Source organism: Ovis canadensis, chromosome 5, assembly GCF_042477335.2.
Source record: "Ovis canadensis isolate MfBH-ARS-UI-01 breed Bighorn chromosome 5, ARS-UI_OviCan_v2, whole genome shotgun sequence".
Classification (NCBI taxonomy): Eukaryota; Metazoa; Chordata; class Mammalia; order Artiodactyla; family Bovidae; genus Ovis; species Ovis canadensis.
This window is the reverse complement of record NC_091249.1, coordinates 21,411,519-21,552,198: the sequence shown is the minus strand read 5'-3', so window position 1 is coordinate 21,552,198 and position 140,680 is coordinate 21,411,519. Positions and strand designations below refer to the sequence as shown.

The 140,680-nt window shown below is 48.6% G+C and overlaps 6 protein-coding genes and 1 long non-coding RNA gene across 32 annotated transcripts; 5 read left to right on the top strand and 2 right to left on the bottom strand.

The window, feature by feature from the left end:
* The first annotated feature begins 6,235 nt into the window (after positions 1–6,235).
* Positions 6,236–8,344, top strand: LOC138440629 (olfactory receptor 2Z1-like). Its single transcript, XM_069590294.1, has 2 exons — positions 6,236–6,307; positions 7,379–8,344. Exons 1-2 carry the CDS (start codon positions 6,236–6,238, stop codon positions 8,342–8,344), a joined length of 1,038 nt encoding a protein of 345 aa, XP_069446395.1.
* Positions 8,345–37,631: 29,287 nt separating this feature from the next.
* Positions 37,632–38,579, top strand: LOC138441654 (olfactory receptor 1f45-like). Its single transcript, XM_069592751.1, has one exon. It carries the CDS (start codon positions 37,632–37,634, stop codon positions 38,577–38,579), a length of 948 nt encoding a protein of 315 aa, XP_069448852.1.
* Positions 38,580–61,741: 23,162 nt separating this feature from the next.
* TPM4 (tropomyosin 4) lies at positions 61,742–86,625 on the top strand. 2 transcript variants are annotated; one of them, XM_069590720.1, is made up of 9 exons: positions 61,742–62,065; positions 68,251–68,376; positions 72,889–73,022; positions 76,521–76,638; positions 77,188–77,258; positions 78,246–78,321; positions 80,572–80,634; positions 80,721–80,790; positions 85,184–86,625. In XM_069590720.1, the coding sequence occupies exons 1-9, from the start codon at positions 61,952–61,954 to the stop codon at positions 85,264–85,266; spliced, it is 855 nt and encodes a 284-aa protein (XP_069446821.1). In that variant the 5' UTR covers positions 61,742–61,951; the 3' UTR covers positions 85,267–86,625. The 2 variants fall into 2 exon arrangements, with proteins under 2 accessions (XP_069446821.1, XP_069446822.1); XM_069590721.1 differs by lacking the exon at positions 61,742–62,065 and having other exon boundaries at positions 68,339–68,916.
* A 3,816-nt stretch (positions 86,626–90,441) lies between these two features.
* Positions 90,442–111,245, top strand: RAB8A (RAB8A, member RAS oncogene family). Its single transcript, XM_069590722.1, has 8 exons — positions 90,442–90,897; positions 96,233–96,293; positions 98,536–98,596; positions 102,693–102,770; positions 104,945–105,034; positions 105,592–105,657; positions 107,153–107,203; positions 109,897–111,245. Exons 1-8 carry the CDS (start codon positions 90,774–90,776, stop codon positions 109,987–109,989), a joined length of 624 nt encoding a protein of 207 aa, XP_069446823.1. The 5' UTR covers positions 90,442–90,773; the 3' UTR covers positions 109,990–111,245.
* On the bottom strand, positions 94,881–101,109 carry LOC138440800 (uncharacterized). The gene is made up of 2 exons (XR_011257135.1): positions 100,946–101,109; positions 94,881–95,082 (listed from the first exon to the last, which is right to left on the bottom strand). It is a non-coding gene; the product is annotated as an uncharacterized lncRNA (long non-coding RNA).
* A 912-nt stretch (positions 111,246–112,157) lies between the features above and the next one.
* Positions 112,158–130,929, top strand: HSH2D (hematopoietic SH2 domain containing). Of its 25 annotated transcripts, none has more exons than XM_069590716.1 (9): positions 115,222–115,303; positions 117,252–117,302; positions 117,588–117,735; positions 119,832–119,921; positions 121,546–121,711; positions 122,178–122,312; positions 123,131–123,496; positions 125,778–125,899; positions 125,998–128,513. In XM_069590716.1, the coding sequence occupies exons 3-8, from the start codon at positions 117,611–117,613 to the stop codon at positions 125,889–125,891; spliced, it is 996 nt and encodes a 331-aa protein (XP_069446817.1). In that variant the 5' UTR covers positions 115,222–115,303; positions 117,252–117,302; positions 117,588–117,610; the 3' UTR covers positions 125,892–125,899; positions 125,998–128,513. The 25 variants fall into 25 exon arrangements, with proteins under 25 accessions (XP_069446812.1, XP_069446811.1, XP_069446809.1 ...); XM_069590697.1 differs by lacking the exon at positions 125,778–125,899 and adding an exon at positions 115,954–116,125 and having other exon boundaries at positions 115,249–115,303; positions 125,998–130,929; XM_069590714.1 differs by having other exon boundaries at positions 115,249–115,427.
* Positions 125,966–136,442, bottom strand: CIB3 (calcium and integrin binding family member 3). Its single transcript, XM_069590723.1, has 6 exons — positions 136,392–136,442; positions 136,116–136,150; positions 134,083–134,194; positions 132,777–132,924; positions 131,554–131,749; positions 125,966–126,097 (listed from the first exon to the last, which is right to left on the bottom strand). Exons 1-6 carry the CDS (start codon positions 136,440–136,442, stop codon positions 126,076–126,078), a joined length of 564 nt encoding a protein of 187 aa, XP_069446824.1. The 3' UTR covers positions 125,966–126,075.
* Between the last annotated feature and the right edge of the window lie 4,238 nt (positions 136,443–140,680).

The window sequence follows — 140,680 nt, the reverse complement described above, 5'->3', positions numbered from 1 at the left end:
GAGGTGAGAATCTGGAATCTGACTGTCTGTAAGGGCTTTCTGGGATCTAGGAGTGATTAGAGGGGAGATACTGGTGGGAAGAAAGATACCCAGGAAATATGGCTTTATTTGATTTTTAGGATCACACCAAGTTTGAGTATAAGCAAGCACTTGGCAAGAGAGATTATGTATGCCTCTTAATCTTCCCTATCTTGCAGGGGGGACATCTATTTATTTTATCTCAGTCAGCTGGCACAGCCATGAGCCTGAGTAAGCAAGACTGTTGGTGGGAAGGTCATTTATTTCACTCTGTGTGTGTGTGTGTGTGTGTGTGTGTGGGCACATGCATGCTTGTTCAGTCATGTCTGACTCTTCATGAACCCATGGACTGTAGCCCGCCAAGTTCCTCTGTCTATGGGATTCTCCAGGCAACAATACTGGAGTGGGTTGCCATGCCCTCCTCCAGGGGATCTTCCCAACCCAGGGATCAAATATTGCATCTCCTGCATTGGCAGGCAAATTCTTTATCACTGTACCACCTGGGAAGCCTCTGTTTTACTGTGCACACTTGAATTTCCATGATAGCTGCTGAGCTGGGCAGATTTGGAGCTCTTGGCCACAGCTGAGAGATCAGACTTTGACAGAACCTTGGGCACAGCCTAGAGACACTTTCAGCAACCCTTTCAGGGACAATCTAAAACCCTAACACCCTAGAGCTGTTTTCAGAGATCAAATCAGATTAGCTTGAAGAGCCAGGGCAGAAGGAACCAAACCTCAGTTCACCTGGCAGAGTTGAAAGAACGCATCTTAGAATTGGTCAGAATGTGTTCTGCTCCCAGCTCTGCTGGTCAGTCTCTGTCACCTTAGACATCTCATCACAGTAAGCTTTTCCCTTGAAGATTGTATCCATTCAGCAAATGCTTATGGAGTACTTGCTATGCACCTGGTGCTGTGTTTGGGGGCGAGTGTCAAATAGATTAACAGAGGAGAAAATACTTGTGAACTGGCTTTCAGGTAACTCATTATTTGATTATCAAACTATCAAAGAGAAAGAAAGTCAGGAATGAAGTGTAACTTTAATGAGCCAGAGGCATGTTTTCCTTTTTTTTTTTTTCCTGCCCCTTCATCAGTTAAATTTTTTTTATTTTTATTTTATAGATTATTGTTGGTATAAAGACACGTGTGTTAGTTGCTCAGTCGTGTCCTCTCTGACACTTTGCAATCCCATGGGCTGTAGCACACCAGACTCCCCTGTTGAATAATCATCTTTTTTCTTCTAAGATTAAAAGAAAGCAGAATGTTTTCATGGACTCTGGGCCTTCTGTGTTTGATGGAGAAAGGATTTGTTCATGCTCCATCATAGATGGGAGATGCCGTGAAGGTTTTATTCACAATAAGGAGTCAGTTAACCTCGATTCCCCTTCTCTCGTCTCTCATTTTCAGCAAAGGGCATCAGATCTGAAATGGAAGCAGCAGTGATGAAAATGTGAAAAGGAAGGATTTTAAAAATCAATTCAAAAAACTGGTTGGAAGGATTCTTCATCCTTAAACATGAGGGCACTGATTTAGAACAAAGAGATTTAAAAAACAAAAAGAAGAGGAGGAAGAAGAAAGAGATAACTCACCCAAAGCCTAGACTTGTCTCTGTCCAGCCCTTCCTGTCTGACTAACTGGAGAAGGTGGGTTTAATGAAATGAAATGCCTGTTTCCTAAATTGTTCTGAAGGAAAAAAATGTGTCCAAAGCTCAAAGCAAACTATGACGTGTGTGTGGCTGTGGCTGCATGTTTGCCCACTCATGTCCAACTGTTTGTGACCCTGTGGACTGTAGCCCGCCAGGCTCCTCTGTCCATGGAATTCTCCAGGCAAGAATGCTAGAGTGGGTTGCCATTTCCTCCTCCAGATGACCTTTCCAACTCAAGGATCAAACCAGAGTCTCCTGCGTCTCCTGCACTGGCAGGAAGATTCTTTATCACTAGCACTAGTCGGGAAACCATGACATAGGGGATCATTATCCTATTGGAGAAGCTGCTTACAGAAGATTCCAAAAGTCAGTAGTGGGAGAATGTGATGCTCAGTAAATGCATATTTAGCTGAGGAACCATCTGGAAATACTGGGAGGGAAGGTGAGGTCAGGGAAACACCATGAGTGTGTGAGGCAAGGAAAGAGGCTTTCATCAGGGAAGAGATTGTAGAGATACCATACGGCCTTCAGAGGTAGAGGATCCAAAGCACCAGGGCCAGTAGTATTTAGTTCACATCCCCTTTCAGACCAATCAACATTCTTGGCAGTAAACTAGAGTCAGTCTGCACGGTTTCTTCTTAATACAGAGACTGGAGGGCTGTTAACCCATCAGCTGAAAGGACCATCAGACCAGAGCCAGGTGAGTGACAAGGGCAACATCAGGGCAATAGCATCCAAGAGGACTGTTGACTCATGGCTGGTGAGGTGGCTTCTGCCAGGAAGTAGGAGAGTCATCAGACAGAGGAGCTAAGCATAACAGCACTGGGCTCTGTATACACGCTCAGTCGCGCAGTTGTGTCCGACTCTTTGCAACCCCATGGACTGCAACCCACCAGGCTCCTCTGTCCATAGGATTTCCCAGGCAAGAATACTGGAGTGGGTTGCCATTCCCTTCTTAAGGGGATCTTCCTGACTCAGGGATCGAACCCAGATCTCCTGCACTGCAGGCAGATTCTTTACCGCCTGAGCCACCATTGGGGCAGGAAATTCGTAGGCTTACTTAACGAAGCAAGACCTGAGCAATTCATTGCTTTTTGTTGGAAAAAAAGACATGAAGAGAAAAGCAGGAACTCTGAAGTTACACCTATTGTTTAAAAATGATTGTCCTACTTCTTTGCGGGGTGATCTTGGATTGGTGCATTAATTTCCTGTGGCTGCTGGAACCCACAGCAGAAATGTATTCTCTGTTTGTAAATGAGGTGATGTAAAACAACAGAAATGTATTCTCTTACAGTTCTGTAGGCCAGATGTCTGAAATCAAGGTGGTGACATGATTGATTTCTCCTGGAGTCTCTGAGGGAGAATCTGTTCCATGCTTTTCTCCTAGATTCGGGAGGCTCTAGCAATTATTGTTTGCTGGCATGTAGCTGTTCATTTCAATATCTGCCTCCATCTTCACATGACCATATTCTTTTTGTCCCTGTGTATCCTCTCCTCTTCTCGTAAGGAAACTATTCATTGGATTTCAAGCAAACCTTAAATCTGGGATGACCTCCTCAAGATTATTCTTCTCCTTCTCCTTCTCCTTCTTCTAATTTTTGGCTGTGTTAGGGCTTTTCTCTAGTTGCAGAGAGCAGGGGCTGCTCTCTAGTTGCAGTGCATAAGCTTCTCATTCTGGTGGCTTCTCTTGTTGCAGGTCACAAGCTGCAGGGCATGTGGGCTTCAGTAGTTGCAGTTCCGGGCTCTAGAGCACAGGCTCAGTAGCTGTGGCGCACGGGCTTAGGTGCTCCCTGGCATGTGGGGTCTTCCCGGATCAGGGATTGAGCTCATGTCTCCTGCATTGGCAGGCAGATTCTTTACCACTGAGCCACCAAGGAAGCCCCTCAAGATTCTTAATAATTACACCTGCGAAGACTGTAGTTCCAAATACAGACACGTTCTGAGGATTCAGGTGCACATGAAGCTGTGGGCAGCACTATTCCACCCAGTTTATAGTTTGTTACTGCACTACTGTGAATCTCTGCTCCTCTGCCCACACCAGGCAGATAATAACAACACCAACTGGTAAGGATCGAGTGAAAAAAAATATGCTTACAACATACTTAAAATTATTCAGCTCAAAATGTCAGTAGTGCCAATGGTGACAAGTCTTTCAGCTGAAATCCATCAGCCTTTCTCTAACCTTAGCCTGATGGCCAGTACATAATGAATGCTTCAGTTCAGTTCAGTCGCTCAGTCATGCCCGACTCTTTGCGACCCCATGAATCGCAGCACGCCAGGCCTCCCTGTCCATCACCAACTCCCGGAGTTCATTCAGACTCACGTCCATTGAGCCAGTGATGCCATCCAGATATCTCAATGAATGCTTAGTAGGAATCAGATCCCTGGGGAACGAGGAGATATGGCATGGAAAGAGAAGAACCAAATGTAAAATCCACCTGAAAATCCTTGGACAAGATCCAGAGGTACTATATGGCTATGAGTTGACCCCAAAGGGTAATAGAGAACAAATCCTTCTCTATACAGACTACCCCAAGAAGTTCTCCATTCCATTTTGGAGTAGATTTCATCCTTAAAGAATTCTGCATTATATAGAACCATAACTGGCCTGTCTGATTTTCACCCCTATATTTAGGTTTTCTCTTGCCTTCTTACAACAGCTTATCTGTGGGTGTGTGGCTGTGCCAGTCTGAGATCTATTTTATTTGTTTTAGTTGCAGCATGTAGGGTCTTAGTTTCAGCCTGAGAGATCTAGTTCCCTGGTCAGGGATCGAACCCAGGCTCTCTGCATTGGGAGCCAGGAACCTTAACCACTGGGCCACCAGGGAAGTCCCATAACACCTAGATTTTGAAAGCAGTTCTCGCAAGTCCAGGGAGGCCTCCCTCAAGCACTCCGTCCAAAGGTGTTTTCTCTAGCAATTTCGTGTAAGATCACTCTGTTTTTTTCCTTACATTTATTTCCAGTAAAATGGGATTAACACATTTTAAAGCAATTTTCCTCTAATTAAAAAATAAATATCTAGAAATATTCCCTGGGAGTCCCATGGTTGAGGCTCCACATTCCCAATGCAGAAGCCCTGGGTTGCATCCCTGATCAGGGAAGTAGATCCCACATACCACAATTAAAAGATTCCACATGCCACAGAGAAGTTCAAAGATCCTGCATCCCACAACCAAAACCCGTCACTACCAAATAAATAAATATTTCTTATAAACAAATATCTTAACTTTTAAATATATATATATTTATATTTATATATATATGGTTTACTTGTTTCCTAATTCCTTATCTCTCCCATGAAAACAAAACCTTGTTCATCTTTTTCACCCCCTTGTTGCTTGCGCCTCCCTCAGTGACTGCCCCTTAGGGAAAGCTGAATTAATTTTTTATTAAATGAATGACTGAATACATGGGAACAGGATAATAAGTAGTCATGATGGATTGAAAATCAAGTTGGGCAGTAATCTAAGGAAGTCTTAGGGCTTCCCTGGTGACCCAGTGGTTTAGAATCTGCCTGCCAATGCAAGGGACACAGGTTCCATCCCTGATCCGGGAAGATACCACATGCCGCAGAGCAACTAAGTCCATGCTACTGAAGCCCACGCCCCCTAGAGCCCTTGCTCTCCAGCAAGAGAAGCCGCCACAGCGGGAAGCCCATGCACCACAACTAGAGAGTATCCCTGTTTGCTGCAACTAGAGAAGGTCCCCATGCAGCAATGAAGACTCGGCACCATCAAAAATAAATAAGTAAATTTAAAAAAATTTTTAAGAAAGTCTTAAATGCCAACTTAAGTGTAGCATCAATCTAGGCAAAACTAAGAGACAGAGATGGAGAAAAGGAAGCAGGGACTTTTCCCTGGTGGTCCAGTGGTTATGAATCCACCTTCCAATGCCGGGGACACAGATTCAATTCCTGGTAGGGGAACTAAGATCCCACATGCCATGGGGCAACTAAGCCCGAGGGCTACAGCTTGTGAGCCGTGGCACTCTGGACTGCATGCCACAACCAGAGAAGCACAGGTGCACACAGTAGCAAAGCCGCAGCACAGTCAGAGAGAGAGGGAAGGGAGCGGTTAGGCAGAGGGAAAACTCTAGACCAGATTTCATAACTAAGAAATCAAGTCAGAGAAGATGAAAGATATTTCAGATGAAGCAAAGTGAAAGTCACTCAGTCATGTCCGACTCTTTGCAACCCTGTGGACTGTAGAGTCCATGGAATTCTGCAGGCAAGAGTGCTGGAGTGGATAGCCTTTCCCTTCTCCAGGGGATCATCCTGACCCAGGAATCAAACTGGAGTCTTCTACATTACAGGCAGATTCTTTACCAGCTGAGCTATCAGAGAAATCCTGATGTTTAAGGTAAGTGTTGTCAATGATTTGGGCACCAGAGGGTCTTGAGTAGACAGCCACCCAACACTGACTCCTCCTGGTCTCTAAGTAGCCCACTGCCTTTGGACATCTGGGGAAGCAGACCCCTACGGGCTCTATCCAACATCACACCCTCCTGGTCTTCACAGGATGGCTTCTCTATACTTCAGCGTACACTTCTGTGTACTTCCTCATTGCTGATGGTGATGGCTGACATCATCACTGTGACAGAAGTCCTCAGTGCTGCTGATGATGTGTGCGAACAGTATTCCAGGACAGTATGAGTTCCTGAGCGGTGATGATGAAGGCAAGAAGGTCAAGGATAAGTATTCTTAGGTGGGGGCTATCCCTCCTGATCCCTCAATCATCTCCCTGGTCCACTGCATTCAGTTGGCAGGGTTTTGTTGAGTGCTTAGCACACACACTGAGCATAATGTTCTCCACTCTTACCCTTTGAATTCAAGCCTCAGAAAGATGACTGGTACTGTGGACAACTTGTTGCCCACAACCCTAGACCACTGGGTTCCAAACTTTGTTGTTCATTCATTCCCTTACAGTGTAGACTTCTTGGGTTAATATCCTAAATGCCATCCCACACTGACTCTTCCCAGACTTTGGCACCTTCATTTGCTCATCCAAGAATTTGGCAATGAGCCTTTCCTCACTGCTTTTGGATGCAACTTCATTATCTTCTATCATCTTTGGCAAGGTCTCCCTACTTCATATGCTAGTCTCTTCAGAATCCCATCTCTGCTTTGACACCAGGGCATTTGGGATGGAGTGTGTTACAACATCCCACTGCTGCTGTCTTGCACTCTCTAGCATGGTTACAGAGGGTTTGACTGCAAGTCTTGGGGGGTAGTGCTGTCCTGGAAGGTGAAGGCAAGACTTTTACACAGAAATAGTAAAATTGGGGCTTTATTTTGCTGTTCCCCATCTCCCATAATGAATCAGTCATGCTGCTGCTAAGTCACTGCAGTCGTGTCCAACTCTGTGCGACCCCCTAGATGGCAGCCCACTAAGCTCCCCCGTCCCTGGGATTCTCCAGGCAAGTACACTGGAGTGGGTTGCCATTTCCTTCTCCAAGCACGAACGTGAAAAGTCAAAGTGAAGTCGCTCAGTCGCGTCCGACCCTCAGCGACCCCATGGACTGCAGCCTCTCAGGCTTCTCCATCCATGGGATTTTCCAGGCAAGAGTACTGGTGGACTTTTTTTCCTACTGAAACTAAATGTGCCCATCAGTCCTTCTTAAGAGACTCCAGGCAGTCATTATTAAACAATTGCAGTTGTCATATAAGATGAAATTTTCCCCACTGAGATGCCTTCCAAATACCCTGTTCTTCCTGCAGATGAGCGACGCCTCTCAGAGGGTGAGGGAAACAAATCAGTCAGTGACCTCGGACTTCACTCTCACGGGCCTTTTCAACCACTCAGGGCCACATCTGGCCCTGTTCTCCCTGGTGGCTGCCATATTCACGATGGGCCTTCTGGGCAATGCAATCCTGATCTTCCTGATCCACACAGATGCCAGGCTCCACACGCCCATGTACTATCTTCTCAGCCAGCTCTCCTTGTTGGATGTTGGCTTTCCACTGGTCACCATTCCCAAGATGGCTGCTGACTTCCTGCAGGAAGAAGGTGCCATCTCCTTTGGAGGCTGTGCAGCTCAGATGTTCTTCTTGATGCTTATAGGTGTCTCTGAGGGCGTCTTGCTATCCCTTATGTCTTATGACCGCTACGTTGCCGTGTGCCACCCCTTGCGTTATCCTGTGCTCATGAGACGTCAGGTCTGCCTGCTCATGGTGGGCACCTCCTGGTTGTCAGGCGTGCTTGTAGCCTCCATCCAGACCTCCATCACTCTGCACTTCCCCTACTGTGCCTCACGCACTGTGGACCACTTCTTCTGTGAGCTGCCTGCCCTACTCAGGCTCTCCTGTGTGGACACCTCTGCCTATGAGTTGGCGCTGTCCATCTCTGGGGTGCTGATCTTGGTGCTGCCTCTGTCACTCATCACCACTTCCTACAGCCATGTGTTGGGGGCTGTTCTTCACATGCACTCAACTGAGGCCCGACACAAGGCCTTCACCACCTGCTCCTCGCACATCACTGTGGTGGGGCTTTTTTACGGGGCAGCAGTGTTCATGTACATGGTACCAGGCGCCTATCACACCCCACAGCAGGACAACGTGGTCTCCCTCTTCTACAGTCTCATCACTCCCACGCTCAACCCCCTAATCTATAGCCTGAGGAACCGAGAAGTTCAAATGGCTTTGGTCAAGATCCTTTTCAGAACTGGCTTCAGATCAAAGAGATGACCTCCTGGGGGATGCCCAGTTGTCCCAGGGACCCTGCCTTACAGTTGAGACCCATCTTTGGTTTGCATTCCATGTGGCTCAAGACATATTCTGACCAGCTCCCTTCCTCTTCCAAGACTTGTTTTCCTCTTGTGGATTTAATGATCCCAAGTATTTAAACAAGAGGAGGGGTTTGTTTGTTTGTCTTAAATCAAAGAAAAATTTTACTACAAAATTGTCAACCCAAGAACAGAGATGGATCACAGGATCACAGCTTGTAAATGTTTCGGCCACCTATTAGTATCCCGCGTTATCCCATTCTTATACATTTACGTACAGTGAGCAATAGATCAAATCCAAGCCCCAAAAAAATGGAATTGAGGGGCTGGTGTTCTGACAATAATGCTCTGGCCACAGAAATCCTTGAGCTGATCACTCTGAGGTCATAAGTGAAGTTAAAGTCAGAGGCATGACTGGGAGCCTTTATAATGGTCTTACTGCATGAAAGACTGACCAGTTAAGTGGGGTGGAGTGGGAATGTCTTATGCAGTATTACAAACCAGCAAGATGAAGCCAGAGTCTTTGCTACTACCCTTCCCTTTAATTTCTACCCCTGCTCCTCCCAGACCCATTAAAGCTTCCCTGAAGTTACAAGAAAAAGGCTTGAAGTTTCAAAGAGAGAGACTTGAGATGTGTTTACTCCTCTCCAAACCTAAAATACTTTTTAGAACTGTTCCACTGTGGTAGATGTAGTGGAGGAAATATAGAAAAGAATAAGGTTCCTTGGGGCTGGGTGGTTTTATTTCTTAGACACCTTATGAGTATTGACAGAAGGAATGAAAGGCTTTAAGCCATGTTCAGTGGGAGAATTGATTTCAGATCTGGTTTAGGTTCCTCCTCTACCTTCGTCTACAACCATTAACCTTGTCAGAAGCACTGGATCACTTATCTCTTCCCTCTTATTCTTCTTCCTTCTCACGCACAGTCAAGATTTCTAGAAGATGAATCAGTCTATCATAACGTGCATGCATTTTTAGTTTTAATAAATATTGCCAGATTGTTCTGCAGAGACTGTCACCCACAAATAAGTGTTCATTTCCCCAACTACATCAGCAACATTTTTAATAACTTCAGATTTCTGCCAATTTCATGAAAGAAAATTGCATTTCTTGATTGTTTTACTTTCAATGTCCCTGATTTCTAGTGAGGGTGATATCTTTTCATAAGTTTTTTGGCCATTCACATTTCCTTGACTATGGATTTCCTGTTTATATCAACTCTCTAAAGAGCTGTTCTTACTGATTTGTAGAAGTTCTTTATATCTTTATATGTTATATATTAAGCAAAAATACTCTTCAAAGTGCCTTTGAATTTAAACTTTATGGGCTTTTTCATATGAAGTTTTTTTAATGGAGTCAAAATCATAAATCTTTTTACTTACTTTTATGTCTTACTTTAAAAATTCTCTTCTCCAATATATTATAAGAATATTGTCCTCAACTGTACTCTGATTCTTTTAGGATGTATTTGGGAGGTATAATGTGAGGCATAATTTTCCCCATGTGGCCTTCTGATTTCCCTGTAATCTGCCATAAGTCTCTGCTTATATTTTTCATTTTGTCCTGCTGTACCCTAGCAGAATTACTCTTTGGTCTTCCAGCTTTCCAGTTCTCTCTTATGCTTGGCTTGCTATTTCTGCCATCAATCCATTGTAGAATTTTCATTTTAATTACCTACTGTTTGTTTTTTTGTCAAGAGTAACTATTCTTGTTTCATGGATATGACCTTGTCCTTTATCACTATGAAGCTATAAAATGTACTTGTTTTAAAATCATTTTCAGATTATCTATTATCACTACCTCTTGAATGTGAATTTTTCCATATGTTTTCCATGGAATTGCTTCTTACATGTTTTGTAATTCTGGGTCGGTCACTCATTTAGGGGGTTTGGAATTCTCATAGATTCATCCAGCACTCTGATAATCTCTTTGCAAAATGGCTTGTTGAAATGACCTCCCATTTTGGAGGCACCATGGCTTCGCCCCAGTTTTGTAATGACACAATAAGCAGCCCTTACTTATTACTGTGAGTCCCTATCCTGCAATTCTTTCTTTCAAGGGTGACTCTATTTCCTCCATCATTACCGCTTCCTTGTTTACACAAAAGTTTGTAACCATTAGAGAAACTTTTGAACATGGATTTCAATGTTTAGTAATGGAGTCCTAAAGTTTTTATAAGTTCCACAATACAACAACAAAAAGCTAGATGAACTAAAAAGTCATCATTTATTTAAAGCTTTTCAAAAATGATGGACGCAAAGAAGTTTCAATAAACCAAAGTTCAAGAGGGATAATCTTTTCATAGGTGAGCAGACTAGCAGCCTCTTTCATACTGGGAGAAGTTTCATGGAGAGATTCTGCTGAGACAGGAGACAATTTGCCAGTGTTTAAAGATAACATGTGTGCTGTCATGATCGTTACTATTGATTGGAATCTTGGATAACCTCAAACACAGAACTAAGTCCTTCAGTCTGGCAATTTTCTCCCAAGAAAATTTTGCTGAGTAAAGAGTAGGGAGAATGTAGCTGAAAGCAGACACAAAACTCACAGTAGAGATGAATCCAAAAGCAATCTGAAATCATTTTAACATTTTAACCCAATCTCCGGCCACCCCAAATCTTCCTAAGAGCAAAGGGAGCATCTGCTTAGCAGTAGGGGGAAAGATTGGAGTCAGGATGAAAGGTGCAGAGATACCTCAAGGCCTTATTTTAAAACACAGGTAAAGTGTTCAAAGAGGCAACCTAAGTGTCCAACAACAAATAGATGAACTAATATGGCAGAAAGTGAAGAGGAACTAAAGAGCCTCTTGATGAAAGTGAAAGAGGAGAGTGAAAAACCTGGCTTAAAGCTCAACATTCAAAAAACCAATATCATGGAATCTGGTCCCATTATGTCACAGCAAATAGAAGAGGAAACAATGACAGGCTTTATTTTCTTGGGCTCCAAAATCACTGCAGATGGTGACTGCCGCCATGAAATTAAAAGACTCCTGCTCCTTGGAAGAAAAGCTCTGACAAATCTAGACAGCATATTAAAAAGCAGAGACATTACTTTACTGACAAAGGTCTGTCTAATCAAAGCTATGGTTTTTCCAGAAGTCATGTATAGATGTGAGAGTTGGACCATAAAGAAAGCTGAGTGCCGAAGAACTGATGCTTTTGAACTGTGGTGCTGGAGAAGACTCTTGAGAGCCCCTTGGGCTTCAAGGAGATCAAACCAGTCAATCCTAAAGAAAATCAGCCCTGTATCCATTGGAAGAACTGATGCTGAAGCTGAAGCTCCAATATTTTGGCCACCTGATGAGAAGAACTGACTCCTTAGAAAAGACCCTGATGGTGGGAAAGATTGAAGGCAGGAGGAGAAGGAGGAGATGACATAGGATGAGATGGTTGGATGGCATCACCAACTCAATGGTCATGAGTCTGAGCAAGCTCCAGGAGTTGGTGAGGGACAGGGAAGCCTGGCCTGCTGCAGTCCATCGGGTCACAAAAAGTCAGATACAAGTGAGCAACTAAACTGAAACTGAAGTATGTGGTATATACATACAACAGAGTACTACTCTGACATACAAAAAAAAAATGAAATTTTACCATTTGCAGCAATACGGATGGTTGCAATCACATGGTTTAAGATATTAACTGTATAGAGTATGTGGTATATGTTCCCAGGTGGCGCAGTGGTAAAGAGTCCACCTGCCAAAGCAGGTGGTGCAAGAGACATGAGTTTGATTCCTGGAGAGTGAAAATTCCATAGAGTAGGAAACTGCAACCCTCTCCAGTATTCTTGCCTGAAAAATCCCATGGACAGAGGAGCCTGGTGGGCTACAGTCCATGGGGTCGCAAAGAGTCAGACATGGCTTAGCAACTGAGCACACAATATGTGGCATAAAAATAACCTAAGGACAAATGTGATAAATGAAGAATACCTATTGAATTCACCGTAGCAATCACTTCAAAAAATAAATCCAAGAGATGTACCTAAAAATGTAAAAGAGGAGATAAATAGGAAAATTTTAAAGATGTTTAATTAATTGAAAAAAGGCCTAAAAGGAAATAATAACAGATAATACAAATAGAAAGCAGAGAGCAACATGTTCAACATAATGCCTATTTTTTTTTGCAAGTTACATCAATATTTAGTAAAATAGATCCATATGATGGGTCATAAATCAAGTCTCAATGAATTCCAAATGACTGAGATAACTCCCAGTATAATCTCTAACTATGACATAAGTAAATTAGAAATTAATCCAATGGTTAATTAGAAAAATCTCATATCTGCGGAAATTAAATAGCACATTGCCTAAAAACAAAACAGGGACTTCCCCAGTGGTCCAGTGGTTAAGAATCTGCCTTGCAATGCAGGGGACATGCGTTCAATTCCTGGTCTGGAACTATGACCCCACATCCCACAGAACAACTAAGCCTGCATGCCACAACTAGACAGTCTGTGCACCACAAGGAAAGATCCTGCATGCCGCAACTAAGTCCTGACACAGTCAAATAAATAAATACCTTTAAAAACAAAAACAACAACCCATGGGTCAGAAAAAGAATCACATGAAAAATAAATTTTAATTTAATTATAATGAAAAGAATATATCAAAATATATGAGATTCTCATTAAAGCTTAGGTATGAATTTATAGCTTTGGGTAGATACATGGAAAAATAAGAAAGATTTTAAAATATTGATCTAAGTATCTTTTTTTTTTTTTTAAAGATCAAGTTAAAGTAAGAGTGTCTGCTCAGTGTCCGACTCTTTGCAGCCCCATGGACTGTAGCCCTCCAGGCTCCTCTGCCCATGGGATTTCCCTGGCAAGAATACTGGAGTGAAGTTACCATTTCCTACTCCATAAAGTAAGTAGAGACAGTGAAAAATAAAGATAAGAGTATAAATCAATAAAGTATGTGGGAGGCAAACAATAGAGAAAATTTATAAAGCTAAAAAATGGATTCTTTAAAAGAGTAATAAGATAAATAACTCAACAATATACTGACCAAGAAAAAGAGAAACAGAAAACACAAATTACCAATACCAGTGATGAAAGAGAGACCATCATTACAGCTGCTCCAGACATAAACTGTGCATTATTAACAACTCTCTTCTAATACTGTTAAGTAGATAAATTTTATTTCTTTATTTTATTATTGAAGTACACTTGATTTACAATGTTGTGTTAGTTTTTGGTATGCAACAAAGTTATGTATACATATTAAACTTCTTTGACCAAAATATTCATCCCTGTTTTCCCATAAGATGTTATAGGAAAACTCAAATTAACTTTTTGGCCAACCCAAAATACATATAACTTAGAATATTTTCAATTATACTTTATTACAGGATCTTGAGTATAATTTCCTGTGCTATACACACAGGACCTGGTTTTTTAATTAATTAATTTATTTATTTTAATTGGAGGCAACTACTTTACAATATAGTGGTAATTTTTGCCATAAATCAACATGAATCAGTCATGGGTGTACATGTGTCCCACCATCCTGAACCCCTTCCCACCTCCCTCCCCACCCCATCCATCTGGGTTGTCCCAGAGCACAGGTTTTAAGTGCCCTGTTTCATGCATCGAACTAGGACAGGTCATCTATTTTACATATGGTAATATACAAGTTTCAGACTCTCATATTGTCCCTTTTTGCCTTCTCCCACATAGTCCAAAAGTCTGTTCTTTACATCTGTGTCTCTTCTGCTGCCTTGCATATAGGGTTGTCATTACCATCTTTCTAAATTCCATGTATATACTGTATTGGTATTTCTCTATCTGACTTACTTCATCGTGTATAATAGGCTCCAGTTTCATCCACCTCCTTAGAACTAACTCAAATGTGTTCTTTTTTATAGTTGAGTAATATTCCATTGTGTATATGTACACAACTTCCTTATCCATTCATCTGCCAATGGACATCTAGGTTGCTTCCATGTCCTGGCTATTATAAACAGTGCTGCAATGAACACTGGGGTACACATGTCTCTGGTTTCCTCCATGTGTATGCCCAGCAGTGGGATTGCTGGGTCATATGGCAGTTCTGTTTCCAGTTTTTTAAGGAGTCTCCACACTGCTCTCCATATGGCTGTACAAGTTTGCATTCCCACCAACAGTGTAAGAGGGTTCCCTTTTCTCCACACCCTCTCCAGCATTTATTATTTGTAGACTTTTTGATGTCAGCCATTCTGACTGGTGTGAGATGGTACCTCACTGTGGTTTTGATTTGCATTTCTCTGATAATGAGTGATGATGTTGAGCATCTTTCCATGTGTTTGTTAGCCATCTGTAAGTCTTCTTTGGAGAAATGTCTGTTTAGTTCTTTGGCCCACTTTTTGATTGAGTCACTTATTTTTCTGGTTTTGAGCTGCAGGACCTGCTTGTATATTTTGGAGATTAATTATTTGTCAGTTTTTTCACTTGCTATTATTTTCTCCCATTCTGAAGGCTGCCTTTTCACCTTGCTTATAGTTTCCTTTGTTGTGCAAAGGCTTTTCATTTTAATTAGGTCCCATTTGTTTATTTTTGTTTTTATTTCCATTACTCTGGGAGGTGGGTCATAGAGGATCTTGCCGTGATTTATGTCAGAGAGTGTTCTGCTTATGTTTTCCCCTAAAGAGTTTTATAGTTTCTGGTCTGAAATTTAGATCTTTAATCCATTTTGTGTTTATTTTTGTGTACAGTGTTAGAAAGTGTTCTAGTTTCATTCTTTTACAAGTGGTTGACCAGTTTTCCCAGCACCACTTGTTAAAGAGTTTGTCATTTCTCCATTATATATTTTTGCCTCCTTGGTCAAAGATAAGTTGCCTATAGGTCTATGGGTTTATCTCTGGGCTTTCTATTTTGCTACACTGATCTGTATTTCTGTCTTTGTGCCAGTACCATACTGTCTTGATGACTGTGGCTTTGTAGTATAGTCTGAAGTCAGGCAGGTTGATTCCTCCAGTTCCAGTCTTCTTTCTCAAGATTTCTTTGGCTATTCGAGGATTTTGTGTTTCCATACAAATCATGAAATTATTTGTTCTAGCTCTGTGAAAAATACCACTGGTAGCTTGATAGGGATTTCATTGACTCTATACATTGCTTTGGGTAATATACTCATTTTCACTATATTGATCCTTCTGATCCACAAACATGGTATATTTCTCCATTTATTTGTGTCATCTTTGATTTCTTTCATCAGTGTTTTATACTTTTCTATATATAGGTCTTTTGTTTCTTTTGGTAAATTTATGCCTAAGTACTTTATTATTTTCATTGCAATGGTGAACTGGATTGTTTCCTTAATTTCTCTTTCTGCTTTCTCGTTGTTAGTGTATAAGAATGCAAGGGATTTCTATGTATTAACTTTATATCCTTCAACTTTACTATATTCATTGATTAACTCTAGTAATTTTCTAGTGGTGTCTTTAGGGTTTTCTATGTAAAGGATCGTGTCACCTGCAGACAGTGAGAATTTTATTTTTCTTTTCCAATCCAGATTCCTTGTATTTCTTTTTCTTCTCTGATTGCTGTGGCTAGAACTCCCAAAATTATGCTGAATAGTGGTGGTGAGAGTGAGCACCCTTGTCTTGCTCCTCATTTTAGAGGAAATGCTTTCAAGTTTTCACCACTGAGGGTGATGTTTGCTGTGGGTTTGTCATATATGGTTTTTATTATGTTGAGGTATGTTCCTCCTGTGCCTGCTTTCTGGGGAGTTTTTATCATAAATGGATATTGAATCTTGTCAAAGGCTTTCTCTGCATCTATTGAGATAATCATATGGTTTTTATCTTTTAATTTGTTAATATGGTGTATCACATTGATTGATTTGTGAATATTTACAAGCTTGCCATTTATCTATTTTATATGTAGTAGTTTGTATCTGTTAATCCCCAAACTCCTGATTTATCTCGCCTTCACCTCGTTTCTCCTTTGGTAACCTTTGTTTTCTATGTCTATAAGTCTGTTTCTCTTTTATAAATAAGTTCATTTGTGTCATATTTGAGATATCACACTTGAGTGACATCATATGGTACTGATTTTTCTTTCTGACTTACTTCACTTAGTATAATCTCTAGGTTCATCTGTGTAGTTGCAAATAGTATGATCTCATTCTTTTGTGGCTGAATAATATTTCATTGTGTATATATACCACTTTATCCATTCTTCTGTCAATGGACATTTAAGTTGCCTCCACATCTTGGCTAGTATAAATAGAGCTGCTACGACCATTGGGATCCAATTTGTGTTCCCACCAACAAAGTAGGAGAGTTCTCCTTTTCCACAACATCTCTGGCATTTGTTATTTGTAGGATTTTTAATGATGACCATTCTAACTAGCATGAAGTGGTATCTAGCCATAATCTTGATTTGCATTTCTCTAATAATTAGCCATGTTTAGCATCTTTTCAGGAGAAGGCAATGGCGCCCTACTCCAGTACTCTTGCCTGGAAAATCCCATGGATGGAGGAGCCTGGTGGGCTGCAGTCCATGGGGTCGCTAAGAGTCAGAAACGACTGAGCGACTTCACTTTCACTTTTCACTTTCATGCATTGGAGAAGGAAATGGCAACCCACTCCAATGTTCTTGCCTGGAGAATCCCAGGGACGGGGGAGCCTAGCGGGCTGCCATCTATGGGGTCACACAGAGTCAGACACAACTGAAGTGACTTAGCAGCAGCAACTTTTCAGGTGCCTATTGGCCATCTGTATGTTTTTGGTAAAATTTATTTTTAAAAAATTTTTAACTGACATAAGATATAGAAAACTTGTATTGCTCTATATGCTTCCAAAAATATAAGGAAGAAATAATACCAATCTTACACAAATGCATCCAGTGAAGATAAAAAACAGTTCACACAGTAACTCATTTTATGAAACCAGAAAAACCCACAAGGACACTGCAGGAAAATAAAATTTAAAACTCAGTATTCACATGAGCATAGATGAAAGTTTTAAATAATTACAAACACAATCCAGTCATATATTAAAAGGTTAATATACCATAGCTATGTGAGGTTTATTTCAAGAATGAAAGTATGGTTTAATATTTGGAAATCAATCACTATAATTCAACACATGCAGAGAATAAATGAGAAACACGTGTTATCATCTCATAGATGTAGGAAAAACATTCGACAAAATTCAATACCCACTCCTCTTTAAAAACAAAAACAAAGCAGAAACAATTCTCAAACCAGGAATAGCAGGGAACTTCTTAAATCTGATAAAGGACAGATTTTTAGAAAACATATCTAACATCAAACCTAATGTGAAAAACTGAATTATTTCCTCTTTAGATTGGGAAGAAAAGAATATCTGCTCTCATTTATATTTAACATTGTCCTGGAGGTTCTAGGCAGAAAAAGAAATAAAGTGATTAAAAATTTAAACTGCTTTTGTTTGCAGACAACCTGATTGTGTACATAGAAACCCCCCCTCCACCCCCCCCACCCAAAAAAAATCTACAAGCTATTGGAACTAATAAGTGAATACAGCAAAGTTGTAGGAGACAAGGAAGCCTGGCATGCTGCAGTCCACGGGGTCTCAAAAAGCTGGACACTACTTAGCTACTGACAAAAAGGAGACAAGGTTCATCTATTAAAACATCAATTGTATGTCCTCTTCTGGCAGTAAACAATAAGAGGGGGAAAAAACTTTATCAAAAGACACAATATGGCATCTTAAAAACAATACTCCGTTCCGTTCAGTTGCTCAGTCGTGTCCGACTCTTTGCGTGCGACCCCATGAATCACAGCATGCCAGGCCTCCCTGTCCATCACCAACTCCCAGAGTTCACCCAAACGCATGTCCATCAAGTCAGTGATGCCATCCAGCCATCTCATCCTCTGTCATCCCCTTCTCCTCCTGCCCCCCAAAACAATACTACTTAACATCAAAAATATAAAATACCAGCAATAAATCTAATGAAATATGTGCAAGACCACTACATTGAAAACTGCTAAGCTTTTTTGAATAAACTATTTTAAAAATAAATGAAGAGATATACCATTTCCTATATAAGAAGACTCAAAGTGGTTAAAAATGACAATCCTCTGAAAATTAATTTATAGAGCCAAAGCAACCCCTAACCTAATTCCCACCAGGATTTTAATAGTAATTCACAAACTCAACCTAAAATTTTTATAGAAATTTCAATGACCATGAATAAAATAAGGCAATCTTGAAAGGGATGAAGCTGGAGGACTCACATTATCTAATTTCCAGGCTTACTACAAATTTACAAAAGTGAAGACATTTTCTCACAAATATTAGAATGGACAAATATATCCAAGAACAGAATAGAAGGACTTTCCTGGTGGTCCAGTGGCTAAGACTCTGCTCTCCTCAGTCAGGGAACTAGATTCCACATGCTGCAATGAAAGATCCCGCATATCACAGCTAAGACCCAGCACGGCCAAAGGAATAAACAAATCAATTTTAAAAAATAGAATAGAGAATCCAGAGATAGCCCCATGCATGTACAGTCAATTGGTCTTCTACAAAAGCTCTATAGTTAAGGGAAAGGAAAGTCTTTCAACAAAGTGGCTAGACTTTGAAAGAAACCAGACACAAAAGAGTACACAACCATTCAATTTACTGAAGTTTCCCCAAAAAAGCAAAATTCTGATCTACAATGGTAAAAAACATAATAGTGGTTGTTCTGGGGATGGTAGGATGGGCTTGACTGGAAAGAAGGCAAGAGAGAGGTTTCTGAGGCAATGGGAATGTTCTATATCTTGATTTGTGTGATAACATAGATAAATAGATTTGTCTAATTTTAGCAAGCTTAAGTTCGGTGCATTTTACTGTATATAAATGATACCTCAAAAAATTGAAGGATGGAGGCAAGGACAGTAAGGTAGGAATGGCAGGTCAAAGACAAAGAACCATAAAATGAAATAACACATTGGTGCTTGAACAAAGTCTCCATTCAAAGTGTCTGGAGCTGCACAGGGAGGGGGTGAGGATAAGGTGGCAGCAGCAGTGGGTGATACCATCACTGAGGTGTCTTTCAAACATAGCAGGTAAGTTTATTCCTGAATCTCACTCGGGCTTCCCTGATAGCTCAACTGGTAAAGAACCCACCTGCAATGCAGGAGACCCAGGAGACGCGAATTCAATCCCTGAGTCAAGTCAGGAAGATCCCCTGGAGGATGGAAAGGGAAACCCACTCCAGGACTTTTGCCTGAAAAACCCCATGGACAGAGGAGCCTGGAGGGCTACACTCCAAAGGCTTGCAAAGAGTCAGACATGACTGAGCGACTGAGCACAACCCCATTTACCTTGACGCCCGACTCTTCTGTGGTGTGTATTCCAAATGGCTTGGAAAAAATCCAGTACCCTAGGTCATTTAGGAAGACTCTCTGTGGCATATTTCACCACTGGGCATTGAGCCAGGCCCAGCTATTTCTTTCCTCAAGAATCAAAGCTGGGCAGTGCCTGCCCCTACTCTGAAGCTTCCCAGGAGAATCTGAACATAATTGCAATCAAGGGATAAAAAAAAAATAATAATAATAATAAAGCAGAGTTTTGTCCCAAAGGAAAAATGGAAAACCACAAAATTGAAATCAATACATGTTTAAATAAATGACAACCAAGTGAAATGTTATATCGACTTCACTCATTGTTGGCTTTGGTAATTATAAAAATGTCATTGCACCTACTCATATAAAAACCTGCACACAAGAAAGATAAATACTGTATGATTTCAATCATTTGTGAAACTTAAAAATATAAAATTTATTGAAACAGAGTAAAATGGTGGTTGCCAGATTGGAAGGCAAAGAAAGGGAAAATGTTGGTCAAAAGGTGCAACTTTCAGTTGTAAGACAAATAAGTTCCAGAGATCTAATGTACAGCATGGTGACTGCAGTAAGTACAACCATATTATACTTGTGATTTGCTAAGAGAATAGGTCTTAAGCATTCTCACTATGAAAAAAAAAAAAAAAGATAGCTATGTGAAGTGATGACTGTGTTACTTACCTTGCTTGTAGTAATCATTTCACAGTGTATGTGTGTGGTGTTAAGTTGCTTCAGTCATGTCCCACTCTTTGCAATCTCATGGACTGCATCACGCCAGGCTTCCCTGTCCTTTGCTATGTCCCAGAGTTTGCTCAAACTCATGCCCATTGATTCAGTGATGCAATCCAACCATCTCATTCTCTATCACCCCCTGTAGTAGAGATACATAATTTATGAGTAAGCATTAATGTATGGTTCACATGCTTTTACTTATAAAATCTGTGTCAAAAAATTATAGTGGCCCTATCTAGGGATGGGAGCCATGGTGGGATTTTGAGCAAGAGATGGGCACCATTGACTTGCCACCATTAACCCAGAACCACCAACCGAATTCTGCCATTTCTAGGGCCCTTGAGGCATGTTTTTCCCCAAGATATGTTCCTTGGAGATAGAGGTCTCTCACTACACCAAGCCTTGCAGAAGTGAAGAAGAAGGAAAAAGAAAGAAATGCTGGGTGTTTCTCTCTTTCCCCAAGCTGCTACATCCAGGAGTGTTTCCCATTGGGGCAAACATTATTTGGCATCTGGATCCCTAACAAGGCATTTGGGGGCTAAGCCTGGCATACAGGGATTGAGCTATAAATGTTAAAAGTCTTTCCTGAAAGCCCTCAGATCCACTTCCCCATCCTTCAAAGCCTCCAGACCCCATTCTCCCTGCAACCCAGCTTGCCACCCAACAGATACTTCCAAATCCAAAGAGCAGAGAAATATGTTCTACCCTTGGCTTAGTGCCTGGCATCATAGCTCACCTGCCAGGTAAGTGGGGAATGAAGTGGAACAGTGGGAAGCATAAAGAAAGAGCAGGAGTTCTGGGCTGTGCCAGATTTTAGTCCAGCAAGACTAAATAAAGTACTTGAGGAAATAACAGCTAACATCTTCCCAAATATGGCAAGAGAGAAAGCCTGGAAATTGAAGCTCAGTGAACCCCAAGCAAAATAAACCTGTAGCAATCGAAGCCAAGATACATCACAATTAAATTTCTGGAAACTACAGATAAAGAAAAAATCTTGAGAGTGGTCAGAATAATTATGCCTTATCTATCGGGGAAACGCAATGAGAGACAGTGGATTATTCATCAGAAACCATGAAGCCAGAAGGAAATGGAGCAGTATTTGTTCAGATGCTGAGAGAAAAGAATTGCCAGTTCAACAAAATATCCTTCAGAAATGAAAGAGAAATGAAGACATTCTCGGATGAAGGAAAACTAAGAAAATTTATCTCAGGCAGATCTTCTCTAAAAGAATATAGAAAGGAAGTTCTCTGAACACGAAGGAAAATACACACTTACTTGTGCATACTGAACATGAGTATCCAGAGAGATACATTTAGACAAAGAGTACTTTATCTGAGTATGCTCATCAAAGAGTAACAACCCTACTTGTTCACACCCAACAAAAATGAAAATATAAAATACTGCTAAGGTGTAAGACAGATGCTCCCCCACTGTGGAAAACAGCATGGAGGCTCCTCAAAAAAACTAAACGAATTACCAGATGACCCAGCAATCCCACTCTTCAGCATGTATCCGGACAAAATTATAACTCAAAAGAATACATACACCCCTATGATCACAGCAGCACTGTTCACAATAGCCAAGATGTGGAAGAAATCTAAGTATCCACCAACAGATGAGTGGGTAAAGAAGATGTGGTACATTCATGCTACTCAGACCGAAAAAGTAATGAAATAATGCCATTTGCGGCATCGTGGATGGAACTAAAGATTATCATACTCAATGAAGTAAGTCAGAAAAAAAAAAAAGACAGATATCATGTGATATCGCTTTTATGTGGAATCTAAACCATGACACAAAAGAATCTATCTACAAAACGGAAACAGACTCACAGATACGGAGAAACGATTTGTGATTGCCAAGGGGGATGGAGGGGAGGGACAGACTGGGAGAATAGCGTTAACAGATGCAAATTATTACGTATATAATGGATAAACAAAAAGATACTATTGTTTAGCACAGGGAGCTATATTCAACATCTTGAGATAAACCACAAAGGAAAAGAATATCAAAGGGAAAGTATATACATACATGTATAACTGGATCTCTTTGTTGCACAGCAGAAATTAACACAACATTGTAAATCAACTATACTTCAACTTTCAAAAAAAGATAGATGCTGCAAGGTCTTTGTAATGAGAATTGTGCAAACATTTTATGGATAGAATTCCCAAGTTTCACTTAGGGCATCAATTCTTAACTTTAACTATGATTCTAATCATTGTAGTTTTCTTAAGTTACTGATATTCCTAGTGCTTCCTGTCACCTCATTTGTGTGCATTTGTATAAAAGCTCTAAAGTCAGAGATCAGATGTAAAAATCCCTAACACTGTTTCAGTTCAGTTCAGTTCAGTTCAGTCACTCAGTGTCCGACTCTTTGCGACCCCATGAATCACAGCACGCCAGGCCTCCCTGTCCATCACCAACTCCCGGAGTTCACTCAGACTCACGTGCATCGAGTCCGTGATGCCATCCAGCCATCTCATCCTCGGTCATCCCCTTCTCCTTCTGCCCCCAATCCCTCCCAGAATCAAAGTCTTTTCCAAAGAGTCAACTCTTCGCATGAGGTGGCCAAAGTACTGGAGTTTCAGCTTTAGCATCAGTCCTTCCAAAGAAATCCCAGGGCTGATCTCCTTCAGAATGGACTGGTTGGATCTCCTTGCAGTCCAAGGGACTCTCAAGAGTCTTCTCCAACACCACAGTTCAAAAGCATCAATGGTTTGGCACTCAGCCTTCTTCATAGTCCAACTCTCACATCCATACATGACCACTGGAAAAACCATAGCCTTGACTAGACAGATATTTGTTGGCAAAGTAATGTCTCTGCTTTTAAATATGCTGTCTAGATTGGTCATAACTTTTCTTCCAAGGAGTAAGCGTTTTTTCATTTCATGGCTGCAGTCACCATCTGCAGTGATTTTGGAGCCCCCCCAAAAATAAAGTCTGACACTGTTTCCGCTGTTTCACCATCTATTTCCCATGAAGTGATGGGACCAGATGCCATGATCTTCGTTTTCTGAATGTTGAGCTTTAAGCCAACTTTTTCACTCTCCACTTTCACTTTCATCAAGAGGCTTTTTACTTCCTCTCCACTTTCTGCCACAAGGGTGGTGTCATCTGCGTATCTGAGGTTATTGATATTTCTCCCAGCAAACTTGATTCCAGCTTGTACTTCCTCCAGTCCAGCATTTCTCATGATGCACTCTGCATATAAGTTAAATAAGCAGGGTGACAATATACAGCCTTGATGTACTCCTTTTCCTATTTGGAACCAGTCTGTTTTTCCATGTCCAGTTCTAACTGTTGCTTCCTGACCTGCATACAGATTTCTCAAGAGGCAGGTCAGGTGGTCGGGTATTCCCATCTCTTGAAGAATTTTCCGCAGTTTATTGTGATCCACACAGTCAAAGGCTTTGGCATAGTCAAGAAAGCAGAAATAGATGTTTTTCTGGAACTCTCTTGCTTTTTCCATGATCCAGTGGATGTTGGCAATTTGATCTCTGGTTCCTCTGCCTTTTCTAAATCCAGCTTGAACATCTGGAAGTTCACAGTTCACGTATTGCTGAAGCCTGGCTTGGAGAATTTTGAGCATTACTTTACCAGCATGTGAGATGAGTGCAAGTGTGCGGTAGTTTGAGCATTCTTTGGCATTGCCTTTCTTTGGGATTGGAATGAAAACTGACCTTTTCCAGTCCTGTGGCCACTGCTGAGTTTTGCAAATTTGCTGGCATATTGAATGCAGCACTTTCACAGCATCATCTTTCAGGATTTGAAATAGCTCCACTGGAATTCCATCACCTCCACTAGCTTTGTTCATAGTGATGCTTTCTAAGGCTCACTTGACTTCACATTCCAGGATGTCTGGCTCTAGGTGAGTGATCACACCATCGTGATTATCTGGGTCATGAAAATCTTTTTTGTATAGTTCTTCTGTGTATTCTTGCCACCTCTTCTTAATATCTTCTGCTTCTATTAGGTCCCTACCATTTCTGTCCTTTATCGAGCCCATCTTTGCATAAAATGTTCCCTTGGTGTCTCTAATTTTCTTGAAGAGATCTCTAGTCTTTCCCATTCTGTTGTTTGCCTCTATTTAGCACACATAAAATGCACAATAAACTATAGTAATATTATGATGGCTATTGTCCCCTACTTCCCCAGCCTAGAGAACAGAAAATTAGAAAATGTATAGGACTTCTCTGGTGGTCTAGAGGCTAAGAATGTGCCTGCCAATGCAGGGCTCATGAGTTCGATCCCTGGTCCAAGAAGATCCCACACACCTCGGGGAAGCTAAGCCCACATGCCACAACTACTGAGTCCACGTGCTGCAGCTACTAACGTCCGAGCACCGTAGAGCCTTCTGCAACAAAAGAAGCCCCTAGCAACATGCACCACAGCTAGAGAAGACCCATGTGCAGCAACAAAGACCTACAGCAGCCAAAATTAATTTAAAAATCAATTTAAAAAAAAAAGAAAATGTGTAGGCGAACAAACTAAATAAATGAGGTTTGGGGGCGGGCGGGGGTGTTGGCTGCACCGGGTCTTCACTGCACCATCTGACCTCTCTAGCTGCAGTGCACAGGCTTAGTTGCCCCACAGCATATGGGCTCTTAGTTCCCCGACCAGAGATCAAACCCCTGTCCCCTGCACTGGAAGGCAAATTCTTAACCATCGGACCACCAGGGAAGTCCCAGGAAATGACTTTTTTAAAGGGTTTCATGGAGACAGGACAACTGTGAGAAGAGTGGGGGAACTAGGAGGTCATCACGGCTGTTCAGTTCAGTTCAGTTCAGTCGCTCAGTCGTGTCTGACTCTTTGCGACCCCAAGGACTGCAGCGCCAGACTTCCCCATCCATCACCAATTACCGGAGCTTGCTCAAACTCGTGTCCATCCAGTCGGTGATGTCAACCAACTATCTCATCCTCTGTTGCACCCTTCTCCTCCCGCCTTCAATCTTTCTTGCCATCAGGGTCTTTTCCAATGAGTGAGTTTTTCGCATTAGGTGGCCAAAATACTGGAGTTTCAGCTTCAGCATCAGCCCTTCCAATGAATATTCAGGACTGATTTCCTTTAGGACTGACTGGTTGGATCTCCTTGCAGTCCAACGGACTCTCAACTGTCTTCTCCAACACCACAGTTCAAAACCATCACTTCTTCCGCGCTCAGCTTTCTTTATAGTCCAACTCCCACATCCATACACCATGGCTGCAGGTTGACTTTTCAGCCGCACTATGTAGGTTATAAACTACACGCTCACAGAGCGTATTTCCCAGTTTGGACGCTCGGAGGCGCCAGTACAACACCGCGCCAGTAGATTTTCTAGAAGATTCGGAAAATATTCCATCACCCGAAGAAAAAATTAAAAACCACACAATCTGATGATGGGAAACATAAAAGCAAGCTGAACAAAACAAAATCAATAAATATTTGACTTAACTGCCTTCTTAAACTCGTAGGACACCGGTTTCATTCATTGCTGTCTTTAACACCAGGGCTTCCCTGGTGGCTCAGACGGCAGAGGCTGCCTGCAGTGTGGGAGGACCGTTTCGACCCCTGGGTGGGGAAGATTCCCCTGCAGAAGGAAATGGCGACTCACTCCAGTATTCTTGCCTGGAAAATCCCATGGACAGAGGAGCCTGGCAGGCTACAGTCAATGGGGTCGCAAAGACTCAGACACAACTGAGCAACTTCAGATTCTTAACATTCCTACAAAATGTCCCTAAGTTGGAAAGTTACTTGTGGGTTAGGAGTGCTCCATTTGCAAGAATTCCTGCAAATGCAGGATGAATTGTGCTGGATAGTGGTCCTGAATGTAAAGGAAATAAAGAACTTTCATTTTGCGTTCATTTTTACCTTCCAAAACCTTTTAAAATAATAATTATTAGAGAATGGACAAAGACTTGAACACCTGTACACGTCACCAAAGACAATACACAAAGAAGGACATGAGAAGATGTACAACATCGTTAGTCATTAGGTAAATGCAAATTAAAGTCACAATGAAACGCCATTACACACCTACCAGAATGGTTAAAACAAAACACTGACACAATCAAGTGATCACAAAGATGCAGAGTAATCAGAAGTCTCATAGGTTACTGGTGGGAATGCAAAATGGTTTGGAAAAGAGTTTGACAGCTTCTTACAAACTTAAATCTACCATATAACCCAATAATCTTAATCCTAGGTATTCACCCTGAAGAAATGAAAGCTTGTGCATATGAATATTCAGAGCAGCTTTATTTGTAATAGACAAAAGCAGGAAACAACTTAAATGTCCTCCAACAAACAGCTGTTCATCCGCACAATGAAATGCTGCTTGGCATTAAAAAAATCGAACTATTGACAACATGTAATGACCTGGGGGGATTCTCTAGGGTATTTGCTGAGTAAAAGAAACCAACCTCAAAGGTCACAAGTCTATACAGTATTATTTACATAGCATTGTCAAAATGACAAAATTGTGGGGGTTGTGATTGCCAGATTATGGTTGCCAAGCGTTAGGAAAGTGTGGGCGTGTTGATTACAAAGAGGCAGCGTGAGGGAGTTCCTTTGGATAGTGGAACAGCGTTGTGTCCTGATTGTGGTGGTGGTTACTTGAATGTACACAAGTGACAAACTTTCAGAGTGTTTCGAAGCAGTTGCGTGAATATTAAAATTGGTGGATTCCAAATAAGGTCTTTAGTTAATTAATAGTGTCAATGTCCCAGTTTTTATAACTGCCTATGTAAATATATAATGCATTATTGTATTTGAATTCATTATACGTAAACATATGTTGTGCTTGTTTCAGTTGCTAAGTTGTGTCCAACTCTTTGTGACCCATGGACTGTAGCTCCCCAGGCTCCTCCGTCCGTGGGATTTTCCAGGCAGGAATACTGGAGTGGGTTGCCATTTCCTCCTCCAATGTATATATATATATATATATATATATAATGATATAATTGTAACAAGTTTTACTGTAGGAAGCTGAGTGAAGGATACATAGGACCTCTCTGTATTATACTTTTGACTTAAATGTGGGTCTAAAATGATTTCAAAATAAAAAGGTGTAAAAAAAATAGTATGTACTTTACTAGCATTTTTTATTTTTGCTAGAGTGATTCTAGCTTTCAGCCTCTTTTGGTGTGCATAACACAGTGTCCATGTGCCCAAACAGGTAGACCTACACATTGTATTATCCATTTTTATCTCAATCAATCATCAAAAATAACTCCTGTGACATAAAAGAACACAGGTTGACCCTAATGCCAGCCCAAAAATGTGGGCAGAGACTTATCAGCCCTAAAATGTCTTCTCTCTACGTTAGACACATTGTGAGGAGGAAAGGCAATGACAAAGAAACCAGCAGTGACCAGAAATAATCAAACATTTTTCAATTGTCAAAAAGCATATTTGTAAGAAAGGCTTCCATCCATGACCCCTAAGAACGAACTTTGTCCCAGGATACCTTGAAGTATTAGCTAATATCAGTGTTGCTGTTGGGCTTCCCAGGCGACACCAGCGGTAAAGAACATGTTTGCCAACGCAGGAGTCACAAGATGTGGGTTCGATCCCTGGGTCTGGAAGCTCCCCTAGAGGAGGGCACAGCAACCCACTCCAGTATTCTTACCTGGAGAAGCCCATGGACAGGGAAGCCTGGCAGGCTGTACTCCACACCTTTGCAAAGAGTCAGACATGACTGAAGCGACTTAGTAGGCAGGCGGTGTTACTGTCAGGGTGCTTTGAAGCAACCACGAGTTTATTTCATTCTAATAGCTTCCCTTTTTCACTTAAACTTGGGAGCCCTGTTTTATAATGTTGATAATGCTACTGGTTTTTAAATCTACACATAGTCAGGGGTATATGCCCAAATATATTTTATCAATAGATATGCAAGTTCAAAATTATTTGGAATATAAAAGATGGTCAAAGTGATTATTCATCAGGGAAATGTGAGCCACAACCACGATGAGACATCACTTCATACCACCCATTAGGGTGGCTGTAATTTTGTTTAAAATGAGTGTTAGTGAGGATAGGAAGAAATTGGAACTCTTGCGCACTGCCAGTGGAAATAGAAATTGGTACAGCCACTGCGGCATACAAAATTAAAAATAGCATTACCATATGACCCAGCAATTCCACTTAGGGGTATATATATATATATATATATATATATATCCAAAGGAAGTGAAAGCAATGTCTTGAAGAGATATGTGTATGCTCATGTTCATAGCAGCATTATTTACAATAGCCAAAATGTGAAAGCAATTGCTACATGAACCAGCAATCCTGGTTCTATGAATGTACCCAAAAGAACTGAAAACAGGGACTCCAACAGATGCCTGTAAGCCAGAGTTCACAGCAACACCAGTCACAGTAGCCAAAGGTGGAAAGTACCCAAATGTCCATCAACTGCTGAATGGATAAAGTATGTGTGGTCCATTCATACAATGCAGTATTTTTCAGATATAAAAAGGAATGACGCATTGACACATGCTACAGTGTAGATGTGGAGAAGGAAATGGCAACTCACTGCAGTATTCTTGCCTGGGAAGTCTCATGGACAGAAGATCCTGGCAGGCTACAGCCCATGCGGTTGCAAAGAGCTGGGCAGGACTGAGCACGCACAAACACGTAAGGTAGATGAACCAAAAACCACTATGTTAAGTGAAGGAAGTCAGTTGCAAAAGGTCACACATTGTACGGTTCCATTTATGTGAGATGTGCAGAATAGGTAAATGCACAGAGATGGATTCTAGGGTGGGGGAATGGAAAATGGGGATTGACAGCTCATAGGTATGAAGTTCCCTTGTAGGAGGGTTAAAGTGCTTGGGAACTGAACAGAGGTGGTGGTTGCCCAACATTATGAGTATGCTAAATGTCACTGAACTGTTTACTTTTTGAGGGTTAATTTTATGTCATGTGAATCTCAACTCAATTAACAAGAAATGTGTGCAAGAAAGAAATAACACATGACATGCCTTATATGTTGAATCCGAAAAGAAATGATACACATGAACTTACTTACAAAACAGAGAGAGACTCATGGACTCAGAGAATAAACTTAGGGAACTGATAGTTGCTGGAGGGGGAAGGGTGGTGGGAAGGGATAATTAGGGAGTTTGGGATAGACATGCACACACTGCTACATTTAACATGGGCAACCAACAAGGACCTACTCTACAGCACATGGAACTCTGCTCAATCTTATGTGGCAGCCTGGGTGAGGGGAGTTTGGGGGAGAATGGATACACGCGTATGTATGGCTGAGGCCCTTCACTGTTCACCTGAGACTGTCACAACCTTGTTAATTGGCTTACTCCAATACAAAATGAAAAGTTTTTTTTTAAAAAAAGGAATAATATCTGCAAACCATTGTTCCCAGCAGTGGGAAGCCAAGGACGTACGATAGTGGTCAGACAGGTCCCCTAGAGTGGGGGGAAGTCCTCTGAGCCCAGAACTTGCAGAGTTCCCCCAAAGAGCCCCACAGTCACCTTGATCCTGAGCTCAGGGGTAAAAGAAAAAGCCCAGAACTAGACGTGGTCGCCCTCTTTCCCAAAGAGACGAGCCAGCAGGGACAGGGTGTGCAGCAGACAATTAGCAGGCGCCCTAACAAGACACGAGGGACTGAGCCTGTGGGGTGAGGATGGCCGGTACATTGGGCTCTGCCGGCTTCTCCTGCTCCCTTCTGTGGGGCCGAAGACCTTGCTCCACGTGGCAGGCAACCCAGGAAATTCTCCCAGCAAAAGCTGTGTCACCTCCTGCCAGGCAACTCCAAAGCCAGAGGAGACACCTGCCACAGGTGAGTGGGGAGAGAGGGAAGCAGACAGGAAAAGAAACCAGCAAGACGGGGGCTGTGCCTCTCCAGCCAGGCTGCTGAATGACCTTTGGAAGTGACTTTGCCTCTCTGAGCCTCCGTTCACCAGTCTGGATAATGAGTACAAAAAAAATGGGAACCAAATGTTATGTGGCAGCCTGGACGGGAGGAGACTTTGGGAGAGAATGGATACATGTATAAGTCTGGCTAAGTCCTTTTGTTGTCCACTTGAAACTATCACAGTATTGTTAATTGACTATAGTCCAATACAAAATAAAAACTTAGAGAAAAAAAGAAAAAAGGAAGCATCCTGTGTGCACAAGGCCTGCTAAGAGGTTCCAAATTCTGGGTCCTTCATTGCAGAGTTTTAAGAGCTTTGGAACAAGTTCTGTTCAGTTCACTTGCTCAGTCATGTCCTACTCTTTGCAACTCCATGAACCACAGCACACCAGGCCTCCCTGTCCATCACCAACTCCCAGAGTCCACCCAAACCATGTCCACTGAGACGGTGATGCCATCCAACCATCTCATTCTGTGTCCTCCCCTTCTCCTCTTGCCTTCAATCTTTCCCAGCATCAGGGTTTTTTCCAATGAGTCAGCGCTTCACATCAGGTGGCCAAAGTATTGGAGTTTCAGCTTCAGCATCAGTCCTTCCAATGAATATTCAGGACTGATTTCCTTTAGGAGCGACTGGTTGGATCTCCTTGCAGTCCAAGGGACTCTCAACAGTCTTCTCCAACACCACAGTTCAAAAGCATCAATTCTTCGGTGCTCATCTTTCTTTATAGTCCAATTCTCACATCCATACATGACCACTGGAAAAACCATAGCCCTGACTAGACGGACCTTTGTTGGCAAAGTAAAACAGAAGTCGCTCAGTCGTGTCTGACTCTTTGCGACCCTATGGACTGTAGCCTACTATGCTCCTCCGTCCATGGGATTTTCCAGGCAAGAGTGCTGGAGTGTGTTGCCATTTCCTTCTCCAGAGGATCTTCCTGACCCAGGGATCGAACCCAGGTCTCCCACACTGTAGGCAGACGCTTTACCCTCTGAGCCACCAGGGAAGTCTGGCAAAGTAATATCTCTGCTTTTTAATATACTGTCTAGGTTGGTCATAACTTTCCCTCCAAGGAGTAAGCATCTTTTAATTTCATGGCTGCAATCTCCATCTGCAGTGATCTTGGAGACCAGAAAAATAAAATCAGCCACTGTTTCCACTGTTTCACCATCTATTTGCCATGAAGTGATGGGACCAGATGCCATGATCTTCGTTTTCTGAATGTTGAGCTTTAAGCCAACTTCTTCACACTCATCTTTCATTTTCTTCAAGAGGCTCTTTAGTTCCTCACGTTCTGCCATAAGGATGGTGTCATCTGCATATCTGAGGTTATTGATATTTCTCCCGGCAATCTGGATTCCAGCTTGTGCTTCTTCCAGTCCAGCATTTCTCATGATGTACTCTGCATATAAGTTAAATAAGCAGGGTGACAGTATACAGCCTTGACGTACTCCTTTTCCTATTTGGAACCAGTCTGTTGTTCCATGTCCAGTTCTAACTGTTGCTTCCTGACCTGCATACAAGTTTCTAAAGAGGCAAATCAGGTGGTCTGGTATTCCTATCTCTTGAAGAATTTTCCGCAGTTTATTGTGATCCACACAGTCAAAGGCTTTGGCATAGTCAAGAAAGCAGAAATAGATGTTTTTCTGGAACTCTCTTGCTTTTTTGATGATCCATTGGATGTTGACAATTTGACCTCTGATTCCTCTGCCTTTTCTAAAACCAGCTGGAACATCTGGAAGTTCACGGCACATGTTTGGAGCAAGAGAGACTGTGAAATGTTGGGTAATGGGCTATTCTCTCCAAGCCTCGTCATCCTATAAGAGTGCCTATCTCGGATTAAGCAAGAGGAAACAAGTAGGACTCCTTGTCTTGGTGCTGGGTGCAAAAGGTGCATGTGAGGAATGTTAGCTGGTCTTTCCCAGTGGCTCAGTGGTAAAGAACCTTCCTACAATACAGGAGACACAGGAGACCTGGGTTGGATCCCCGGGTTGGGAAGATCCCCTGAAGGAGGGCATGGCAACCCACTCCACTATGCTTGCCTGGAGAATCCCTTGGACAGGGAAGCCTGATAGGCTACAGTCCATAGGGTTGCAAAGAGTGGGACCCTCCTGAAGCGACTCAGCACACACGCATGCAAGAAATGTTAGCAAGGGACTCCGTGGCGATCCAGTGGTTAAGAATCCACCTGCCCATGCAGGAGACACGAGTTCAGTCCCTGAGCCAGGAGGATCCCACATGCTGCAGAGCAGCTACGCCTATGCACCACCACTTCTGAGCCCAAGAGAAGCCACAGCAGTGAGAAGCCCATGAACGGAGCTAGAGAAACCCTATTTACAGCAAGCAACAAGGGCACAGTAAAGATAAATCAATAAAGTTTTAAAAGAACTGTTAGCTACTGGTAGCAGAGTGATAGGGATCCAGTGCAGGCTTTCAAGCTGGGGAAAAGCAGGTCATCTCATCCTGGTAGAGGTCATTGCAGAGGCTGAACCCAAAGAGCCAGCCTGGAGCCAAAGTGACCAGAGAAGGGGTGGCTTTGGAATCTAACAGTGACAAGATGAGAATCTGGTAGGCTGCTGGGCAAGAGAGGAGGGGTTGGGAAAAGAGCGGGGCAGGTTAAACTGTCAGTTTGACACGAGTGGGGTTGAAGGAGACCTGTCTGCCGCCCAAATCTCTGGCCCAAGTGACTGGGTGATCAGCAGGGTCACTGCTAAGCTCGGATACAGTGAAAGAACAGCACTGAGGGTAGACACTGAGCAGGGTTTGCTACAATGTTTGTGGGGACCTGGGCACACTCAGCAGAAACGGACACCCAAGAGGTGTGTCTGGACCCTTGGGATGGGAGTTCGAGAGACAGTGATCTTGACCAGAGAATGGGGTGGAATCCATCATTACTTGTCCACTCATCTGGGGCCTCTCTCTCCTAGTGAGTTCCTTGAGGATAGGAGGGGACCATGATAGGTCTCCCAGATGGCTCAGTAGAGAAGAATCAGCCTACCAATGCAGGAGACGCAGGAGACCCGGGTTGGATCCCTGAGTCAGGAAAATCCCCTGGAGGAGGAAGTGGCAACCCACTCCAGTCCTCTTGCCTGGAGAATCCCCTGGACAGAGAAGCCTGGCAGGCTACAGTCCATGGGGTTACAAAGAATCAGATACAACTGAGCAACTGAACATGAAGACGGTCATGTGTGTGTGTGTGTGTGTGTGTGTGTGTGTGTGTGTGCGCGTGCGTGCGTGCGTGCGTGTGTGTGTTGTATGTAATATATCAGGCATGCAAAACAAAAAAGCGTAGATCATAACTCATGCTGGGATACAGCTATACTCATCACTCACCTTAAGAAGTAGAGCATCCACGTACATCTCCCTACACCCATGCTCTTGTTTGCTCCCTTCTCCCTCTTCTCCCTCTCTGCTTGTCTGTCTCTCTCTCCCCATCTCCTCTCCCCATCGCTGAAATAACCAACACCCTAATTCAAGTCTCTATCACTCCCATGCACATTTTTCATCTTTACTACACAGGATGTGTCCACCAAAAACATATAGAATTGTGCTGCACGTTTTAAGCTTTACATATACATGGCATTCCCTGGTGGCTCAGACGGTAAAGCGTCTGTCTACAATGCGGGAGACCTGGGTTCGATCCCTGGGTTGGGAAGTTCCCCTGGAGAAGGAAATAGCAATCCACTCCAATACTATTGCCTGGAAAATCCCACGGACAGAGGAGCCTGGTAGACTACAGTCCATGGAGTCGCAAAGAGTCAGACACAACTGAGCAACTTCACTTCACTTCATACATGGCATTATTCTGCATGGATTCTTCCGTGATGGTTTCCTCATGCTTGTGACATTCATCCAGGTTGGTGCGAGCTGTCCCACGTTTGCCCCCTTTCTGTGACTTATAGCATGTGCTAAGTACCAAGTCGTTTCAGTCATGTTCAACTCTTTGCAACACTTTGGACTGTAGCCTGCAGGCTCCTCTGTCCATGAGGTTCTCCAGGCAGCAATACTGGAGTGCATTGTTATGCTGTCCTCCAGGGAATCTTCCCGACCCTGAGACTGAACCCGCATCTCTTTTCTCCCGCATCGGCAGAGGGATTCTTTACCACTAGCACCACCTGGGATTTATAGTAGCATCCACCAAATGGGAACATGGTAGCTGATGGATGTACCTCTATCGGGAACGGATGCTTCTCTTTCCAAACTTCCTTGAGCATGCTTTAGAGTGCACCTTCAAAATGATTCCTCTGAGGTAGAATTGCAGGTGGAGAGAGGTACACTGTCTTTGTCACCGTCTCAGAATTACTGGCCACATCTTGGGGAACACCTCAGTGAAGATGCGCAACAAGTGGTCGGTGAATCAACAAGAAAGTGAAATAGGACATGTAGACTCCCAGGGCAGGAGAGGAGAGGAACAGGGCAGTGGGCAGACGGGCTCAAAGGGAAGGTCCCTCCCCAGATCCAGAGAACACAAGTCATCAGAGGACCAAGGAATGAGCAGTCACTGCGAACTGATCTATAGGAGAGAGAAAGATCTGAGATGACTCGTGGAATCTGGAGCAAAGTCCTGAAGGAAGAGCCTTTGAGGCAGAGAAAACAGCAAGTGCAAAGGGCCTGAGGCAGAACCAGTCTTGGACCAAGAGACCCATGTGGCTGGGAGACAGTGAACAAATGGAGATGGGGGAGGTCAACAGGGGCTAGACTTCACAGAAGCTGAGAACTGTTTTTAACTTTTTCTTTTTAAGATTCCACATATAATATAAGTGATACCATGCAGTATTTGTCTTTCCCTGTCCAGCTTATTTCACTTATCGTAAGGTTCTCAAGGTAGATCTATGTTGTTGCAAATGGCAGGATGTCCTTCTTTCTCATAGTTGAATAATATTCCATTGCATATGTGTGTGTATATATATATATGTGTGTGTATATATATATATATATATATATATATATATATATATAAAACACCACATCTTCTTAATCCAGGTCAGGAAGCAACAGTTGGAACTGGACATGGAACAGACTGGTTCCAAATAGGAAAAGGAGTATGTCAAGGCTGTATATTGTCACCCTGCTTATTGAATTTATATGCAGAGTGCATCATGTGAAATGCTGAACTGGATAAAGCACAAACTGGAATCAAGATTGCTGAGAGAAACATCAATAACCTCAGATATGCCTCAGGGATTGACCCCATTCCCCTGTGTTAGAAGCATGATGTCCTAGCCAGCGGACCTCCAAGTCCCAATTACCCATATTTTTATTTTTAAAACATTTTTTTCTTTTAAAAATATAAATTAAGTGTTATAGTTTCTAGTGAGTCTTACACAGTCACAAAACTGTTCCAGGTTGCCCAGTCTTCTGCAAGTATCAAATGTTCCAAGACTGCTATTCACTGGGAATATCATTTCTTCTCTGACCATCCACAAATACAGCAGAGTACTGTTTGCCATATTTAATAAGAACATTACCCATACCCAATAAGAATATTTTTGCCTCTTCATTCTGCATGCTTTCTTTTCATATTTTCTTCTAAGCTTTTGATTTTATAATCATCAGAACATTGCACCTATGAGTTAGGCAAAAACTACAGGGCACGAGCAATCAAAACCAAAGTAAACCTTAACTATTTGAAACCAAGACCAGCCTCAAAATTCGAAGGTGATGTTTACTCAGACTGAAGAGGAATGAAAGTGGGTCATTTGTAGAGAAGTGAATGGATCTAGAGTCTGTCTTGCAGAGTGAAGCGAGTCAGATAGAGAAAAACAAATGTTGGATATTGCGGCATATATGTGGCATCTAGAAAAACGGTGCAGGTGAACTTAGTTCCAGGGCAGGAATAGAGGTGCAGATGGAGAGAACAGATCCGAGAACACAAGAGGGGAAGGAGAAGATGGGGCAAACTGTCAGAGGAGGATTGACATACATACACTGCCATGTGAAAAGAGCCAGCTAGTGGGAAGCTGCTGTGTAACACAAGGAGCTCGGCTTAGCTCTCTGTAACCACCTAGAGGGGTGGCATGGGGTGGGGGGGTCGTGAGTGGGAGGGACGCGGGGTGGGGGCGTCTATGTATACATAGAGCTGATCCCCAGGTGGCGCTAGCGGTAAAGAATGTACCTGTCAATGCAGGAGATGTAAGAGACACGGGTTCAGTCCCTAGGTTGGGAAGCTCCTGTGGAGGAAGGCATGGCAACCCACTCCAGTAATTTTTTTTTATTTTATGCTTATTTAATTGAAAGATAATTGCTTTACAGAATTGTGTTTGTTTCTGCCAAACATCAACATGAATCAGCCATAGGTATACATATGTCCCCTCCCTCTTGACACTCCAGTATTCTTACCTGGAGAATCCCATGGACAGAGAAGCCTGGAAGCTTCCATAGCATCGCAAAGAGTTGGACACAACTGAAGTGACTCAGCACAAACGCATAGCAGAGTCCCTTCTTTGTACAGCAGAAACTCATACAATCTTGTAAAGCAGTTATACTCCAATAAAATAAATACCAATAAATACAAAAAATGAAGATAATGATAAATGGGTACATCTTGTATAGCACAAAGCATGTGATAAGCACACAACACACTGCTTGCAGTGTGACTAAGCTGTGTCTGACGTTTTGTGACCCCATGGACTGTAGTCTGCCCGGCTCTTCTGCCCGTGGGATTATCCCAGTAAGAATACTGGAATGGGTGGCCATTTCGGCCTCCAGGGGATCTTCCCGACCCAGGGATTGAACCCGCCTCTCCTGCAGCTCCTGCACTGGTAGATGGGTTCCTCTCCACTGAGCCATCTTAATTTGAGTTCTCCCCAAAGCAGATTCTGAGTCAAGAACTTGAGTGCAAAGATTTATTTGGAAAATAATCCCAGAAGACTCAGTGAGTGTTTGGGGTAGGAAGGTGTGGATGAATAGGGATCCTTGTGAGAGCACACCCCACAGCTGCCTCGCTCAGAAGGAATGAAGTTGGGACACTCACCCAACAAGCCCAGTCCCTCACTAGCCAAAAGTCCTTCTTGGGATGCCAACTGCCAGCACGTCCTCGTTACACCGTGTGCAGGTTAAACCTGCTCCAGTGATCAGATAAAGCCTTGGTGCACAGAGACACAGGTGGGAGAGGTGAGAGATGGTCAGTGCGCTTAGGAGCTGTCCCCCGAGCTGCGAGTGACACCCTGCAGGTGGGCTGTGAAGAATGAATGGTGTTTACTGATGGAAATGATCCAGCAAATGGGTGGGGGGATTCAGCGACAGGAAAGAGTGGGAAGAAGTGATGAACGGCTGAACTAAGGAGAGGGGATGAGATCCAGGGTGCAAAAGAGGGGCTGGCCTTGACCAGGACCCGGGACAGCTCCTCCGTTTCCTTTCTGATTGATTCAGGATGGCTGAAATTGGGGCTAATCTCACCCTGGTCTCTGAGTTCCTGCTCCTGGGCCTCTCGGAGGACCCCAAGCAACAGCAGCTGCTGTTCATCCTCTTCCTGAGCATGTACCTGGTCACGCAGCTGGGGAACCTGTCCATTATCCTGGCCATCGCCAATGACGTCCGGCTCCACACGCCCATGTACTTCTTCCTGGCCAACCTGGCCTTTGTGGACATTTGCTTCACCTCCACCACTATCCCCAAGATGCTGGCCAACCACGTGTCAGGACACAAAGGGATTCCTTATGCTGGCTGCCTGGCCCAGTTGTTCTTCTTCATCTGGTTTGCCAGCATCGACTGCTTCCTGCTGACCGCCATGGCCTATGACCGCTATGTGGCCATCTGTCACCCTCTACACTATGCCCTGTCTGTTACACCACAGCTCTGTAGCCTCCTGGTGGCAGCGTCCTGGACTGCAGCCTTGGGGAATGCCCTGATCCACACAGTATTACTGACCCGTCTCTCATTCTGCACCCGCAACTTGATCCCCAGTTTCTTCTGTGACCTGAGCCCTCTGCTGAAGCTCGCCTGCTCTGACACCTTTCTCAACAATGCAATGATATATACTGTGGGCGCCCTGCCTATCATCGCCCCCTTTGTGGGCATCTTGGTCTCCTACACGCGCATCTCTGCTGCCGTGTTGAGGGTCCCGTCCACGAGGGGCAAGTGGAAGGCTTTCTCTACCTGTGGCTCTCATCTCTCTGTGGTGTCCCTGTTCTACGGCACCATCATTGGGGTTTATTTCAGCCCCATGTCCTCCCACACAGCCCAGAAGGACACAGCCGCTGCAGTGATGTACACTGTGGTCACTCCCATGCTGAACCCCTTCATCTACAGCCTACGCAACAGCGACATGAAGGGCGCCTTGGGGGCCCTCATCAGCAGGAGGCCAGTTTTTATTCAGTGACCACAGCATTGTGACTTCTGAGTGTCCAAGTTCAGCACCCATCTGTCCTGAACTTTCCTGCACAGCCCCAGTCTTAGATAGTTCCTATATTTCAGTCTTGGTTCATTGGTTTATTACTTTATCCTTCCAACAGATATTTATTAAACATCTGTTACATGTTACTATTGGTTGCTTACTCTTTCAAGAGGCTGGCAGGGGACAAACAAAATCTCTGACCCTGTAGCGCTTAAACTGAAGTCTAAAGAACGCAACATGGTTAAAAGGAAGTGCTCTAGAAACCAGAGAGACCAGGATTCAAGTGCTACTTTGTGTTAAGGTCAGGTTAAGCTGCTGTAACACAGAGGCACCAAGGCAAAAACTCAAAGGGTGTAAGGTTTTGCAGATTCTTGGATTTTTTAGCAGTAGAGTTCCTTCAAAGAACAGCAGACATCTGGTCTAGTACTCCTAGTTGCTAGGAACCATATACAGTTTTTTTTTTTTCCTAGCCAAAGTTCTTAAGTCTATTTAATATACAGTATTTGGTTTCTTGAACTACCTACATCTGTGTCATTCTCTGTTAATAGTCATTTGAAATAATAGCCTTGGGCATGAGGCAAAATTCCTCTTTAAACTGTTTGAGAGAAGAGAAAGTTGTTGGCTCTTCCAATCATGTGGTATTGCTGACTTTCAAAACTGGCTTGTTCTTGGGTCAGATCACCTCTTTCTTGCGATTCCTTGAGGCAAGCAGCAAGGAGCAGCCAGCTTATGGTGGTGTTCTCACTCTCCCCAGTCACTTCGAGAAACACAGACTCAGTAGACCTATGGTCTACGTTTCCGGTAGGTTATACCAGGTGACGACATTACCAAATACTGGTCTCTGACATAACAAGGTTCACCAGCTTTCCAGTCTGCAATATTTGTGTCCTTGCCCCCAAGTCACTAGATGAGTGCAACTAATTTTTTATTTTTGTGATTAGAACACTCCACTTCTGATACTAATTTTTGTATTAGTTAGGATGAATAGCCTATTTGCTATATTAGGGTTTCTATAACAAAATACCACAAACTGTCAACACATGGCTTAAATAAAAGAACTTTGTTGTCTTGCACATCTGGAGACCCTCAGTCTGAAATCAAGGCACTGGCAGGTTGCTTTCTTCTGTGGCTTAAGCCAGCGTCTCTTCCAGGCCTCTCTCCCCACCTGGTGGTTCACTAGCTCTCTTTGGTGTCCCTGACCTGTAGATACCTGCTTTCATCTTTACATGTCATCTTCCCTGCGTGCATGTCCGTCTCTAAATATTCCCTCTTGATAAGGACACCACTTACTCTGGATTAGGAATCTGTTGTACTCTAATATGACCTCACCTTAACCATTATATCTGCATACATGGGCGCTCAGGCACTCTGTCATGACTGACTCTTTGTGACCCCCTGGACTGTAACCCGCCAGGCTCCTCTATCCATGCAATTTTCCAGGCAAGAATACTGGAGTGGGGTGTCATTCCCTACTTCAGGGGATCTTCCCTACCCAGGGATCAAACATGCATCCCCTGTGTCTCCTGCATTGCAGCCAGATTCTTTACCAGTGAGCCCTTAGGGAAGCCCCTTTATATCTGCAACAGTCTTCTTTCCAAATAAGGTCACCTTCTGAAATATTAAGGGTTAGGATTTCAACAGATGAATTTGGGAAACGGACATAGTTCAATCTACGACATCTGCTAAAAACAAACAAAAAAAAAGACAAAAAGTAATGATTCAAAAGAATAATTTATTTCTGTCTCATGCAACAGTCAGAATTCTAGGTCAGTGGCTGATTCTGCTCCTTTCAGGCTCAGAAACCCAGGTTCTTTTTATCTTATTTCTTGCCTATTTCCCAGGACATCATTATTGTCTGTAACATTGAAGCTGTGAACCCTAGGTTGTCAAGAAATAATCAGAGAGCTCAGGGGAGACAAGCCCATTATCTTGAAGTGCCCTGTACTTCTCACATTCCACACTGGGTTATGATAGCGAAAGTGTCAGTCACTCAGTCTTGTGGACTCTTTGCAACCCCATGGACTCTAGCCCACCATGCTCCTCTGTCCACAGGATTCTCCAGGTAAGAATAATGGAGTGGGTAGCCATTCCCTCCTCCAGGGGATCTTCCCAGCCCAGGGATCAAACGCAAGTCTCCTGCATTGCAAGCAAATTCCTTACCGTCTGAACCCCCAGGGGTAGCTCCAAAACAAGTAGGAAGGTTCTCTACCTCTGAGCCACCAGGGGAGCCCAGGGCTGTACATCAAAATGATGTGTGATTGACAGTTACATAATCCCGATATGTGTTATCATAGTGGGTCTTGTGACCCCTGATAAGATCAAGAAGGAATGCAATCTTTTAAGGAGTTGTCTAATTAATGCTAGGAGTGTGTTGCTCTCTACAGCTGAGCAGGTACTCCTATCAGTGGGGAGGTTTGGTGTATAACGTACAGTTGCGTTACACAGGTACATAGTCACAGTTAAGGGGAGAGAGGAGGTCAAAGGGCAGAGGTAACTTTTTATGTTTAAATTTTTATTGTCTTGTCATAAAATATGAATTTTACTTCACATCACATTTCAAAAGAAGACTCTGAAGAGTCCCTTGGACTGCAAGGAGATCCAACCAGTCGCTCCTAAAAGAAATCAGTCCTGAATATTCACTGGAAGGACTGATGCTGAAGCTGAAGCTCCAATACTTTGGCCACCTGACCCAAAGAACTGATTCATTGGAGAAGACCCTGATGCTGAGAAAGATCAAAGGCAGGAGGAGAAGGGGACAGCAGAGGATAAGATGGTTGGATAGCATCACCAACTTGATGGACATGAGTGTGAGCAAGCTCCAGGAGTTGGTGATGGATGTGGAAGCCTGGCGTGTTGCAGTCCATGGGGTTGCAAAGAGTTGGACATGACTGAACTGAACATTTCATGGAAGGAGATATCCTTCTTGGGAACTCTACAGCCATCATCGTCTGATTCCTCTGGTGTGGTTTAGGGACCTGGGCATTATTTTAAGGCTCAAACAGGCATAAGCTCAGTGCATGGTTTCTAGATAATTCTCTGCAACACTCAGCAGGCTATTTGCTCCCAGGCAATAGCCATACCCAAAGCTTTTTCCTGGCCAAAGTATTTGTATTGCTTGATTTACCCAGGTCTGTTTATCACCTGGTGGCTGGACCAGCCCTTGTGGTTCTTATGATTGCAAGACACACCTTAGCAACAACCACTGGGCAACTTTGTAAAAATAAGATTTCTTGCTCACAGGTCCTCAAGGGTATAAGATGCACTAGGGGCCACATAGTGAAATCACAGGTAGAGAGACAGCACAGACATGGTGCTCTGCCTTTATCAGAGTCCAAGGAGGAGGATGCCAGAGGTTTTTCAAGTTCACTCTTTATTGTCTAATTTAAAACCTAAGAACAAGAATGAAGGCACAGGAAGGGAGAAGTGGGGCCACTCAAACAGTCAGTTATCAAGGTTACCCAGAACTTTCTGAAAGGAGAGCTTCATGGCTGGGCCGATACCCACCAAGGTTGTTAGCCTTCCCCAATCAATAGAAACTTAAAGAAAAGGAAATAGAAATTCAGGCAAGGCTTTACTGGGGCTCCTGCTACAGCAAAGAGGGGCGAGAACAAGTAACAGTTTCCCTTGCTTGCTCAGTCCCTTCATAGGTGAACTTGCTTGGGAGCTTGCTCTTTGTAGAGGGTGCGGGAAGAGGTGCACCCAGTGGCTGGCCAGAGGGGTGGCTTAGGTGGTTTGCCCACCCTCTGGTGGTGTTGAGTGCAGGGAGCATGCACAGTGCCCTGGCTTTGCTCCTGACACCCACTTTTTGCTCCGGGCTCTGCAGAAGTGGCAGTGGGGGTTCTTTGGTCTTTTTGTACTTTTGTTCATTTGCTGCAGCTGTGCTTCCCTGCAGTCGTTCTTAACCCCAAATAGCTTTGCTTGCTCTAGGAGAGGTGAGATCAAAATACCATTTGATCTCACTTATACAATTACACAATATCAGGAACTTCCCTGGTGGTCCAGTGGCTAAGACTCATGCAGGGTCCCAATGCAGGGGACCAGGGTTCAATCCCTAGCCAGAGAACTAGGTTCTTCATACTGAAACTAAGACTTGATGCAGTCAAATAAAGAAATAAGTTTTTTTTTTAATTAAAAAAAATTCAACAAAATGAACTCATAGATACAGAGAACAGATTGATGTTTACCAGAGGCATGGAGTGAGTGGTAGGGAAAATGGATAAAAGCGGTCAAAAGGTACAAACTTCCAGTTCTAAAATAATTAAGTCATGAGATATAATGTACAGCATGTTTCATATAGTTAATAATACTGTAGATTATATTTGAAAGTTGCTAAGAAAGTAGATCTTGAAAAGTTCTTTTCAAAAAAAAATTTTGTAAGTATGTCTGGTGATGGTTGGGTCTTTTTGCTTGTTTTTATTATAGTTGATCATGTTAGTTTCAAGTATCCTGCAAAATGATTCCATTATACACGTATATGTATGTTACGTATCTGTTATGAGGTAGGAGATAGATGGGCTCCAGGTTGGACACTTACAATCAGCCAGTCTCCTCCTTGTATTTCCTGAGGCAAGAGATAGGCGGGCTCCAGTTGAGGAATTTACAACCAGCCCCTTGTTTGCTTTCAGAAATGGAAGTAACAACAGAAACAGGGTAAATAGCCATTAAAGAATCTTTACGGGTCTCCTGCAAACATCTCAAGCGAATAATTATGGCAAAGATAAAGAGAGGGGAAAAAAACCTGGTCAGAGTAAAGGATAAGGGAGACACACAAGGGCTCCTTGGAGTCAAAAGTCAGGGTATAACTCCAGGCCATGAAGAGTCTTGCTCCTCCCAGAAGCCTTCACTTCAAGATCCCTCTTAGCTGAGGGGTGTGTGTGTGCCCCAGGAGAGGGTCCCAGGGTAGAGCAGGTGTGGAAGAAGAAACCAGATAACTGGCCTGAAGGAAGACAAAGACCAGAAGAACCGACCTATATAAATGACTTAACCGCCTCTTTGCTGTGTGCCTCCTCACCAAGGGGAATGCCCACACCCTTTCAGTCTGGCTGTGCATCTCTGCCTTGCTTCCGTCTCAGCTAAACAAGCTCTTTCTCTCTGTGCTCTCCCACTTGTTGTGCTGCTGCTGCTGCTGCTGCTAAGTCAAGTCAGTCGTGTCCGACTCTGTGCGACCCCATAGACGGCAGCCCACCAGGCTCCCCTGTCCCTGGGATTCTCCAGGCAAGAACACTGGAGTGGGTTGCCATTTCCTTCTGTGCTATGTCTCTAATAATAAACTTTGTATCTGCATTCACAGTTTCTGCCTCCAAGATAAATGCATTTGGGGACAAATATGCAGAGAAAATTATCTTTTAGCTTGTAGCCTTTGCTGGTCTGGTGGCTAGGATTCCCGGTTCTCATCCAGACTACCCAGGTTCAGTTCCTGGGCAGGGAATTAAGATCTTGCTTCATGCCACTGCTCCCTGCTGCCTCATTGAGATCAGTTATACATGTATATCTATATTGTTTTAATTCTTTTCCATTATAGTTTATGGGGATGGTTGTTAACTAGACCTATTGTGGTGGTCATTTGGTAATACATACAAATATGAAATCATGATGTGCACCTGAGTGTCACCTAGGATATGTCATTTCACCCTCTAAGCTCTGGTTGTCTCACGTATAAAATAAGGGTAATAACACCTAGTGTACAGGGATGTTGCTGCTGCTGCTGCCAAGTCACTTCAGTCATGTCTGACTCTGTGCGACCCCATAGACGGCAGCCCACCAGGCTCCCCCTTCCCCAGGATTCTCCAGGCAAGAACACTGGAGTGGGTTGCCATTTCCTTCTCCAATGCATGAAAGTAAAAAGTGAAAGTAAAGTTTCTCAGTCGTGTCTGACTCTTCGCAACCCCACGGACGGCAGCCTACCAGGCTCCTCCATCCATAGATTTTCCAGGCAAGAGTACTGGAGTGGGGTGCTGTTAGGAGGAGTGAATGAGATAATATGGTTCATGAATGACAGGCAAGCAAGGTGATTTTAGGTGTGGAATGAGGACTTTCTTGGAAGTCCAACGGTTAAGACTCCACACTTCCACTGCAGGGCACAAAGGCTTGATCCCTGGTAGAGGAACTAACATTCCATGTGCTATGCATCTTGGCCAAAAAAAATTTTTTTTAATTTTTTAAAAGTGTGAAAGAGATAAATATATTTTACTTAAATGTAACTCAGGAGAAAACACAATTGGCACCTAGAGCCTGCACTATGTTGAGGCCAAAGAATTTATGTGAGATTATTTTTAATTGTCATATGGTAATAATATGGTGGTGGTTTAGTCACTAAGTCATGTCTGACTCTTGTGACCCCGTAGATTGTAGCCCACCAGGCTCCTCTGTCCATGGGATTCTCCAGGCAAGAGTACTGGAGTGGGTTGCCATTTTCTTCTCTGGGGTATCTTCCCAACCCAGGAATCACACCCAGGTCTTCTGCCTTGCAGGCAGATTCTTTACCAACTGAGCTACAAGGGGAAATCAAAACAATGTAAACAAGTGTTTTACAACCACAGTCCCAACAAAGAATACCTAAAAAGACAAATTTCATTGCCTTCTCAACAGTTTGTCACTTCACTAATCATTTCTAGTTGGAGACACTTTTTTTTAAAACTTTGTGAAAGACGTGTTTGTTGAAATGGGATTTGCATTCAGTAAGACTTGGTTTGAAGTTTGACAAACGCAGTCATCATCATAGTTAAAATGTAGAACAATTCTTCAGCCCTATAAACTTAAAAAAAATATTCACATCCTAAAAGCTGAGAACTACATTTTACTGGGTGTGAGTTTTTTAAGATAGCATCTCAAGTAACCCTGAGAGAACTGCTGTGAAGAAGCGAGGGGGGAGCCAGGATATATAGAAGCTTTGCAGCGAAGGATAGGTAGTCTGAACCTCAAACGATTATTGTTGATGAAAGAAAACCAGGCATGTCAACTTAGGGAACTTAGCGCTTTTCTTTGTATGGGAAGATGCAAGAGCCTGAGCTGAAGTCATTCATTTGATAAACACCTTAGCTATCTAGGGCCAGGATCTTGGGTTCTCACATCCTGAGTTCCTCAGGGCTCACCGTAGGGAGTGGCTGCGGTCTGATGGCTTCTAGATGGCAGGTATTCTTTCCTTCCTGAGTTCCCTTAGAGCTCACCAGCTCATGTTGGAGGGCTGTAATTGCTGATGACTGTGACATCCTTTGTTTACCGATATGGCAGGCAATATTCCATTTATAAGCCCCCCCAACCCCCACCCCAAAACCCTATGCAACCAACTCTTCCCTGATTCTTAGGGATCCAAAGAATTTTTGACAAATCTTGTCAAAGGCATCAAGTTTAATCATTAAACTGATCTACTACAGAAAAAAAAAATTGTAAGCACAAAAAACAAGTTTTTAAAAGGATCCTTTGAAACATACAATCCTTAGCATAGTCAAAAGAATGGAATTTAAATATAACCTTTGTAAATTAAAGCAGGTGACAGACTTGTCTTAAGATAGTGGTGGGATAAATAGCTAACCTAGTTATTGCATCCTGCTTCAGGCTGGGGTTGGTTGGTAGAGAAACTATTTTAACTAACGGAGTTGAATTCTACAGAAACTCTCTCAGGGACAGATACACATTCTTAGATATTTGGCACCTTCTCAAAGGTTCACCCTGCTACCACCGTGAAAGGACAAATGATAACAAGCGGGGTCCTATGGGGTTCCTGGGCACGAAACCTTTCTGCTTACAGGAAATAGCCTTCATTCAGCCTCCAGCACCTTCCCCGAGGTCCAAGGTGCAGATTCAATCTGTTGCTAATTAGGGAAGAGAGGAGAGGCAAGACCAGGGAGAAATAGTCAAGAGAAGCTACGTACAGCTTTGGGCAAAGGCCCTGTCTCTCCATCAGTGGATACACACACAGTATCTTTGAGCTGTTTTGCAGATACCGAAATGCCCTCCAGGTGGGAGAAGTTAAGAATGGTTTGCTGCTCACAAGCACACAAACCCCAAACCAGTTGGAACCTGAAGGTTGATGATGCTGAGTTCTATTTACCTAACCCCCAACCAATCAGAAAAATGTGCACACAAGCTGATCACACCCTCTTTGAACCATTACTGTAAAACGTCTCATTATCCTCTCCAAGTTGGGACACATGGTTTTGAGGGCATTAGCTTGCTATGGCCCCCTTTGTCTGGCAAAACAATAAAGCTGTTCTTTTCTATTTCACCCAAAACTCTGTCTCCAAGATTTAATTCAGTATAGGCTTACAGAGGCCAGAATTGGCTTTACAAAGAAAGCACATCATCTATTCTATATGTATCGGTCATCACATCTTGAGATACACCTCATCTCCTTGGAAATCTTCTTTCAAGCACCAGCCTTGAAGTTTGTCAACATCTTAAAATTAGACTAAATCAAGTTACAAGCCGCTGCCGAAAAAGATCTAGCTGAAGCTGTTATGTTAAGCTTTGTTTTAACTTTATTGAAGTGTGAAGGTGAAGGTGAAGTCGCTCAGTCGTGTCCAACTCTTTGTGACCCCGTGGACTGTAACCTACTAGGCTTCTCCATCCATGGGATTCTCCAGGCAAGAATACAGGAGTGGATTGCCATTTCTTTCTCCAAGGGATCTTCCAGACCCAGGGATCGAACCTCAGTCTCCCGCATTGGAGGCAGACGCTTTAACCTCTGAGCCACCAGGGAAGCCGTTGACTTATAATCCTGTGTTCAGTTCAGTTCAGTTCAGTTCAGTCACTCAGTCGTGTCCGACTCTTTGTGATCCCATGAATCGCAGCATGCCAGGCCTCCCTGTCCATCACCATCTCCCAGAGTTCACTCAGACTCATGTCCATCGAGTCAGTGATGCCATCCAGCCATCTCATCCTCAGTCGTCCCCTTCTCCTCCTGCCCCCAATCCCTCCCAGCATCAGACTCTTTTCCAATGAGTCAACTCTTCTCATGAGGTGGCCAAAGTACTGGAGTTTCAGCTTCACCATCAGTCCTTCCAAAGAAATCCCAGGGCTGATCTCCTTCAGAATGGACTGGTTGGATCTCCTTGCAGTCCAAGGGACTCTCAAGAGTCTTCTCCAACACCACAGGTCAAAAGCATCAATTCTTCGGTGCTCAGCCTTCTTCACAGTCCAACTCTCACATCCATACATGACCACAGGAAAAACCATAGCCTGACTAGACGGACCTTAGTCAGCAAAGTAATGTCTCTGCTTTTGAATATGGTATCTAGATTGGTCATAACTTTTCTTCCAAGGAGTAAGCGTCTTTTAATTTCATGGCTGCAGTCACCATCTGCAGTGATTTTGGAGCCTAAAAAAATAAAGTCTGACACTGTTTCCACTGTTTCCCCATCTATTTCCCATGAAGTGATGGGACCAGATGCCATGATCTTCGTTTTCTGAATGTTGAGCTTAAAGCCAACTTTTTCACTCTCCTCTTTCACTTTCATCAAGAGGCTTTTTAATTCCTCATCACTTTCTGCCATAAGGGTGGTGTCATCTGCATATCTGAGGTTATTGATATTTCTCCCAGCAATCTTGATTCCAGCTCGTGTTTCTTCCAGTCCAGTGTTTCTCATGATGTACTCTGCATAGAGGTTAAATAAGCAGGGTGACAATATACAGCCTTGTCGTACTCCTTTTCCTATTTGGAACCAGTCTGTTGTTCCATGTCCAGTTCTAACTGTTGCTTCCTGACCTGCATACAGATTTCTCAAGAGGCAGGTCAGGTGGTCTGGTATTCCCATCTCTTGAAGAATTTTCCGCAGTTTATTGTGATCCACAGTCAAAGGCTTCGGCATAGTCAATAAAGCAGAAATAGATGTTTTTCTGGAACTCTCTTGCTTTTTCCATGATCCAGCAGATGTTGGCAATTTGCTCTCTGGTTCCTCTGCCTTTTCTAAAACCAGCTTGAACATCAGGAAGTTCACAGTTCACGTATTGCTGAAACCTGGCTTGGAGAATTTTGAGCATTACTTTACTAGCGTGTGAGATGAGTGCAATTGTGTGGTAGTTTGAGCATTCTTTGGCATTGCCTTTCTTAGGGATTGGAATGAAAACTGACCTTTTCCAGTCCTGTGGCCACTGCTGAGTTTTCCAAATTTGCTGGCATATCGAGTGCAGCACTTTCACAGCATCAGCTTTCAGGATTTGAAATAGCTCTACTGGAATGCCACCAGTTGCTGTCATATAGCAAAGTAATTCAGTTATGCTTATATATATTCTTTTTCATGTTCTTTTCCATTATGGCTTATCACAGGGTATTGAATATAGTTTGCTGTGCTGTGCAGCAGGACCTTGTTGTTTATCCATTCTTTATATAACCTTTACTTCTGCTGACTCTCCATCCATCCTTGCCCCACTCCTCCTCCCTCTTGGAAACCCCATGCCTGTTCCTCCATCTGTGGCTCTATTTCTGAAAAGTTCATTTATGTTATATTTTAGGTTCCACATATAAGTGATATCATATGTTTTTTGTCTTTCTGACTTAATTCACTTAGTATAATCATCTCTAGGTCTACCCTTGGCATTATTTTATTCTTTTTATGGCTGAGTAGTGTTTTAATATTCTAGTTAGAGACACTTCGGAGCAGAACAAAATTACCTCCATTAAGCATCATCCATTCCAGTTGGTTTTTTTTTTTTTTACTTTGTTTTAGAATGACTCCCTCTTCATCATCTAATACAAGGTTTTTGTGGTGCTGGAAAAGACTCTTGAGAGTCCCTTAGACTGCAAGAAGGTCAAACCAGTCAATCCTAAAGGAAATCAACCCTGAACATTCATTGGAAGGACTGATATGGAAGCCGAAGCTCCAATACTTTGGCCACCTGATGCATAGAACCAACTCATTTTAAAAAGACTCTGATGCTGGGAAAGTTCGAAAGCAAGAGGAGAAGCAGATGACAGAGGTTGAGATGGCTGGGTGGCATCACTGACTCAATGGACGTGAGTTTGAGCAAACTCCTGAAGATAGTGAAGGACACGGAAACTTGGCATGCTGCAGTCCATGAGGTTGCCAAGAATTGGACACAGCTTGGCAACTGAACAACAGCAAAGATTTCTATACTCGTCAAAACCAATGACACAGCCCTCTGTCTGTACACTCACTTGCTCATAAAGTCACACATGAACCTGAGATCTCTTTTGAAGATGATGCGCTGCGCCGTCACTTTCTGCGGGTTTTGGCTCTGACCACAGCACACGATGGGCTTCCCTGGTGGCTGAGACAGTAAAGAATCCCCCTACAATTTAGGAGACTAGGGTTCAATCCCTGGGTTGGGAAGATCCCCTAGAGAAGGGAATGGCTACCCACTCCAGTATTCTTGCCGGGGGAATTCCATGGACAGAGAGGAGCCTGGCAGGTAACAGTGCATGGGGTCACAGGGTCAGACACGACTGAGCAACTAAGACACACACAAAAGCAGTACATGATAGTTTAGCTCAGTTCAGTCGCTCAGTCGTGTCCGACTCTTTGTGATCCCATGAATCGCAGCATGCCAGGCCTCCCTGTCCATCACCATCTCCCAGAGTTCACTCAGACTCACGTCCATCGAGTCAGTGATGCCATCCAGCCATCTCATCCTCAGTCGTCCCCTTCTCCTCCTGCCCCCAATCCCTCCCAGCATCAGACTCTTTTCCAATGAGTCAACTCTTCTCATGAGGTGGCCAAAGTACTGGAATTTCAGCTTTAGCATCATTCCCTCCAAAGAAATCCCAGGGCTGATCTCCTTCAGAATGGACTGGTTGGATCTCCTTGCAGTCCAAGGGACTCTCAAGAGTCTTCTCCAACACCACAGGTCAAAGGCATCAATTCTTTGGCATTCAGCCTTCTTCACAGTCCAACTCTCACATCCATACTTGACCACAGGAAAAACCATAGCCTTGACTAGACGGACCTTACTCAGCAAAGTAATGTCTCTGCTTTTGAATATGCTGTCTAGGTTGGTCATTACTTTTCTTTCAAGGAGTAAGCGTCTTTTAATTTCATGGCTACAGTCACCATCTGCAGTGATTTTGGAGCCCAAAAAAATAAAGTCTGACACCATTTCCACTGTTTCCCCATCTATTTCCCATGAAGTGATGGGACCGGATGCCATGATCTTCATTTTCTGAATGTTGAGCTTTAAGCCAACTTTTTCACACTCCCCTTTCACTTTCATCAAGAGGCTTTTTAATTCCTCTTCACTTTCTGCCATAAGGGTGGTGTCATCTGCATATCTGAGGTTATTGACATTTCTCCCGGCAATCTTGATTCCAGCTTGTGTTTCTTCCAGCCCAGCGTTTCTCATGATGTACTCTGCATATAAGTTAAATAAGCAGGGTGACAATATACAACCTTGATGTACTCCTTTTCATATTTGGAACCAGCCCACAAAGACTAACCCACCTGAGTGTTTCTTTTTAATGGTAGATTTCAAGAAAAAGAACAGAGAAGGAAATGGCAACTCCCTCCAGTATTCCTGCCTGGGAAATCCCATGGACAGCGGGGCCTGGTGGGCTGCTGTCCATAGGGTTGCACAGAGTTGGACACGACTGAAGCGTCTTAGCATGCATGCATGCATAAAGAAAAAAAATATCAAAGAGGCCTTGCCTGGTGGTCCAATGGTTGAGAATCTGCCTGTCAAGGCAGGGTATACAAGTTCAGTCTCTGGTCCAGGAAGATCCCACGTGCTGCAACACAACTAAGGCCATGTGCCACGAGTACTGAGCCTGCGCTCTAAGGCCTGTGCTCCACAGCTAGAGGAGCCACTGCAACAAGAAACTCATGAGCTCAGTCATTCAGTCATGCCCAGCTCTGTGACCCTGTGGACTGTAGCCCACCATTCTCCTCTGCCCGTGAAAATTTCCAGGCAAGAACACTGGGGTGGGTTGCCATTTCCTCCTCCAGAGAAGCCCAGGCACCACAGCATAGAGCAGCTCCCCTTCTGTCAGGGAGAGAAAGCCTACACACAGGAGCAGCCAATAAATAAATAAATAAAATTTAAAAAAAATCTTTTAAATAGCAAGGAAGTGATAGTACCTTTGATAGACAGACATGGCCTTAGCAGCCACTGCTGAGGACCCCTCTCTTCAACCCCTTCAGACACTTCCCATCACATGCCAACAGCTTCTGATACAGAGTGTTCTTGTTCTCATGTAGGGCTGACCAGATACACTAGGGTGTTAATGTCCAGATAGTAGCCATCAATCACTGAGGGTCAAGCGTTGGTGGGCGGGGCTTCCCTGGTGGCGCAGGGGTAAAGAATCCGCCTGGTACTGCAGGAGACCCGGGTTGAATCCCTGGTCCAGCAAGATCCCACATGCCGCAGAGCTACTAAGCCCTTCCGCCACAGCTGCTGAGCCCGTGCTCTGGAACCCTGGAGCCACACCTGCCGAAGCCTCCTGTCCTGGAGCCTCTGCTCCGCAACAAGAGAAGCCACTGCAACAAGACGCCCGTGCACGAGGAGGACCAGCCCCCGCTGGTTTCTCTAGCCAAAACTAGAGAAAGCCCAGGCACAGCGATCAAGACCCAGCACGGCCAAAACTAAATTTCAAAAGTTAAATCACTTTAAAAAAGAGTTGGCAAATATTCCCAGCTTCCTGACCCGTCAGCTGGATGACTCTCAGACGTCTTTAGAGCAGATGTCAGAAGTGGTTCAGAAGATCCTGAGTGGAACCAACCCCTGGCTGCCCGCAGACTAGCCTCTCATGAATATGCCTCCTCTCCCTGACTTCTTTCCCCACCCCCTCACCAGACTTCCAGAAACTGTTGCTGGCCAAAATCCTGGCCTTCTCTGCCCGCAGAAGCCAAAGAAAAGAATAGGGAGACAAGAGTTTGGAGGAAATAGAAAGGCGCTTTAATCCTCAGCCGGCAGGGAGGGGAACACAGCAGGCTCATGCCTCCAGAGCTGTGCCCTCTCCCATCTCTGAGGCCTCTAGGGGCTTATGTAAGGCAAGGGCTTGCCTTAGGAGTCAGTGAAGACGGAAAAAGGTGATAGGACCTTGACCGCTTCCTCTTGCGTTGTTTCAAAGACAGTCATAAACTGGCATCATTAACCCAGTAACTGAGCCTGGCAGTTCAGGACCTCTGCACCTTCTTTCTGATATGTAAAGGGTGTTGCAAGGGTAAACACCAGAGAGGCGATGTACTTAGCACAGAGTCGAAGGGAAAAAATGTGAATTGTAGCTCCTGTACAGTTGGGGGACAGAAAAGCAAACGTGGTTACAGATATGCAGAGTTAGGAGCAGTTAAAGCAAAAAAAAACTAGGAATGTTCAAGGCTGCTCACTGTTCTCTTAATCTTCTTTGTTCTCAGGAAAGGGAAAGAGAAAAACTCATTCCTCTTTTTTGCCTTTCACAGCAACAGAACCACCTCCCACACATCCTTACTTTGGGTCTCCTTTGGGAGAAACCCAGAGAAAGGCACGGACAAAAGCGTAGAGGTGACGTGGGAATGACTGAAGTTTGTAAACCCTGAAACAGCGCGTGGATAACACTCGGTGCCAGGTGCATAATGAATACTCCACTGATGCTATTAGTTGCTTTGTTGTTAATTTTTTAAATTGGGGTAAAACACACAAAACGTAAGACTGACCATCTTTATCTTTTGTAAGTGTACCGTTAAGGAGCGTTAGTATCTTCGTGTTATTGTGCAGCCGTCACCACCAACCATCCCCAAAACTCTTTTCATCTTGCAGAACTGGGACTGTCTCCATCAAAACCTTGCTCCTCATTTCCAACCCTTAGCCCCTGGCACCCACCATTCTGCTTTCTTCCATCTCTGAGAATTTGACTATCTAGGAGCCTCATGGGCTTCCAACACGGCGCAGGAGTAAATCCACCCGCCAGTGCAGGAGATGCAAGAGACCTGAGTTTGACCCCTTGGTCGGGAAGATCGCCTGGAGTAGGAAATGGCAACTCACGCCACATTCTTGCCTGGAAAATTCCAGGACAGAGGAGCCTGGCGGGCTACAGTCCATGTGTCACAAAGAGACAGACACGACCGACTGACGGAGCGCGCACACACACACAGGGACCTTTTATAAGATGAATCAGGGATTTCCCTGGAGCTCCAATGACTAAGACTGTTTCCACTGCAGGAATCCAGGTTCAATCCTTGGTCAGAGAACTAAGATCCCTCACGAATCATACCACACTTCTCCTTTCTTTGACTGGCTTATTCCACCTTAGCATAATGTCCTCAAGTGTCATTTACATTGCAGCAAGTGTCAGAATTCCCTTCCCTTTTTAAGGGTGTGGCTTCCACTGTGTGGACGAACCACGTTCTGTTCATCCATCCATTCATCAGTGGTCACTAGGGTTGTCCCCACCACTTAGGTCTTGTGCATCACGCCGCCATGAAAGTGGGTGTACAGTTCTATTGTTGCTTTTTATCACTTACCCATTGACTCATTCATTCATTCAAAGTTCCAGGACTTCCAACATGCCCGTGTTCAAACTGAGAGTATTGTAAGTATTCCATATAATTGGGGAGTAAAACAAACAAACTAACCCCAAAAAAACAGACCCCCTAAGACAAACGAAGGCAGCTTTTCAGTGGTAAAGAATCCACCTGCTGATGCAGAAGACGCAGGTTCAATCCCCGATCTGGGAAGATCCCACAGGCCTCAGAGCAACTAAGTCAGTGCGCCACAACTATTGAGCCTGTGCCCTAGGGCCTGGGAACCACAACTCCTGAACCCTCATGCCTGAAGTCTGTGCTCCACAACAAGAGAAGCCACCGCAACGAGAAGCCTGAGCATCACAAGGAAGAATAGCCCCTGCTCGTGGCACCTAGAGAAAAGCTGACACCACAGCAAAGACCCAGCACAACCAAAAATAAATAAATATATACTTTTTAAGAAGGCAAATTTGCTTGATGCCCCAATGTCAGGCCTTCCTAAAAGGAGTGATTCTCAATGAGCAGGAGGATTTAACCCACCGTGGCTCAGACAGTAAAGAATCTGCCTCCAATGCAGGAGACAAGCGTTCGATCGCTGGATCGGGAAGATCCCCTGGAGAAGGGAGTGGCTACCCACTCCAGAATTCTTGCCTGGAGAATCCCATGGACAGAGAGGAGCCTGGCGGGCTGCAGTCCGTGGGGTCGCAAAGGGTTGGACACGACTGAAGCAATTTAGCACGCGTGAAACATGCACACGTGCAACACGCACACGTACAACACGCACGCACAAGGAACATTGCCAATGCATGGAAGCATTTAGTGCTGTTAGTCCTGGGGGTGAGGGGCTAATGGCACCCAGTGGGTGGAATCCAGGGATGCTGCTCAACACCCCACAGTGCACAAGATAGACTTATACTATAAAGAATTCCAGTCCAAAATGTGAATAGACTCAGAAACCAACCTTAAAGGATGACATGTGTTAACTCTTTACCACCCCATTCTTCATCAGGTCAGAAAGACAGCAGCAGAGGTGCTTAGATAGGCTAAATCCAGGATCCCAGGTGAGACATCTTGGTGTCAGGTAACATCACAGAGAGAGAGTAAATAGGTATCTAGAAATGTGAAGGGTCTGAGACTTTACTTACAAGCTCGCAGGTTTTTTTGTTTTAGTTTTTGAGACTTGGTAATTTATAAAGTACCATATAGGCTTCCCTGGTGAAAGTGAAGTTGCTCGGTCGTGTCCAGCTCTTTGCAACCCCATGGACTGTAGCCTACCAGGCTCCTCCGTCCATGGGATTTTCCAGGCAAGAGTACTGGAGTGGGTTGCCATTTCCTTCTCCTGGTGACTCAGTAGTAAAGAATCCATCTGCCAAGGTAGGAGACTCAAGTTCAATCCCTGGGTCAGGAAGATCCCCTGGAGGAGGAAATAGCAACCCTCTCAAGTATTCAGTTCAGTTCAGTTCAGTTCAGTCGCTCAGTCGTGTCCGACTCTTTGCGACCCCATGAATCGCAGCACGCCAGGCCTCCCTGTCCATCACCATCTCCCGGAATTCACTCAGACTCACGTCCATCGAGTCCATGATGCCATCCAGCCATCTCATCCTCTGTCGTCCCCTTCTCCTCCTGCCCCCAATCCCTCCCAGCATCAGAGTCTTCTCCAGTGAGTCAACTCTTCGTGTGAGGTGGCCAATACTCAAGAATACTCAAGTATTCACCCCCAGGGAAATCCCATGGACAGAGGAACCTGCAGGCTATAGTCCATGAGATTGCAAAAGAGTTTGATCTTCCAGACCCAGGGATTGAACCCGCATCTCCTACGTCTCCTGCATTGCAGGTGGATTCCTTCACTGCTGAGCCACCAGGGAAGCCCCATATAATTATGTCTCTATCTTCCTAATCTTGACTATATGTGTCTTTTAAACTTGCTCACTTATTGAATTTTATTTTGAATTATATTGTAAATATTATGAATAAATTTCCTTTAACTTTATTGATTATTTAATCTTTATTTTCCTTTTTTTTCCCCAAAGAAGCTTAAGCTTTTTATTTAACCTGCCAGTTTCATGGATGTTGACAGAAGACATAAGACTCCAGGGTCAGAGATCAAGGACTTTATTTCTCACAGCACAGGAGGCGGCATGAACTTCACATTTTTGCTTTTTCCTCCAAGTGCCCAACAGGGACGGCCCGGTGCACACTGGGTTTGCACCATGGCTGAGTAACTCTGAGTTTAGAAGCGTCTGTCTTTTCTGTGGACCATGAACAAACCTGTCCTACATTTATGTCAGAAGGAAGCATTAACCTTATTATATGGACAGCAAACAAACCTGCTCTCTGCTCCAGAGCAAGAAATCCTGTCTTCCAGGGCTGTTTGCTCTACAAACATCCTTGAAAAGATAGCCAGAAGGCAAGCCATCCACATCCTTGTTCGCAAGCTGTATAGAAATACCTGGGACTCACAGAGGATCCTCTCCCGATAGCAGTAGCTCTGATACCCAATGGGCAGTGGTTGTTGTCTGTGAAGGTAATTTGGGCTGGACACCAAGCATATGAGGTGGCTCTTCAGTGTAGGTGATCAGCGTGGAAACTGCAGTCAGACAAGCCTAAGTTCAAATCTTGCTTCTGCCGCTTTTCAGCTGTGTGACCTTGAGCAACTTTCTTGCCCTCTCCGTGCTCCAGTTTCTCCTGCTGTAAAAATGGGACTAATAGCAGCCCCTATCATAGGTTTATTGTGAAAATTAATATTTGAGCTTATATATGTGAGGCACTCAGCGCAGGCAGATTGAGGGCCATGTCAGTGTTCACTGTAATTATGATTCATTATTATGACGATGCCTTAAAGCTTGTGGTCATGCCTGTTTTTCAGCATTTGTGGGCAAGCTCTGTAACCCACACAGTTCCCTTAGAGTCAGTCTGCAAGAATTTGGGGAGAACACAGAGCCCTTTGCTCCCTCCTCCCCACACTGGCTCCTCCCCCAATGATTCTTAATGAACAAGGGAGAGGGCCGAAGCAGTGTTGGTTTTAGAGTCCAGGGAAATCAGACAGACTCAAATTCAGATCCTGACTTTGGGATGTGAAAGCTGAGCAGCTTCTCTGCTGAGGGGACTCCAAGTACACACAGCACAAGGCTCTCAGTGAAGGGTGAGTGAGTCCTCCATTTCTGCCCACCCCACCCCCACATGCTGCACACAACCCACTCAGCATACGCTCTGGGTCGTCTTTAGCCAGCGTCATTTCAGTCATTAACATTTTCATGTTATTGAACGAGCAAGACTCCGTCGGATGCAACCTAAGAACAGCTTTGCTCTTTTCCTTCAGTAGTCCCTAAATTCATTCTAGCCCCTCATTCTCTCTGTGTGTCTCAAATTCCAGCAGAGATCTTGGGAGGAGCAGGGGCAACCCCTTTACAGTCCTCCTTCAGACCTCACCTCTACCGCCACCTCCTCAGGGAAGCCTTCCCTGATTTCCACCCAAAACTAATCAAGCTTTCAAAAAGACACATGTCTCTCAATGTTCATCATAGCACTACTTACAGTAGCCAGGACATGGAAGCAACCTAAATGTCCAAAGGCAGATGAATGGATAAAGAAGATGTGGTCCATATATATACAATGGAATATCACTCATCTATGAAAAGGAATGACATCGGGTCATTTGTAGAAGATGTAGCTGGACCTAGTGTCTGTCAAACAAAGGGAAGTAAGTCAGAAAGAGAAAAATAAATATTGCATAGTAACAGATATATGTGGAATCTAGAAAAATGGCACAGATGAATCTATTTCCAGGGCAGGAACAGAGACACACAGACAGACAGGTGGACAGGGTGGGAGGAGAGAGTGGGATGAACTGGGAGATTAGAACTGACATATACACACTACCATGTGTGCAATAGATAGTGGGAAGCTGCTATAAACCATAGGAAGCTCAGTCCGGCGCTCTGTGCTGGCCTTGATTGGTGAGATGGGGGGCAGGGCGGCTGGGTTCAAGAAGGAGGGGATATATGTACACAAATAGCAGGTTCACTTCACTGCACAGCAGAAACTAACAGAGCATTGTAAAGCAATTATCCTCCAGTTCTAAAGAAAAAAGAATGAAAAAAAACTAATCAGGTTCCTACACCAAGGGCTTCCTTCTCCCAGCACTTATGCAGGGGCAGAGAAGCAAGGGAAGGGTCTTTCTGCAGCTGCTGAAGCTGGAGGTGGCCCACACAAAGGCCAGATAGAAGGCTGGCATATAAGCACGCCCAGGGGCTGCCTTCAACTGATGAGGACGGGAATTGGATAAATGCTCCAGCTCCTTCCCCTGTTGGGTCCTCAGACTCCAAAAGGCATGCTCTCTGCTGCCCTCTAGAGGTCCATTGTGGGACTGTGCCCCAATCTCAAGAGTGGTAACTGGCTTCCCCATAAAGGAGACTTTATCAGCCTCCTTCCTTTCTGTCCACTTTCCCATCCCTTATCTGTGTGTCTTTGCATAACCCCCCAAATAAAGTAATTGCTCTTGACTTTTTGTCTCAGAATCCGCTTCTGGGGAATCCCAACCTAAGACAGAAATTTGCCCTATCCTATCTAACAAATTCGGCAATGGTTTGCAGATATTGGTCTCTCCCCACTGGGCTGAGTCATGTCCTTGTCTCCAAACCCTGCACAGTGCCTGCATGTAGCAGGTGCTCAATAAGTGACCCCGAGTCTCAGGGATGTGGGGTCGCCAGGTGGCAGCATGGAGCGCTGCCCCCACCCCGGTCCTCAGGACCCCCAGTTGGAGAGTGAGGTTCAAGAAGGGAGCTCACTCCTTCTAAGCTATAAATGTCAGGTTTCATCCACCTCATGCCCCAGGCCACACAGTCTGGAGAGCTGGACCATGGCCTCCAGGGGCCAGGAACCCCAGATGACCCTTCCGGCCCTGCCCAGGACTTCTGGGGCGTCCCTGGGGCAGATACACAGACAGCATGTAAGTCCAGTCTTAAGGCTGCAGGGCAGGGGCCAGGGCTGGGCTCTAACACCATTCCTGACCACCTTGTCCCTTCCTTGGCATCGGATTCCACCTGCGGGAGCTCCCTGAACAAGTGGCTCTTCCAGGGACAAGGGTCTACCCTACAAGGCCATGGAGCAAGCCAGCGTCTCCTGGGGAAGGATCCCTTTTTGGAGTCGGTGGTGTCAGGACTGAGCCTCACCACCTGCGATGAGGCTGGGTCCCAGGGTGCCCCTGGGGGACATCAGGGGTGTAGAGAGCTGACCTCTGATGACCTGCCCTGAGACAGTCAGAGGATGGGAGCCGGGGCATTTGAAGATACAGTGGAAGGGTAGGGTCTTGGGACTTCAGAGTCAGCGGGATCCAGTGACTCGCAAGCTCGAGGACACTGCATGGGCCACTCTGGGCCTCAGGTTCCTTTTCTATAAAACGGGAATAAAAACAGTCCTCTACTTCTGAAGGTTCAGGGAGGCTGACATGTACCCACTGCTGTATTTGAGATGGATAACCAGCAGGGACTGGCTGTGTGGCAAGGGGAACTCTGCCCAATATTATGTAACAACCTAAGTGGGGAAAGGAATTTTTTTTAATTTAATTAATTATTTATTTATGGCTGTGCTGGGTGATTGTTGCTGAGGGCTTTCTCTTGTTGCGGCGAGTGGGGGCTACTCTCTAGCTGCAGGGGCACAGGCTCCGCGAGGCGGCTTCCTCCATTGCGCAGCACAGGCTCTAGGCGTGTGGGCCTGGTAGCTGCAGCTTATGGGCTTAGTTGCCCCACAGCGTGTCGGCTCTTCCCAGACCAAGGGCTGAACCTGTGTCTCCTGCACTAGCAGGTGGATTCCTAACCACTGGACCATCAGGGAAGTCCAGGGGAAAGAATTTGCTAAAGAACCGATACATGTATATGTATAACTGAATCACTTCGTGGTACAGCTGAAACTAACACAACACTGCTAATCAACTCCAGCATAAAACAAAAAGCCAAATTCTACAATTCTTAAAAAAAAAAAAAAAAGTCAGTTCCCTAACTCTTAGGGTTCAGGGAGGTTTCAGTGAGACACCGTGAGTCTGATGCTGAGTATGGCGTCCCGCACATGGTGTACAATTAATGAGCGGTATTCCGTGATTTATCTAGTGTCTGTTAATTGTCACTCAATTTTTCAAGATGCAGTTATGACGGTATGCTTCTATCATAAGGGAAAGCACAGCCAGGACATAGGGCTGGGTGAGATAAGGGAGGTGGATGAAGAGAGTTGCGGAGGGGTCTGGGTTGAGCATCTCAGCTCCTGAACATGGGGAGAAACGTGTCTTTGGAGCATGAGGGAGGTTCTAGAATATTCTGTGTGCTACCATTTTGGCCTTTGTGCCAATGGGGGTGGGGGGTGTATGCAGGGGAGATGGTCTCACCCTGATCTCACCATGACAAAGAAAAGAAAGCTGGTTTAAGGGGCAGTGAAGGAATCAGGAGGTGGCAGATAAGTGCTAGGGACTCTAGATCTTAGCCTGACCCCCACACTCCCCAGTGGTGCTGCCTACTGCCCAGCGCCTTTATTTCACTCCCTCTGCAGTCCCTACCTCTGCTCAATCCCATATAGAAGTCTTGATGCTGGGCTGGGGGTCCAGAGCTCTGTCTAGAGTACAGGAGGACTTCCTGGAGGAAGGGGCCATCTGATCTGGGTTTTGCAGGATGAATAGAAGTTTCCTAGTTAGAGATGTGTCTGCATGTGAATGTATGAGCGAGTGCATGACTGTACAGAGGAATTGCTCATTTGAATTAATAAGGACTTTCTGATCTTCCAGGGGTGCATTCAGAGGGCCACAGACAAGACTCAGGCAACAGGACTGCCCCAAAGCTGCTCACAGTCCAAAACAGATGATCAAGTAATAACAATAATAAATGCCCTGCTGGGGAAGCAGTGGAGGAGCTGAGTTGAGTGGGGGGAGAGCTAGGGGTGGGAGTGGGCAGGAGTCCTGAGTGAGAGGCTGAGGAGGTAAGCCACTTCCTGTCCCTGCCAGTGCTGGAGAGCCGTGGCCAGATTCTGAGCAGGGGAGGGAGAGGGCGAGAGTCAAGGAAGGCGTCCAGAGTCTGGTCTGGGCCTGCCTTGGCCTCCCAGAGATTCCCAGGGAAAGACAGCCCGGGTCCATCTAGCCCTGGTGAGTCAGATCCACAGGGGCAGGTGAGACGACAGAGAGAGACAGAGTCGTAGAGAAAGAGACGGGGGGCGGGCGGGGAGAGACAAAGAGACGCAGAGAAAGTCCAAGGAGGGAGAGACCCAAAGAGACGGGGAGACAGGAAGAGGAAAACGGAGAAAGACACAGAGAGACAGAAAGACACAGAGACAAAACGAGATGGAGAGAGACACAAAGGCAGGAGAGAGAGACACGAGACAGTCACCAAAAGGAAGACAGAAGATAAACGCAAGGAGACAGACTGGGCAGACAGAGGTGGGAGTTATCCAGGGAGGCCTCCAGGGGTGGCAGAAGACGGGGTGCAGCCCTGATCCCCAGTACCTGGAGGGACCCAGAAGGAGCGGGGAGAAGGGAGAACAGGAGCCTCCTCTGCCCACCTCACTCCAACTCTTACCCACCCACCAGCCCTCTTCAGCCCACCCAACCACAGATGGGAAAACTGAGGCCGGTACACAGGCCAGCCTCATCCTCCCGGGCCAGCCCTGTGCCCGCTTGCCCACACGGGACCTCTATCACCAGGTTAAAAATGGAAATGGGTCTGGCTTTTTTTTTTTTTTTCCCTTTGAGAAAATCCTAGGCCCAAATAAGGCGAGGGCTGCAGGGAGGCCGGTGAGCTGGCCAAGTCCTCCTGAGCAAGCAAGCAAGTGGCGGCTGGCCCAGGCGGCCTGCGTTTGGGCCTCCTCCAAGACTCACCCCGCAGCAGGGCGGCACACCCCGGGAGCCTATAAGGGCCTCTCCGCCGCCCTGGCTGCTCACTTGACGCCACAGCCGCTGCAGCCCCCTCTGCGCCCACGGCCCCCCACCACCCAGCCATGGAGGCCATCAAGAAGAAGATGCAGATGCTGAAGCTGGACAAGGAGAACGCCATCGACCGGGCCGAGCAGGCGGAGTCGGATAAGAAAGCCGCCGAGGAGAAGTGCAAGCAGGTGATGTACCTCCGCTGGGCTGCGCCAGGCTGCCCAGCACCCTCTCTGAGCTGGTGAAGTTCTGGGGTGCAGGGTGGGAGTCTCAGGAAACCTAAGGACTTGGGAGACCAGGGCTGAGACAGGGGGTGATGCTCTGGCTGAGAGAGAGTAAGGGGACTATTGTCTTCCCTGGAGGGGTTCCTGGGCTGGGAGAGAGGGGGCCGACTGCACCCACTTCCAGCAAGGCCAGTGGAAGCAAAGTAAGTGAGAGAGAGAGTGGGAAAGCGTGTAAGAAAGGGAGGGGCATTTGTGTGGGCTGCTTGTGTGTGTGTGTGCAAAGACGAGAGTCTGAGGAGGTGTGTTGGGGTGAGGGGATCACCATGCGGGGTGTGTTAGAAGGGGTGGTTTAGGGCTGCTGTGTGTATGTGGAAGGTATTTGTGTACATCTGAGCATTTGTGTGTCTACGTCTGTTGTGTGTGTTCTGGCTGTGTGGAGACCTGAAGGTGGCTGAGAATATGTGCCGAGGAAGGCCTGAGTGTGTAGCTGTTGACAGTGGGTGTGAAAAAGTATGGATGTGTTTGTGAGTCTGAGCGAGTATTGATGGTGGTATTGCCCTGGGTTTTACCAACAGGGGAAGAGACTAGCTGTGTGTTCTTGTGCAAATGTTGGCATGATGGTGATGAAATTGTGTGTGTCAGGGTGAGTGTGTGTGTGTTGAGGTGACTGCATCTGGGCTGGCGTGGGTGCGTGCGTGTTTGTCAGGGTACGTGTGCGCCTATCGCATGGTTGTGTTTAAGTTGGGGTATCTGTGTGTGAGTGTGGGTGACAGATTGGGAAGTGTGGCCGAAGGTATGGGTATGTGGTGGGGCAGCTGTGACTGGCTGCAACGGCAGCTGATGAGGGTTTGGGGACTGGGGTGGGTAGAGATTTCAGGGTGAACTTGAGAATCTCAGTGTGTCTCTGAGGGTGGCCTTGCTGTGAGCCTGGCAGGGGAAGGTGGGGTGCCTCTGGCAGGCAGAGGCCCTGGATTCAGAGCTTTGGGGATAAGATTCCCAGGGGCCGGGACAACAGGGGTCCATCAGAGAGCCAATGGAAGGGGGCTGGGCTGGACAGTCCCAAGACCTTGGCTTGGGGCAGAGAACAGGAGTCAGTTGTCTGGGTCTGGGTGGTCCGAGCAGCCAGTAAAAGGAGGGAAGGGAGTCTTGATCCCTCCCACAGTAGCCTGCCCCACCTGGGGTCAACTGCCAGGCCCTGGGGAGCGTCAGGGTCTCCGATAAGCCCCAGGAGACGCCCAGGATGGTGACACCAAGTGCCCAGCCCTGCCCATCCTGGGCACCAGGCCAGCTCAGCAGGTAAAAGTGCAGGCTCTGAGCTCAGATTGGCCAGGTTCACAGTTCAGGCATTGGGCATGCTTGGTCACCTCAGTTGTGTCTGACTCTTTGTGACCCTGTGGACTGTAGCCCACCAGGCTCCTGTCTGTGGGGATTCTCCAGGCAAGAACACTGGAGTGGGTTGCCATGCCCTCCTCCAGGGGGGTCTTCCCAACCCAGGGCTCGAACCCAGGTTTCCCGCATCGCAGGCAGATGCTTTGCCGCTGGGCCACCAGGGAAGCCGGCTTCACCTTTCTGTGCTTCTGCGGCTACATGTGTGAAATGAGGAAGTGGCAGTCTGCTTCCCTTACCACCGCGGGAGGACTAGAGGTGACGAGGCAGGTGGAGCCCTTGGCGTGGTACCCGGCGCACTGTAAGCGCTCCAGTAACTCAGGATTTTTTCCTACCCCACCCTACTTCCCCTTTGGGCTCCCCATCCCCCAGTGTCCCGGAGCTACCCTAAGTGCGCAGTAACATATCCGCACAGGACAGCCCCACCCTCAGTGCTCCCTGCCACAAACCCTCCTCCCTCCCTGGCAAACACAAACGCCCATCCTGTGCTGGCCCTGAGCTGCGGCCTCCATCCATCATTTAGCACTTACCATGAGGGCTTTGCGGCAAGGCATGGCAACCCACTCCAGTATTCTTGCCTGGAGAATCCCCATGGACAGAGGAGCCTGGCGGGCTACATTCCATGGGGTTGCAAAGAGTTGGACACGACTGAGCGACTAAGCATTCAGCATGAGGGCTTTAGCCAGGGATTCAGATGAAAGCAATTTAATGGCTCTAACTCGCACTAAAGTGTGAGTGACTGATATAGCATATTCTACCAAAGCAGTTGTTGTTCAGTTGCTCGGTCCTGTATGACTCTTTTGTGACCCCATGGACTACAGCCCGCCAGGCTCCTCTGTCCATGGGATTTTCCAGGCAAGAATACTGGAGTGGGTTGTCATTTCCTTCTCCAGGGGATCTTCCCAACTCAGGGATCAAACCCAAATCACCTGAATCGCAGGAGAATTTTTTACCACCGAATCACGAGGGAAGCCCCAGGGCAGACACAAGTCCAAAAGGGAAGGCTCCTCCAAGCATCCCACCAGCTGCACGGCCAAGGAGGTGGGGATAGGGTCTCTGATCTCCAATTGGATTTTCATTCTGGTTTTTGTTGTTTTTTTTTTGCCCAAAGCTGCCTACTAGGGTGGTTCACGCATGCGTGCTCAGTCATGTCCGACTCTTTGCTACCCCATGGACTTGTGCTCACATCCAGTCCAGATCATCTAACTCTGTAACCAGGGCACATTGCTGCTGCTCTTTCACTGAGCTCCTTCAGTGTTCTCATCTGAGAAATGGGGGCAAATGATGCCTTCTGATAGAGGGTACGTAAGATGCCAGAGGTGCAAAGCAGAAGCCTGAGCCCTATAGAGCAGATAGCCCATTCTGCCTGGGAACAAAGGCAGGAGATCACGAAAGGCTAAGCTTATTCGGAGTGCCTTATGCTTCAGGAGGCCAGAGAGCGTGGGTCTTGGGCCAGCCTGACCCTCAGGGATCCTGCAGCAAAGCCCCCATTCCAAACCCTCTCTGCGCAGTATGGGAATGGGCTGGGCCTCCCTGGCCTGCTTCCTGCCCACGCCCCTCGCAGGGCAGTGACATCCGCCCCAACTGGCCTTTGACCCCACATCCTGCCTCAGCCCAGCCCAAAGGCCCCATTTGCAGTGACTAAGGTCTGCCGTCCACGACATTCCTGGCCATTTTACAGGCAGAGAAACTGAGGCTCCAAGAAGGAAGTGACTTGAGGGAGACCTTGGAGAGCCAGTGCGAGGCTCAGCCTCCCCAGCAAGACACCACACATCCTAGGTGCTTTGTGTGTGTGCAGTTCAGAGGGACAGGGACCTGACCCGTGTCAGCTTTATTTTTTCAGACCTGGCTCCAACCACTGAGGGACTTGCAATTGTATCATTGATTCATTCTGCAAACTTCCCCCGGGGTTCCATGGTGAACATTGAGCCCAGTTCTGTGCTGGGCGATACTGGAGCCCAGAGTGACGTAGGCCTGTTTCACTAAGGGCTCCAGCAGCCCCAGGGGGTGTGCAGTGCTTAGTCACTCAGTCGAATCCGACTATTTGCAACCATTTGAACTGTAGCCGCCAGGTTTCTCTGTCCAGGGGATTCTCCAGGCAAGAATACTGGAGAATTTCCTCCTCCAGGGGATTTTCCCAACCCAGGGATTGAACCCACATCTCCTGGGTCTCCTGGACTGCAGGTGGATTCTTTACCAGCTGAGCCATCGGGAAAATCCCTAAGGGAGACAGCGCCAAACACAGAGGCGTACCCCTGCCCCAGGGGTCAGGGTGGGGCCAGAGGGTGGGACAGGGACTAGGGGGCCGGTGCAACAGTGCAGACCACCCAGGGAAGGAACCTGGGTGGGGAGGTCAAAAGGAGGAGGGCTTGCTGGGCCGTGCGCACAGCCTAGCCTAGAGGTCAAGCAAACCAGCTTTGAAGTCAGTCTGACAAGGGTTCAAATACCCTCTCTGAAGGGCCTCAGGCAGGTCCCATTTTCATTTAGGGACTGTTTACCCTTTTGAGCTTCCCTGGTGGCTCAGATGGTAAAGTGTCTGCCTGCAATGTGGGAAACTTGGGTTCGATCCCTGGGTTGGGAAGATCTCCTGGAGAAGGAAATGGCAACCCACTCCAGTACTCTTGCCTGGAGAATCCCACAGACGGAAGAGTTTGGTGGGCCATAGTCCATGGGGTCGCAAAGAGTCGGAGGCGACTTCACTTTCACTTTCCCCTTTTGTGACACTGGCATTCTAACTGCTTCATAGCCCCCTGCCCAACTTATCACAGTCGCCACCCTTCATTGTCCAGAAAAAGTCATCAAAAACAATCTTGACACCCGCCAAATGAGCCTGACGCTGTAGAATCTGCCCTCAGTCTTTCATATTAAAAGAGCATTGCGCCTGGCACACAGCACCAAGGAAATGCTGCTATAGAAAAAAAATTTTTTTGGCCACCACAGGCAGGACCTTAGTTCCCTGACCAGGGATCGAACCCATGCCCTGTAGTGGAAGCACAGAGTCTGGACCGCTGGACTGTCAGGGGAAGTCCTAGCACCTAGGAAATGCTGCACTGTACAGGGCTGGAAGGAAGTCAGGTGGATGTTGGGTCAGGCTGACCTGTTTCTTTAAGGAAACTGGCTCATTTTCTCTGTGAAAACGGAAGTTCAAAAGCAGCTGCCAGGGTGCTGGGAGACCACCAGGTCAAGGCTTCCATTTTGCAGATGACAACAGAGGCCAGAAAGGGGGACAGGGTCAGACTGCGGGGATTTGGAGCCTTCCGGGCTCCTTGCCTAGATGTCAAGGTCAGGGCTGGTGAACCCTGTTGTAGGCGGAAGCTGCAGCCACCCTCCTCCTCCTCAGATCCCCCACCCCTCTTCCATTCCTCAGCTCATCAGTAAGACTCTCAGAAGTCCTGGGAATGGGAGGCTGGAAGAGCAGCCCTTTTAAGAATCTGCATGTGCGCGCACGCGTATGTGAAACACGTACCCAACACACACAGCCCCTGGCACATTTTGCACACCGTCTCAGGACTGAACAGGAGCAAGCCACGGGAGGCTGCAGAAAAGTAGATCGGTTAGGAGGGCTTGTTCAGATGCGGATTCAGATCCAGGGCTGTGTGATCCACGGATAGTCACTCCACCTCTCTGGGCTTCCTGCTATGAGGAGGAAGCGGGAGGATGCCGGGCCCAAGAGGGCTGTCTGCTCACCTTGGCAGCATGAATAGGACCAGGGGTCAAACCACCTGAGACATAAAGTCAGATCAAAACTTGAGCAGGACTGAGCACCCCAGCCCAAAGTTAGGGGCAGGAGAGGGAGGTACAGAGGGAAGGAGGGTGACGGAGAAGCTTTCTGAGTTGACCCTTGACTGGTGTGGTGGGGGTGATGGAAAGGTTAAGGGGTCTTTGTATTCCATAGGACTTCTCAAACTGGGGGTGCCGGGAGGGGGCAAGACTCTCTGGATAAATGAAAAGGACTGAAAATTTGGGGAGTGTTGGGGACATTTTTATTAAACACAAGCCAGACTGCAAGAACTGAAAAGCCCTAACCTGAATCTTCCAAGAGAGTGATCTTTAAGGAGTAGCTCTCTTCCAGTAAGCTTCACAAAGTCCCAGGAGTGGGGGACAGGGGCAGGGGTTGAGCCTGTCAACCCTTCAGGGTATTTTGTGAGAACCACTCTCTTGGGCAATAGGGAACCATGGCAGGTTCCAGGTTGGCTCCTTGGGTCAGGAAGATCCCCTCAACAAGGGAATGGCAACCCATTCCAGTATTCTTGCCTGGAGAATTCCATGGACAGAGGAGCCTGGTGGGCTACACAGTTCATGGGGTCACAAAGAGTGGGACACGACTGAGTGGCTAACACTTTCATTTTTTCACCCTTTTGGGCAATAGGGAGCCATGGCAGGCTCTCCCCAGAGGTAGGGTCTGGCTGCCAGTGTTGGGAAGGTTGATGGTCCAGGCCAGAGTATGAGACTCCACCGGGGAGGCTGCAAAATTGAACCTGAGTTTCTAGAAAACGTGTCGGGACTTGTTTCTCAAAAGCTGTGATAGATTCTGCAAGAGTACTGGGGGGCCCCCAAAAAACATAAACACAGCTGGTCCCAGGACAAGGGAAGGATGTGAAAGCCGTGTTAATAGGTATGAGTGTTGCATTGAGTGAGTGGGGCAGAACATTTTTCTCCCTGTTTCACAGATCAGGAAACGTGGATTCTTGTGAGTGTGGGGGCGCGTCTGCACCGCGAGGACGGGCCCCCCTAGGCTGATGCGTCCCCCGATCTGTCCCCAGGTGGAGGAGGAACTGACCCACCTCCAGAAGAAGCTTAAGGGGACCGAGGACGAGCTGGACAAATACTCCGAGAACCTGAAAGACGCGCAGGAGAAGCTGGAGCTGACAGAGAAGAAAGCCTCCGACGTACGTGCCCAGTAACGGGGGCGCCCGCGGCCGGGCCTGGCCGGGCCGGGCCGGGCAGGAGCCCGGGGGCCGGGCGGGCGGGAAGCGCTCGAGGAAGAGGAGGAGGAAGAGGAGAAGGCGGTGCCTCCCGGCGCTTTCTCCAAATAAGTCCAGAAAAGGGGCACTTTCCAGCAGCTGCGGCCAGCGGTGCCGACGTCAGGCCCTCCCCCAGCGGTGCTGACGTCGGCTGCCCGGCCGGGTGACCTCATCGCCCCGACGGCGGCCCGGCCGGGGGCGGGGAGAGGCGGGGGCGGCCCCGGTGCAGGCAAAGGCTCGGGGCCCGGGGCGCGGCTGCTGCAGCTCTTGCCGGAGCCAAGCCGAACCGAGCGCCCGCCGCTGCCCGCCGCCCGCTGCGTGCGCCTCCGCGCCATGGCTGGCCTCAACTCCCTGGAGGCGGTGAAACGCAAGATCCAGGCCCTGCAGCAGCAAGCAGATGAGGCGGAGGACCGCGCGCAGGGCCTGCAGCGCGAGCTGGACGGCGAGCGCGAGCGGCGCGAGAAAGTGAGAGCCCGCGCCCTGGCCCCGCGCGCCCGGGCTCCCGCACCCCCGGCCCCGCCGTCACCCTCCTTTCTTCCCTTTTCCCGGTGCCACCCGCTTCTCGCGCTCCCCGCCCGCCATCCGCTGTCGCCCCCTCCTGATCCCACTTTCGCACCCTCGGACCCCAGCGCTCCAGATCGCGGACCGGCTGCAGAGACCCCATCCTCCACCGCCATTCTCCTTCCCTGGCCTGGGACGGGGGGAGGGGGCGCCGCATCCGGGTCGGGCGGGGCTGGTGGAGCGGGAAATGAGGGAGATGTAAGGGGGGGGGGGTGCGCAATCCAGGAGTGGGGAGTGGAGGTCGGGGGCACCCTGCTGCCTTCCGACTCGCCGCCGCCGGCGCCTGGGTCCGGGCGGGAGAGGGCGGGGAGCTGCGGCTCCACCTAGGAGCGGGAAGTGAGAGTGAAAACGTTGAGCTTCCATTGTCTGGGGTTGGACCGGCCGATACTGGGGGTGGGGGTGGGGGCGCCGCACTTTCTCGCCACCTCCAGGGCTTCCCGGTTCCTGCCGAACTTTCCCAGCTGTTCCCAGGGGCGCGGCGGCGACGTGTCTGCTCCTGGCGGGGGGCGGAAGTTCAGTTCCCGAGCCGCCGGCCTTTCCCTCCCCAGCTGGTCCCCTGCGGGAACGAGGGCCGCGGGACCCTGCCTGGCTCGCGAAGCCCCTTGGAATGTTAGCTCGGGGCCCTCGACCCACCGTCGTTTTGTGTGCGGCCGCTGCAAAATGCGAGGCCTGGGGCTGAATGGGGGAAGGGGAGCTCACCGCCCTCTCTCCGTCCCTTGATGACCCTTGGGACGGGACAGGTGGTGGTCACCTCTGGAACTGGAGAGAGATCTGTATTCCAGTCCCATCCCACTTGGTACTTGACTCCTAGGAGGAGCGTGTCTCCAAAGTCGGGGTGACAATAATGCCCCCCCCCCTCCCGTAGGACTGCTGGGAGGGACTGTGGAGGAAAACCTCTCTGCCTGGCACCTACTAGGTGCTCTATTCTTGCGCTTTTCTCCCCGCATTCTACCCTTAGAGGGGCTCACAGCCTAGTGGGGGCAAGGGGAGTCAGACAGATAAGGCTGATTACCATGGCGGGTGGCGGGGGTTTGTGTTCTGTTAACTGGGAGCATGACAGAAAGAACCAGCCAGTGGGATAAGCTTCAATATGGAGGCTGAGCAGTCTTAGAATAAGTAAGAGTTTGCTGGGACAAGAGACTGCAAAGACTCAGAAAGAAAGTTGGGGGAAGAGAGTGGAGGCCCAGGGTCTCGGAAAGCTGGAGTGTTGAGACTCAGGGTGGGACCCCAGAAGTGGAAAAGATGCCCAGGCAGAGGGCACTGCTGTGGGGATCGATAGATCTGGGTAAGAACCGCCCCCCACGCCCCCAAAGACTTGTTTCCGTGCTGGCTGGAGTCAAAGCCTTTAATCCTGCAAGGGCCGCCTTGGCGTGAAGAGCCCTTAGAAACCTGGTGTAAGCCTCCCAACAGTAGCTGGTTCGGCCTCTTTCACACACGTAACCGGCATAACCCTCCCTCTGATCTCATCCCAAGCCATCTCGCTGGAGGACAATTACTCCTGCTTAAAAATGGCCCTCAGCTTGGAGCCAAGACTCAGGAATGGGACCATCCAGTCGGGAGGAAAGATGTTTTTGGAAAAGTTTCGAACGTCTTAAAAAGTTCACTTTTCAAAGCATGCTTCTCTTGGTCAGGAAAAGGGGAGAAAGCCTTAAGAAGGTGCCTGGTTAGAAGGAATGAAGCCCGGGGGGGAGAGGAGGCCTTTTTCAGGCTCTTGTAGAGCAAGCCAAGAGCCGGCGTGTGGCAGACTTCTGGGTCTGCCTCCCGACAGCTGGTTTAGATTTTTGTGTGATTAACCGACATCTTCCTGTTGCTTTGCCACATGTATCTAGCAAGCCTCTTTTACCTTATAAGGAAAATCCTTTGTAGCGTGTAGAAGCTTTGATTGCAGGAAGGGGTGGAGCCCAAAATGACTAGCAGTGACTAGCAGTTTTTCAAGAATATATATATATGTATATCTGCACATAGAAGAATGTATCTCAGAACTATTTCCGTTCCAGATAGTTGAAAATGTGCCAAAAGCATGGTTGTTGGGATTCAGAATCCTCCATAAAAGGAGGGGCACTTTAAAAAACACAAAACCTCCTCATGAATCAGGCTCCGCCGCGTGATCTGAAAAATCAGTGCCTTGACTACTGATGGGTGTGAGGTTTCTTTTTGGGGTGACAAAGCTTTTGGAATTAGATGGTGGTGTTGGTTACACAATTTTGTGAGTGTACTAAAAAAAAACGTTGAGGGGAGGAGTCCATTCCTGCCCCAGTTGCTGAAGGAGTGAAGATTCATCTAATTTTAAGAAGAAGAAAAAGCACCCACTCTTTGGAAGGAGTGGGTGACATTTCTTAAAATAGCTCATCAGCGGTTTAAATGGATTCTCCAAACTGGTGTTCCGAAGGAAGCTGTGATCCGAAACACCTGGGGGAATTTCCTCTCCTTCCGCAATTAGGATAGTGGAGCTGAGAAAAGTTTCCTGAGTCCGTGTTTTTTCAGCAACTCTGGCCTCATTCTGTTACTCCACTAATTTTTTACAGCCCTCCCCCATTCGGAGATTCTTTGTCTTGTTCTGAAGAAGCCAGGGTGATTATACTTCTCCCGTCAGTTGGGCCCCGTTTTAACCAGTTCCCAGTATTCCTAAGTGTGAGGCCTCAAAGCCCGCACATGACCCGAGGGTGTAGATCTGGCAATGGAAGAACCCTGGTCTAGGGCTCAAGAATCTGTTCCCTGCCAGCTCTGGGACACTGAAAAAGACTGTTTCACCTCTCCTGCATCTCTCAGTTTTCCCAACTGTAAAATGGGTGAGATCCACGAGGATTAAATGGGGGAGAAATCATGGCAGCAAGAGCTGCCCTTTGTGGGGCTTCCCACATGCCAGCTGCAATGCCACACCCTTGCATTACAGTCCCCAGAAAGGTATGAAGGAAACAGCCCCTGGGATAGGCTCAAAGCAAGCAGGGAGGCTGCCTGCTCCGTGCCACATGGCCGAACGCAGGCGGAGCAAGGATTCTGACCAGTACGTTTTGATCCTTGAATTGTTGCTCTTATGCATGCCAACGTATTTATTACCTTCCTTGTAGGTGAAAAGCCAGTAAAACCATTCCGCCATCTCTCTGTGCCTGTAACCAAATTTGCTTTGCTTTCTTGTATCATTTTGTCCCTACATCTCTCAGCCAGCCTTGATTAAGGATGGAGTTCCATCAGGCTGCCCCTACTCAGCACCCCAACCCCCCACTGCCCCCACTGCACGGTCAGCGTATAACTGAGGCGTCTAGAGTCTTGCATTTGTCTTACCATTCAGGTGGCTAGGAGCAGACCTTACATGACAGTGAGCCCGTTGATTGATGGCCTTGCTCTCTAGAAGTCCCATGGAGAGGCCAGCGCCATCCTCTTGGAAGATACAGCTTACTTCTCTCTCTGTCCTATATTGACTTGAGTGTTGTGCTCCCTCGTGTTCAACTCTTTGCAACCCCATGGACTGTATGTAGCCCGCCAGGCTCCTCTGTCCATGGGGATTCTCCAGGCAAGAATACTGGAGTGGGTTGCCATTTCCTCCTCCAGGGGATCTTCCTGACCCAGGATTGAACCCACGTCTCTTGCATCTCCTGCATTGGCAGATGGATTCTTTACCACTAGCGCCACACCAGGGAAGCCCGTAATGACTTCACAGCCTGTCCTATTGTGGGGAGTGTTCACTGACATTTGGCGGAAAAGATCATATGGGAAATTCACATTGTCCAGAAGAGACAGTCTGAATTCCTTACCGCTTGGGTTCCTGGGTGGGCTTTGGCGGGGGAAGCGTGTTAGCTGGGGAAAAGCGCACTGTGTGAGTGGAAGGCTGGCTGACCTGTTTCCTTCTTAACCTGGTCCCACCTCTGACCTCCCTAGGCCGAAGGTGATGTGGCGGCTCTCAATCGACGCATCCAGCTCGTTGAGGAGGAGTTGGACAGGGCTCAGGAACGACTGGCCACAGCTCTGCAGAAGCTGGAGGAGGCAGAAAAGGCTGCAGATGAGAGTGAGAGGTAAGGGCGCTTCGAGCCCGGTGGCACGAGCGTTTACTGCAGGGACATTCTGCCAACCTCCCGGAGCTGGGGTGAGAGTCAGTGAGGTCCCAAGGACACACGTGTGTACATATACATACAGATGGGCAACCATACCTTGTAAACCATCATGCTATGTGTGGAGGCATTTGATGTGGCGGTTATGAAGGAAAACTACCACCAGACAGAGGAAGGCAAAAAAACGGGCAGATGGAAGGCTGTAGCTGTGACTGTCGTCGGCAGTCAGTCTGCAGAGCGCTGTGTCTCCTGTTCTGTCTGAAAGTCACTGTGCGTCTGGTTGTCAGCATTCTCAAGACATTGGTTTCCAGGGTGACATGAGAAGACGGGGAATGGGAATGGGCTGTCTGTGTGAATGATTACTAGCAGTGCTTCAGGCCTTGGGTCACTGGACTGTGTATCAGGGACACGCACAAACCACTCCGATTAATGTATTTGCAACTGATAGCACTGCTTACCTCCAGGGCATTCTGCTGCCTCCAGCAGGGTGCTGTGTCCTCTCAAGCAGCACGCCTTGGTGCGGGCTCTGGAGGACTATGGGCAGATTGTGTAATTCACAGAAGTGGCCGTTTCTGTGTGATGGTCAGTGGGTTCCTTGTGTGGTGGTGGTGCGGGCTGGGCCAGTGGTCCTCACATGTCTGCCACAGCATCACACCAGAAATCTCACTGGACTCATCTACTGTAGTTTCCAACTTTGCCAGGGGGTGCTAGAACCCGCCTCCCAATGCAACCGATGCAGATTCGATCCCTGGGTCAGGAAGGTCCCCTGGAGGAGAGCATGGCAACCCCACTCTAGGATTATTGCCTGGAGATTCTCATGGACAGAGGAGCCTGGCGGGCTACAGTCCATGGGGTTGCAAAGAGTGGGCCCCAACTGAAGCAACTTGGCACTCATGCACCATGGTTCTCTGGTATAAACTTCTCCCAAGGATCCATTCCTGATGTTTCTGTCAAACCCTTACACTGGAGGGGCTAAACCAACTGGACAATCTTGGAGACTGACTTTTGGAGTTGTCTCAGTGGGAAGTTTCTTTGCCGTACAGTAGAATGGCCCTTAGGGAGGCCGCGGCCACTTCATAGAGTGAGAGGGCGGTAGCTCAGGGCAGCCACGTGGAAGTCTGAAGGATCCAGTGACAAGTTGCTCACGGCTATGCCAGGGGCCTCAGCTAGGTGCTTCCCTTGTTCACCGTCAGACCGGCCTGGCCAGGTGTCTCACTCACTTCTCGCACCTCCCCAGGTCAGAAGGCCCCTCGCTTGTTGGTATCATGTTACCAGTAGCCTTTGATGGCACCCTTGTTAGAGACTGCTGTTTAGGTGGAAAGAATTCTGTACTTGGGAGCTGAAGAATCTAGATTGAAGTCCTTCCACTGCCATTTACTAGAGGGTCTTGAGCTAGTCCCTTTGATTGCTCCTTGACCGCAAAGGATTTTCCAAGCTTGCTGATCTCAGGGCCTGGTACAGGCATGCATGCTCAGTTGTATCCAGCTCTTTGTGACCCCATGGACTGTGTAACCCGCCAGGCTCCTCTGTCCATAGAATTTTTCAGGCAAGAATAATGGAGTGGGTTGCCGTTTCCTATACTAGGGGATCTTCCCAACCCAGGGATCGAACCCAAGTCTCTTGCGCCTCCTGCATTGGCAGGCAGATTCTTTACCACTGTGCCACCTGGAAAGCCCATACGGGCCTGGAGAGCGTTTTGATAGTTCGCTGAGAAGGGCAGTGACGGTCCGAATGGAAGTGTTTATTGGAAGTGTAATAATGGTCCTCTGCTGTGGGCAGGCCTGATACACACTGATGCATTATACTCCGTTGGCCTCTTCTTTGGAGATATCTGGGTTTACCGTGTCCACTCCACACAGTGCAGGCTGCAGTAAGCTCCATTTCATGGTCAGAAGTTGTAGGGCACTTCCGGCTGTTCCCAGGACACCGTCCTTCTCCCCAGTGGATGTATCCACTTCAGTTCAGGCCTTCCTCACCCATCACTTTGTGGATATCTGCCTCTTACCTGCTCTTCCCACTGGAGTGCCAGCCATCATTCTGCTTTCCATTCACACTTGTTTTTGAAACCTTCCTGTGGTTCCCTGTTCCCTCGGTGCAAAACCCTTAGCCTGTCATTCAAGCGGCCTGTGGTGCAACCACCCTGACTTCCCTGCCATATTCTTTCATTCCTCTGGGGCTTTCTCTTTTTTTGTACTTTTTATTTTGTATTGGGGTATAGCCAATTCACAACGTTGTGATAGTTTCAAGTGGATAGCCAAGGGACTCAGCCCTACATATACATTAATCCATTTTCCCCCAAACCCCCCTCCCTTCCAGGCTACCACATAACATTGAGCAGAGTTCCCTGTGCTATACAAAAGGTCCTTGTTAGTTATCCATTTAAAATCTAGCAGTGTGTGTATGTCCATCCCAGACTCCCAAACTATCCCTTCCCCCCCGGCAACATAAGTTTGTTTTATAAGTCTGTGAGTCTCTTTCTGTTTTAGAAGTTGATTTGCATCACTTCTTTTTAGATTCCACATATAAGGGGTGTCATACAGTATTTCTCCTTTTCTGTCTGACTTCGGCTTCCCCTGTGACTCAGCTGGTAAAGAATCCACCTGCAATGTGGGATACCTGGGTTTGATCCCTGGGTTGGGAAGATCCCCTGGAGAAGGGAAAAGCTACCCACTCCAGTATTCTGGCCTAGAGAATTCCATGGACTGTGTAGTTCATGGGGTCACAAAGAGTCGGACACGACTGAGCGACTTTCACATCTGTCTGACTTACTTCCCTGAATATGCCAACCACTAGGTCCATCTATCTTGCTGCAAACGGCATCATTTCATTCTTTTTAAAGGCTGAGTAATATTCCATTGTATGTGTATACTACATGTTCTTTATCCATTTTCCGAGGCTTTCTTGTATAGCTCTCTCTCTCACTGAAGAATACCTTTCCTCTCCTTGTTCGCTTGTGGACTCTCTTCTGGGAAGCCCCTTGTGACATACAAACACACCCTCCCTACCCCACTCCCCACCCCAATGCAGCAGAATTCATGGTTGCACAGCCAGGCCAGCCCAGACCTTTGATCAGATCCGGGTAACTGTTGGCGTACAAGTCCCCCTCGTTACTAGTTAGTGAGAGACTGTAGGCGTGTGGACTCCAGAGCCACATCAACAGAGTTTGAATCCCAGCTCTGCCTCTTACTGGCTGTGTAACCGTAAACAAGTTACTTAGCTCCTCTATGCCTCAGTTTCTTCCTCTGTAAAATGGGGGTACTGTACCTATTTCTAGTGACGGGGGTTGTGACATTTAAAAATGGTGCCTGGCGTCCAGCAAAGATGCACGTGAGTGTGAGCAGCTCTAGTCTCCTCTTTGGAGTGTGGTTCTTGGTAGGTGTCGGTGAAGTGTTTAGATGAGCAGATGCCTGGAGGTGCTCGGTGAGGTGGGGATGTGTGTTTGACAAGTTCTGCCCCTCGCAGGGGGATGAAGGTGATAGAAAACCGCGCCATGAAAGATGAGGAGAAGATGGAGATTCAGGAGATGCAGCTTAAAGAGGCCAAGCACATCGCCGAGGAGGCCGACCGCAAATACGAGGAGGTGAGTGGCGGGGCGTGGGGCTGGTGGATGGCAGTAGCAGGAAGCAGGGAAGAAATGGACCTGTGATAGGGAAAACCCTGGGGCCGCCTAAAGGAAGCTCTTGGTCAGCTCAGCTGTCCTGCATCCACATCTGTTTTTTTCCGAAGACAGCCACTTGGCTAGGAAACCGTATCTTCCACGATGCCAGAAGTCCTGGGAAATTCTGTGACACTCAGACAAGTGGGGACTTAGACTTAAAGGGGAAACGAAGTGATCAGATCCCCTTTCTTTGTCCTCCAGCTAGGCGTTAGGCTAAAATGGGGACTTGCGGTCCCCGGCCATGGGTCTTCAGACCACGAAAGCTTCTGCCTGCCCCCATGGCCTCGTCCCTTCCTTCCCCTTCCTGGGGCCCACAGGAGAGAATTTAGGTTTGGAAATTAGACTGGGAGCAGCAGCAGAAAGCCCCAAGTTTGCTGGACGTGGCCTTGCTGTTTGTACCGGGTAGGGATGGGATATCCTATTAGATGTGGCTCTTGGGGGTGTCTTAATTGATCCTTCCTGTTTCTGCAGGTAGCTCGTAAGTTGGTCATCCTGGAGGGTGAGCTAGAGAGGGCAGAGGAGCGTGCCGAGGTGTCCGAACTGTGAGTGGCAGAGCGGGGTTGGGTGGTGCCCAGCTCAGCTCTGGATATGGTGGATGCGGGTTGGTAGGGGAGCTGGGAGGGAGTAAGTTATGTTGGGAATTGATATCGACCAGGGCCTCTGGTCAGGTGGATGGGTGTCTGGGGCTCATCCATCAGTCCCTCCTCTTTGCTTCCCTGGCTGACAAAGAGTGACAGGCAAATGTTTGTTCTTTCTCACCACCCTGGGAAGTACCGCCCACGTATTGACTCTCGCCACAAAGGTATTGGGAAATACAAATGTCGGGCAGTAGCCGAGAAGCCCAGAAGTCCCATTTTCCCAGAGAGGCATCCTCAGGAGGCTGTGCCTTCTTAAGGGAGCACTGAGGGCAGTCTGCCGTGTCTGTGTCTAAATGCCTTGTTCTTGATGTCATTGTTTGGCTAGGACACATTCTTGGTGGCGAGGAAAGGTGACAAGCTTGACCAGAGTCCCCATAAGCTCCCCTCCCCCCCTGCCACCTCAAAACCCCAAAAGCCTCTCCTCTCAGACTCGGGTGAGGAATCAAGCTCCCCAGAGCATTCCTGCAGTGCTGAGAGAGATCTGGTTTCCAAAATCTGTTCCAGGCCTGCTTCCTGGCGTGTCTGGTATAAACTCGGATTGCCGTCTCCCAGCCTCCTGCACTGCGTCTCATTCTTAGGCACCTTCCGGAGTCAGCCTCATCAATCGTGGATTTCACAAGTCCCTGTTGCCTCAGACTTGGCGGGAGCCCAAATCCCAAGAGCTTTACAAACCTCCCAAATACTCCTCGGCCTGCCGCGCCTTTGCCTGGCACGATGGGGTTTTGACGAGTACACAGCACTGTGTCTCAGAGAAAGCCATTAACATTTTTCCCCACATTCCTTCTGGGGGCCCCTGACAGTGCGGATTCCTCCTTTTGAAAACTTCTTTTAGGAGACTGCAGTTTGTGCAAAAAGATAAGACACCAAAAATCCTCTTTTGTCTTTGGGCAGAAAATGTGGTGACCTGGAAGAAGAACTCAAGAATGTCACTAACAACCTGAAGTCACTAGAGGCTGCATCTGAAAAGGTTGGTGGTTGGCTTGAGCTGGAGGGTGATTTGCTGGACTTTTTTCTTCCCCCAAGGAATGCAGGAGCATGCCAGCGTATCGGGGATCTGACCTGTATTTGCTAACAGTAGCTTTGGTACCCAGCAGCCAGGTTTTTTTCCTCCTATAGAAAAGGGTGTCCGATGGCTAGATTTCCCTCTTTCATAGGGTCTTAATGCCAGCTTTTATCTCAACCTCCTAAGAAGGTGAACTTATTTATCTATTTATTTATTTTGGCCATACCAGGCAGCATGTGGGAACTTAGTTTCCCGACCAGAGATCAAACCTATACTCCCTGTAGTGGAAGCGAGGCGTCTTAACCTCTGGACCACCAGGGAAGTCCCCTGAAGATGAATTTAGAATCTGAGATCGAGACCTGGTCAGGCTCAATATTAGGGAATTCAGAGCCTCATCGTATAAATACGGAGCCTACAGAGCCTCTCTCTCAACTGAATCCCCAGGTTCCTCCAGAAATACTTTCTAGAAGGTGGAGCAGCAGTCACAGTTGGAGTTGGGCTTTTTTGTTGTTGCTGCTGAAACAGTACCCAAAGCAGTCATTACAGGAGAGAGCATTAGTCATTACAGGAGAGAGAACGTACAGGCCCTTCCGTGACCTTCCTTCCCTCCCCTCCCAACCTCTGCTGTTGAGTTCCCCTTTCTCAGCTCTTCCTCACTCTCCCTCCTCCTACTCCCCTCCAGTTGCATTGAACTTCAGTTTCACAGACATTCCGTGTTGGTCACTTCCAGTGCTTTGTTTGAACCTTCTGTCCAGTCAGCCTGGAGTGTCTGCTGCCTTTTCTCTCTGCTTGGCAACCCCCTGTTCACCCCTCCCGGATTGCTCATCTAGCTTAGGTATTTCTCAGCTGCATAGCCCCACCTACTTCTTTCCCTATCGTGAGGGTTGATCACATTTATTATAATTAATTGCATGCCTTCCTCGCTAGATTGTAGAGACCGGGACTCTGTTGGTCTCGTTTAGAGCTGTGGCATTAGTCCCAGCATGGTGGCTGGCGGGTATTTCATGCTGGGATAGTTGGTGAGTAAAAATGTGGGTATGCCAGAGACTGGTCATTGGGAGAGATGCTGTAGTGATCTTCTGCTCTTCAAGAGCTTGTAGTCTAGTTGAGTAGAAGGGTTGACAAAGTAAGTAGGGTGTTGTAGGGCTTCCACAGAAGGACTTTGGAAAGCTGGGAAAGGTGTCGCAAGGAGGTGACCTTAGAAAAGACCGTAGCGGCTTCCCTGGTGGCTCAGTGGTAAAGAATCCGCCTGCCAGTGCGGGAGACAAGAGTTTGACCCCTGATCTGGGAAGATTGCACATACAGCTACGTTTATGCACCACAGCTACTGAGCCTGCGCTCTAGAGTCAGGAGCTGCAAGAACTGAAGCCTGAGCACCCCAGAGGCTGTGCTCTGCAACACAAGGAGTCACCGCAGTAAGAAGCCTGTGCAGTGTACCTAGAGAGCAGCCCTCCTCACTTGCTACAACTGGAGAAAGCCCTCACGGCAAGGAAGACCGGCACAGCCAAAAATAAATAAATAAAATTATTAGAGGGGGAAAAAAATCTATAGAGCAGGATGCCGGCCAGGAGCTCATATTCCAGAATCAGGTTCCAGTTGTGGCTTGGTCAGGTGGTAGCCATGTGACCCTTGACTAATTAGAAAGCTTCCATGACTCTTTCCTAATCTGTACACTGGGATTGGTGCTAACCACACAGCTGGCAGATGATAAAGGTTGGCTAATACTCACCTGCGTTAAGCCTTAAAAGACAAACCTACCTTCTGACAGACAGCAGCGAGGAATGGGACATTCCATGCTTGGGGGCCCAGACACAGGCAAGGGCTGGGACACCACAGAGTGCTCAGAAGAGGGTTAGGAAGTGGCGGGAAGCTGGAGGGAAGCGGGGTTAGAAACACAGACTGGGCCAGCTGCTGTGGAGGGCCTTGAGAGGCATGTTTCCATTCATTCATCTGCCTCCGTCTTCATCACACGTATATCTCGAGTTGTCAGCTCAGGTCTTGAGATCAGGCCCATCCCACAGGGATCCCCTCCCAGACTCTCTGTTTCCCACACATTTCCTCTGCCTGGAAAGGTGCCTGTCTCTACTTTGCTTCTTAGGCAGATTCATAGCTTCAAGCACGCGCTTTTCTCCAAGCATCGGGGAATGTGCGTTCTCTTGTGCTTTCCTCCCGCTCCCTCCATTTTAAAAAGTAGTGTTTTGATCTCTCCCGCAGTATTCTGAAAAGGAGGACAAATACGAAGAAGAAATTAAACTTCTGTCCGACAAACTGAAAGAGGTGAGTGTGAGTCCCACCCAGCTGGCTCAGGATTCTCCTGGGGTTGGTCTTGAAGCAGTCCTGGTGACTCCTTCCTTCTGCCCTAGGCTGAGACCCGTGCCGAATTTGCAGAGAGAACAGTTGCAAAACTGGAAAAGACAATTGATGACCTGGAAGGTATGAAATCACCATCTGATTGTGTTTGCTCTGTCTCCCCCTTACACGACACATCCACAGTCGGGGGAAATCTGGAAAGGCTGGTTTGGGCTTCATCCACGTCAGGAGAGCAGAGTGATGTCACTTCTGGAAGTCTGGAGCCCTGGGACGGGACAGTGCAAAATCAGATTCAAACTAGGGTTGCCATTTTTCCAGAACTAAAATATTTCTGCGTAATTAACTCCATATGTAAGTACAGAGATCCAAATATGGCTGATTTTTTAGCTCTTTAGAGTTTCTTTCAATTTGCTCATTTCTGAGATGCCTCGCATTTTTTAAATGCCTTGCATTTTTTATGGAAACTCTCTCCCAGAGAACGCAAAGCTTATCACAATATGAGAAAATGGAAATTTAGAGACCGTAGAGACCTGAATAAAGACTCCAGTCTGTGAGTCTGGTGCCCACGTATCCCAGAATTTCTTGAAGTGTTTCGTCTTTAAAAAAAAATTCTGTCCTGTGCTCTTCGCGGAGTAACCCGGAAATTCCAGAATCCTGGAATTTCAGTTCTCCCAAACTGCCTGTCCCACCCAGAAAGGGTACAGAACCTGTTCTTCAGACCATGTGTCCCAGTGTTTGGTTTGGGAAGTGAGGTTTCCATATAAGGCAAAATGCCCCCATTCCAAAGTATGACCTTTGGACTGGATGACATCACTGAAAGTCAAATAACCTGGGATGGGAGATTGGCGGGGAGAAGCTCTCACCATTTTCAGTCGCCACTCTTTCTAAAGTTTCACTATGGCTAATCCCCTGCAGAGCTTCACTCCACTTAGAAATCACCCCGTGGGGCTTACGTTTTCTCGTTTGTTTCACGTGAGACGCAACCCTGTCCTAGTTCGTGCTTTGTTCTCGCAGTTGTTTCTTCCACTCAGTGTGTGGCTCTCCATTCCAACCCTCGCATTCTACCCCCTGTACCTCTTCTGAACTCTCTCCTTGGGGCCCTCTGCCCTCCAGACGAGCTGTACGCTCAGATGCTCACATACAAAGCTGTCAGCAAGGAGCTGGCCCATGCTTTCACCGACACGACCTCTCTCTGAGAGGTGGCTGGGGTGCCACCCTCTGTCCTTGCAATACTGAAGTCTGCCTTCTCACTGTGGTGCCTCCACTCCTGTGGGCTTCTAGAAGCTCCAGTGTCCTGCCTCCTGGTTTGATCTTTCAAGCCTTCTGCTGCTGTGTCTGTGACTGTGTGACTGAAATAAAGACAGGCCGTCCTCATCTTCATGCCCTCTCATTTCCATTTTCTCCACTTGCTGCCTTTGAGCCGTAGCCTGAGGCCCTTGACCGTGATTGCAACCAAAAGTGAGTGGTTCACATGAAGAGCTGGTTTCAAAAAGAAGAAAATTATGCTCATGTGATTCTTTTCTGACAACATAAAAACAAAAGCCAACTTGGCCTGAGCTCTCAAATGCATTAGCTAACTGTATCTGCATGCCACTAGCAGTTTTCCCTTATATAGAAATTATTTTCAATGGAGACTCATCCAACCTCTTGAGCAGCTTAAGAGAGTCAGCAGAACATGCAAAAACCAGCAGGCTTATCTCTAAACAGAAGCTACCTTGGGATGGAACTGCATCTGCGGATTCAGACAGCGGCAATGGCATTTTGGCCTCCTTAGTCCTTTTCTCTTGTTTTCTCTGTTATACTTGAAGAATGGTGTCTGGGGTTCCCCATGTCTTCACTGTTCACGAAGCACCTCTTCAGCTCCCACTTCTGGGAGGCAGCTCACCAGAGAAGCTCGCCTCTATTCCCTACCCTTAGAAAGCAACTCAGCAAGGAATTAAAGGGCGTCCCGTAGCACGGCAAGGGAATGGAAGCTACTAGAATGCCGAACAAAGGAATTGAGGTGATTCTTGAGTTCCAAGGCAACTTTCCTGAGCAACACGTATCTCCCCTCATAGTTAACTAGAACCAGGAGCTTTGGTTTAGTGAGGGCTCATGAAGTTTATGCGGAGAAGGCGATGGCACCCCACTCCAATACTCTTGCCTGGAAAATCCCACGGACGGAGGAGCCTAGTAGGCTGCAGACCATGGGGTTGCTAAGAGTCAGAAATGACTGAGCGACTTCACTTTCACTTTTCACTTTCATGCATTGGAGAAGGAAATGGCAACCCACTGCAGTGTTCTTGCCTGGAGAATCCCAGGGACAAGGGAGCCTGGTGGGCTGCCGTCTATGGGGTCGCACAGAGTCAGACACGACTGAAGTGACTTAGCAGCAGCAGCAGCACGAAGTTTGTGGGTGGGTGTTAAAAACCTCTAGCAACCAAAAGCTCATCAGTTTTCCCCAAGAGAATCCACAAATTTCAAATAATCTATCCAGTCCTCCCCTGTACCCCACCACCACCACCACCTCAAATTGTCCCAGAAACACTGACATTTTGAAGTCCAAGCCACCTTCTAGATTGCTCCTTGAACCTGAAAGTGGCATGAGAACCTCTGAGTAGATCATTTCTTTTCGGTCACCGTAACTTATTCCTCATCTAGTAATTTTTTATTCAGGTGGGAACCTTTGTCACAATTCTTTATGTTCATTCCTGCAAAATAGAACTTTACTAAACTACCCACACCCTTCCACCCCCAACTTTCCTCTGTTCCTGGCTTCCCCCCTGAACTTCTGCATAAACCACTCCCCTCACATATTGCCATGAGTGTGACCCTGGAAAGATTAAACGGTGTAGGGGTGGGTGTTTTTTGTTTGCTCTCTCCAGGTATTTGTTCCTGGGATTTTTCCAGACATATGTAGCCTCCACCCTTTGAAATAACTGCAGCCCTGCCTATCCAGTCATTCCACCTAAGCGCCTAGGTGGAACTTCAGAGATCAGGGCTGTGTTAGATCTACTGCCTGTTGACAGTGTGATGGGGTGGGTGGACGGTGGGGTTTGCTGTCACCTTTGTCAAGGGCAAGTAACACTTTAAGGGACTCTTACTTTCTCTCAGACCTAATAACAAAGTAGATGCCAGGGAATCCAAGTAGCAAGGTGAAGTGAGGTTGGGATTTGGAGTGGGGATACCTTGCTTTGCACCCCAGCTCTGCCATTTGAGCTGTCTAGCCCTTTTCTGCCAAAATAAAAGTGATAGCTGAGTTCTTGAGGAATAAATGTGATAACTGAGAACAAATGGGTTTGCATGCAGTAGGCACTCAGTTCCTGTGTTAATCCAGACTCGACGGGCCCAGGTCACTATTCTCTGACAGAATCCTCCCAGACCATAAGTCACTAGTTTTTTCTTAAAGTATCACATCGCATGAAAGCTGCAGTGGTTGTAGTTGAAAGGTGGCCATCTTTTGCAGTCGATTTCTTTCTGAATATTTCCAAGCTGACCATACCACATTTTATGAGACATTTTGCTTTCCTCTGGTATTTTAATGAGCCTTGGCCTAGTCCCTTAGCAGCTATCACTCCTTGCAAACCAGTTTTCTCTCCTGCTCTGTCATGCATCGCTCTGGGTGGCATCTTAGAGTTTTGCTGAGTTGTTTAGTTTGGGAGGGGTTGTTTGTTTTTTTGTTTTGTTTCATCAGCTCAACCATTTAATAACATACCGCAGAGTGGGACACGACTGAAGCAACTTAGCAGCAGCAGCAGCAGTCTGGCTTAAATTTCAGTCATTCTGCACTTACCTGGAGTTTGACTGCTGTGGACACATAAATGGACATATAGGAACAGTAACACAATTAGTCCTGGAATTTGAACAGCTATTCTCGGAAGCTCCAAAGGAAAGATGGGTTACAGGATTATATTGCCCTTCCATAAGCTCAAGGACTAAGCAGCACTGGAGAGAAACGTGTTAACACGTCCATATCTCAGACTAAAAGCTTTCGTTTGCGTAGCGTTTCCTAAGTTCTGAAGCATTCCTCATTTGTTTCTCATAAGAACCCTCTGCCACACAATGGTGTTACCCTCATTTGACAGATGGGGAAACTGAGACCTAGAAAGTTTAAATGACTTAGATTAAGTGGCATTTACTTCCCGGGGCTTAAATCCAGGTGTTCTGCCTCTAGGATTGCCAGATTTAGCATATCAAAATAGAAGACACCCAGTTAATTTTAATTTCAGACAGGCAATGAATAAATTTTGAGCGTTAAGTGTATTTCAGGTAACATTTGCAATACGCTTCCATCAAAATTTTTGTTTATATGAAATTCAAATTTAACCGAGCACCCTGTATTTCATTTTCCAACCCTATCTAACTCCCAGATTTGGTATGTAGTATCTAGAAGTCCATGGTGTTCGGCTATGATTAGAATGCAGAGTACTTTCTCTGTTCTTTCACTCTGACAATGTAGAGTTTAAAAACTGCACCCCCCCCCCTTTAATAAAGGTGCTTATCAATTTGTTTTTCCCTCATTCTTAATTTTCACCAGAAAAACTTGCCCAGGCCAAAGAAGAGAACGTGGGCTTACATCAGACACTGGATCAGACACTAAACGAACTAAACTGTATATAACCGAAACAGAAGCGTCTTGTTCCAACAGAAGCTCCAGAGCGCCGTGTCTTTCTCTTCTCTTGTAAGAAGTTTCTTTTGTTATTGCCTCTTCGCTTTGCTGGAAATGTCAAGCAAATTATGAATTCATGACCAAATATTTTGTATCAGAGAAGCTTTGAGCACCAGTTAATCTGTTCCTTCCTGTTTTTCAAAATGACACGTTTTTTCAGCTCTATTTTTATCCTTAAATTGCATATATTCCTAAGGTAGGCAGGGTATTTCCTATTGAGCATACATACTCTCTTTTAAGACTGAGGGCATTTGGTTCCTGGGAGAACAGACAACCCCACACTTTCAAAAACACAGATTCTGATGTCTAGTCATGGGTCAGTTTAAAAGGTTGGAGAATGTCCACCGTTGGTCATGTGGTAGGAGGCCAGGGATCATCAAATTAAAATGGGTGGGGATTTTCCATCCAGACCAAAAAAGGGGGGGTGGGGTTACTGTGGGAAGTCATAAGCCACGGAGAGGTTAACTTGATCATCCCGGCTGTTTTCCGCACTCCACCATGCAGAACAGAACAGACATCCTCTGAGCAGTCAGCATGAGAATGCTTAGAAAAGAGTCATAATAATTAGCCGAATGTGTTTTGACTAGATCCTTGATATGCTCTTCTATATGTTTCTTTCAATCTAAAGTTCTCTGAGGAGCTGACGTCTTATTCCAATAATGATCCGTGCTTATCTGCTCTGATAGGAGGCCATCCACTCAGGAGGAGCGAATGTTGGAGCAGTCAGTCCTATTCAGAGAAGCAGTCTTTTTCAGAACCATCAGTATCTGAGCAAGACTGTTTTTCTGTGAACAAATATTAGGCAGAATGGCCCTCTCAGACAGCAAAGTAAAAACCAAAAAATTGGCGTAACTTCATCTCTATACTCGAGAGAATGGCAAATTGGAGATTTACTTATCTAGAATTTTAATTCCTTCTTCAGGACCAAGTTAATGAAAGACCAAGAAACTCCTGATTAAACTGGATATGGAGTATTTTGTACACAGGGCTGCACATAATGTGTTGTATTTTGTTATATTTCTGCTTTCTCCGTTAACATCTCAGAGCTGAAACATTCCACATTCCCCAGCAGTGTGGGGGCCAACTCAAGTTTACAATTCTGACTCAAAAAATCACCCTGCTTCTAGCTTATCTGAATCCTCTGCCCCTCACTCCTATTTATTAAGCGCCACACTACCCAGGAGATACACTAGCAAATTGTGCAATTGAATAAAACCCACACTTTCCATTTAGATTCTTGCAACTGTATCATATGTAATAGTATCACTTTTTCTACATTTTGGTCAAATAAATTTTTACATAAACTCCAATTTGTGTGAATTTTAGAATGTGTGGGGACATAACACAGCATTTTGGTTCAACCAATGTGAATGGGAAAATGCCAACAATTCAACAAATGTTATTTATTTGCTGTTTACATGACTACCTGATATAAGGATTATGATCTCTGTATTACAGGGGAGAGCTCTTTGCCTTAGTAACTCAAACCTCTGGTCCGCTGTCATCTCCAATCCTGCCTGCACCAGGCTGAAAGGATGAGAAAGGTTTTAATAGGTAAGATAGCAGCAGGAAAGATGGTCCCTGTCACTTGAGTCAGGAAAGCACAAGGCCGGCCTGAGTAAGGTTTTCTCTCTGTTAACACATATAAAGGAAGGGTGTAGGAAAGCTGGAAGGTAGGCAGGGTCCACGTTGATGAGAGCCTGAACTTAATTTGGTCAGGAGTGGAGAGCCACTGATCAGTAACCAGTAAATTGAAGAAATTACTTAATCATTACTTAGGAACATCCACTTAGCATTCATTGTCAGAGGACTAGAGTGAGGGTAGACTAGAGGCAGGAAGATCAGCTAGGACAATATTTCAGTTAACCCAGGATATAGTGCTTGCCATAACAGAAGAAGAAGGGAGAAGTGATATGAAGGAAAGTAAGTGAAGACTTAGTTTATCGGTTGGCAGGAACTTAAGAACATAAAGGAGAAGACCCCTGAGAGTCCCTTGGACTGCAGGGAGATCCAACCAGTCCATCCTCAAGATCAGTCCTGGGTGTTCTTTGGAAGGACTGATGCTGAAGCTGAAACTTCAGTACTTTGGCCAGCTGATGCAAAGAGCTGACTCATTTGAAAAGACTCTGATGCTGGGAGGGGTTGAGGGCAAGAGGAGAAGGGGACGACAGAGGATAAGATGGTTGGATGGCATCACCAACTCGATGGACATGGGTTTGGGTGGACTCCAGGAGTTGGTGATGGACAGGCAGGCCTGGCGTGCTGCGGTTCATGGGGTTGCAAAGAATCGGACATGACTGAGCGACTGAACTGAACTGAAAGAAGAAAAGGTCCGAGATGACTGCAGTTTCACTACCTGAATTGCTTTGATATTTGCTCTAAGATCTGATCTTGAGGAAGGAGAATAGGGAATCAAAAGGAGAAATGAAAGCCTTTAAGACACTAAGGCAAACAATTTTTTTGTCACCTAGTACAATCAAAAACAACAGTTCCGCTGACACTGAGCTTGTTAAGCTGGTAGATCGAATGAAGTATAATGCAGTCCTCTAAGTGCCCGACCACTGCTAGACTGAAGTTCCTCATCTCCCCCCTACCCCCTTGGGCTGTAATCTAATCTCAGTATACCGTTTTAGTCATCCTGGTGCCTCAGCACTTAATACAACTAATGTTTGTTAAACTGACCTGTCTCAGCTCTTGGGGAGTACCCAATCCCATGAAGTGTGAGTGGACAGAAGGTGAGGTTAGGACCAGATTGTGAGGACTCTATCCTGCTGATAGACCATGGATGGATATGGGATAAATGTTTTAGACTAAGCACACTGAAGGGCAGAATCTGGATTAGACAATGATCGGGGAGACTAGTGGAGAGATGTGATCTGACAAGCAACAGAGATAGAAGGACAAGATTTAAGAGCCATTTAGAACCTCCAAAAACCAGGCTGTGAAGGATGAAAAAGTATCAAAGCAACTTAGGTCTCACTCAGAAGATAGCTCAAGCTAGTATGAGTAGAAGATGACAAGTTCAGTTGTGGATATGATGAGTTTGAGGTATCTTTAACAGATGCAAAGGCAGATACCCAAAAAGTAGTTGGGACGTGGAGGGATGGCTCAGCTCTGGGCTAGAAAATCACCCAGCATGGAGATAATAGGAGCCAAGGAAGTGAATAAGATCACCCCGGAAGCAGGAACAGAGAGAGAACCATGAGGAACAGCAATATCTAAGAGACAAGCAAAAACACCCCCAAGGACTGCAATGGACTCTGAGAAGCAGCACCCAGAGAAGAGGCGGTGTGGGTAATAAAAAGAAACGGGGAAATAAAATGGGAACAGTACCAAGAAGAGGACCACCGGAGAATGTGGTCAATAGTAGCAAACAACACAGGCAGAAACCTGCGAAGTGGCCAATGGCTCCGGCTGAAGCTCTTCCTAACCATAGGAAGATTAGCAGAAAAATGTGCTGCAGCGGGTGGAAGAGGTAGGGGCCATCTTTTATAACTTCCTTGGGCAAGTCTCTAGGCATGATACCCCTAGAGCGACACCTAGCGGTGGCCATGCGAAGTGGTATGTGAGAGAGTGAAGTCGCTTAGTCGTGTCCGACTCTTTGCGCCCCCGTTGACTGTAGCCCGCCAGGCTCCTCTGTCCATGGGATTCTCCAGGCAAGAATACTGGAGTGGGTTGCCGTTTCCTTCTCCAGGGGATCTTCCCAACCCAAGGATCGAACCCGGGTCTCCTGCATTGCAGGCAGATGCTTCATCCTCTGAGCCGCCAGGGAAGCCCTGCAAGTGGTCGCCATGGCTCATCTCAACGATGCAGGAAAACATCGTGATCAAGACCGCAGCCTCCAGACTTCCCTGGCGACCCAGTGGTTAAGGATCTGCACTCCCACTGCAGAGGCATACCCGGTCAGGGATCCAAGGTCTACACACGCAACATGTACGTGTGTGTGTAAGTTGCTCAAGTCAGGTCGACTCTGTGCAAGCCCATGGACTGTAGCCCTCCAGGCTCCTCTGTCCACGGGGATTCTCCAGGCAAGAATACTGGAGTGGGTTGTTATTTCCTCCTCCAGGGGATCTTCCCCAGCCAGCGATCGAACTCAGGTCTCCCGCATTGCGGGCAGATTCTTTACCGTTTGAGCCACATGGTGCAGACCAAAAAAAAAAAAAAAAAGACCTCAACCTCTAAAGCTGGTCCTTTTGAGTTCAAAATCCAGCCTACCTGGTTAAGACCCTGGGAAAGTCACTTAACCTATTTGGCCTCGGTTTCCTCATCATAATACCTACCTCAGTGGGTTGGGGTGGGGATAAAGTGAAAGTGAAGTCGGTCAGTCGTGTCCGACTCTTTGCGACCCCAAGGACTGTAGCCCACCAGGCTCCTCTGTCCATGGGATTTTCCAGGTAAGAGTACTGGAGTGGATTGCCATTTCCTTCTCCAGGGGATCTTCCCAACCCAGGGATTGAACCCTGGTCTCCCGCATTGTAGACGGACGCTTTACCACCAGGGAAGTCGGGGTGGGGATAAAACACTATGAAAATGCTGACAACACTGGCAGGCACAGAGCCAACGCCTGTTAAGTATTCCCTATAATTCACACTGCGCTAACTCCTTCTGAGGGTTCCGAAGCCCCCAGGTGCGCCTCAAAGAGCTGATTGGTTTGCCGCGGGCGAGGCTCCGGGTAAGACTTGGTTCTAAACAGGTTTGTGGCCCGGTCCTGAGGAGTCCTGCAGGCCTCAGGGCGCAGCTTGGTGAATGAGGTCTGGGTATCTCTAGGTAAGTCCCCTGGCCAGCGCCGAGGTCCCTCAGCAGGTCTCCAGGGGACCTCGCTTCGACTATCACTGCGCCCCTGTTCTCCTTTGCTCTTTGGCTCCCCTGGAACGACGCCGACGTCTCCACACCGCACCATCACAGCCACGCTGCCTCCCAGCACTTGTCCGGGCACCAACTGAGGCTGCGCGGGTCTTGGAACACGGGCGCCAGAGACCCCACGCGCGTGCGCCCTCTGCTGGCACCAACGGTCTTCCCGGCGCGCGTGCGCACAAGCTCCAGACCAGCCCCTGGTTTGAGGGCGCGCGAAGCCGTTGACCAAGCTCCCGGCTTATCCCCATCCCATCGTGGGGCGGGGTCGCCCCAGAGTCAAGGGAAGAAGGCGGGGACAGGGGATGCCACGCCTCCTCCCTGTCCGTATTTGAAGCTCCTTGACGTCTCACCACTGGCCAATCGCAGCCCGCCTTATCCTGAGCGCCGGCCAATGAGCGGCGTGTTTGGGTCGCTTCCGGCTCTGCGCCCAGTTCGCCCCTTCCCCACGTCTTCCCGAGGCGGGCGGGGGTGCGGGGGCTGGCGTCGGCCGCGGTGACGCGGGTCGGGCCAGGAGCCAATCGGGGGCGGGATCGGCGCTGATGGACGGGGCTAGCGGCCAGTGGAGAGGCGCTAGCAGCACTTCCCGTCGGGGAGAGAGTGTAATATGGCGAAGACCTACGATTACCTGTTCAAGCTGCTGCTGATCGGGGACTCGGGGGTGGGGAAGACCTGTGTCCTGTTCCGCTTCTCCGAGGACGCCTTCAACTCCACTTTCATCTCCACCATAGGTAGCGGGGCTGGGGAGCGGCCGGGGGCGCAAGAGGCCCGGGCCGGGCGCGCCCCTGAGGAGCTGGGGCTGAGGGAGCGGCCGGGCGGGATGGACCAGGGATCTCAGAGGATCTAAGGGAGGCAGAGGGTTAAAGAGCAGTCGCCTGCATCATCGTTTGGGGGTTCCCCGGACATGGGAGGGAGTGGGGACCAGGTGCCCATTTTGCAGATAGGAAGACTGAGGCCCCAACCCTCAGCCTGCTCAGGGAGTATATGTCCTGGTTGAGGTCTTGGCCCCCGTCGTCTTGTTCTGTCTTTGCAGCAGCCCTTGAAGCAGTTTTTGGTTTCCTCGTCTTACTAATTGGAAACAGGCATGGAGAATTTGTCCATGGGGAAAGGACAGCAACAAGTGACATCTGACCTTATTATGCATTTACTGTGTGCCAGGCGCTTTATGGTGCATTATCACACTTCCGAATGCTCTGTATTAGGTGCTGTTACTAGTTCATTTCACAAATGAGGAATTTGAGGCTCACAGAGCACACTAGACTTGCCTGTGGTCACACCGTCTACAGGTGGCAAAAATGGTATTTGTTCCCAGATACGTATGAAAATCCCATGGACGAAGGAGCCTGATAGGTTACAGTCCATGGGGTTGCACAGGACTGAGCGGCTTCACTTTCACTTTATGTCTGAACCCAGAAATCAAGGCTCAACCATCCCAGAGAGATGGGAGCACTCACCCCCAGGACAAGCACAGCTGATCCATCTCAAAGCCAGGACTCCAACCCAGACATCTCTTCTTTCCTCTGGAATATTCAGGGGTTGCACCCCTCTCCCTGACCTGTTTCCCCCGTGGATGAATTTCTTCTAGAAGGAATGGTGAGAGGGAGTCCAGAGACTTTCCCTGCCCGTGCCCAGCCTTCCATCCCACTCGAGGGTGACAGAAATGGCGATTGATAGCTGTCTGCTCTGGGACCTGTCATCTCGAGGCGGATGCCAGATAAAAGCTTCAGTGAGAAACCAAAATCAGCCGCTGCCACTGACAGCCCTGACTTCCCTATCGCTCGGCCCAGGACCCTGGTTGTCACTTTGCAGAACAGCCCTTGCCTGCGGGGCCAACCCACATTGTGGTGGAACAGAGTTGTTGCTTCTCAGTTCTGACATCCATGAAAGTGGAGCTGGCTTCTCCCCACCCCACAAAAATGATCGTTGTCCACGTGAAAAGGTTTGACCTGAAAGTAACATCCATCAAGCCCATGGCCTGTAAATTATGCAGCCTTGCTGTGGGGTGGGGAACTGGGAGAAAGATCACTAAGCCCAGGGGTTGGGGAAAAAAACCTAGGAAATGGGCTTTGCTTTACCCATGTGTGCCTGATTTCCCTAATCCCCATAGTGAGCTGCCGATTCCATCTTTGCCTTCCTCCAGAGCTGCACTTTGCAAGACTCTTAGCTGCCAAATGGAAAGAGAATTGGACTGGCACTCATCATTCTGATGTCCAGGTGCTGTTTGCCCTTGAACAAGCACTTCACCTCTCTAAGCCCTGTCTATTCAGTTTAGGAGTGGTGTCTCTGTTTTGGCCAGCACCTGGATGGTGGAGGATCAGAGCTGTCCAATGAATAGCAGGCTTTCACCACTGTCAGTGGCCATCTAGAGGAAGCAGTGTCTCCTACCGTAGCATCCTTCCCTGGACACAGGTCCTTCTGATTCCTCCCCTTCGCTAACACCAAGGTCAGACTTTGGGGTTTACCTTTGCATCCCCACCAATCAGGAAGTGGTATTCACTCCTGGTAGACTGTGGCTCGCTCTCAGCCCAGACCTCGGTTTCCCAGAGTCAGAACCTTCCTAGTGAGAATTTGGGGGTTGAGTTTTTTGTTTGCTTCTTAGTTCTTGATGGGAAAACCCAATCTAGTCTCTGAGGAGGCCAGCCTCCACTTACAGGTGAGGATGTCACTTGGGCAACGTCATCTAAGGCGGTGGATGTGGCGCTTAAACCCAGAATCCCGCCCCCGCACCCCGGGATCCTTATTACATGTGTAGCCTTCCTGCTGGCCTCTATTTTCTAGGAAAATTTAATTCCCCATGTCCTTGAAGTTATGGCCTCATAACTCTTAGGCCTTGTAAAGGTTACACTTCCTAATTAAACTTGGTGTGTTAGTAAAACCCAAGAGGCAGCTAGAGTGGTGCTCTGGGTTCTGTTGATTGAACATTGCTTCTTGATTTCATACATTCATTCCCATGTATGTGGGCTTTGCTGGTGGCTCAGAAAGTAAAGAATCTGCCTTCAATGCAGGAGACCTGGGTTTGATCCCTGGATGGGGAAGGTCCTCTGGAGAAGGGAATGGCTACCCACTCCAGTATTCTTGCCTGGAGAATCCCGTGAACACAGGAGCCTGGAGGGCTACAGTCCATAGGGTCGCAAAGAACTGGACACGACTGAGCGACTCATGCACGCACACGCGCACGCACGCATGTATAACAGGAGTAAGGGATGTTTTAGGAAGACTTTAAGAATGCTTTAAGAAGCCACTTGCATGTGGCTTAGTCCTGAAATACAGCCTAATGCATAGAGGCGATTGGCACTGAGCATACCTCTGTATTTTCTTTATAGATTGGGGATTAAGTGGCTGTTCATTTTCTGCCCAGGTTAACTTTTGCCAAAGCCTGCTCCCATAAGCTCCATCGATCATTTGTGGTGTGAACGTGGCCCCGTGGCTCCTGGAGTTAGCTCTCCCCAGCCTGGCTCAAGCCCTGGCTTCTCCTTAGAGCCCCATTCATTCATTCCTTCAGGGAGGTGGATGATGTACGTGAAAGTGCTTGCCAAACCACGCAGGACCACGTAGATCTATTGCTCTTCATTTTTTTTCACGCAGCCATCTTTTCCCCACTGCCTGCTGTGCACCAGGCATCTGGCTTAGTGTAGGAACTGGAGGGGTGACTTGGATGGATCAGGAGGAAGCAGAACTGTTAACTAACTAGGCCTGCAGTCAGAGTTTGTGTGCAGGACTGGGTGATCAGCTTCTAGCAAATACGTACTCAACCCCTGCTGCACTTGGTCACTGGAGATGCAATCATAAATAAAAGAGCACCTGCCCTCCTGGAGCTTATGTTCTAAAGGCCAGTTACTCAGATGCAGGCTTACCTTCCCTCTCGTCCACAGGACAGCTCCTAAGGCAGGCAAGGCTGGAATTAGTGTTCCCCTGTGGGGTTCTAGGCTTCCCAGGTGGCTCAGTGGTTAAAGAATGCGCCTGCCAGTGCAGAAGACGCAAGAGACCCAGCTTCAGTCTCTGAGTCAGGAAGATCCCCTGGAGAAGGAAATAGTAACCTACTCCTGTATTCTTGCCTGGAGAATCCCTAAGAGGTATTCTAGCAGGCTACAGTCCGTGGGGTCAAAAAGAGTCCGACCCCAACTGAACAGCTGAGCACACGCGCATGAACCCTAGGTTCTAAGGAGTCAAGCCAGGCCTCAGTCTCAGAGGTTCACAGGCGGAGATTAAAAATATATATATATTGATTGATTGGTTTGGGTGTACCAGGGCTTAATTGCAGCAGAACTCTTAGTTGCTGTATGTGGGATCTAGTTGCCTGACCAGAGATCGAACCTGGGTCCCCTGCATTGGGAGTGCAGAGTCTCAGCCACAGGACTCCAGGGAAATCCCCACAGGTGGAGACTGAGAACAGACTCTTAGGGGCAAAGACTGCACGTAGCTGTTACTCCTCCACGCAGGCCATTCAGATCGTCACGTTTTGCTCCTGGCTTCATGGAGCGAGTAAACAATGTGAGGGACAGTACATGAAGAAGAGGAGGCAGGCTGGAGGAAAGAGGATGGTTAGGAAGGCTCCTCGAGGAGGTGCCTGGAACAGAGACCTGAGTGAAGAGAGAGGGGAGCCAGGTGGCCGTGGAACGAAAGAACGTTCCCGGAGGGGAAAGAGCAGACTAGAAGCCTTGTGGCTGAAACATGCTTGGGTGGCGTGGCCAGAGAGGAGGCTGAGAGCCATGGGTGCTGAGGGGCCAGGTTAGAGCACTCGGGCAACCGTCTTCACTTTATTCTGGGGCCAGGGAGTCAGTGGGGAGCCACTGGAAGGTGTTGGGGGAAATTTTTAAACAGTCTTGCTTTGGGGAGTTCCCTGGTGGTCTGGTGGTTAGGATCCCAGGCTTTCATTGCTGTGGCTCATTTCAATCCCTGGTCGGGAAACTGAGATCCTGCACGTCATACGGCATGGCCAAAAAAAAAAAAAAAAGTTTTATTGACATATAATTCAACTCACCCATTTAAAGTGTATAAGTCAGTGGCTTCAGACCCATTTACAGAGTTGTACAGCCATCATCACAGTCAATTTGAGAACATTTTCATTATGACAGAAAGACAGCCCACACCTGCTGGTCAGACTTATTCCCCCACACCCATGGGCAACCAATAGTCTCCTTTCTGTTGCTCTGGATTTGCCTTTTCTGGATGTTTCATATGACTGGAATTGTACACTAGGTGACCTTTCCTGTCTGGCTTTTCTCATCCAGTGTCATATTTCCAAAGTTCATCTGCATAGCAGTGTGTGTCAAGGCTCCATTTCTTTTTATGGCTGAGTAATATTCCTCTGTAGGGATGGACTACGTTTTGTTTATCCACTCATGTGCTGGTGAACACACTGGAAGGTTTGGAGCTGAGGTTAGCTCAGTGACATGGTTGAGTGTGTGTTTGGGAAGCTAGGGAGGGGATTGATGGAACAGTGGTGGGAGAGCCTGGAGGGCAGTTAAGAAGGCTGAGAGGTCGCCCTGATGCGGGGGAAAGGGGCCTAGGGCCGGAGGGTGGGAGAGAAGGAGGGCAGGGTCAGGAAGGCTTCTTGGGAGGGGGCCTTTCAGCAGGTTTTGTCAGGCTAACAGGCAGGCGGGTGGGGGCCACTCACAGGGAAGGGACTACACTTGTAAATGCCAGCACTTCGTCTGCATCGGGCACATCTCGGGCCCAGCGCCCGTGTGTGCGGAGGGCCAGGTATGGGTGGCGGGAAGTGGGGGGCTCTGGCACCCACTCCATGAGGCCGCTGACCAGGGAAGGGAAGAGAGCAAGGCTCTGGCACCTGGGCTGTCTGGGTTTGCCCGCCAGCCCTGCGCCTCACCAGCTTCCTTCTGTGCAGCTCCGTTCTGTCCTCTGAGCCTCAGCCTCCCCTTCTGTGAGAGGAGAAAGCTCATCAGGCGCCTCCAGATTTGTTTGAGGGCTTCAGAGATCCTGCGTGCCCAAGCGCCAGCAGGGCCCCCGAGGCCGCGGCAGCTGTTCTGGCACAGGCTGGCAGCCCCTGCCGTAGATGCAGCTTGGGGAGGAGGCTGACGGTGACGTGCCTTTTTTCTTTTCTCTCAGGAATTGACTTTAAAATTAGGACCATAGAGCTCGATGGCAAGAGGATTAAGCTACAGATATGGTAAGCATTGTGGCCTTCATGAGCCCCTCCACCAGCAAGTGCTTTGAGCTAGAAGCCCCTGGTTCCCCGCCACCCACACCCCCCAACCCCATGCCCCCCGACCATGGCCCTCATCTCTTTGTGCCTAGCCCAAACACTTTGGGCCTTCTTCAGAAGCCCCAGGTGAAGGGACTTCCCCAATGGTCCAGGGGTTAAGACTGCACTTCCACTGCACGGGGCATGGGCTCAATCCCTGGTCAGGGGACTAAGATCCCACGTGCCCAGAAACGTGAATGTTAGTCGCTCAGTCGTGTCTGACTCTTTGCGACCCCATGGACTACTGCCCATGAGGCTTCTCTGTCCATGGAATTCTCCAGGCAAGAATACTGGAGTGGGTTGCCATTCCCTTCTCCAGGGGATCTTCCTGACCCAGGGTTGAACCCAAGTCTCCTGCATTGCAGGCAGATTCTTTACCATCTGAGCCACTAGGGAAGCCCCATATCCCCAGGTATATGGCCAGAAAAAGAAAGGAGGAGCCAACAGAAGCCCCAGGAACGGTGCTCTGCTGGTTGGTGGGGCTTAGAGTCGGTGTCCACCCCCTCTGAGGACATAGCCACCAGACCCAGTTCACATGTGGGCACACTGCGCCTCAGAGCAGCCCGCTCCCCTTGAGCTCACAGAGAACCCTCGTGGCAGCAGTGAAGGATACCTTTGCCCGGCCTCTCCATGAGCCCATCAGCGTGATGAGGGAGGCCTAACATCACTTCCTCTTTTCTCTCCTGGGGACACCCGGGCCTCACTTCCTAACACGCAGACCTGAAACCCCAGAACCGAAAACGAGCTGAGGCCAGGCCCAACAGGGAGATCTGTTTCTGTTCGGCTCACCTGGGACTGACTTCCTATGCTCCATAAAGTCAGAATTTGTGAGTCCCCATCACGGATTGTGGTCTGTAGGCCACCACCCTAGGAAGGCTGGGCTCAGGTGGTCAGATGTAGGAGGGCCTCGGCCTGCAGCCCCATCACTCACAGGGGAAATGCAAACCCTGAACCACACAGAGAGAGGTCACATTGGGGAGGGCAACTCGGTCCTTCCAGTCCAAGCACGTGCCTGTGTGTGGGATGGGGGCTGTGAGATGGGCTGTGGAGCCCCCTCCCTGCAGCTCCTCTCCCCAGCTCAAGTCTCAGATGCTGAGCGCTGCCCCACCCACCTAGCGGGTCCCCTCAACTTCAGGGGTCTCTACCTCTGAGGCTAACTTCAGAACTGAAATCTGGGTGTGGCCTAACTGATCCTCCTGAGCTCGGAAGGCAGCCAGTCTCTGGCCGCCTCGTAAGTTACAGGCTGTTCAAGTTCCTCTATTTTACAACACGTTGGCTCCCTGCAGCCTCAGGGCCCAAGTTCAAAGGGACACTGCACCAGCAAGCAGAAGCTTTGCTTTCTTTTCCTCCCCTCCTCCTGCTTCTGCTCTTAGCAGTCGCAGTGGGGTTAACGACTCTTAAAACTCCTCTAGAACAGTCGTAAAATAACCGATCATAACTGCTAGCGTCACCTGCTGTTGGCTGCCAAAAGTCAGCATGGCCCCAAACCAGGTGTGTCTGTCTGGTCCGGACATGCCGAGCCCTGAGCAGAGGGTGGTGCAGGGTCGCAGGAGGAGCCCTGGGCCCAGAGACAAAAGCTGTGGTCTTGCCCTGGCTCTGCCACTGGCCAGTTGTCACCTTCAAACAGAATACTGAATACCCTCCGTGCCAGGAGCTGGGCTGGGCAGGGGCATATCTGACCCAGGTGTCGCCACCATACCCACAAGGAAGGCCTTCCCCTGGGGTCTCCACCAAGAATGGTGAGCAGGGATCTGCTTCCTGAGCTTCTCGGGGCTCCCCTAACTCAGCCCACCAACGAGGGCTGTGGCCCCCTGCCACCTGCCCCGCCCCTTCCACACACCTGGCCTGGGATTTTCACAGATAATACCACCCAGCCTTGGCTCTTCTGTGGCCCAGAAACCCTGGGGGAAATCCCCAGGAAGACAGGGTATGGAACAGGAGCCATTCTGGCATATCCCCAGCCAGGAGACGTCAGACAGCTGCCCTGGCCGTGGTTCTTTCTCTAATGATGGGGGCCAGTGCCCCGCAGCAGAGTAATGAATCAGGAGATGATGACCCATGAGAAAGCTGGCTGTCCGTCCTGGGTAAATGCCCCTCATTCTCACTGTGACGATTGTTCTTGTTCTGCATCACCGCTAATATTCCTTCTTCGCCTTCTCATCGGTAGGGACACAGCTGGTCAGGAGCGGTTTCGGACGATCACAACGGCCTACTACAGGGGTGCAATGGTATGTATTGGTTTGCGTGGGGTTTGGGGCTTTTCTCCTTCAAGTCAAATGAACATCTCGTCCTTAGACACTGACACCTGGAAGTTTCTGAAGAGCCCATGGTCTGGCTCCTCGGGGGTCCTTGGTCCCAGGTTAGTTTTAGGAAAAGGCTCTGTGCCCTACCTCCACCCCCTTGTCCATGCATCCCCTTCCAGCTCCAGAGACAATGCAGGGTTCAAGGAAACCTAATTCCCCAGGAGTGAAGGAAGACACAGGAAGCCGGTTCTTCCAGGTGAGGTCAGGTAAATCGGAGCTGGCATGCCCCAGCGCTGAGGAGCGCCCACGTGGCCCGCGTCAGTCTCTGTGGAATTTGCTACCGAAAACTTGAAGATCTTTCAGGAGCTGACTTGCTCTGGGTTGTTGTCTGTTATATCTGTTTCCTGGGCCTGAGGCAGGATGAGGCGATTGGGGGGACTCACTCTTCATCCGTCAGATACTTTCACCAAGCACCTTCTCCAGGCCAGGCCCCAATCAGATGCAGAGGGCAACCTGTCCTGGGCCAGGGTCCTGTCCTCACGATCCGCAAACAGGTCCCACACCTGTGAGGAGTGTATACAAAGCAGGGTGCCCAGGGGCTGCGGGGAGTGGGAGGAAGGTCCCCAAGACCTACTCAGCCACCTGGGTCGCTCTCTGAGCGCGTTCTCCTTACTTGGAAAGTGGTATAGAGAACAGGAATGTCCCAGGCAGTTGTGAGCATAGATGGCCAGTTCCCCGTTTCCAGCTCCAGCTTTGCCCCATCAGTCAGCTGCTTAGACCTGTTTCCTCCACTAGGCCGAAAGCTCCAAGAGGGCGGGGCTGCCTCTGGGTTCCCAGCACATGCCCAATGCCTGGGACCAAACTGAGGGTGCTAGGAGCTTGGGAAGTGCCGGCAGACAGCAGCAATGAATAGAAGCATTAAGTATTTAGAGCATCCCGCACAGCATCTGAACATAATAGAAACTCAATCATGTGGGATGCAACCGTAGTGCTCCTCATTAAAATTAATTTACTAATTTTCCCCTCACCTTGCTGTGCTGTGGTACAGCGAGGTCTTGGGGCACTTGGGTCCTGGGGGCACTTTTGATGTGTGGCCTCAGGCAGACCCTGTCCCTCTCTGGGCTGAAATAATACCCCCACCCACCATCCACTTGCCCCATTCGCCAAACCCTTCTCTGCAGCTGGCAGGGGGCCTAGATCTTGACCATAAAGCCCTGAGTGTAAATGCCATGATCGTCCCCATTTTACAGATGAGGAGCCTGAGGCTCGGCACCATTTCAGGCCCTGCTTAAATTCACACAGAACATAAATGTCTGGGCTGGTAGTGAGTGACTGGCTCTTCCCAGCCCTCATGTCCTCAGCGAGCTCCCGACGAGGCAGGACTGAGCCATCTGTGAGACCCTGTCCAGTCCCAAGGTGACCATGTCCTCCCAGACCTACGCTAACTCATACAGAAGCTGCCAGCTGAGTGTGGCCATTTGAATCTAAATCTGTTAACGCTGGCGACCCAGGCCCTCAGTCCCGCCTGCCGCACTTCCAGTGCCCCAGAGCCTTGTACAGCCAGGGGTGACCGTAAAAGATAGGGCGGGGAATGTTGCCACTGCTGCAGCCCTGTCATCACCTTCTCTTTGTCCTTGTGGCACTAGACCCTTGGGTCCAAAGTTTGGGGAGCATCGGACATCTGGTGTCCAGTTGTAAGCTTGCAGTCAGATCTGGGGCGCTGTGCCCTAACAGGCCAGGAAGATGCTCACTTGGAGCCTTGAGGGGAGCGTCAGGGAGGACCAGAGATAGAGTGATCTTGTGTTTTGGGTTTCCCTGGTGACTTAGCGGTGAAAAATCCACCTGCCAATGTAGGAGACACAGGTTCGAGCCCTTGCTCGGGAAGATGCCCTGGAGAAGGAAATGGCAACCCACTTCTTACACGAAAGACTTTTACCTTCTGTGGGAATGTAAGCAGGTCTTGCCTGGGAAATCCCATGGACAGAGAAGCCCGGAGGGTTGCAGTCCATGGGATCGGAAGAGTCACACATGATGGAGCAACAACAGTTGCTTTCCAGGGCCTCCTGTGCCTTCCTGATAGAGTTGTATTCATATCCCCTGCGCCCCCCTCCCCGCCAAGCCCCTGCAGGTAAAAATCTGGACCTTGGAACCTTGCATCCATGACACCAACCTAGCAGTGGTGGCAGCAGAATCCTAGGCCGTCAAGGGGCCAGTCCCTGAATAAAGGCGCAGAAAGGCCTCCTAGGCCTGTGGGGTTTCTTGCCCCGTGGGTAGAGGCCCCAGTGATGCCCGATTCAGAGTGTCCACCCGCCGGAGTCGTCTTCTCACGCTCACCTTGGCTGGAGCATGGCACACATCACAGCCACCAAGAGCTCCTCCAAGTCTTCTGTCCGCAATCTCCATTTAGTCTCCGCGAGAGACCACTGAGCGAGGGTTGCCAGGTGGCATTTTTGAGAAGTCGTGGCTGTGGCGGGCTGTACGGCCACTTAAGTAGCCTCACACTCACGACGGGGATTGGGCATTGCAGCGGCTTGCTTGCCCTCTCTGTGGTTTTGTCACAGCCTCGCCCTGTGGTTATCTGCCCAGCACACATGGCCCGCGTTCTTACTCTGCAAATTCAGGCAGCCTTAGAGACATCTTGGCCAGCCCCAGAGCTTGTGAACAGAGGGTTTAGGCCCCTGGAGCAGGTGGTTGTTGTTTAGTTACTAAGTCGTGTCTGACTCTTTGCAACCCCACGGGCTGTAGCCCACCAGGCTCCTCTGTCCATGGGATTCTCCAGGCAGGAATACTGGAGTGGGTTGCCATTTCCTTCTCCAGGGGGATATTCCCGGCCCAGGGATCAAACCCACGCCCCTGCGTTGCGTTGCAGGCAGATTCTGACCCCCCAGGGAAGCATGTAAGATGAGGGAATGGAGCGTGCTGGGCCTCAGCAGGACAGCTGGGGCCGTGTGCCTCGGAACCCGGGGGCCGAGCCGCACGGGGGCTGGGTATCCTGTTGCAGGCTGGCTCACCACGTGCCCTGTGGGGATGTCCAGGGCTGCAGGGGTCCTGTCGCAGGGTGGTCCTGAGCACTCCTTGATCCTGTGGAGGGTCCAGGGAGTTCCTGTCATCAGCTCCATCAGAGCTGGGTTGGCATCGTAAAGGCCACCTCTCTCTGCACTTCAATTTCCTCTTTTATCAAGTGGGGTATTTGTCCTTCTCGGTGATGGCAGATTGTAGGCTCAAGCGGAGGCGGGTTCACTTTGCAGCTGTTTCAGAACCCATGGACCATCTCCCAGTGGCTCACACGTTGGTTACAGAACCACAGAGACTTCAGCGTTGCCTGCCTCAGGGCTTGAAGCCAGCCCAATAATGGTGGGGTTGCCGGAAGGCACATGGGCATCAGGGTTTGTCTCCTTAGGCTTAGACCCCAGTTGTGTCCTTTACTTTCTTGTGTGTCTGGAGAGAGGGACCTAGCCCCCCTCCCCCCGCCCCCACTTGCAGCCTCAGGGTCCCCATTCTCACAGTGGGCACAGTGGGGCACCCAACCCAAGCCTGTGGGTCTCAGGGAGACCCTGTTACAGTACCCAGCTCATGGTGGGCACCAGATGAGGGGTGATGCTGGGATGAGCAGAGGAGGAAGCCCTGGCTGAGTCTAGGAGACGACTCGGCAGGGTGCGGGCTGAGAGGGTGTGGAAGAGGCCGAGCATCGCCAAGGGTGGCAAGAGGGGGAGCACGGTGGGCATCAGGATCACGGGGCACAGCCTGTAGAGCAGGGGCTGCAGGGGGCGAGGTTGGGGGGCCAGCCACTGGGACCTCGCTGGCTGCCAAGGCATGCGGGCTTGTGTTTCTCCCGCCGCAGGGCTCCTCTGTGAGCATGAGGGTAGTAGTGTCCGGCCTTCTGGAGGAAGGGTCACATCGGTGGCCAAGCAACAGGACTAGAGCCGGGGCCACCAGGGAGAGGCTGGTGCGGGAGCTCAGCAAGAGGAAGGGGCCGGGAGGGCGTCCTGTCGGGGCCCCTGCTGCCCGCCTTGCTGGGTCCTCCCGCCAGAGAGAGCTCGCAGCTTGTCCAGAGCCTCTGTGTCTGTCTCCCCCTGCTCAGGGCATCATGCTGGTCTACGACATCACCAACGAGAAGTCCTTTGATAACATCCGGAACTGGATTCGGAACATTGAAGAGGTAAGTCTCCAGGAGCGCCCTGGTTTACCCGTGAGATCCCTGAGCACAGAGGCACCTCGAAGTAGCTCGCTAGGAACAAAGAGGGACGGGAATTCACACAGTCAACCCTGGAAACCACCCACGCGTGGCTTTGTCACAGAGCAGCCCCGAGAGGCCGTTCCACCAGCCGGGTTTGTCTGTTTTTTAACCCCGGGATCATGGAAGAAGGAGACCCAGGCTCCATGAGCATTCTGCTTTCTAAAGAAGGAAGGGTCTCCAAGTGGCGTGACCTTTGTACTTGGAGGGTGTGGTGAGGGCGTGTCAGGCCGGACTTTGAGCTGCCACAGAGCCGGCTGTGAGCTGGGAGGAGGGACCCATGCTCAGGCCAACCGTGCTGGCCCCGCAGCAGCCCATGGGAGGAGACCTAGACCCCCAAGGGAGGAGAGCCCCAGGCCCCCCTCCCGCCCCACCAGTCCCAGAACCAGAGTGGCCATCTTCCTGCTCTCCAGAGAGCTTGCCCTCACCCCCAAAGCCTCCCCCAATGACAGACTCGTGGCTTGTGATGACTCACCGGGTGAGGCTTCCGACCTGAGAACTTCATGCACCTGTGAAGCTAGGGCTGAAGGTCCCAGCACGGTCGGCACCTGTGGACAGGTGCTCTGGGCCGAGGACCCCACGTGTGCTGGCAGGAGGGGGCCTCACACCAGTCTCTGGAAGTTCTCCATTCCGACCAGTGGGCAAGAGAGCCTTCCAGTTAGTAGGACATTTGGGAGCAGCAGAGAGCGTTTTTCTGAAGCCAGATCTAAGCTACAGCAATAAGAACCTTTTCTTTTTTTTTAAAAAGTGTATTTACTTATTTATCTGAAGTAATAACATTAAACCCGTTCTTTGTGCGAATGAAAAAGCGCACACACTTTTTGAAAAAGAACTATATCTTTGAGAACAGAAAGGTTCTGTTTGCTTTAGTCACCTTTGACCCACCTTATATAAAGATAAGAAACATTATCACTTCATTTATAACACCAAAAGGGAGACCGAGGATCAGAGTGGTGAAAAGCTACACTGTCAGTGGGTGCAGAGCTGAGATTCAGGCCCTCCTCTGCTTTTCTGATGTCTCTGATTTAAAGCAAGTGGCCATGAAGTCAGCCCACCCTTTTTCCCTCCTTGAGAAACTAGATAAGCTCGATCGTGGGTCTGGATAACTTTCCACTTCCTGTGCTTTGAAACCCTCCTGTAATAGCTTGCACACTGGTGTATCTCTAAGGGCCTCTCATGGCCTAACCCTTCAGGAAGTGAGGCCCACTGTGGGGTGTAGAGGAGAGAGGGAAGAAGGAACCATTTTCAGGCATGAAGTGAAAGTGAAAGTCACTCAGTCCTATCTGACTCTTTGTGACCCCGTGGACTATAGCCTGCCAGGCTCCTCTGTCCATGGAATTCTCCAGGCCAGAATTCTGGAGTAAGTAGCCGTTCCCTTCTCCAGGGGATCTTCCCAACCCAGGAAGTGAACGCAGATCTCCCACTTTGCAGGCGGATTCTTTACGGTCTGAGCCACCGGGGAAGCCCAAGAACACTGGAGTGGGTAGCCTATCCCTTCTCCAGCAGATCTTCCCGACCCAGGAATCGAACCAGGGTCTCCTGCTTTGCAGGCAGATTCTTTACCAGCTGAGCTACCAGGGCAGCCCTTTCAGGCATGAGGGCAGAGTTACGGAAACGCCCTGAAGGCACAGCACCCAGGGCTGGTGACTGCCAAGGGCTGGGACCACCCCGGGCACAGCCTATGTCTGGAGCCCAAAACAAGGGAGCTGGCTAGAACAGCGGCTGACGCCTCCAGCCCAGGAGCCAGGGAAGGAGAGAGGCGAGCAGGGGTCAGGACCCCAACCTCACTTGCCTCCCATAGGCCAGACACCGCCAGGAGTCCAAGGACAAGCACGGTAGCCTGGTTGATGCAGCCCATAGAGAAGGCGTCCTTGACCGCCAGAAAGCGTGCACTTGGTCGGGGTGGCAGGCAGAACCCTGCGCTCGGCCCTGGCACTGGCTCTCAGACACGGGACGGGCCCCTCAGCCTCTCTGAGCTCCAGCTTGCCCTGTGTTCAGGGTGTGTCTAGCCGTCCGGGTCACGCTGCTCTGACCTTGGGCGCGGGTTGGCAGCGGGCCTGCAGTCCAGTCTGCCTTACCCCTGCCCTGCCCATCCCCAGCACGCCTCTGCAGATGTCGAAAAGATGATCCTTGGGAACAAGTGCGACGTGAACGACAAGAGACAAGTTTCCAAGGAGCGGGGAGAAAAGGTGGGTGTGGTGACCGGCGTGGGCCTGGCACTGCCAGGTGCCGGGGGGCAGAGGGACCTCGGGGTCTAGAGTCCCCTGCCCGGAGGCCAGCCCTGCCCTGCCCCGCATGGGCCCCCCGATGGGGTTGGGGGGCAGGCTTAGAAGGGGAGAATCCCTCACCATCTCTATGAACAAAGATGACCCACCCTCCCGGGATGCTAGGCTTAGCTAAGGCACACAGTGGAGTCGGATGTCAGTGGGCATGTGCCGTGGGAAGGGAAGGTGGGATGCACATGCCTAGCCAGGCTTCAGCCTAAAGATTGAAAGCAGCGAGGGCTTCCTGGCGCGCCTTGCTGCCCCACCCAGCGTCGCGTGGGTCTCCATGAGGCCGGAGGGGCAGAGAGCAGAGCCGTGGTTTGAGCCAGGCCCCGCGACCCTCCTGCCAGGGACGCTCACCACCTGCTCTCCACCAGGGGCTGGAGGGCGTAGGCCCCCTCACTGTTACCCACTTAGCGTGCTGTGTGGGGGTCAGGGCACCTAGCAGCTGATGTTCACATATGTGTCTCCCTCCCTCCCAGCTGGCCCTGGACTATGGAATCAAGTTCATGGAGACAAGCGCAAAGGCCAACATCAACGTGGAGAACGTGAGTCCCAGGCTCGCGGCACCAGCCCCTTTGGGCCAAGGGTCAGATAGCACCCTCCAAGGAGGCTGTCTTGGGGACTGGCCGCAGGCTCCCGCGGCCTCTAGACTGATGACCGTGAGGTTCTCCTTGAGCAGCACCACGTGCCAGGCCCCTTGCAAGGCCCAAGCAGTCTGGGGAATCGCCCCCTTGTTCTGACACCAGCAGGGGCCAGTCCCAGCTGGGTACCTGGGACAGGATCTCACTGGCTCTCGGGCCGCGCTGGGGAGCAGGCGCGGTTTTGTGGGTGGGGGACCGAGGTGCAGAGAGTCCTCCAGCGGCCGGCACCCAGGCCTGCCTCCAGATGTGCGCTTTCATTTGCAGCGCCCACCTATCCAGAGCAGGGGCCCTGCCGAGACTTGGCCCAGGCAGGCCTTCCTCTCTGCTCCACCAGCCCTGTAGCTCCCCTGCCTTCTGCTGCATTACGCCACTTCTGAGGTCTTTCCAGAATGGATCTTCCACGCCACTCCCAACCTCAGCCACCTACAAGAGGCACAGAAAGCCATCCCTAGCTGGCCCAGCCAGTGTGTGTCGCCCATGACCCAGGCCTCACCCATCTCTCTCTGTCCCTGGGCCCCTGGGCCGTGCCCTCCTCCAAGCCTTCACTGTGGTCCTGCCCCCCTTCCCTTTCCCGTCAGGGACGAGCCCGTGCGGCCCCTCCCCCAGGAGGCCTGTGCCATCCCCCAAGCCCTTAGGCCCACCACTTTGTGCATCCCTAGCACCCCGAGACCCTCTCCACAGCAGAACTTGACCACATCAACGTGTCTTTGGCAAGACTGCCTCTCCGCAGACCAGGAGTCCCTCAACACCACGTGCTAAGGCTGATTCATCCCTGTATTAGGCCCGGGGCAGGGCTGGTGCCAGAGTGGGGTTTGGAAGTGTTGCCCAGATGAGGGAAGGGAAGAAATAAACAGTCAGGAGACTGGGACCAGCAGCAGCCTGGGGTCAGGTCAGCTCGAGCCTTCACCCATCCTGGGAAGATGAACCTTTGGCCCTACCTACCAGGCCTTTGGGGGCAGCGACCCAAAATGAAGCTTGTTTGGCCAGGGAGCCAGCCACTTGTCTTTCTGCCCTGCCTCTGACTGTTAGAAGCAGGGCAGAGCAGGCAGACAGAGCACGGGGGTCGAGGACGAGAGCTCAAGGAGTCAGTGAGCCACTGGCTGCCTTGGGACAAGTCACATGGCCCCTCCAAGCCTCAGTTTCCCGTCTAACCAGTCAAGGGTGATCCCACCTCCAGGCTCAGGGGAAGTGGTGGTCTGGGTGAGCAGGGGTATCCCTGCAGCCACAGGAGATAGATGAGGATGGACGGGTGAGCCCCATGCCTGGGTCCCTGTCCTAACACCGTTACCCCCACTGGCTCTACCGTTGAGCCACACACATCGCTTGGCAGGGGCCAGGAACCAGCCAGCCCCCATCTGCCTCCCACTCCCAGGGTGCTAACTGTGTGCTTATTCCACAGGCATTTTATACTCTCGCCAGAGACATCAAAGCAAAAATGGATAAAAAATTGGTGAGTGGGTGTCCCTGTTGGAACTGGCCAGCATCGCCACCAGTGGTCAGGGCCCTGCTTCTGAGGGCTGCACTTAGGAAGCGGGGCCGAATTAGCAGGTGGGGTGGGGGCATCCACCCTGAGCTTGCTCATCAGCTTCATCTTTTTTTTTTTTAAGAATGACAGAGTTGTTTTGTTGTTTTTAATTTGTTTATTTTACTGTTTATTTGGCTGCACTGGGTCTTTGTTGCAGAGTCGGGGGCTGCTCTAAATTATGGTGCGCTGGCTTCTCATTACAGTCAGGGGCTTCTCTTGTTGTGGATCACGGACTCTAGGCTCGAGGGCTTCCGTAGTTGCAACGAGCGGCTCGGTAGTGGTGCACGGGTTTCGTGGCTCCACAGCATGTGGGATCTTCCCAGATGGAAGATCGAAGCCATGTCCCCTGCGTTGGCGGGCGGATTTGTATCACTGTGCCACGAGGGAAGTCCATCGTGAGCTTCATCTTTCCTCTAGCCCAGAGCTACTCAGTAGCACCCACTGCTCACTAACCCCACCAGCTGGCTGGGGACACAGGGCCCTTTCCTCCCCTCTCAGGAGCCAAGCACGCAGGAAGATGGAGGGCCTTCTGCAGAAAAACCCGCCAGGCAGGCTTAGAACCACAGTCTACCCAGTAGCAAGGCCCCCAGGCAAGGCTTGTGTCTTGACAGCTGCTGGTTTTCCATCCTGACAAGTCTGGCAGGTTGATAGCCTTTTTCCTTCCAGCCTCTGTCTGCAAGTTGTGGCAACCTCAGTGCATCCCAGGGCTCTGAGGCTTCTAAGAGGTCCTGCCTGAGTCCCTCCTCATACACCCTTTCACTCATTTCCAGCTTGTTGGTTTACCACATGAGCAGTTTCATAGTCCCAAGCATTCGGCATCACTAGCGCTTTCTTGGTGGAGTCTGAACGCTGAACTGTGTTCTGGGCATGTTTAGCACCCACATGCTATCGTGAGCCTTGCTCCAGGGCCTCTGTTCCAGGAAGCATTCTTTTTCTGCCGGGTGATGCTTCCTGTTGTCTGATACAAGAGCTTGAAGCACTCTCTTTATGACCCATTCTACATCTGGTCATTAATTCTAAGATGCTGTGAATTGAATTGCGGGGCGCATGATGGATTGAATAGCAGCTCTTTAGCCAAAACAGGAAACAGTCTGTGTAAGCCAACGTACTTTTAGAAAAATTTTCTTACAGTTGCAATTTCTTAGAATTCTTTTCTCTTCAATATAACCATAAAATTTTGATTCTCAACCATCGTTCTGACTCACTTGGGCCCACTGGGAGTTACACTGGGCATCATGACAACACTTTATGCTTTTATTTTTTTACTTTGTTGTACGATTATTATTTTTTATTTCGGCTGTGCTGGATCTTTGTTGTGGCACGCGGGCTTTCTCTAGTTTCAGCGCGTAGGCTTCTCGTACGAAGCGTGAGCTCTGGAGTACACAGGCTTAGTTGTCCCATGACATGTGGGATCTTAGTTCCCTTACCAGGGATCAAACCCACGTTCCCTGCATGGGAAGGTGGATTCTTAACCGCTGGCCCACCAGGAACGTCCCTGCCTGTGCTTTTCATACAGGCCTGTTGGTTGCCCCCTTCTGAGGCATAGATTATGAGATGCTGATGCTCAGCGATAATCTGTGTAATTTCTTTTTTTTTTTTTTTTAACTAAGTTGCAAATCACCAACAGTGAAACTCTGTCCAGTTCTTACTACCTTTGTTTATGTTCAGGGTGGCAGTCCCGGGTCATCTCCTGTCGGTCTTTTTATTTTTTTTTAATGTAATTGAAATGGGACATTGTATAAGTTGGGCATTGTTATAACATTCAGCAGTTACTTTGAATAAATTCAGATTTTACCTGAGAACTGGAAGGTGAGGAGAAATTAGTCAAAGAAACAGCACCTGCACCTTTCCAAACATGTCGGGAAAAATAGGATTTCAGATGTCGGGCTGGCAGGGGCCAGATCAGAGGCTTCAAATGCTGGGCAGCAGCACTGATGGGTTTTCAGAAGGGCTCGAGTTTGGGGCATGCCTCACCTGCAGCAGGGCGGAGGGTGAACCGCAGGGAGAGGTGGGAGCCGGAGCCTTGCCACAGGGACAGGGAGGCCGGTGGGTGTGAGTGGCAACGGGACCTGGAACGCGGCACCTCCACATCCCAAGAGGCAGAGCCTTTCGCTGCCCCTCAGCTGCCTCTCTGATAGGAGACGGAAAGGAGGAAAGGATGGGTGACTGGAAAAAAGAAAATGAGGGAGAAGAGCATGAGATGGGTGAATCAGTGGTTGGAAAGATGTTGGAAAGGCGTGGATGGGTGGATGAATGAGTGATGGAAGGAATACCCAGTTAGAAGGAGCAATGGATGGCTAGTAGGTGAAAAGCACATCTGTGGGTGTTTGAAATTTGAGTTGTCAGTTGGAGGGGACAGCTGGAAGGATTGATGGATGATAAGAGGGGATGGTTGGGATGGTTGGTTGGAAGGAGACAGATGGAAAGAAGGAAGGGGGTATATGGATGACGGATGGGAGGGAGTGGGTGGGTGGATGGAAGGGGATGGATGGATGGTTGGATGGAAGGAAGGAAGGAGACGGGTGGAAGGTGACAGATGGATACACTGGCTGGTTGATGGAGGGACGTAGAGCTCATGTTGCTTGGCTGTAACCCCAGGAAACCCCTTGTGATTTCAGGAAGGCAACAGCCCCCAGGGGAGCAACCAAGGAGTCAAAATCACCCCAGACCAGCAGAAGAGGAGCAGCTTCTTCCGATGTGTTCTTCTGTGAGGAGTGCCGCCTTACTCTGAGCCTCGCTCGGCCCAGCTGACTGTGCCTGTCCTGAGTGAGCCCCTCACTCAGCCGGGGCCCTCCCCCCTCCAGCACCCCCCGCCACGCCGCGGCCACTGGGCCCACGGCCACCAGAACACAATCGAGAAATTGTTTATTTTAGCAACTGCTCTTTTTCAACTCTGGAGATGGAATGAGTGGAAAGAACCTGCTGTCTTTCCTGCGACGTCCGCTGAATGGTTCCACACCGTGTGTAACTCGAGAGAGATGGAGTCCAGCGCGGCCGTCAGTAGCAGCCCACGCGGCAGGTCGCCACCTCTGGGCCTCGACAGCCAGAGCCCCACTGGGAAGCCCGTCCACCATCCACGTCCCCCTGCGGCAGAAGCGAGGCCCCCCAGAGGCTGGTGATCACTCCCGGAGCGCCCGGCTCTGCACGCTGAGCGCGATGACCCACGTCAGGCCAGGAAGCACCTGCCCTGCCCATCCGATGCCCGCTGTCACCTCTCCTCTCAGTTTCTGGACAAGGGACAGAAACCATTATCCCCACCCCCGCCCCATTCCCCTCATCCCATCTCATTTTAACTGTCAAACCAAAGGGAAGCACAAATTAAGGAAATCCTGAGGAAAGAAGCAGCATGGCGTGGCCTTTCCTGTTTACAGCCAGGTTTGGCCCCTTGGTCCAGCCGGGCCTCGGGCTCGGCCGGTAGGTTTCTCCCGCAGCCCCCACCTGAGCACCGAGGGGTCACGTGTGTGCCTCGGGGGCCCCACTCAAACACCGTCTCCACTCGGCCCGCCCTCCGCGGGGGTGCCCGCTCCCCCTCCTCCCGTCGTCTCCAAATTGGACGTTCTTTCTAGAGATTTTTATTTTTCCAGATCCGTAGTGTCAGGAGGTGATTCCGTCTTTGATTCACAATGGCAGGCCCAGGTGATCTATCAGGAACACACACACACCCTTCCTGTGCTGAGAGCTCAGGGTGGCCTGCGGGGCCTGGCTGCAGAGCAGTCTGGGTGGGTTTTCAACTGCCGTCGTCGCCCACTGCTGTTTCAACCGCTCAAGTTCCCAGAGAGACGGCAGTCAGGACCAGGTCACCAGGTCAGAGGGGTGTCACCAGGGAGCCTTTCTCTTTCTTTTTTGAATTAAAACCAACATACCAGCAATAGTCTGCTCTCCCCTGGAAATCTCTTTAACCTGCTCTGTTTACGTCGATAAATGCACTTACAGAAAACAAACAAATTAAAGCTCGTTTCAAAGCTAACGGATCTTTATGTCCGCATTTTCCGTGTAGGTACACGGATGTGGCCAGACGTTGGGTTCACAGGACACCTGCTATTTAAAATGCAGCCCAGGTCAGCAGGGGCCTCGGGTCCGGACGGGATCAAAGTGGAGGCGGCAGGTTAACCCAAGCTGGAGGAGAAGGTAGCCCCAAGCTCTGAGGAGGTGACGCAGTTATAAGAAGACTGACTTGGGAAACTAAGCTTTCCAGCACCCCCAGACACACACACACAGCACAGGGAAACAGGACGCTGCCAGCATCATGCCCTCTGCTGAGCCCGCTGGGTCCACATTGACCCTAGCGTGCCGCCACGCTTCTCTTGAGCCTTGCTGACACCTGTTTTGCCAAGCTGAGCACTCCACTGTGAGCCTCCTCCTCCACCTATCAGGAGATCCTGCTTCAGACCCACCACTCAACCAGGGGCTGAGCCTCAGTTCCCTCATCTGCAAAAGGGACATTGTCATGGTCTCCACCTCAGGATGGCTCTGAAAAGTCCATGAGAGGGCACATCCCCGGCCAGCTGCTAAGGCCTCTGACAGTCATCTGATTCATGACCATTAGCATTGTTACTCATCTCCCAAGAGAAAAGCTCACCTCTTGTTTTACATCTTGTCTAACAGGGACGGGTCATCCAGGTTAACAGCTTTGAGCTGTAAAGTATTTGCTCCATAATGCCCCAAGTTTTCACCGGTCACTCCCAACCAGGTCAGGTGGGATCCTTAAGCTCCTCAGTCCCACCTTGTATCAGCCTCTTGGTCAGAGAGTCATGATTTTTCCTTGTTTCTAAAGATCTTGATGAGGGGCCAGGTAGAGAATCGGCTTCTCAGCTCCCGTCTCCCCCCTGTACTGAGATACATGATACCTTGGCTCTTTTTAGGAACAGCTTTTGTTGTTCAGTCACAGTTGTGTCCGAGTCTGTGACCCCGTGGACTGTAGTACGCCAGGCTTCCCTGCCCTTCACCATCTCCCAGAGTTTGCTCAAACTCAACGTCCACTGAGTTGGTGATGCCATCCAACCATCTCATCTGCCGTTCCCCTCTGCCTTCAGTCTTTCCCAGCATCAGTGTCTTCCCCAGTAACAGCTCTAGTGAGATGTAATTCATACACATAGCATTCACCCACCACAGTGTGCAGTTCAGTAGTTCTGACTAGTCACAACCATCACCACAGTCAGTTTTGGAATGTTTTATCACCTACTACCCGTCAGCAGTCACTCCCCATTCCTCAGCCCCCAGCAACCACTAATCTGCTTTCTGTCTCTATGGATTTGCCTGTCCTGAACATTTCATATAAATAGAATCGTACACGGTGAGACCTGCATCTGGCTGCTTTCACTCAGCATAGAGTTTTGGGGATCAGTCATGCACTTCACACCTTTTTACAGCTGGGTAATATCCCGCTGTGTGAATGGACCGCATCTTTTCTGCGTTCACCCGTTGATGGATGTGGGTTGTCTCCACCTTTTGGATACTTTGCCTGTCTGCTACCAAGCCTGCCAAGTTTGTTCCTCTCCCAGGACATTTCCCCTGCTGTCCTCTCTTCTGCCAGCCTCTCCCATGTGGACTTGCATGGCATCAGTCTCCTTGTGGACCATAATGAGCTCCAGCAGGACAAGAACAGAATCTCTTTGGCCTTCTTTCCCAGCATCTAGCGTGATGCCCGCAGGTGGGGCTCGCCAGTGTCTGTGGAGTGAACAAATGAATGCTAGAATGGAGGCATTGGAGCACGAACCTGAGAACCGTGAAGCCACGTGAAGCCCAGAGTTGACAGAGCCTAGTTGATAGGGCTTCCTCAGCCCTGACGTCCTCAGCCCTGACGTCCACAGCCCAGTGTGTCCCAGGACTGAGACTCCCTTGTGGCCACTGCTACCGGAGAGCCACGCCACACGGGGTCCACTGAATGTCACACCAGCTGAGGCCTCCACTGAGGATCCCAGATCCTAGAGTAAGGGGCTGACTTAAGCGGGTGGACAGGACTCTTAGAGCCCCCCGCCCTACTGTCTCCCTGCTGGTGCCCTTCTGGAATGTTCCTCTGAGGGCCATGTGTCTATTCACAGGTTCAAAGACTGGTCACCAAGAGGTGGGGGTGATTCTGTTGTGACAGCCTCAGGGGAGGACTTGGCCTGTGAAAGAACACATTCCCCACGCAGTCAGCATCATCAGGGTGGCGCCCTTAGTGGTGGGGCCTCAGGAAGGTGGCCTGGAGACTGAAAACCTCGTTTCTCGAGACTGAGCTTCATGTAAATGAGGTCCCCGATGGTCAGACTTTGTGTGATAAAGGTCTGTTGGTCGATTCTGTCTGTCCCCAAGAGCATTGCTCCTCTCCCCAAGGCTGGGAGCGCATCCACTGGGCCGGGGACGGCATAGAGGATCCAAGAGATGAAGTGGGGAGGCCAAGCTCGCCTCTCCCTCAGCCAGGAACAGAGGCTGAAGAGTCCCCGTGTTCCTCTTAGTTGAACGCCGTGCTGTATGCTGCCAGGTTGTCTCAGCTTCTCATCATGTGGCTAAGGAGGGCTGACCCTGTGCCCACTTCACAGATGCGGAAACCGAAAGGGAGTCTGAGCGACTCACGCAAAGCCACACAGTGAGTGAGTGAGTGAGCGCGCCCCCTGTTCGAGCATGATGGGCTCCAGGACCAGCACCCCCAACCCCCATCACGACCCCTGGTGCGAGGGGCCAGCGGGGGGCTGGAGCAATCCCCCTGGAGCCTTCAATTGGGAGTGGGGGTTGTGGGGAGGCAGCTATCTAGACCAGCTGTACCAGGGCGATAGGTCTCAGGGAGGCCGCAGCTCAGCCGCAGGGATCTGGGCCGTTTCTGTCTGAGAAGGTCGGAGGAAGTGGTTTTGCCGGGGAGGGGTGAGGTGGCCAGCACACATGGGGCTAGCTGACCCGTTAGCCGGGTTCCCACCCTCGGGGCCCACACTGTGTGTGGGATGCCCTCAAAATGTCTTAGTTCTGTTTTTTTTTAATCAGAAAAAAATATGGGTACAATAATAATGAATATATAAAATGTATCCAGCCTGGGCTGCTTTGGTCTTGCTGTCAAGGCAGGCATACAGTAGAATGTTACATGGGTGCTTTGCTTGCTGCTTATCGAGGAAGGTAATGGAGCCCTGCTTACAGTGAGGCCTTTGCCTGTTCAGGCTCAGTCCTGCTGCCTCAGGCCCTTTGCTTCTGCTGTTCTCACCCCGCCCTCACCCAGAGCATTCTTTCCACACAACAGTCCCCCAGTCGACTCCAACCTGCCCCTCCCTAGCCCTTCCTCCAGATCAGTTTGGCCTCCTCTAGGGGTTCTTGCAACACCAGCTCCCCCTTCCTAATAGGCTGTCCACTTTAAAACGACGACATGAATCATTTCTCACTCCTCGTCATTGCTTGCCAGGTTATCAGTGCTGGGAGGGCAGGGCCTATGCCTGTCTTGGGGTCACCTCTGTGTCCTCTGAGGACCTAGCACACAATAGGTGTTCAGTAAGAACCTGTCAAGGTCTGGGCTTCCCTGTGGCACAGTGGATAGGAATCTGCCTGCCACTGCAGGGGACACGGGTTCGATCCCTGGTCTGGGAAGATCCCACATGCTGAGAACCCGCGAGGCCCGAGAGCTACAACCACCAAGCCCACGCACTGCAGCTGTGGAAGCCTGCACGCCCTGGAGCCCATGCTCTGCAACAGGAGAAGCCGAAATGAAAAGCAGCCCCAGCTCACCGCGACTGGAGAAAACCCATGGGCAGCAACAAAGACCCAGCCAAAAAAATAGTAAAAAAGGGAAAAAGACTTGTCAAGGTCTGGATGGAGGAAGGGTGTCCATCCACCTGCACACAGTGCAGCAGCTCAGCTGGCCCCGCAGACGGGGCCCGAAGGTGGGGGAGGGGGCAGATGGTGTCCTAGTCCCCGCCCAGGGCTCACCTACTTAAGGAAACAGGAACCACTTGGGGCAGAGTGCCCCGCCCTGCTGACGTGCAGACCCTAAACCGAAACCCAAGGCTCCTGTAGTTGACGAGGCACAGCCAGAGTGAGGGCCTTGGGCCCCACAGGGTCTCCCAGGTACGTGCCTATTTCTGTGCCCACCCCGTGCTAGGTGAGACACACATGGGATCCAGGCTGGACCAGAAGGAGAGCCAGAGCTGGCGGGGTCCAGAGAGGCAGGACGAACCTTCTGGGGGCACTGGTAGGTGACCATTGGAAAACAGAGCTGGAATTTGGAAAAGAGCATCCCTGACAGGGGCACAGCCGGGGCAGAGACATGGAGAGGAGAGAGAGAGCTTGGTCAGTGTGGAGCAGAGGAAGGATGTGGGCAATGAGGAGGTGGGGGAGGCTCCAAAGCCGTGGTCAGGAGCTTAAAACTTAGTATGACTTCACTCATCACCCTGCACCCTCCCTTGTGCCACCCTCTCAGTGCCAGGTGATGCTGGGGACCCAGAAAAATCCCAAAGAACCTAGCCCTGGACCTGATCCCCAAGAGCTCCTAATATGGGAGAGACAGAACCAGACACAGATGTTCTAAGAGGCAAGGCTAAGCCAGAGGCGGGAATGATAGGAAAGATGGAAGACAGAGATGAATGTCAGGGCTTTGTCCTGGAGAAGAGGCAAGAAAGCTGCCTGGAGGAGGGATATTCTTGCTGGGTCTTGAAGGATAAGTAAGAGTTCTCCCAGGTAGCAAAAAGAACAAGCCTGTGAATATTTCCTCATTCTAGGTCACTACTGAATTCATGAATATTCATCATATGCATACATGCTGACCTCTGTGCTAACTCGGGCAATTACCATCATTAGCCTCAAATGGCAGATGACAATTCAGGCACAGGGAGGCTAAGTGAGATGCTCAAGATCACACAGCCAAGTGGGAGAGCTGCGGTCTGAACCCAGGTGGTCTGGCTCTGATTGGGCTCAGTTGATTTATCACCCTGCTTTATCAAACATTTCTTAATAGATTTGTTTAATTTCACTCACTACAGAGTTTCTTTGGGTTCTTCCCCAGAGGGTGTGCTTGGCATCTGTCTTCTGGCAAGAGAAAGTCAATATTGACTGGGTTAATAAACACACCCTCCCTGTAGAAACAGCTTGGTAACAAAGACCTTCTGAGATATTGAAAAATCAGACCAGTGGGGGACGGGGGAGGGTTGAGCTCTGGCGCGGGCACAGAGTTAAGGGTAAGAGTGAAGGGTCACGTGTGGACAACCAAGCAGGGCACAACCCTTTGGCTGGTTTTTCACTGACTTGATACCATTTTGCGAATTGCTGGTGTTTTCTTTCTCTGTTTTCCAGCTCGGTGTCATTGCCTCATGAAGTCCATTGGTACCTGAGCTTAAAACTGTTGAGAACGTGTGTGAACTTGTCATGCACTTGTCAAGTTATGGCTGTGCCCTCTGTAGCCACCACCCTTGGTGACAACAGTGGCGGAAGCAGCTGTTTGGGGCCACATCTCTGTAGTGTTTAAAGAAACCATGGCAACATTTTATGACACCCACTGTGTACCTGCTATTTCATCCATTAACTTATTATTTTGCCATCTCCACATCCCTCCTGGGAAAGAGATGGTTACTAAATTTAATCTTTACATAAATTTGGACTTCTCTGATGGCTCAGATGGTAAAGAATCTGCCTGCAATGCAGGAGGCCTGGGTTCGATCCCTGGGTCGGGAAGATCCCCTGGAGAATCGACTGGCTACTCGCTGCAGTATTCTTGCCTGGAATACTGAATTCCATCCAATTGCTGAATTCCATCCAACTCCATGAGACAGAGGAGCTACCGTCCATGGAGTCGCAAAGAGCCAGACACGTCTGAGTGACACAAGCTTGGTTCTTAAACTTAAATGGTGGTGGTTTAGTTGCTCAGTCATGTCCGACTCTTTGCAACCCCATGGACTGTAGCCCACCAGGCTCCTCTGTCCATGGGATTTTTCTAGGCAAGAATACTGGAGTGGGTTGCCATTTCCTTCTCCAGGGGATCTACCCTATCCAGGGATTGAACCCGGGTCTCCATGCATTGCAGGTGGATTCTTTACCAACTGAGCCACCAGGGAAGCTCTAAACTTCAGTACATGTATGTATAAAAGGGGCTTTCTAATATTTGTAGTAATGGTACACATAATAAGAATAAAAGAAAAAGGACGAATCCTTGGGAGGGGGTTTTGGGGGATGAGTCAGTGAATGAATGTGCTTTAAGTGCCAACACATAGTAGGTGCTCAAGAAACAAGTCAATTTCAATCCTGTTGCTCTGTCCAACCTGGAGGACTTCTCAAAGGAGGAGGCACCATGAACTGCATGAATGAAGCGAAGGTGGGAAGTGGACCACACATGACTCTCTTTCCTCCTTCCCATCGCCAGGTCAGCCCTCATCCCTGGAAGCCATGACTGAGGCCAGAAGGCTGCCCCCCCCACTGCCTCCACGACTGGACTGGTTCGTTCAGACACAGGTGGACCAGCTGACCTGTGAAGGGGTCCCTGAGTGGTTCCACGGTGCCATCTCAAGAGAGTAAGGACACAGCCACGCCTTCCACCCTGCCCTTCACCTTCTTTCCTGGTCTACCCCACCCTAGGCAGGTTTTGAGTTTAGGAGCCTGGACTCAGCTGCGCTACATGAGTTAAGAGAGTTAAATTCTGCCTCCTCCATGGACTACTATGCGACCTTGGGCAAGTTACTGGACCTCAGCTCTCTCTATACACGTGGCCACCAGAGCAGTCCTGCCAGGGATCTGACAGGCCCCTTCCCCTCACCTCGCTCAGGCAGGGCTGCAACCTCACTGAGTCAGTGATGGTGAAATGCAGCTTCAGAATCTTTCTTAACACAGTGCCCCCCAGGCAGCTGCTCTCAGTCCATTAGGGTTTAGCCAGAATGCACTTTCTACACCCCACTGAGCTCCTAGGACACGAACAAATCCACCTAGTCACCCCCAGGGGCTAACTCTAAATAAACAGCGAAAAGAACATTTATTGCCACATTCTAAATGCAGGAAGTTGAGGAAACCTTGTGAAAGCCACAGAAAGGAGGAATTGGGCATGGTTTCTAAGTTCTGGGGTGCACAGCAAAAGCATAATGTAAGCCATACACTGTAATTTTATGTCATTTTAGTAGCTTTATTAAAAGAGGTGAAAGAAGTAGAATTAATGTTAATCATATTTTTTTATTTAAACCAGTATATTCAACATGTAATTAGCCCTAAGTCCTTATAATCTGGCACGTATTATATGCTTTTAGTATATCTCGATTCCTACCAGCCATACTTCAAGGGCTCAGCAGCCACACGTGGCCAGTGGCCTCTGTAGCAGATGTTATTTACTCAGTCATGTCCGACTCTTTGTGACCCCATGGACTGGAGCCCACCAGGCTCCTCTGTCCGTGGAATTCTCCAGGCAAGAATACTAGAGGGGGTTTCCATTTCCTTTTCCACTGTAGTAGATAGCTCAGGTCCAAAATCCCCCTTCTGTCTCCTAGAAGGCTACCTCTCACTAGGTGTGAACCCAGGATAATAGTAATAATAACAGTGAGCAGCTTGTGTGTTCCTACCAGCTGGCAGTTCCCATATTCACACCATGTGCATTTCTTCTGTCCTCCCATGGCGCCTGGGAGCTAGGGTTTACTTTCCCCTTAAGGAAGCTGACGGTCAGAAAGGGACTGACCCTCCCCAGGGGTCACACAGCTAATGAAAAACAAATGCATTCAAAACCAAATGCATCTGGGGACTTCCCTGGTGGTCCCACGGCTAAGACTCCGCACTCCCAATGCAGGAGGCCCAGGTTCAATCTCTGCTCAGGGAACTAGATTCCACAAGCCTCAACTAAAGGGTTCTCAGGTCACAACAAAGATGGAAGATCCCGCGTGCCGCAACTGAGACTGGCGCAGCCAAATAAATATACAAAAATGTATTTCAAATTTTTTAAAATCAAAAGCATTTGAGAATAGCTCCTGCTTTATTACCTGTGACACCTTGATCTACCCAAAGCTGTCTTTGATTTGCCTTCCAGTTGTTGGGAAGGCAAGCAGGGGCTGTGAGAGATAATCAAGGTCATCAGAGACTTCCTACCACCTCTGGGAGAACATCCTTGTCTCTGAATATCCCAAGGTCTGAAACAACCAAGAAAAGAAGTCATTTTAAGCTGTTCGTTCACTTAGAAAATAGAAAACCATATGTAAAATAGATGACCAGTGCAAGTTTGATGGATGAAGCAGGACACCCTAAGCTGTTGCTGTGTGACAACCTAGAGGGAGAGGGTGGGGAGGGAGGGAGGAGCAGTATTCAGGATGGGGACACATGTATATCTATGGCCGGTTCATGTTGATGTATGGCAAAAACATCACAATACTGTGAAGTAATTATCCTCCAATGGACAGAGGAGCCTGGTGGGCTACAGTCCATGGGGTCGCAAAGAGTTGGACACAACTGAGCAACTAAACCACCACAATTATCCTCCAGTTAAAATAAATAAAATTTTTTAAAAAGAAAAGAAGAGCACAGATCACTGTGGCTCGGGGGCTGGGGTCGGGGGGGGAGTGTGCCACTACTGGATGACTGGTATACCAGACGTCTGGCCAGTATGTTTATCCATCTCTTTCCTGTATTTGTTCTCCAGGGATGCTGAGAACTTGCTGGAGTCACAGCCCCCGGGATCCTTCCTCATCAGGGTCAGTCACAGTCATGTGGGCTACACACTCTCTTACAAGTAAGGCCTGGGGTAGGGGCGGGGGCAGGGGGACTCTGGGGCCTACTTGGAGGGGGCATGGGTGCTTCATACCACAGCTTCTCAGTGAGCAATCGCGATGAGGGTCTGGTAGAATCTAACTGAAGAGTGGGCGGCTGCAGGTGTGGCTGTAGCCAGCAGACTTGGGCTTGGTGGTAACTGAGACTATGTGATAACAGGGATTGCGTGAGACCCAAGAGGAGCTATTGCCTTTTCTCTAACTCCCTCTCCCCAGCCATTTACATGGCAACTCCCTGGACTTCCCCGTGACTCAGTGGTAACGAATCCGCCTGCCGGTGCAAGAGATGCAAGAGACACAGTCTCAATCCCTGTCTGGGAAGATCCCATATGCCGTGGAGCAGCTAAGCCCGTGTGCCACAGCTATGCTGTAGAGCCCAGGAGCTGCAACTACTGAGCCCCGTAACTGCTGAAGCCCAAGCTCGAGAGCCCGCGCTGTGCAATGAGAGACGCCACGGCAACGAGAAGCCCGGGGACCAAAAGTAGAGAGCAGCCCCCAGTCGCTGCAACTAGAGAAAAGCCTGCCCAGTATAGAAGACCCAGCACAGGCAAAAATAAAATTATTAAATAAGTTAACTTAGAAATAAAACAAATAAATGGCAACTCCCTGACCTCCTTGGGGACATGTTACAGAAAACCAGGGCAGCTCAGCTCCGTTAAGTTTTCAACGCCTGATCCGGCCTCTGAGTTAGAGGAGTTAGTAGCACAAACTACTTTTCAAAAGGATTCCAGGCCAAAGGAATTTTTTAAATGGTCCTATTACAGAGTTACCCACAGAGGGAAAAGCTTACGCCTTCAGTCACTTAGGCAGCCCAAGGCTGCCACGTAACATGCTGTGTGATCTTGGACAAGTTACTCACTCTTTCTGTGCCTCCTTCCAAGTCCTCACCGCTAACATAAAAGTGCCAAAGCTCATTCAGAGTCTTGATGTGAGGACTAAACGAGACATAACGAGCACATGCTTGCATTCACACTAAGTCACTCTAATTGTGTCAGACTCTGCAACCCTATGGACCATAGCCTGCCGGGCTCCTCTGTCTATGGAATTTTTCAGACAAGAATACTGGAGTGGGTTTCCATGCCCTCCTCTAGGAAGATCTCCTCTAGATCTTCCTGACCCAGGGATTGAACCCGTGTCTCTTATGTCTCCTGCATTGGCAGGCGGGTTCTTTACCACTAGCACCACCTGGGAAGCCCAGTAAGCACACAGTGGCCAACCAAGTAAATGCATTCATTCATTAATAATGAAACATTTATTGAGTACCTATACCAATTTTCATTGTCATTTCTATTGATCAATTACCCTTGCCAGGCATGGAGCTAAGCTTTTACCTGCAGTAGATTTTTCCACCTTCACAAGAAGGCCTGAGTAGCCTCCCATTATAAAGGGGGAAACTGAGGCACAGTACAGTCACCTGCCACATGTCACATGGCTAATGAGTAGAGGAGCTTACAAGGGAATCTAGACAGTGGGCTATAGCCATGATGCTCCCAGCTCAAGAGCTGGGAGTGGAGGGGGGAGGAGGGGTTGGGTTGGGAACCATATGATGGAGAATGGGATAGCCTAACTCCAGCCGTGTCCCCACAGAGCTCAGAACTGCTGCCACCACTTCATGGTGAAACTGCTGGATGACGGGAGCTTCATGATCACTGGGGAAGAGAGGGTCCATGACTCTCTAGATGCTTTGGTCACCTTCTATCAGCAGAAGCCGCTGCGGCCACATGGGGACCTGCTGATGCAGCCCTGCCCACAGGTGAGGATTGGGACCCCCCCAAGGGCCCAGCCCCCCAAACTCTTGCTCCCGCATGCCCCCTCTGCCTCTTGAGATCCCATCATTCTTGCAGTTTCTGTTCCCCTGGGGCCCCGCCCCTCCTGGTCCTTGTTCCCTGGGTCCCCAGGCTGTTTTTTTTTACAGGGATTCATGTACCAGGTATAACCTTGGCTGACCTACCCAAATAGCATATTTCCTTATAAGCCTCAGTGGGTGGGGCCTAGCCCTGAGAAGCTGCTGTGAGAGGGATATATCTCCTTATAAGGATTGATGGGTGTGGCCTAGGCCCCCAGAAGCTGGCTGTGAGTGTGGCATAGTCCTTATAAGGCCCAGAGGGCTAGCCCAGCCCTCAGTCATTGCTGTGGGAAGTTTTACGGGTGGGACAGGACCCCAGCCCATCCCTGTCCCCTTCCTTGGAACTGAGCTATAGGTCCCCTCTGCCCTGCAGAAGGATCCAGTAAACGTGGATTATGAAGATCTCTTCCTTTACTCCAACGCCCTGGCAGAGGAAGCCTCCAGCTCTGCTCTTGGCTTCAGCGAACATCAGATTCCCTCCTCTTATCCCATGGCCCCGCTCAAGGAGGTATGTGACACAAAGATGGCATCTCCGATCTGGAAAGTGGGAGGTGGGGTGGCAGGATGCAGGGGCAGAGGTGACCCACAGCTGCCAGAGGAGAGTTTCTAGAATGAAGATTAGATCCTGCTGTTACTCAAGTCCCTAAGTTGTGTCTGAGGGTGGAGCTTGCCAATGACTTGGAGGTGGAGGGTCAGCAGGGAAGAAGGTCATCATCCTGGTTTGAATCCCCATGCCTGCATGCATGCTCAGTCACTTCTGTCGTGTCTGACTCTTTATGACCCTATGGACTGTAGCCCTCCAGGCTCCTCAGTCCATGGGATTCTCCAGGCAAGAATACTGGAGTGGGTAGTCATTTCCTTCTCTGCCTTCTGCGTGGCCCATGAGCTAAGTGCAACTTTTGTGTTTTTGAATGTTTGAAAGAAATCAAAAGAAAAATAGTATTTCATGACCTGTGAAAATCAGGTGAAGCCCACATTTCTGTGTCCGTATTTTGGGAACACGGACATGCTGGCTCACTGACTGTAATCTCTGGCTGCCTCCCACGATAGCAGAGCTGAGTAATGCAGCTCAGACTACTGGACTCTCAAAACTGAAAACACTGGCTCTCTGAACCTTTATGGGAAAAGTCTGCTGCACGCTGGGGGAGATAGTGAAGCCCTTTACTGAGACAGGAAGGATGGGGTGTGGGATCAAGTTTAGGGGGGTCTCTTGGGATCTTTCTCCATCCCGGGGCATCTGGGTGGGACCTGGGTCCCAGTTTCTGGGGGAGATTCAGCGCTCTGGTGGGTGAGGTGGCCCCAGGTCTCACCCGTTCTCCATTTCAGGGCTCTGCAAAGCCAGGCCTGCTCCATCGGTCAAAGGAGAGGAAGCTGTCACCAAGGCTGGAAGGTGCATCCATGGAGGGTCCTCTCGAGGAGGCCTGTCAGAAACTCTGGAGGAATCTCAGGATGCTCCCCAAGACGGGCAGGAAGGTCCAGCAGCAGCTGAAATCCCACCTGGGGGCTTTGAGCTCATCGTCAGTGAGCTCAGAAACTGGGACAGGTGACACAGCCTGGGAAAATAACGCCGACAAGGACACCTTTGTGGCCACATCCCTCGCAAGCCCCCCGCAGCCCCAAGCTCCAAGAAGCAGACAGAGCCCCTCCAGGAAAACCTCAAGGTCGGCCAGCTGGAGCGAGGCAACCTCGAAGGTCAGGGACTGGCACCAGACAGCGGTGAGGTTCCTGTCCATACAGGCGTCCAAACCAGGCCCAGCAGACTTGAGAGAACCCCAGGACTCTCTCCCTGAGGAGTACCACCCCCCACCACCCTTCGCCCCTGGGTACTGCTAGCTTTGCCCTGGCTCTGGGACCCTCACTGCTGGGGGCTGTTCACGCCTGGGCCTCTTGCTTTCTGCCGCAACCCACTAGCCCTCAGGGACCTGAGAAATGTAATAAAACATTGCTTGGGTCTGGTCCTATGATTGCCAGTGGGGTGACCTGGTCATTTTAATGATAATAATGAGGACTTCCCTGATGGTCCAGTGGTTAAGACTCCACACTTCCACTGCAGGGGGCACAGGTTCAATCCCTGGTTGGGGCACTAAGATCCCACCTGCCATGTGGCACAATCAAAAAATAATAGTAATAATAACAATCAGTTGTAGCAATGGGGCTAGGACACCTACTGTGCGCCAGGCCTCACACTAGACCCTCCACATTCGTTATTTCTTCCACGCCTCTCAGCAGACCCAGGGACTTCCCTGGTGGCTCAAATGGTAAAGAATCTGCCTGCATGCAATCTCTGGGCCAGGAAGATCCCTTGGAGAAGGGCATGGCAGCCCACTCCAGTATTCTTGCTCGGAGAATCTCATGGACGGAAGAGCCTGACAGGGACCAATACTTTCACTTTTTTTCACCTTCTGTGTAGGTCCACCAGGCAGGCTCATTATGCATATTTTAAAGAAGAGGCAGGGGACTTCCCTGGCAGTCCAGTGGTTAGGATTCTGCTCTCTCACTGCCAAGGGCCCAGGTTTGATCCCTGGTCGGGGAACTAAGATCCCACAAACCTCGAGGTGCAACCAAAAAAAAAAAATTAAATTAAATTTAGAAAATAAAGAAGATGACAGGTTCAGAGAGGAGAAGAGGTATGGCCAAAGTCACACGCACAGCTGGGGTGTCAGCACCAGGACCTGCAGCCAGGCCTTTGATCTCTTCCTCCACACCCCCTGCACCTGGTCAGCTGTTCATGCCTTCCCCCTGGGTTTTTGTGCAAATGGAGGAGATGAGACTTGAGGAAAGGTTGGCACAGTACCATTCCTGACATCAGCGGCAGCTTTAGGAGAAGCATAAGAGGCCCTTTGCTTTAAGAAGGGAGAGGCAGCCCAGGGCTGTGGTTGGGAGTGGGCTCAGGAGGAAATCTTGGGTTGTGGGGCTGTGTGACCTTTGGTGTGTCACTAGACCTCTCTGGGCCTGTTTCCTCATCCAGAAAATGAGAAGAGCAATTCCCCTTTTCTCAGGATGAACCAGCAGAATGTGAATAAAACCTAGGCTTTGGTGCACAGTTGGTGCTTAATAAATGGGGATTAGGATGGGAGGGGGCACCCTAGAATTATGCACAGTGGAGGTGTCTGGGAAGGTCCCTGGAGTCTGGTTTCAGTCACAAGAATGATTACTCCTTGGATGGATCAGAGCCATGGAATGGGCCTCTAAGATGACTCTAGGTGGAGTAGAGCGCTGTGCCGTGCTGTGCTTAGTCGCTCAGTTGTATCCAACTCTTTGCGACCCCGTGGACTGTAGCCCACCAATCTCCTCTGTCCATGGGGATTCTCCAGGCAAGAATGCTAGTGGGTTGCTATGCCCTCCTCCAGGGGATCATCCCACCCCAGGGACTGAACCCAGGTCTCCCACATTTCAGGCGGATTCTTTACTGTCTGAGCCACCAGGGAAGCCCAAGAATACTGGAGTGGGCAGCCCATCCCTTCTCCAGGGGATCTTCCTGACTCAGTAATCGAACCAGGGTCTCCTGCATTACCGATGGATTCTTTACCAGCTGAGCTACCAGGGAAGCCCAAGTGGGATAGTGTGTGGCTTCCCAAATCTGCAAGGTGTAGAGGTTTGGGATCTGGAGGGAGGTGGGCCTGGGCTCAAGTCTGCCCCTGCAAATGACTTCAGGTGTGGCCTTGGGCAAGTCACTCCCCTGTCTCTGAAGGAAGTGGGAGTGCTTCTCTGCCAGCCCTGCTGGGATGTCACAGCAATGCAATGGCACAATGGCAGGTGCTTCGTGACTATAAAGCACTGTGCCAGCCTCAGGGAGCGACATTCCTGCCCAGAGGCCTCCTCTGGCAGTTCCGATGAATCAATGAGGAGGTGAAGCTTTAGTCTCCTTGAGAAATTCAGGGATTGAGGGGGGAAACGGGGACTTGAGTCATGTTCCACCCCTGGGGATGCCCTGGGGCGGGACAGCAGGGGCCTCATCTCCTCTGCCCACCAGGTGAGTCACTTCCAGCCCTCACAGCGGAGAGATGTCCAGAGTCAGCCCTTTCCTTGTACAAATGGGAAGATGATGGCCCACAGAGCGTGCAGCCAAGCCAGAATCACACAGTGAGGACAGAGGTGCGGTCCCAGGCTGCCTCCCTCTGATCTCCCCAGTTTAGGGGGGAAACACATTTTCCAGGCAGCTGTGACTCAGTGACATGTGTTTATTCCCACAGCCCAGGGAAAGCAGATTTCACAGCAGGATGAGGGGTCACCCCAGCGTCCTCTGGCCCAGCTGCTCCTCCGTGGAGCCCTCAGATGCGGATGTGGAAGGTGCTGGGTGCAAAGAGGAAGGAGTCTGTCAGCAGGCAGAGAGCAGCCTCCCTTCATCCCCCTCCCCAACACTCCCACCGCGAGTCCCCAAGGCAGGCAAGGAGGCATGGCGGGGGCAGGGTGGGGTGGGGTGGAGATGGCCCCTTCAATAAACCCTAGGCCATGGTCTTCCTGGCCCCTACAGGGGTTAAGAGCACATCATTTTGGATCAGTGATTACATCCTGGCTCTGCCCCAGACTCTAAGGCTACCTCTCTGGGCCTCAGTTTACTTCCCTATAAAATGAGGATAATGGCAACCTCCTAAAAAGGACTCATTACCTACCAGGTGAGTGCAGCAGTCATTGTCCCTGCCATAGTTTGACCTCAGGCCAAACTACAGGGAGGGAACACAGCCCCACCCATCAGCAGAAAATTGGATTAAAGAGTTATTGAGTGTGGCCCCGCCCACTAGAGCAAGACCTAGTTTTCTCCATAGCCAGTCCCTCCCACTAGGAAGTTTCCACAAACCTCATCCTCAACCATCAGAGGGCAGACAGAATGAAAACCACAATTACAGAAAACTAACCAAACTGATCACATGGATCACAGCCTTGTCCAACTCAATGAAACTATGAGCCATGCCCCGTGCAGGGCCACCCAAGATAGGTGGGTCATGGTGGAGAGTTTTGGCAAAATGAGGTCCACTGAACAAGGGAATGGCAAGCCACTTCAGCATTCTTGCCTTGAGAACCCCATGAACAGTGTGAAAAGGCAAAAAGATAGGACACTGAAAGATGAACTCCCCAGGTCGGTAGGTGCCCAATGTGCTACTGGAAGAGAGTGGAGAAATAGCTCCAGAAAGAATGAAGGGACGGAGCCAAAGCGGTAACAATGCCCAGTCTAGAGGTGAAAGTCAGATGCTGTAACGAACAATATTGGAAAGGAACGTGGACTGTTAGATCCACGTGTGCTGTGCTGGGCTTAGTCGCTCAGTCGTGGCCGATTCTTTGCAACCCCACGGACTGTAGCCACCAGTCCATGGGGATTCTCCAGGCCAGAATACTGGAGTGGGTTGTCATCCTTCCTCCAGGGGATCTTCCCAACCCAGGTCTCCCGCACTGCAGATGGATTCTTTACCATCTGAGACACCAGGGAAGCCCATTCATCAAGTTGAAAGTGGTCAAACAGGAGATGGCAAGAGTGAACACTGATATTTGAGAAATCAGTGAACTAAAATGGATGGGAGTGGGAGAATTTAATTCCGATGACCATTATATCTATCACTGTGTGCAAGAATCCCTCAAAAAAAAAAAAAGGAGCAGTCCTCATGGTCACAGCCATGCAATGGCAGAATGGCAGGGGCTTCGTGACTGTAAAGCACTGTGCCAGCCTCAGGGAGCGACATTCCTGCCCAGAGGCCTCCTCTGGCAGTTCTGATGAATCGACGAGGAGGTGAAGCTTTAGTCTCCTTGAGAAATTCAGGGATTGAGGGGGGAAAGGGGGACTTGAGTCATGTTCCACCCCTGGGGATGTCCTGGGTGTCCAAAATGCAGTACTTGGATGCAATCTCAAAAATGACAGAATGATCTCAGTTTGTTTCCAAGGCAAACCATTCAACATCACAGTAATCCAAGCCTATGCCCCAAGTATGCCCCAATGTCACAGTAATCCAAGCCTGAAGAAGCTAAAGTTGAACAGTTCTACGAAGACATACAAGATCTTCTAGAACTAACACCAAAAAAAGATGTCCTTTTCATCATAGGGGACTGGAATGCAAAAGTAGGGAGTCAAGAGACACCTGGAGTAACAGGCAAGTTCGGCCTTGTACAGAATGAAGCAGGGCAAAAGCTAACAGAGTTTTGCCAAGAGAACGCACTGGTCATAGCAAACACCCTCTTCCAACAACACAAGAGACAGCTCTACACATGGACATCACCAGATGGTCAATACAAAATCAGATTTATTATATTCTTTGCAGCCAAAGATGGAAAAGCTCTATACAGTCAGCAAAAAACAAGACCAGAAGCTGACTGTGGCTCAGATCATGAACTGCTTATAACAAAATTCAGACTAAAATTGAAGAAAGTAGTGAAAACCACTAGGCCATTCATGTATGACCTGAATCAAATCCCCTATGATTATATGGTGGAAGTGACAAACAGATTCAAGGGATTAGATCTGATAGACAGAGGACCCGAAACTATGAATGGAGGTTCATAACACTGTATGTGAGACAGTGATCAAAACCATCCCCAAGAAAAAGAAATGCAAAACGGTGAAATGGCTGTCTGAGGAGGCCTTACAAATAGCTGAGAAAAGTAAAGAAGCAAAAGGCAAAGGAGAAAAGGAAAGATAAACCCATCTATACTATATGCAGAGTTCCAAGAAAGAGCAAGGAGAGATGAGAAAGGCTTCCTAAGTGAACAATGGAAAGAAAAAGAGGAAAACAATAGAATGGGAAAGACTAGAGGTCTCTTTAAGAAAATTGGAGAAACCAAGGGAACATTTCATGCAAAGATGGGCACAATAAAGGACAGAAATGGTATGGGCCTAATAGAAGCAGAAGATATTAAGAGGTGGCAAGAAAACACAGAACTATACAGAAAAGATCTTAGTGACCTGGATAACCACGATGGTGTGATCACTCACCTAGAGCCAGATATCCTGGAGTGCAAAGTCAAGCTGGCTTTAGGAAGCATCACTGTGAACAAAGCTAGTGGAGGTGATGTATTCCAGCTGAGCTACTTTAAATCCTAAAAGAGCCACACTCAATATGCCAGCAAATTTGGAAGACTCGGCAGTGGTCAAAGGACTGGAAGAGGTCAGTTTTCATTTCGTTCCCAAAGAAGGGCAATGCCAAAGAATCTTCAAACTACCACATAATTGCACTCATTTCGCATGCTAGCAAAGTCATGTTCAAAATTCTCCAAGCCAGGCTTCAATAGTACGTGAACCGAGAACTTTCAGAAGTACAAGCTGGATTAAGAAAAGGCAGAAGAACCGGAAATCAAATTGCCAACATTCGCTGGATCATAGAAAAAGCAAGCGAGTTCCAGAAAAACACCTGCTTCTGCTTCATTGGCTACTCTAAAGCCTTTGACTGTGTGGATCACAACAAACTGGAAAATTCTTAGAGACAGGAATACCAGACCCCCTTACCTGCCTCCTCAGAAATCTGTATGCAGGTCAAGAAGTAACAGAACCAGACATGGAACAATGGACTAGTTCCAAATTGAGAAAGGAGTACGTCAAGGCTGTATATTGTCACCCGGCTTATTTTAACTTATGTGTAGAGTACGTCATGCAAAATGTCGAGCTGGATAAAGCACAAGCTGGAATCAAGATTGCCAGGAGAAATATCAATAACCTCAGATATTCAAATGACACAACTCTTATGCCTGAAAGCGAAGAGGAACTAAAGAGCCTCTCAATGAAAGAGGAGAGTGGAAAAAGCTGGCTTAAAACCTAACACTCAAAAAACTAAGATCATGCCTCTGGTCCCATCACTTCATGGCAAATAGAATGGGAAACAAAGGAAACAGTGATAGACTTTATTTTCTTGGGCTCAAAAATCACTGCACACAGTGACATCAGCCATGAAATTAAAAGACACATGCTGCTTTGAAGGGAAGCTATGACAAACCTGGACAGCATATTAAAAAGCAGAGACATTGCTTTGCTGAGAAAGGTCTGTATAGTCAAAGCTATAGTTTTTCTGGTAGTCTAGGATGGGACAGCTGGACATAAAGAAGGCTGAGCCCTGAAGAATTGATGCTTTTGAACTGTGGTATTGGAGAAGACTCTTGAAGAGTCCCTTGAATACCAGGGAGATCAAACCAGTCCATCCTAAAGGAAATCAGTCCTGAATATTCATTGGAAGGACTGATGCTGAAACTGAAGCTCCAATACTTTGGCCACTTGATGCGAAGAGCTGACTCACTGGAAAAGACCCTGTTGCTGGGAAAGATTGAAGGCAGGAGGAGAAGAGGAAGACAGAGGACGAGATGGTTGGATGGCATCACGGGCTCAATGGATATGAGTCTGGGCAACCTCCGGGAGATGGTGAATTACAGGGAAGCCTGGCGTGCTGCAGTCCATGGAGTCGCAGAGAGTCAGACACAACTGAGAGACTGAACGACAAAATGGGGGTAACAGCTATCCCTCTTTAGCTGAACTGTAACGAGTGGAAAGTGTTGAAAGAATGGAAAGAATGGAAAGTGTTCATCACTCAGTCATTTCCAACTCTTTGCGACCCCATGGGTTGTAGCCGCCCAGGCTCCCCTGGCCATGGGATTCTCTAGGCAAGAATACTGGAGTGGGTAACCATTCCCTTCTCCAGGGTATCTTCCCCACCCAAGGATCAAATCCAGGTCTCCTGCATTGCAGGCAGATTCTTTAACATCTGAGCTTCTAAGGCAGCTTGGTGGCTCAGACAGTAATGAGGGCTAAAAAGAGGCAAATACACAGAGCAGGACGCACATCAGGTACTCAGTCAGTGGCAAGGGACTCATCGTGATGTCATTATTCATGTCTCAGTGGCCACGAGACCAGCCTTGCTTATCCGGGGTAGAGGAAGGAGGTCCTCTGGGCATGAAAGCCACAACAGTAACAATAGCGCACAGTTATTGAGCACCTACTGTGTGCAAGGAACTGCTCTAAATTCTTTCCATGTACTAGCTCAAGGTCAGTCAAACTTCCTTCTGCCATGGGCCAAATGATTGATATTTACAACTTTGCACAATGACTCAATGTCACCTTAAAGCTCAAAAGCAGCTGTGGACACTGTGAACACAAATAGGCATGGCTGTATGCCAATAAAACCAGCAACGGACATGGAAATCTGAGTTTTATATCACTTTCATGTGTTGTGGAGTATGTTTTTTTTTCCCCCAACCATTTAAAAATGTAAAAACCATTCCAAGCTCATGGGAGATATAAAAACATCTTCTATGTATTCCCACCCACCCCCTTTATTAACTCATTTAATCTATGCTGGATCCCCTGGAGAAGGAAATGGCAACCCACTCCAGTATTCTTGCCGGGAAAATCCCTTGGACTGGCAGACTACAGTCCATGGGGTTGCAAGAGAGTCGGACACGATCGAGCGACTGAACAACAACAATCCTCCCTAGAGCGCTGATTCTCCCTAGGGTTGCCAAGTACAGTTGTCCAGTCTGTTCACTGCAAAATGTTCAGGCAAGTGAAGGCTGAACATGTTCTACTCACCTGCAAAATGTTCAGGCAAGTGAAGGCTGAACATGTTCTACTCACCCAAAGAGCTGTGTCCACCCACAAGAGGTGTCCCCAGGGTCTCTAATTAGCCCCATTCAAAAGACACAGCCTGAGGCCAGGGAGGTCAGGAAAGTTCCCCAAGGTCACAAATGAAAAAATGGAGGAAATTTCAGAGTCTGTGGATCTAATCTGTGAGCGCTCCTTTCATACATGGGAATGGATTGTGCAGAGTGGAGAGGAATATCACCTGAGGAAGTCTGGTGCCCGAAGGATCATGTTCTGGAAGTCTTCCAGGGACAGCCGCCCATCGTGGTCCCCATCGGCTTCATCCAGCACCTTCTCACATATCAGGCTCACCTCCTCAGTGCTCAGCTCCCCCCGAGTCAGCTTAGTCACCGTCTGCTCCAGGTCCCACGCACAGATGTAGTCATCATTGTTAAAGTCTGCAAAGCAGGACAAGTGGGGACATGGGGGTGACCAGACAACAGGGACCAGGCAGGCTGGGCCAGTGGTGAATACATCTTGTCCCCATGTGACAAAGGAAGAAACTGAGGCAGTGGAGGGAACCCAAGACCCTGGGATAACAGCCAGATCTTGCTTTGGAATTGGGTAGGTAACTGCTGGGAGGTCATTCACTCACTCAAGTATTAATGAGCACTTACTATGTGTCAATCTCTGGGGGCCTAGATGGTACAGAATCTTCCTGCAACGCAGGAGACTCAGGTTCAATCCCCAGGTGGGGAATATCTCCTGGAGAGAATAGCTACCCACTCCAGTATTCTTGCCTGGAGCATCCCATGGACAGAGGACTCTGGCAAGCTGCAGCCCATGGGGTCGCAAAGAGCTGGACACAACTAAGAGACTAACACTACTACGTGTCAAGCAACTGATAATTTTTTTCATACATTCCCTCTTTCAATAAGTATTTATTGAGTGCCTACTTTGTGCCAGGCACTGTGGTAAGTTTTCATTCATTCATTCAACAAATATTTACTGAATACCTACTGTGTGCCAGAGACAGATGGCAAACCAAACACTGTCACTGCTCTTGGGTCTCTTCAGAGAGAAAATCAACAAGATGTGAACAGACGAATGAACAAGAAGTTAAGCAGCACTGCTCCATGCTAGGAGAGAAATTGCATGTGGCATGGGCAGTGAGGCAGGGACTACTCTGGACCGAAATATCAAGGTAAGAAGGAACTAGCGGAAAGGTATTCTAGACAAAAGGCACAGCAGAGGCAAAGGCCCAGAGGCAGAAAGGGTTTGATGTGTTGGGGAGACAGCCAGGCCCGTGTAGCTGGATGGAATTAGCAGAGGGATAGAGTGGAGGGGGAGGTACCAAGATGGGGTGAAGGACAGGGCCAGGCAGGGCCTCAGAGCCCTTGGTGAGGCATACGCGACGGCCATGCAGTCCCTGACCCAAGACCTGGGTTCGTTCCCACTTCCCCACCCTGGGGTCTGCGCACACACCGTAAATTTTAAAAGCGTAGTAGGCTTTGAGGTCACGGGGAGCCATTTCACTCATCACAGAAAACATGTCCAGGAAGTTGTCCAAGGTCATGTGGCCATCCCCATCCTCGGAGAAGACCTGGGCGATCCTCTGACGGAAGGGGTTGTCCTAGAGACAGGAAATCCATCCCTTACCAGGTTTTCTGGGGCTCCGTGTGGTTTCACCGTCAGCCCCCACCTTCCTGGGAACCTCTGAGTACCCTTCACCAAGACTCTCTTCCTCCTATGATCCCTGGAGGGGACTCCAGGCAACTCCAGGCAACTCCAGTCTCCTCCTCTATGGCCTGGGCGCCAGTTAACCCCCGTTCTGGCTTCAGAGGCAGTCACATGACCCCGGTGAGGCCAATCAGGGATTTCCATTCACCTGGCAATGGCGATTGCCTCTCGGATGATCATGTGACTCCAGATGGCCAATCAGAGGCTGCCTTGGGAGAGTTTCTAAACAGTTGGGGTGGAGGAACCTCATTTCTGCTTGTTGCAGAGCTGATGGGAGGAAATCTGCGGCAGTTGGTGTTTCCCTTCACTACCTCAAGAGAACAGGCTGCCTGAGACTGAAGACTCGTCCTGGGAGAAGCTGAATAATGGAGGGGGATTCTGAAGCACAGCACTTTCTGTCCCTCTTGAATGAGGCTTCTGTCCTTGTGATAAAATAATCTCTATTCTCTGTCGCCCCACAAGTCCCCTCCAGACAAACTAGTGTCAAACATCCTGCTGAGAAGAATCTGTCTTTAATGGCTTCTACTATGAAAAAGAAGAACTAATGTTCCTGAGTGGGCTTCCCAGGTGGCGCAAGTGGTAAAGAACTTGCCTGCCGGTGCTGGAGACATAAGAGACGCAGGTTTAATGCCTGGGTTGGGAAGATCCCTTGGAGGAGGACACAGCAACCCACTTCTAGTATTCTTGCCTGGAAAATCCCCATGTACAGAGGAGCCTGGCGGGCTTACAGTCCATAGGGTTGTAAAGAGATGGACATGCCTGAAGAGACTCAGCACGTACTCAGCACAATGTTCCTAAGTACTTGCCATGTCACAGGCCCTGTGCTAAGCCCTTTACCTGCATTATCTCATCTCATTTTTCCCACAACCCAGAGTTTGAATTGTCTCTCTCATGTCCTAGCTGTGTGATCATAAATAAGTGTCTCAACCTCTCTGAAATTCAGTTTCTTCACCTGTAAAATAGAAATAATTGCAATGGTCACCTCATAGAAATACAACAAGGGACATCCCTTCTATTTTTTCCCATGCCTGCCCCAGGGCCCTGGGCATACCTTCAGCTCAGGCATGCTGCCAATGAGCTCATAGGGCACCTTCACATCAGGGCAGCTAGTATAGTCGAGAGGGACAAGCTGAGGGGCCAGGTCCTGGTAGCGATAGAAGAGCCTGGTATGGGGAGGGAAACAATGAGAAGGTCTGGGAGATGAGTGAGGGTGGGCTTGTCTCTACTCTCTCCCTTTCACAGATGCTCACTCTACAATGAAGGATGCTGAGCCTTCAGCCCTGGGCCCAGCCCTCACACACAGGGACACCTTTATCTCCCTAGGGACAAAGCCAAGGTAAAGACAGGACCCCAGGGACTTCCCTGGAGGTCCAGTGATTAAGAATCCACCTGCCAGTGTGGGAGACACAGGTTTGGTCCCTGGTCTGGGAAGATCCCACATGCCGTGAGGCAGCTACTGAGCTCATACACCACAGCCACTGAAGCCCACGCACCTGTGAACCCATGCTCCCAAGAGAAGCCACCGCAGTGAGAAGCGCACATATCACAACTAGAGAGTAGCCCCTGCTCACCAAAACTGGAGGAACCTCCACAGCAACCAAGACCCAGAGCAGCCAGAAAATCAATTCATTGTTTTTAAAATGTTAAAACAAACAAACAAACAAACAAAGCTAGGGGAAACTGGAGCGGGGAAAGTAAGCCAAGGAGAAGGAAGGACTTCCTGGAGGAGGGGGCATGGGTGCTAGGTGCTGGGCTTTGAAGCACAAATAAGAGCTCACCAGGCAGATGGGGTTGACAGAAAAGAGAGTGCTTAAGGCAAGGTCATCTCACACTGAGCATTCAGAGACTCTGAGTGAATCTACGATTTGCTGGACATCATCACACTGTTGGCAAGACCCTCATCCTCACACTTTCCCTCTCTGCCTCCATAATGGGGGTTGCAGTTCCCTCAAGGCGCCAGAGACAAAGTCTAATATTCAGGTTTCTCCAAGGGGTAAATGAAAGGCATTTTGCAAAACAGCAAAGGCCATACACACTGCCTAGATGGTGGGGTCAAGTGTCTACTCCAATGCCCTTGCCTGGTGATACTGTACCGTCACTGGAACATGCTGAGCAGTCACCTTGTACAGACTATCCTTGATGAGTCAGAGATCCTGAAGTTGTTAGGGATGCCTCAGAAGGTGATAGAAGCCATATGATGGCTAGGAACTGGAAGAGGGGGGTATCTGGAACTTCACCACTGGGTCCCTTCAGAGAATAGTCTGGGTTTGGGTTTCTATGTGGCCTCGAGTAAGTCCCCCTTCCCCTTTTCCCCCTTTCTGCTCAGTAGGTCTGTGTGAGAAGCAAGAAGCTTGAGATGCACAAAATGTTAGCCTCAAACTCTTTGGGGCCCTACCCATCTACCCAGGGCTCTGAGGTCAGCCTCCCCTGTGTGAGCCTCAGTTTCCCCATCAGTAATCTGATCATGATGGTCAGGGTGACCCTGTGAACTGTCCTCGCCAAGACGGTGGGGCTTACTAGTGGAAATTCTGCCCATCAATAATGGATGTCCTGCACCCACACAACTGGGACCTTGGCCCTGATCACTCTGCAGTCAAACCCCAGCCAACTTGGGTTTCACAGGTCAAAGTTCATGGGTCCGGAATCTGGATAATGGTTCCATGGGCTGAGTGATGCTGTAGGATAGCCCCTCCATGCCCGTCTCACTCACACCAGGAACCTGCAGCAGCCTGGGGCCACCTCTTCACCCTCTAACCTTGATGTCAACCCCATTGCCCAGAGCTGGCTCTAGACTCTGCCCCCTGGGGTCCCAGCCTGTTCTCACTGGGCCTCAGGGGGAAGTTTTGATCCACATCGCCCCTGCTCACACACTCTCTATGGCTCCCTGCCACCTTTCGGAGAAAGCCCAAGCCCGTCAGCCTAGAGATGTGACAATAGGACCAGATGGGACTTCTCAGCAGCCTTCCCATCTCTGCATGCATCCACCAACTGAGCACACGATTCCCCCATTAAGCATCGAGCACAGTCAAACTGCAAAGCATATAGAAAGTGCCCAGCTCTTCTTCCCTTCCTCCTCAGACTGACCTCATGATTTCCTTTCTTGTGAAGAAGGTGCAGTCCTGTGGAGAGAGATGTTGGCTTAACCCAGACCCTGCCTGATGCCGGGGGGGGGGGGGGGGGGGCGCCTCCTTCCTCTCCCACAACCCATCGCTGCCTGAATCCACACACAGAGCCACCCCAAGACCTCTTGCTGACTGTACCCCCCACCCCACCAGGATGAAGGGATGCTGTCCCCATTTCTTCAGCCAAGAAAACAACCAGGCTGCCAAACCCACCGATGGCTTGGTCCATCATCCCTACCTGATAAGCTTCCAGTTGCTCGTGAGTGAAGACTGTTTGCTTGTTGCCCATAGTGGAGACCTCTGCCTGGACTCTTGAACAGGCTCCCGAAGCCCCCCCGCCCCGATCCCCTCAGGGCCACACTGGTTGCCAGGCCGCCGTTCACCAGTGTCTGGGCAAATCTCCCTGCCCTGGCTGTCACCTGCCCACCCTCCTCATCACCCCCAGCCTGGGTGAGACTCAAGTTACAGCCAAGCTCTCTGGGCAACGGCCTGAGTATATGTCCACAGCCATCAGGGCAAGGAGAAGGGCTTAGGGAGGTCCCAGGGCAGCCCTCAGTGGGGAGACCACACTTGCCATCACCAGTGAGACTGGGGGTGTGGGGCATCTTTGAGAAACGGGCAGGGTGGGGGAGAGGCTGCCAGCACACTTCAGGCCAAATTCCAGCTCTTTACCCACTAACTGTGTGGTCTTAGGCGGGTCACCTGGCCTCTCTGAGCCTTGTTTGTAAGATGGAAATTATATTAGTACCTACCGCATAGAGTAGTAAAGAATCTGCCTGCCAAAGCAGGAGACTTGGTTTCAGTCCCTGGGTCGGAAAGATCCCCTGGAGATGGAAGTGGCAACCCAATCCAGTATTCTTGTCTGGGAAATCCCATGAACAGAGGAGTCTGGTGGGCTACAACCCATGGGGTCGCAAAGATTCGGACAAGATTTAGTGACAAAACAACAATAACATAGAGTTGCTCTGAAGATCTAATGAGATCATTCACTCAACTTCCCCAACCAACAAAAAAATATTTGTAACCATTGAATTTAAGCCAATTCTAGACACATGATAGTGAACAAGCTAGACGAGGTGTGCATTGGAGATGATGATGAGCATGTTATGGCTTGAGAAAAGCAATCTAATGTCTAAGTTTGGGTTAAATTAACACCATAGTTCTTTATTGCCGGACTTGTCAGACCCTTTAATATGTTAATGTGCACCATGTATTCTCAAGGGGTAAATTCAGTAATTTCCCCTACATATTGAATGAATTTCATTCCAAGAGCACGTTCTTAAGTCCAATTCATTCATTAAGTCCAACAAAGTTCGTCGAAGCACTCAACTAATACAACTGGCTTTTTGTACTGTGCATACAGTAATAATACTTTTCACACAAATTGCACATAAAAAGCAAACACACAAGATACAACATTTCAAGTCCTACAGCACAGTACCTTGAAAAGTACAGTAATACAGTACAATAGCTGGCATACAGGGGCTGGCATCAAATGAACAGTCAGGAAGAGTAGCCGACTGGAGGAGGGAGAGGAGGTGAGATGTGGTGAAGCTGGAGGACTATCAGCAATAGGAGATGGAGGGCAAGCTGCAATCTCACTCCCGTCTGACATCGATGGCACCGATTCTGATTCCTTGCTGGAGCCAGATGCGTGTCCACATCTTTGAGTTTGTAACTTGAAGGTTCATATGTACAGAACTTACTGTACAACGTAGCAGCTGCCAATGTTATTAAGACCCAGAATCCTCCTGGGCAGAAAGTTTGGGAGTCAGTTGCTCCCAGCCTGGTACTCCCTGCCCTTCTCACTCAGGATCTAGCCTCCTTCCACTTTCCTCTCCCGCCTATCCACTTCCAGCCCCACACCCTAGACCCCCTGAACCACCCTTGAGTCCTCCCCTTCCCTCATCCCTGCTTTCCATGGCATGAACCATCACAGTTCCTCCCACCAGGCTCCTCTGGCCCCTGCCTCAGCTTCCAAATATGTGAAGCCATCTTATAAAGTATGACTATGATCAAGCTTTAAAGAACCCCTGAGGATGATTTTTTTTGGGGGAAAAAATGACAATACCAAATATTGACAAGGATATAGAGCAACTGGAACTCTTATACATTGCTCATGGTGATGCAAAATGGTACAGCCACTCTGGAAAATGAGTTGGCAGGGTTTTTTTATAAAGTTAAACAGACGCTTATACATGACAGCAATCCCAGTCCTGGGCATTTGCCCAGAGGACATGAAAACCTATGTGTACACAATAACCCGCACGTGCCCACAAAACAGAGACAACATTTGCCAGTCACATAACTGGCAAGGGACTGGTCACCAAGCCACATAAAGAACTGTTACAAGTCTACCAAAAAAAAAAGAAAGAGGAGAAGGAGGTGGCAACCCATTCCAGTACTCTTGCCTGGGAAATCGCATGACAGAAGAGCCTGGCAGACTACAGTCCATGGGGTCGCAAGAGTCAGACACTACTCAGGGACTACACCGTCACCACCATCACAATAAAAAGGCAAATAACCCAAGTGAAAAATGGGCGAAGGTTAAGGGGAGGGAGAGATGAATAGGCGAAACACAGGGGATTTTTAAGGCAGTGAAACTACTCTGTATGATACTATAATGAAGAGTCTGCATCATTACCCCTTGCATCATTATACATTTGTCCAAACCCATGGAATGTACAACACCAAGAGTGAATTCTAATTTAAAACGATGGACTCTGACTGATTATGGGTCAACGTAGATTCATTAATTATAACAGATGCACCACTCTGATGGGGGGTGTTGGTAACTGGGGAGGTGGTACATTAGTAGGGCAGGAGATGTAAGGGAAGTCTCTGCACCTTCCTCCCAGTTTTGCTGTGATCTTAAAACTGCTCTAAAAACGTCTATTAAAGCAAAACAAAACAGTTAAAGGCTCTGAATAGACGTCTCTCCAAAGAAGATATACAAACGGCCGATAAGCACATGAAAACATGCACCACATCACTAGTCATTAGATAAATTAAATGCAAATCAAAACCACACTCACTAGGATGGCTATAATAAAAAAAGGCACACAATAAGCAGTGTTAACCAGGGTGTAGATATATTGGAACCAGCATACACTGCTGGTGCGTGTTCATGCATGCGTGCTGAGTCATTCAGTCGTGTCCAACTCTTGGTGAACCTCTGGACTATAGCCCCACAGGCTCCTCTGTCCATGGGATCCTCCAGGCAAGAATACTGGAGTGGGTTGCCATGTCCTCCTCCAGGGGATCTCCCTGACCCAGGATTGAACCCACGTCTTCAGTGTCTCTTGCACTGCAGGTGGATTCTATACCACTGCCCCGCTGGGGAAGCCCTCACACTGCTGACGAGATTGCAAAATTATGCAGCCACTTTGGGACACAATCTGGCAGGTCTTTAAAAAGTTAAACTTAGAGTTACCATATGACCCAGCAATTTTTACTCCTAGGTGAAGAGAATTGAAAATCTATGTCCTCATGAAAACTTGTACGTGGATGTTCACTGCAGCATTATTCAAAATGGACCAAAAGTAGAAACTACACAGATGGCCATCAGTCGGTGAATGGATAAAGAAACCGTGGTCTATCCATACAATGGAATATTATCCAGTCATAATAGGGAATGACGCATTTTGAAAAATAAAAAGACAAATGGATTTCAGAACATTTAAAGGATTTATTGTGCTACTTTCTTAAGTATCAATATATAAATATTATGCATACTGATCAATACAAATATGATACATATGTATGCATGTAAATACAGGTATATATAGTATATACAGATATATACATCGCGGATGAACCACAGAAACATTATGCTGAGTTAAAGAAGTCAGATACAAAAGGCCACATGCTGTATGATCCCATTTATTTGAAATGTCCAGAACAGGCAAATCCACAGAGACAGAAAGCAAATTCACGGTTGCCAGAGGCTGAGGGAGGGGGCATGGGGAACGATCGTTAATGGCACAGGGCTCCTTTTAAAATGTGTACTTTATTTTTGCCTGTGCTGGGTCTTTGTTGCTGTGTGCAGGTTTTCTCTACTTGCGGCAAGTGGGGGCTACTCTTTAGCTGCAGTGTGCAGGCTTCTCACTGAGGAGGCTTCTCTTGTTGCTGCTCTCAGAGTCCAGAGCGCAGGCTCGGGAGTTGTGGCACAAGGGCTTAGCTGCCCCCACAGCATGTGGGAGTCTCCCAGACCAAGGATTGAACCTGTGTTGCAGAATGTGTCAGAATCCCCATTCTTTTTAAAGCTGAATAATATTCCATGGTATGGATCTACCATGCTTTGGTCATGTATTCATCCACCCATGGAGACTTGGGGGTTCTTTCATTCACCTTTTGGCTATTGTGAATAACACTGCTGTGAACACTAGTGTTAGGTCCTTTGTTCTGTTGCAGGATTCCACATTGTGTTTAATCACCATGTCTCCTTAGGCCCCTGATCATCAGTCTGTCATTTGGGGTTTTGGGGAAGTTTGGTGGGTTTTTTTCATTACTTTGATAGTCTGGATC

What these genes read in the sequence shown, in the direction of transcription:
- RAB8A (XM_069590722.1), top strand. Translation starts at nt 90,774, where the DNA reads ATGGCGAAGACCTACGATTACCTGTTCAAGCTGCTGCTGATCGGGGAC. An exon ending in CACTTTCATCTCCACCATAG is followed by an intron (nt 90,898 to 96,232) that starts GTAGCGGGGCTG and finishes CTTTTCTCTCAG; the next exon opens with GAATTGACTTTAAAATTAGG. An exon ending in GGATTCGGAACATTGAAGAG is followed by an intron (nt 102,771 to 104,944) that starts GTAAGTCTCCAG and finishes GCCCATCCCCAG; the next exon opens with CACGCCTCTGCAGATGTCGA.
- LOC138440629 (XM_069590294.1), top strand. Translation starts at nt 6,236, where the DNA reads ATGGCTGACATCATCACTGTGACAGAAGTCCTCAGTGCTGCTGATGAT. An exon ending in GCGAACAGTATTCCAGGACA is followed by an intron (nt 6,308 to 7,378) that starts GTATGAGTTCCT and finishes TTCTTCCTGCAG; the next exon opens with ATGAGCGACGCCTCTCAGAG.
- LOC138441654 (XM_069592751.1), top strand. Translation starts at nt 37,632, where the DNA reads ATGGCTGAAATTGGGGCTAATCTCACCCTGGTCTCTGAGTTCCTGCTC.
- CIB3 (XM_069590723.1), bottom strand. Translation starts at nt 136,442, where the DNA reads ATGGGCAACAAGCAAACAGTCTTCACTCACGAGCAACTGGAAGCTTAT. An exon ending in ACAAGAAAGGAAATCATGAG is followed by an intron (nt 134,195 to 136,115) that starts GTCAGTCTGAGG and finishes TCCCCATACCAG; the next exon opens with GCTCTTCTATCGCTACCAGG. An exon ending in GCAGCATGCCTGAGCTGAAG is followed by an intron (nt 132,925 to 134,082) that starts GTATGCCCAGGG and finishes TCCTGTCTCTAG; the next exon opens with GACAACCCCTTCCGTCAGAG.
- TPM4 (XM_069590720.1), top strand. Translation starts at nt 61,952, where the DNA reads ATGGAGGCCATCAAGAAGAAGATGCAGATGCTGAAGCTGGACAAGGAG. An exon ending in TGTCCGACAAACTGAAAGAG is followed by an intron (nt 80,635 to 80,720) that starts GTGAGTGTGAGT and finishes CTTCTGCCCTAG; the next exon opens with GCTGAGACCCGTGCCGAATT. An exon ending in GACAATTGATGACCTGGAAG is followed by an intron (nt 80,791 to 85,183) that starts GTATGAAATCAC and finishes AATTTTCACCAG; the next exon opens with AAAAACTTGCCCAGGCCAAA.
- HSH2D (XM_069590692.1), top strand. Translation starts at nt 115,349, where the DNA reads ATGGGATCCAGGCTGGACCAGAAGGAGAGCCAGAGCTGGCGGGGTCCA. An exon ending in CCATGGCCCCGCTCAAGGAG is followed by an intron (nt 122,313 to 123,130) that starts GTATGTGACACA and finishes TCTCCATTTCAG; the next exon opens with GGCTCTGCAAAGCCAGGCCT. An exon ending in GGAGCGAGGCAACCTCGAAG is followed by an intron (nt 123,497 to 125,997) that starts GTCAGGGACTGG and finishes TTATTCCCACAG; the next exon opens with CCCAGGGAAAGCAGATTTCA.